The sequence below is a fragment of the Notechis scutatus genome, chromosome 4 (assembly GCF_049901735.1).
Source record: "Notechis scutatus isolate UNSWTSFEM ecotype Mainland chromosome 4, rNotScu1.2, whole genome shotgun sequence".
Taxonomy (NCBI): Eukaryota; Metazoa; Chordata; class Lepidosauria; order Squamata; family Elapidae; genus Notechis; species Notechis scutatus.
The window spans coordinates 145928377-146048527 of record NC_142012.1 but is presented as its reverse complement, the minus strand read 5'-3'; the positions used below and the strand labels follow the sequence as shown (position 1 = coordinate 146048527).

The following is a 120151-nucleotide window of genomic DNA, read 5'->3' as shown; positions in this document are numbered from 1 at the left end:
TTGTTGTTTTGCTTTTGCTTTTTTTGGTTGGGGATTTTCAGACTTTGTCTTAGTAGATTATGCTTTGTATCATCTATTTGTGAGAAACAATAACAAATGTTTTAGTAGATGGAGGTTAAAAAAAACCAACAGGAAATCTGGTACCATCTTTTCCAATTAACATATTTTCCTCCCAAGATGTAATATGGTTTTGTTAGCTGCAGCTCATTTGATTAGAGGATTTTAGCACATGGTGGCACTCTAGAGCTATCCACTAGTGAACTGGTTAAAAGAAACCTGAAAGATCTGTTGCACATTTATGCGTAAATGAAATATTATAATATTAAAAATATTAAATCTCTTCTGGATAATCCAATCTAGTCACCTGAATTTAAAATACTCAACTAGCAACCTCTTGCTGGATAAATAGTCTTTCTTGTCTATTTGTTCGGGAATTATAGCTATAGTTAATGCACCGTTGGCATTATTAATTGATTTGTATATTATATTCCATTCTGTGGATGGCTTGAGTGCAATTGGTTATGGCATGTAAGGGTGCCAGTATACCCATTAGATTCTATTTTGGTGCTTGCCAGGATCCCTACTCAAACTGATTTTTAGAAATCTTTAAATAAAAATTAGGGGTGGTGGAAGAAATGCTGTAAAGTACCAGCATCAAGCATACATTATTTTTATAAGAAAGCTGCAGGACCCCATAAAAATTCTAAAGCCATTCTTATCTACTGTAATTGTGGGCAGCTGCATCCGAATACATGGATTTTAGGAAGGGAAGCAAGAGAGGGGATTTGCATCACAACACTGATGCAATGCACTTGGTCCCTTGCAAGTATGAAAGGGCAGACTTTGTATCCTGACAATGCAATGCATTGTCATTATCCATTCCATCCTTGTGGCTAGCTGAGGTCACCTCATTTGCCCAGGTGCCCAGAAAAGCAAGACAGAGCAGTAGATACCTTTCAAGGAAACTAGCATTGGCCAATAACTTCACCAAATAGCCTTCATAACTGACGGTGGCCCCTAATTCTTGTTAAGTGCTGATAATATATCGTCAAGGGTTCAGAAGGTTCTCATACTGTCATCCTTTTTCAAGAATCTATTATACCAGAAGCATAAGTTGCTTTTATGATACAGCAGAATGCAGCAGAGAAAACACGGAGAGAATGGTTTCTGGATTCCCCCCCCCCTCCCCATTATTTTAGCTCTGCTCTGGGCCAATGTAACTGAGAGTGGGGTTTAGAACACGGATGTCAAACTCGTGGCATCACGTGACATTCTGCAATGTTTTTCCCATTCGCAGAGCTGGGGTGAGTGTGGCCTATGCATGACGCATCTCACCCGCAGGCTACCAGTTTGACACCCGTGGTTTAGAATGAAGGAATAATTAATCATCTGAGCCCCTGTCCTGCTACTTTTATTATAAGGATGCATTGGGGATTTTTATTATTAAATATTTTCTCTGCAATCCCTTGGCCTGATCTGATCTGTTCAAACTAAATCTTTATTTTGCTGATTTCCCTCCCACACCAGATTTGGTCCTTTTCTGTTCCACCTCTAGAGAGTTATTGTGCTGACAGATTTCTGTGATGCTTTTCATATAATTTCCCCCCACACCATATTCCATTGAGTTGGAAAGAATGAAAAAAGTATATCACATCAGTTTCAAACATAAAGATTTTTGCACTAGTTCACACGATTGTGAAGTTGTATAAATATGCCCATTGGTTTTTTAATATAATATTTGGTTTATTCAAAGAAAGTTAAAATACAAAACACCAAAATATTTTTAAAAAGAAGAAAAAACACAACAAACAAGACATTCAAAAGGAAACATGTTTTAGGGGAAAAAAAGACTAACACATATACACATAGTATCTTCCCTAGTTGAGTGCTGATAATAGGGCAATGTTCGTTTCCCACCCTTTGCAAAACAGGCCAAAAGAATCTTAAATTACTAAACACTAAATCTGTTTACAAATCATTAACCTGTTAGCTATACTACATTAATAACAAGATAGTTAACAAATGTTTTATTACTTTAACCAATTAACAAATATTATTTTTCCATATATGGCCATTGTTGATCTATAAGCAATGTTCTCTATAGTTTAACACGTTGCATGATTCCAGATAATTCTGGCTTATCATGATTTAACAAATTGTAGCTTAGCAAGGAAAATTTGCAAATAAAGTCCTTGCAATTCTTTGCTGACTGTATACATATTCCTAAGGCAGCCTGCTGTGATGTTGTATATCTCTGGTATGTTGGCTTACAATTTATGAAATCCCCAATAATCTTTCCATGTTGAAATTAATGGTAGAATTATAATCCATCAGTTCTAATTTCAAACCTGTGAGATGGTGTAATCATCTTAGTTTTCCCAGCATACTATAAATAAGAAAGAAGATCAAGTATTCTCTGAGCTTGCTTGTTTGCTTGCAGATATTCGTTACCAGCAGGGGTGGGATTCAAATTTTTTAACAACCGGTTCTGTGGGCGTGGCTTAATTGGTGAGCGTTGCTTGGTGGGCATATGACTGGGTGGACGTGGCTTGGTGGTCATGTTATTGGCTGGGTGTGGCCAATTCAATATCAGTCACATCGAGGCACGCATCTCCTCGCCTGGCCTCTCATGACTGTGGGGATGCTGCAACAGTGTGCAAGTGTGAAAAATGGTCATCAGTCACTTTTTTCAGTGCCATTGTAACTTTGAATGGTCACTCCACACAAGCAAAGTACCAGCAAAGAAGGGGGAAAAAACTCCAGAGAAGTTCCTGAGACAGGAAGTCTAGTCCTGCCAAGAATGTAAAAAAGGCTAATGGAGAGGCAGTTTCTGTAAGCAACACCAGAATGTTTCCTTCCTCCCTTCCTTACAGGATTAGGCCAGTAATTTCTTCGAACAACTGGTTCTCCAAACTGCTTAGAATGTTAACAACTGGTTCTAGCGAATAGGTGCAAACTGGTAGAATCCCACCCCTGGTTATCAGGCTTGGTAACATCTTTGGTGCAAACAAAACAAGTGGGTTTTTTTGTTAGTTTGTCTTAATTCTATCTCACCTTCTGGGGAGGAATTATGATAACGTGAATATAGCAGTTTATATAGTGATAATGTTGCAATAGCTCAGTGATAGCTAACCTTTTCGTCCTTGTGTGGCGAAAGTGCATGTGCATACGTGTGCATGGGTGCCTGCACCCATCATGCACTCTGTGTGACCCCTCCACCCTCTGCGCATGCGTGCATGATCCCCGCATGCAACACGCAAACCCCTGCACCACATGCGCCTCTGTGCATGCATGTACATCACGCCCGTGCCCCCCACCCTCCGCATATACACAGCAGATACCGGACAATCAGCTGGCTGGCGGGAGGCATGCACACACGTGCAGTACACCTGATCTGGGGTGACAGCTCGCGTGCCGGCAGAAATGACTCTGCATGCCATTTCTGGCACGCATGCCATAGGTTCGCCACCACGGCAATAGTTTCTCCTAAAGAATCCTGGGTAGAATGAGTTTGTAAGGATATGTTCTCCCTATCTACAATTCCTAAGAAAAGGGAAATTACCACTAATTATTGTTTGTATCTATCCATTGTATAGATGCACTTTTAAAATTGAAATGTTGCAGAATATTGAAATAAAATACATTGTTGTATAATTTGAAAGCATGCATTCTTGGTTCATATAAGTGTAAATACACATTCTCTTTATATTAAAATCTTAGTATCACTTTTCAATTCAATGCAATAGTAATTTAAGAAAAAGCCCAGAAAAGCTAAAATATTTTTGCTGTTACCAATTGACTTCAACATAGTTACCACTCCACCTTTGCCATAGTTTCTATCACAGCTGCCTTTACCTTGGAGATGACCTTGTTCTGTCTGAAGCTAATGCCTTTAATGTATTATATGAGTTAAATCTAAGATGATTCTCAAATGCTTTACCAATAAGTGTTTATAACACAAATAAATACAGTAGACTAGAGCTAGGGCCAGGCTTTAGAATGTTTATTACTGGAGCAATTCCTGTCTTCACATAAATCAAAGCACTCAAAGTGCCATATGATACCAAATGTTCAGTTTAACAGCATAAAATTGAGCAAAAATTGTGCACAGTACTTTATAGGGGCTATAAAATCTGCAGGCTTGTAATCACCCTGATCTATCAAAGATCACTCGGCATTCCAGATAATAAATATTCAAGTGAAACAACTCTTGGAGGTTTTTTTTTTTTAATATTATGATTTCCAGCAAAGGTGTTGCAAAATATAACAAGCTAGGAATGTAGCAGCAGTAGCATTTTCAAAATATTTGAATACCGTTTTCTGTGGGTTTATTCAACTTCAGTGGACCTTCCCCTGACAGAATGGTAACTATTAGACCAGGGGTCTTCAAACTTGACAGCTTTAAGACTTGTGAACTTCAATTCCCAGAATTCCTCTTCCAGTCATGTTAGCTCAGGAATTCTGGGAGTTGAAGTCCACAAGTCTTAAACTTGCTAAGTTTGAAGAGCCTTGTATTAATTAGACTGCTTAAACAGCTGTATTTCTTTGCATTAGCAATTAGTTCCATTGTCTTGTTTTGCTTTTGAGTAAACTTGTACAATTGTTCACTTGTTTTTTAATTGGATTTATACGTTGCCCCAATCTGTTATGTTTCTGGGTAGCTTACAAAATCAAAATAGTAGTAAAAACAAAGAATTACACCATCCAAATGTGAACGTCAGGGAAAAAGGCCATTCACAAAAACCTAAAACATCACTAAAGGATTTTATTTGATCCAGGTTCTAAGGTCAAAAAGATCTAAGGTAAAGAGCCAAGTTTTAAAGGTTCATTTAAATAGTGCCAGGATGGAAGCTACACAACTGTTGTGCTGTGTGAGCCATTTTCTTGAAGGGCAAGCTAAGGTGACACCTGGTTGATGTCTGATGAACTACAAGTATTATTTTGGAGGAAGCAACTAGCATAGAAAGAAAAACAGAAGCAAAAATTGCCTAATTATATTGCACAAATCTCCCTCTTTCCCATTTCCCCATTAAGCAGTAAAATTGCCTCCCTCTCTCCTCATGCTTTATTTCCAGACTGTTTGGAACTCGCAAAGGCAAAATTATCTGCCTTACATGTCTCTGCCAAATCTGAATAGTGGATAAAGGGTAAAACATCCCTTTCATCTCAAGTCTTTCTTATCTCTCCAGACTTCATTTGCAAGTGTTGTAGTTGTGTGTTGTACATTTCAGCTTCAAGCAGTTGGGTGTTCTCCTGATGGGAATACTTCAATTCCAAGAACTCCTAGCTAGTAGTCACCCAACTGGATAAGATTGATGTAAAATGTTTGGGATCAGAATCTTTTGGGATCAGAATTCTAATTGACAGAACATTATATTGAGTTTTCCAGCTTCACTATAAGTACATGAGGTTTTCTATTACATTTTCTATTTAACAACTGTAATAACAGACATGTCTGCAAGTGGACATTTTATGTATCTCTGAAGGGTTTTTCTTTAGCTGGTGACTAGGTGACTCAAAGAAGTAGTCTTATTCAAATTACAGTGTTCTTGCTTTACTCAGACTTGAGTGAAAACATATAACATTTATGATTAAATATAAATATTTAACCATTGCACTGCGGTGGCACAGTGGTTAGAATGCAGTACTGCAGGCTACTTCTGCTGGCTGCTGACTGCCAGCAATTTGTCAGTTCGAATCTCACCAAGTTCAAGGTTGACTAAGCCTACCATCCTTCTGAGGTTGGTAAAATGAGGACCCAAATTGTTGGAGGCAATGTGTTGACTCTGTAAACAGCTTAGAGAGGACTTCAAAGTTTTGTGAAGTCTAAGTGTTATTGCTAACTTTGTAACTTTGAAAGGTCATTAAATGAACTGTTGTAAATTGAGGACTACTTATATTAACCCTCTGGTAATGCTTAGAGAGGGCTGTAAAAGCACTGTGAAGCGGTATATAAGTATAAGTGCTATTGCTATTTACATTGAAAATAAAATAAATTACTCCTTCATTAAAACAATATCAAGGTAGAGAGGTTAGATTTGAAAGCTGGTGTCAAACTGGCGGCCCACGGGTTGGATGCGTCACACACACACAGGCCATGCCCACCCCAGCTCCGTGAAGGGGGAGAACGTTGCAAAACATCACATGACGTCTCCAATCTCTGAGCTTTGCAGGTGGTCCAGCAGGTATCATGGTTGATGATATTGAAAGCTGCCCAGGAGTCTACATGGTCTAGGACAGCTGAACTACCATGATCATGGTCCTGACATCGGTCATCTAAGGAAGCAACCAATACAATCTCAGTCCCATATCTGTGCCTAAAAGCTGTCTGTATGGAGAACTACAGCTGACTGTCATCAGTACTCTGATGACAACTTATGCTGAAATTCTGATGAATATTCACAGCAGCTTCCTCATGGCATTAAACAGGGATGAGGGACAAAATAATTTACAGCATAGCTGCCAGAGAGCACGAAAGCAGTCACCTCTTAAACTGCTCCTCCAGTTGAAGTGGAACCATTCCAATACAGTGACTCTCACTTGGTCAGGCGCAGGAAACCAAGAGACAAAATAGAATTCAAAGCACAGTGAGTTTATTCCATGGAACTTGTCCACAAGAATCTGATCTCTTAATGGGTCAAGACAAATTGGTGACAGCTAAGAACAAGAGACTTCAAGGGGGGTTGTAGAGTTGTAATTGCAGGAATGTTCTTATCTTGGCTGGCAAACCTCAGATAAGGAATGTTTATAAGCAAATACAACTCAGGCAAACAAAGTCACTAATGTAAAGGAGGATTAGAGAGAGGAAGTAAACATATGTTAGACTTTAACTAGAGATAATTAATTGTGTTAATTACTATGCTAAACAGTAACGAAAGTTAAGCAGAAACCAAAGTTAACCAATGTTGGAGGATTACTAAAAGTGTGTATAAATGCAAGACTAGACTCCAATAAAGTTCATCATGATTCAGTTGATCATGATCAAGCAACTCGACTGCCTCGTCATTACAACAGGGGTTGGACTGGGGTCTCTTCCAAGGCAGTAGGGACTCTAGGCCAGGGGTGTCAAACTCAATTTCATTGAGGGCCACATCAGGGTTGTGTTTGACCTAGGGGAGCTGGGTGGACGTGGTCAGGGAAAGCATGGCCAGCTCAACATCACTCATGTTGGGGGCATCTGTAGTGGCTGGGGTGGGGCTGGGGGGATCCTCTTGCAGCCCTTTGCCAGCAAAAACAGAGGGCCATGTGCTGCCCTCTTGAGCTCCATTTTCACTGGCAGAGGGCTGCAGGAGGCTGTTCCAGCCAAAAATTGAGCCCAGAGGAGCCCATTTTTGCTGGCAGAGGCACCATGGGCTGGTTCTTCACTGTTTCCAGGGCAGCCCCACAGACTGGATCTAAATACCCCATGGGCGAATCCAGCCCATGAGCCTTGAGTTTGATACTCCTGCTCTAGATGGATGATCTGACTTTTGAGCTCAGCCTGGTCATCTCCGACATACTTCTAGGGATGATCATAGTTAAAGGCAGGGGTGGGATTCTACCAGTTCTCACCTATTCACTAGAACCGGTTGTTAACATTCTAAGCAGTTCGGAGAACTGGTTGTTAGAAGAAATTACTGGCCTAATCCTGTAAGGAAGGCAGGAAGGAAACATTCTGGTGTTGCTTACAGAAACTGCCTCTCCGTTAACCCTTATTATGTTCTTGGCAGGACTAGACTTCCTGTCTCAGGAACTTCTCTGGAGTTCTTTTCCCCTCCTTGGCTGGTATTTTGCTTGTGTGGAGTGACCATTCAAAGTTACAGTGGCACTGAAAAATGTGACTTATGACCATTTTTCACACTTACGACTGTTGCAGCATCCCCACAGTCAGGAGAAGCCAAGGCGAGGAGATGCGTGCCTCGATGTGAATGATATTGAGTTGGCCACGCCCAGCCAATAACATGACCACCAAGCCACATCCACCAACTAAGCCACGCCCACAGAGCCAATTGTTAAAACATTTAAATCCCACCCCTGGTTAAAGGGACCAAAAAAACAGAATTATCAGAGACACAGTCTCTGTTTTACTCCTACAAAAAGCAAAGCAACTACTTTTAACTATTTAACTTTTAACTTACTATACTTTAGGTAGTGTTATTTTTAATTTATTGTTCCTGCTCTGAATTTCAAGCAATAAAGGGGTAAGCACCATAAACTCAGTTCAATAAAAATATGAATTTAAGCATGTATCTCGTGTAAGTAACATTTAAAATTTCAAGAAAGATTGGGTGTCACTATTTGGGGGGGGGGAGGTAAGCTATAATTTTTCTTAGCTCCCTGTAAATAGAGATTTAAAAAAAAAATCTCAGGCAGTAGATATTACTTATAAAGTTAAGCAACCCATGATAGTTCAACTAAGCTTTCATGAAAGGAAGGTGAGATTCATGATATGTAATTTCTAACCAATCCACAAACCAACTTAAAACCTGCAATCTCCTTTGCAGCAGAACAGATTTTCATATTTATTTTCTGCACAGGAAGAAAATGAAAAATATGCTAACAGAGCAACACAATCACAAAATATTTTATTACTCTTAAGGTATCTAGTTCAGGGACTGATTTAAAATTTTCACTTCATACAGATTATATTGCTCTACAATATTCTATCTTGGAGTTCATCACACATTCTTTAGAATCCCCCAATGACATAAATATTGTTCATGATTAGAAGGAATGCAATTCCTTATACTAGAGGACAATTAATAAAATAAATCAGACCAAATAAATTAATCAGCACACAGTGTTTCTTTTTCTACCATGGATCTTAGGTTTAATTGCATTATATTATGGCAGGCCAATAAATATGAAACCAGAAAGCTATGTTTTTTGGGCAAGATTCTAGAATATATTTTTCTTGATGTCCCCACATGAAAGTATTTAAAAAGGGAACATGATCAAATAGCCTAATATATTTTGCTTCTTCCAGTATGTGTTTTAATTGTGCAACTACATATCTACTTATTGCTCAAACTGAAATTTTAGGTGGCATTGTAACATCATCCTCTGGCCAAAAAGCCAGTGGTAGGATTCTACCGGTTCTGGCCCCCTCTGTAGTACTGGTTGCTCTGAAGAGCAGCAAACAGAGAGCATGCATAGAACCAGTTCTATGTCTGCTGCTCTTTTGGCCCACCTGCCTGCCCAGGCTCTTACCTGACCTGTATTTCCTGCTTTTTCAACCACAGCTACTTTGTGCGACACAGCTGCGGTTCAAAAAGCAGGAAAGAAGTGCCTTTTCAACCGCTACACACCCATGCGCAGTGCTGCTCAGCTATCCAGGCAGCTAACTGACGATGATATACATGCGTGCACAGCATAAAATCACCGAATCGGTAGTTACACCAGTCGGATCCCACCCCTGCAAAAACCTACATAAAAATAGGAACAGATATATAAAAATGGCAAGCTTGTGAATACCAGAGACTTTCCATTTTCCACACATTTGGTGTAAATTGTTCACTAGGACAAACTTTTTTGCAGTGGGATATTTCAAGTTTATGCAGCTTCGGCTCTTTTAATCAAATACTAGCGTGGATAGGATCATAGTATCTGGAGTTTTAAAAACTGAAGCTGAAATAATTGGGGGATATTAGGGTGAAGGATGCACAATGGGGGCAACTGGCCAAGTACAGGTAGTCCTTGTTTAGCAATTTCAGTTGAGACCAGTAACTCAATCGTTAAGTAAAGCAGTTGCTAATTGAAAGTGTGACTGTGCTTAGTTTAGTTTAGTTTAATTTACTTTATTGTCATTGCACCTTGTACAACAAAATTAAATGCCCTCTTCAGTGTACATTATGACTGAAAAGAAACACAAACACACATCCTTCACATTCTATACATTGAATTGAAAACTCCTGATATTGCATTAATATTGCAATGGAGTTACTGCCCTGGGATAGAAACTGTTTTTCACCTATTTGTCCTTGTTTTTATTATCCTGTACCATCTGCCAGATGGTAATAGTTCAAAAAAAGGGTGCCAAGGATGAGATGGATCTGAGATTATGATCTTATTTCAGCTTTTCTTGGCTTTATAGACCTGTGAAGGTCGTAAATGCAAGGTATAGATTGCGAAGTTACATTTTCATCACCATTGAAACTGCAGTCACTAAATGAGACAATAGCTAAACAAGGACTATCTGTATAAACATCAATTGAGATTATATAAGAGGACAAATGAGGGCAAGTCTCAGGCTATGAAAATCATCTAATTTGTTTCAAACTTCAGGTGTAGAAGATGAAGAAAGTCTGGGAAGTTTGTACAGTTATTCTTTTCTGTGTAAGATCAGCCAGATGGCAGCCATAACCCATCTCAGTTGATCTCAAAAGGTTAAGTGGGATTCACCTCAGTTGGTACTTGGATGGCTTACAGGACTGTAGGGTGGATTAGGAAATTGAAAACAAACCCCACAATGAAGCAATGGTAAACTATTTTCCCACTGCTGACAAGGAAATTATGCTCTCTGGGCAGTTTTCAATTAAAAAAACACTAATATAATTACAACTTGAATAAAAAGCATGCAATTGTGCTGTACCACTCACTCAGAAGCATACATAACAGTGGTTTAGTGAGTTAATTAATATTCCCCAGCAATTCCCTTCACCAAAAACCCAGAACTGTCCCAATTAAGTACTGCCAAATGTAGACCAAGGCCAATCTGCAGAGTAATGCCCAATATGTCCGCAAGGCACTTAAAGGTTTCCCAAAATAAATCTACCAGGCAAAATTAAATCCACAACATAAAAGGGTTCACCAAGCAAGAAAAGACCAGAGTTCACAAGGCATAATCCAAAACAAGGCAGGAACCACAACAACCAGGAAACGCACAGCTAAGAAATGAACGCATTGTTCCCAGCACCATTCTTTCTGCGCCAACTCAGAAAGCTCAAACTGCCTAAGGAGCTTCTGATTCAGTTCTACAGAGGAATTATTGAGTCTGTCATCTGCGCCTCTGTAACTGTCTGGTTTGGTTCTGCAACCCAACAGGACAGACACAGACTTCAGAGAGTAATTAGGACTGCAGAAAAAACTATTACTACCAACCTGCCCTCAATCGAGCACCTGTATACTGCACAAGTCAAAAAGAGGGCTGTGAAAATATTTACAGACCCCTCACATCATGGAGATAAACTGTTTCAACTCCTACCCTCAAAACGACGCTATAGAGCACTGCACACCAGAACAAGTAGACACAGGGACAGTTTTTTCCTAACGCCATCACTCTGCTAAACAAATAATTCCTTCAACACTGTCCAACTATTTACATAGTCTGCATTACTATTACTATTATTATTAATCCTCCCATCCTTCCTTTCACCCATCTCCTCCCATTTATCTGTCTGACTGTAACCTTGTTGCTTGTATCCTAACTATTTTTATTGACTGTTTCCTAGCATAGTTTGATTACTTATCTTATCCTATAACTATTATTAAGTGTTGTACCTTATGATTCTTGATTCTTGACGAATGTATCTTTTGTTTTATGTACACTGAGAGCATATGCACCAAGACAAATTCCTTGTGTGTCCAATCAGACTTGGCCAATAAAGAATTCTCTCTCTCTCCTCTCTCTCATCTCCATCCATCTGCTATATTAACTAGGCAGCTTCAGGCCCATCAAGACGGATGAGACTGCCTCCTCACAAGTAGTCAGGATGACCTTCGCTGCTCCTGCCTTTTCTCTGTCCTACATGTTCTGGGATCGTGTGCAGAAGGCAGTTCTTCCTCATCATTGACTGGCTGCAACAGCATGCTTTCCCTACCTGAAACCTCAGGGCTGTCCTGATGCAGCTGTGCTTCAGTCAAATCACTCTCAGCCAGCTGCTCGTCTAGTTTCTCTCCAATCAACCACTTCCCGTCACTTGGACTTGCAGCCCCTGCCTTGTAGCCATTGACCAACTCCCCTCCTGACCAGTTCATCCTCCTCCAAACTGACATCCAGAAAGACATCTGGGGAAGGTCTGGGGGAATGATGACTGCAATACAGGTGGTTTTCATCTTAATTGAATGCAGAATTACAGTCATAAATTGTGGTGGTTGTTTAGGGGTCACTACTTAAGCAACTATGGTGGTCATTAAGCAAACACAACAGTTGTTTAAGTGAAGCCATTTTCCCCAATTGGTATTTTATGCCTGAAACTAAAAGTAAATGCCAGGAACCAGCAGGAAAAAAACCAGCAACCCTAAAAACCATGGTCATGTAAACTACAGGGTGCTGCAAATATGAGCTGGTTGCCATGTACCCAAACTGCAATCACAAGGTCATTGCTGGACATGTGTGTGTGTGTGTGTGCGTGTATATGTGTAGCCATTCAAACTTTGAAAAAGGAATGTAAGTAGTACAGGAGAGATTGTCATAACTTCAGTGGTGACTAAGCAGCCAGTTGTTAAGCTAGGACTATTTGTAAAATCATTTATTTGTTAAGTCACCAAAATTAAAGTTTCACTAGAAGATGTTATCTTTTTTCTCCTACAAAGCAAAGTGGCAGTCATTAATGTGGGGAAGTGAATGATGATGGTGTCTGAAGTGCAAAGAGAAAATATCTGCTCTGCAAACTCCACATAAGGCATCAGAAAGGGTATCCGGCTCAGCTGCACATACTCAGCTGCAACCAGTGTCCCTGACTCCCTGACTGAATTAAGGGATTACACAGGGTTGTAAAAAGAAAAAAAATCATTGTGCATAACTAAAGAGTGGCTGATTAGAAACGTTTCTAACAAAACTGGAAGATGGAAGGCCTTATATTACTCTCAGCTGGAGCTCAATAGAAGGGCAGTTCCTCAAGTCTCTTGGAAAATATTTCTTGGTTGGACCTGCTCTAAAAAATCTAATCAGTAGAAGGAAGGCAATGCACTAGTTGGGCAAAAGAGCATCTTTTCCAAGGCTGCCTCAGAGGTCTGGAATGTTTATCCAGGGGGAATTTTGAAAGCATATTAATTTTGGGGAGCTGTGAAAACAGATCTATTTCATCTGCTATTGAATGTTTTGGAATGAAAAACTTGAATTCCTATCACTGAATTGTTTTGAACTTGATTCTTTTATATCAGTGATCCCCACCTTAGTTGTTGTCTTTGAAATATGGTTTGGGGTATTTCCTTGAGTCACTCTGTTTTATATTACTAGAGTCACTCTGCTAGGATCTTCTTTCTTAATCTGTTTGAAGTATGCGAAAGAACAGAATTCTGAAAGGTTTAACAGCTGTTTTCTTTCATCTCTTCTTCATCAGTTGGGTATTTGAAGAGCAAGACCTCTAGCCGGGGACAAGAACTATTGCAACTAAGTCATAAAATGAAAAGCCCACACCTGAAGAGAGAGCAGGACCTCTCTATCAAAAACAAGGAAAAGATGAGTTAGAAATTCACCTGACATTGGATAGACTGCAAGGGGTTCCTGTCTAAGATATTTCAATGGTGATGGTCATCTAGGAAGAAGGCCAAACTTTAAATCCTATTTTGCTTCTGTTTTGTTTTTTAAAAAGTGGTCTAATTACCAGATTAATCTCATAGCTTTTTTCAACAAATGAATACATTAATAGATCAAGTGGATATTGTGAATATAGTGCATCTAGATTTCAGAAAGTCATTTGTTAAGGTTGATGATAATGATATTCTTGACAAAAAGGATACATGTGGGATAGATGGTCTCATTACCATGTAGATTTGCAGTTGGTAAAACCATTGGATCCAATGCATGGTTATCAATGGACCTATGTCTATATGAAGGAAGGTATGCAGTGGGATACATTAGGCTTCTATCTGAGTCTGGTGCTCCTCAACATTTTATATATGTTTTCAATGAGGGAATATAAATAATACTCACCATATTTGCAGATAACAAAAAAAGTGAGGGAATTGCTAATACCTCAGAAGACAAGTTCAAGATTCAATTTGATAGACATCAGGTATATAACATTCAACAAAATGATGTTTATTTAATTTAAAAGATTTATAGGGTTGCCCATCTTAAAATAATTCTTGACAGCTCACTACAATAAATCTATAAAAACCATTATACTGTAATTATATTAGAGAGAGAGATGGTTAACTCAAGGTGTTAAGTCACGGTGATGAACATACTTAATACTCTTGCTTCCTATTTTCCCACAACTGTGAGATGGGTTGGGCTGAAGCAGAATGACTGCCCTGAAATTATGTGTTCAAAGAGAGGCGTATTTTTAAATTTATATTCATTACTTTGCCACGTGCACCTGTGAATAAACGAATGATTAAACAGGACTTGAAACCAAGTAACTACTATAGATACTCACCAAACATGATTTCATTCATTTTCAGGTTCTGAATGGCCCAATATTTTTTCTATAATCTCCAATTTTACTAACCTGGAGAAAATGCATGCAGCATTTCCTGCTAAATTAACACAAGTCCATTTTGACCAGTATCCTACAAGTGCAACCAGTTTGACTCCAAGGATGTATATACTGTTCTGTGCAGGACAGCATCTTTCATCTAAAACTTACCATGCTAAGCTATATTGTGCTGCCTGCTTCTCACCCAACTAGAATATAAATGCTACATACTGATATACAGTCAGATTAAAACAAAATCTGAAATGTGGATGAACGTCCCTTCCACAATTTCATACATTTCAGTCATTAATTAAGTTGTATAGTATGTACACTGTTAGATGTCAAGTCAATAAAAACAAATCTTGAGAGTTAAAAATGACTAAGGGAGCATTATTGCAGAGTGACTGGCTGAAACTAAGAACAAGAACTGATGACATTGGGAACTCAGTGTTTTAATAACTGAATGATGTACTGTATGGATGTTCCTTATTATTTATTAAATTATTATTTCTGCTGGTCAGAACAAAAGTGTGCCTCTTGTGTAATTTTGTGTGATTTTTGTGGTGGGATGTGAACTATAATGCAGAGCTGGAGAATACATCCAGTAGTAATTTGAGAATGAGTCAGAGGAAATTTATATAGAGATGATGAACTTTCAGTTCTGCTTTTTTAGAAATAAAAAATGTAACCTATCCTACCACAAGATAGTCAAGGACTGAACTTCTGAAATTTACTTAAGCAAAGATTGCTATTTCAAATGGATGTGGAAGATTTTAAAAAAAGATAATATTCTTTTCTTCTGTATATTTTTTGTTTCCTCGGCTATTTTCAGCTTTGGAAGTAGTCTTCATTTTTAATCCCAGCCTTTCTGGGAATCCATAACGAGTGGTTTTTCATAGTGTCATATAGCCAAATTTAATTTGGTAGATAATGTATCACAGAACAAAACAACTATCCAGGGACAAATGGTTTTATTGCTAATCAGAATAATGCTTCACCCGGACCATCCTTAATTAATCAAACATGCAGAAGAATTGAAGTGAATGTGGATGACTATGTCATGTTCATAAGTTAGTCATCGCCAAGTCAGGTTGAATTCCTGCTGATTACATAGATAAATTATAACCCATTTCTAGCAATGCCTTGTGGCTTTTTGATTTCTACTTTCCAACCTTCTCCAGTTCTTCTCTTTTTTCTACTTTTTTCAACCTTGCCAAGCAGACATTTTTTTTCCTAATCCATCATCTGTTCGTATTACATTCCCCAGTATGCGAGTTTCTGTTTTATTATCATCACTCCAAGATGAATATAAACATGAATGTATTGCCTTTTTTCCTATGTTTCTATGATTTTATAATCACATTAGTAAAGGGTTTCAATATATTCTTTTTCATTTCCCTTAATTGTATTTGCCTTGTTAGATCTCTTCCATAATTATTTTTGACTATTCCTAGCTGAGCTGTACATTTTCCTTTTATTTTTCTTCTTTTAAAAGAACTCTAATTTTCCTCTTCTTATTGCCCTTCCTACATTTATTGACATACCTGTTGTTTCTTGCTTGATACTGAAAGTTTGTATAAGGTAAAGGTAAAGGTTCCCCTTGCACGTATGTGCTAGTCATTTCTGGCTCTAGGGGACGGTGCTCATCTCTGTTACAAAGCCGAAGAGCCAGCGCTGTCCGAAGACGTCTCCATGGTCATGTGGCCAGCATGACTAAATGCTGAAGGCGCACGGAACGCGGAACCTTCCACCAAAGTGGTCCCTATTTTTCTAGTTGCATTTTTACATGCTTTCGACTTGCTAGGTTGGCAGAAGCTGGGACAAGTAACGGGAGCTCACTCTGTTATGTGCGCTAAGGATTCGAACCGCCGAACTGCTGATCGACAAGCTCAGTGTCTTAGCTACCGCTTCCCCTGTATACACTATACTTCTTTCCTATTGCCCAGGCTTTCGGTCATAGCTATCTTGACAGCTTGTTTAGAAAGCCTTTGAGATTTTTTTCTACTTTAAAATCTTAGGAATATCCTTTTTTCTGCTTTAATTTTCACAATGTTTCTTACCCTTTCTCATACCAACTCAGATTCAATTTTTTCTACATTAAGTTTTTTAAACCAATTCCTTACTTTGATCTTATATTTTGACTTTAGGTTTTTAAGTTTAATATTTTGATACAAATAATTCATGGTTTATTCACAAAGCTGCATATAGAAGTGTCCTGGCTGATTAAATTATAGTACTCCCATTTTCTGTTTCCCACAGAATAAACTAATAGTTTCTGACTCCAATTCCAGTGCTGTCCATCTGCTGATGTCTAGATGCTAGATCTGTCTTTTTATTCTTCAAATAGGTTTTGGCAATAAACAAAGAATCTTCAATCTTTCATTGCAGTTACCCAATTCAAATTTCCCTGTGGAATCTCCCTGTGATTCCAGGTTCCTCCAGTTCCCCAACCTTTGTATTCCACCAATAGAGTCCTCTTTTGATATTGCATTTAGATTTTTTTGCAATTTGGTATCAAATCTTTCATTGTTTTCCTTCTTTGAGTCTATTGTAGATCTATACACTAATAGCTTTGATGTTTACTGGATACTCATCCATCCATACTCATATCTATTCTTATAGGTATGATCTTATTGTTTATTGAATTAGAACTTAGCATGCATATATACATATACATATACATATGTGTGTGTGTGTGTGTGTATGTGTATATATATATACTCCAGCCCACACATTCATAATAGACAGAAGCTGACTACAGATCTGGCTCATTGTACAGTGAAATGATGGTAGCTCTTCCTTAAATAGGGAGAAAGGTAAAAATACACTGAAATTTCCTTAACCATTGAAGAAGAAGCCGCTCCTCAGCCTCTTCCCCAAAATAACTGTTTTAAGTTAAGATAAGATAACCTTTATTTCATTTTTTCTATGGGCACCTTGGCACCCATTGAAAATGAAAGTCTGTTGCCTGCTTTCAAAAGAAAGTATATATCTACCCATACACATACATAACACACATTATATATACATTATATCTATTTATATCTATTATACATACATCTATCTATCTATATCTATATCTGCCTGCCTGCCTGCCTGCCTGCCTGCCTGCCTGCCTGCCTGCCTGCCTATCTATCTATCTATCTATCTATCTATCTATCTATCTATCTATCTATCTATCTATCTATCTATCTACACACATATATATGTATGTATGTATGTATATATGTATATGTATATACATACATGCTTTGCTCGCACAAGCACGAAGCCAAAAGCACCAGCCTGAAGATGGCGAGTGGGACCTCGCCGAAACGTCGCCAAGATACTCTCAATCTTACACGGGAAAAGACCCGAACATGCCAAGACCTGCATACATGTATGTGTACACACACACACACACACACACACACACACACAGAGAGAGAGAGAGAGAGAGAGAGAGAGAGAGAGAGTAATAGCAATAGTACTTAGACTTATATACTGCTTTATAGTGCTTTACAGCTCTCTCTAAGTGGTTTACAGAGTCAGCATATTGCCCCCAACAATTTGGGTCCTCATTTTACCTACCTTGGAAGGATGGAAGGCTGAGTCAACCTTGAGCCTGGTGAGATTCAATCTGCCAAATTGCAGGCAGCTGGCTGCAGCAGAAGTAGCTTGCAGTACAGCACTCTAACCACTGCACCACATATGTATATATATATATATATATAATTCATCTTTGTTCGGGTATTTTCCCACGTCATTGTAGTTGTTCTTTTAAAGTTGTAGCAACGTTTCAGCAGAATCTCATCTGCCATCATCAGGCTTCTGTATAGTGTTCGTCTGTGAGTCAGACTTTTACAGTGGTTTCAGATTTAAATTTGGGGCAGCCTATTGCTGTGCCAGAATGGTTTTTCTTTAAAGTTGTGCAGCGTTTGGCAGAATCTCATCTGCCATCATCAGGCTTCTGTATTGTGTTCAAACACAATACAGAAGCCTGATGATGGCAGATGAGATTCTGCCGAAACGTTGCTACAACTTTAAAAGCACAACTATAATGACGTGGAAAATACCGAACAAAGCTGAATACATATCCATAAAAGATATGGATGAATGTATACGGATATGTATGTACCGTGTTTCTCCAACAATACGGCCTCCCCCAATAGGAAGTCCCAGCATGTTTTATCGGCATAAAATCAAATTAAGCCCCTCCCCCCAAATTAAGACCTATATTAAACATGCGAAATGGGGGGGAATGGCGTGGGAGACTTGCCATTAGGAAGTACTTTTGTTGCATACCCGGATATGGTGCTGCCTGTGTTGACTTTGGTGTTGGTGGGGCACTTCATATCAGGAGACCTTCCACCACCGTTGCTTTCCCTTCTCCCCATGCTGCTGCAGCGTTTAGAGCAACATCGTGGCATTTGGCGCAGCCACGCTCAGCCAGCCAGGAGTCCTCCCTGCAACTGGAGCCCAGCGGAGACACACGGCTTCAGGCGCTCCTGTCACTGCCTTCCCTTCGCCTTCAAAGGCAAAGCCAATTCTTTTAAAAACAACACCCTACTACCGGTATGACAAATCCTCCCCTGCCCGAGAGGGTAGCCCAACCCCAGAGGGGGAGGCGAATCTCCTGGGGGCGCACGCAGGATCTGTCCACCCCGGGAAAAGCACCCAGCTGCCATCCCTGCCTGGCACCGGGCAGAGCACGAAGAGCTTTGCTTGGGGCACCCAGCGCAACTGACAGGTGAGCCCTCCTGCCTGGCAGCAGAGCTGTCACCAAGGCAGCGAGCACCTCCCCACCAGGCCCTCTGCTCATCCCGCCAGGGACGCACCAGAGCTGTGTGGGCTGGGCAGAGCTGGGAAAGCGAGCCGCGGGTGCGCGCCCGCCTGCCAAGCAAAGGAGCCAGGCCAACCCAAGCTTGGCTTCCTTCCCAAGTCCCTCCAGCCCAAACCCAAAGGGGCCACAGGAGAGGCCACCCGAGGCAGTGATAGCGCCCACCCATCTGTGGACAGGGAGTCAAGGTGACGGCCTGCGCCATGTCCTCCTCCGAGCTGAGCCCCGTCGAGTCAGTGCCTCTGCCCGATGCCCGTGCCGCTGCAGTGTTTGGAGCTGCCAGCGCATTTGGAGATGTATGAGGACGGGGACGGGGACGGGCTGGGCAAGGGGTGGAAAGGATGGGTGGCTTCGGGCTCTGTCCGCCGGACCCGCTGACCAGGGAAGCAGCGCTGCCATCGCCCTGCCTCCCTGTCCACGGATGGGTGGGTGCTATCACTGCCTCGGGTGGCCTCTCCTGGTGGACCGTTTGGGTTTGGGCTGGAGAGACTTGGGAAGGAAGCCAAGCTCAGGTTGGCCCGGCTCTTTTGCTTGGCAGGTGGGCGCACACCTGCGGCTCACTTTCCCGGCTCTGCCCAGCCCACACGGCTCTGGCGCAGCCCTGGCGGGATGAGCAGAGGGTCTGGTGAGGAGGCGCTCGCTGCCTTGGTGAGAGCTTTGCTGCCAGGCAGGAGGGCCTGCCTGTCAGCTGCGCTGAGCACCCCAGGCGAAGCTCTTCGTGCTCTGCCCGGCGCCAGGCAGGGATGGTAGCTGGGCGCTTCTCCCGGGGTGGGCCGATCCTGCGCTGTGGCCCCGGGAGATTCGCCTCCCTACGTGGGGTTGGGCTGCCCTCTCGGCCCGAGAAGGCTTTGTCGTACCGGTAGTAGGGCGTCGTTTTTAAAAGAATTGGCTTTTCCTTCAAAGGTGAAGAGAAGGCGGTGACAGGAGCTCCTGAAGCCGAGTGTCACCGCCGGGCTCCAGTTGCAGGGAGGAGCCCTGGCTGGCTGCACGTGACTGTGCCAAATGCCACGGCGTTGCTCTAAACACCGCGGCGGCATGGGAGAAGGGAAAGCAACGGTGGCGGAAGGTCTCCCGATACAAAGTGCCCTACCAACGCCAAGGTCAACATCCAAGCCATCGTTGCCTGCCCACCCGAGGATGCAAGGAGGGGGAATTAAGTCACCCTCCAAAAAATAAGGCCCGGCCTTATTTTGTGAGAAACACGGTATATATATATGTATGTATGTTATATATGTATGTATATGTTACATACATAATAACACTCCATTCCTTTATATAGACTCCTGTAATGAATAATATGTCATGCATTCTCTTAAACGAAAGGGCCATCTTAGAGCACCTAGTGATAGGGGAAGCAAGGAATGGGCCAAAATGTTGAAACACTGCTGTGGTAAATTGTGATGCAAACTGATTTCCTTTTGTAGATGTGTTGCAATAGCTAGCACATACAAAAGAGACAGAACTTATGTCTTGACAACACAATGCTTCTTTATGATTTAAATTAAAGTAGGAAGCTCCTTAAGATGCCCATGCCCTGTATTGTCTTATTCTTAAAATACCAATTTTATTCATTTATGCTTTGACTAATTCAAATTTTCCTTTATTCTGCTTTTCGTATTCCATGTGGAATGTCCCATTGTGGGCATCCTTATAAATCAAAGGGCTTACTTTTCAATACTAGCACCATCACTAACCAAATAGGTCCTGTAGTTTTCACACTGCCACTTCCAAATGTATTTGTGAACATTCCATATTCTTTAAGGAGGTTGGAAGAGCCTATTATGCGTGGAAGAGATAAACTGATTAATGATATATAAAGGCATAGATCTCTGTAATGGTAGCTTAATACTCTGACAATGTCAGCAGAGGCTGACGAAAGTTTAGTAAGTATAATAAATATCATTTTAGTTCCAGAGATTGCAAGATGTCTGTTTCTTTTCTTACACACATATATATGTGTGTGTGTGTGTGTTATGTGTAAGTGATCTCCTTCTACTTTCAACCTTATTTTTACTTTGTCAACAGTGGCGTATTAACCATTAAGCAGACTAAGCACGTGCCTGGGGCACCAGGCCCAAAAGGGGCACCACAAAGTTGAGAATATGGCTTCATTTGTACAGTATGTACAAAGGAAGGGGGGGCACCAAGATTGTCAGTGCTTAGGCCACCAGTGAGCCTTAATCCATCACTGCACATCAATCTTGGATTTGTAGAGCTATTGTGAAGATGGTATTCTATAGGAGGGCAACTAATCAAGTGGAAATGATTTGAAGAAAAACAAAGATACCTAATTATATGAATAATGAGAATCCTTTGTTAGAAAAAGTTGGACAGTCATTTGTTGGGGGTTGTTATAGTGGTAGATTTCCTATTTCATTTAGATTGAATTACATGGTCTAAAAGTCCCTCTTAGCTATATTATGCCTGCATTCACATGAATGGGTTTCATATACTTCCTTAGTAATGTATGAAGAATTGTGAATAAAGTAGTGGGAGACGTCATAGGGAAAGATGAAATGGTCCTAAGCTGCAACCATCAATCTCCAGTTTCTTCAATACTAGCAGCGTTATTGTCTGAAGAGCTGTTCGCCTCAATCTAACGAGCTTGGTAATAAATTGAACACTTTGTTATATGATTATTATTTATGAAATTTAAACTTGAAGTCCTTTAGATGACAGAATAAAACAATTTGTGTTTTTGAACAACTTCATAAATTACAGTAAACACCTTTTCAGATTCAGCATTTATCATAGCTCTGAAAAATCTGTCTTACAATATATACTGGGTGGACAAAGTACAAGTATGCTTTTATCATATAAAATAATATTTCAGAATTCTAGGGCCAATTCAGAAATGAAAATCCCAATTCCTGATCAAAAGCAATTGTTGAAAATAGTTTATTCTAAGTAGATTGTTAAACTCAAGGATATCTTTCATGTAGAATATATGAACGTGGAGCATGTACACTGTCCCAGAGTGACTGTCTCCTAAATCTTAACTAAACACATAGCTATCACAATATAACACAGAATATTAACTAGTAGCTCACAAACATCAACACTGCTTCCCTAGGGCCAGACTCCTCAGTGAAGTCAAAGGCAGAGATAACAGATTTTTAAAAAGTGGCATATTAAAAGGGGAAAGTGAAAAACTAATTAAAACCATTAACCTTTAATAGTTAAGGTAAATAAATATTTTTCCCCCTTATTTTGCTCAGCTCATTAATTTCCTAACAAGGCTGGAAACAGGCTGAGGTGATAGATGTTTTGACCGCGGACTAATATAGTTGCCAAAAAGCTGATACAAAAACTTAGAAAAACAGACAAAGTTTTGACTGCACATGCCTTGGTCTCAATCTAAGAGGAAAGGTGGGAGTTTCCTTGGCAGGGAGCAAAAAATTCTCCTTACCCAATAAAGAATGTTGTTTCAGCTGCAAACAGTTCTCTGAAATGTAGCATGCCACTCAGGCCACATGCAACCCTCTGCACCTCTAATGCGAAAGCCTAGTGGCCATCTGCTCCCATGATGGAAAGGTCCTGAAGACAATGCAGTAGAAACAGCCTTCGTTCTTCATTAGACCTTCAATGTGACAGGGAAGATCTTTCCCATCTGACCTTGTTTGGGTGTTGGTGGGTTTTTTGTGTTTGTGTTTTTTTTTGGGGGGTTGTTGTTTTTGGGGGTTTGGGTGTTTTTTTTTTTGTGGGGGGGGGGTTTTTTGGGGTGGTTTTGGGTTTTGGGGGGTTTTTTTTTTTTTTTTTTTTTTTTTTTTTTTTTTTTTTTTTTTTTTTTTTTTTTTTTTTTTGTTTTTTTTTTTTTTTTTTTTTTTTTTTTTTTTTTTTTTTTTTTTTTTTTTTTTTTTTTTTTGGGTTTTGGTTTTTTTTTTTTTTTTTTTTTTTTTTTTTTTTTTTTTTTGTTTGGGGGGTTTTTTTTTTTTTTTTTTTTTTTTTTTTTTTTTTTTTGTGTTATGGGTTTTTTTAATTTTGGGGGGGGGGGGGTTTTTTTTTGTAATTTTTTTTGTTTTTTCACATAGCTATCTTTTTGGTGCTTTTTGAAAAGGCAACTGGACTTTCATTGTTTTTCATTGAAGATGTTTTGCTTCTCATCCAAGAAGGGAAACGTCTTCAAGGAAAAACTTAGAAAGCCCAGTTGCCTTTTGAAAAGAAGCACTCTTGGGACAACCATAACCTGAATGACTGAGAATCTTCATAGACATCCCCCATCTGACAAATGTTTGGCTTTTGTAGGATTTTTTTTAAAAAAATGCATCTGAACATATACTGAGACTGCACTTCTATTAGAAAAGGCAGCAGCTCACCCAGCCTGCCCCATCTATCTGGCATTAGAATTGCCATATTAGAGGACAGAGTTATGCTCTATACATTTGAGCACAGACAATCAGTGACATCATAAAAATTATACAGAGTTACAAAAAAAACACCCCTATAGGTCTGAGATGTACTACATCTGTCACCCACTACTCATTCATCTTTTCTCATACATTTTCATAATTTAATCACTGTTAGGATGAATGGAATATCTCCAATATCAAATGAAAATGTTTATGATTGTGGTCAACTTTTTATAATATACCAGAAATTAAAGCATTACAATTCACATTTAAAACAATCAGAGCCACAATGCAAAACAAACGAATAAAAATGAAACATAGAAGTTATTTTTTTAATAAACCAAAGTTTTTTAAAAATCATTTCTGTACTTAAGATAGCTCAGTTTTAACATCTCCTTTGACTTCTCTAAAGGTAAACTGGAGTTCTGAATTTTATTTTTTTCTTGCACTTTTTTGGATGTTGCAGTTCTGTCTTTGCCTCTAAATAAGTGGTTGCTTTAAATCAAAAGTGTTATTATTTCACAAGGTTTGCTTGTTTCTTAAGAAAATTGTGGCCAGATTGAATTGTCTTAAAGGAGTAGTGAGTAAGAAGATTTCACAATGTCATTCGAATGATTAGTCACTGTTTTCAGGAAATGTTATTAGAAAACAAAGTGGAAAATATAAATAAGCAGAAATTGTGCTCTGGTCATTCAAAAGGAGCCAAAGCTGTTGTTTCAGTTTTACTGGAAATTTGCTAATTTTGGGCTTTGCAGAAATGAACAGAGATTTCACAAATTTATTTTAGGGAAAAAAATAGGTGGTATAATCCTTTCTTAAGAGTAGCCTGCCCCAGTTGGTACCATTCTTCACGTATTGTATGTTTGGAGTATCCTTCAGTTTTGGACAACACAATTTGGGGAATTCTTTTGTAAGGAGCAAGAGAGGCAATGATGTGTGTGAATGGAAAATCTGTAGCAATTTGTCAGCCAATTTTGTACTCCCAAATTGCACTGCCAGCTTAATTTCACCTCACCCAAACTTTCTAAACATAAGATGCAAAGGGAAAGAAATCTGCCTTTAACTTTTGTCATAACCCAACTAATCCTTGATTTACAAACATTTGTTTACTGACAGTTCAAAGTTATAACAGGACTGTAAAAAGGGACTTACGACCAGTCTTTATATTACAGCAATCTCAGCATCCCATAGTCGTGTGATCAAAATTCAGATGCTTGGCAACCAGCTGGTATTTACTGTATGTTGATTATAGTATCCTGGATTATGTCATCATCACCATTTGCAACCTTCCCAGCCAGCTTCTGACAAGCAAAGTCAATGGGGGATGCTGGATTTGCTTAAGAACTATGGGTTTCACTTAACAACTGCACTGATTTGCTTAGCAACTGTGGCAGAACAGATCGTAAAAGCAGGCAGGAGTCACTTAGCTCCTTTTGGGTCCAACTGTGGTTGTGGTTGAAAATTGAGGACTACTTGTACCTCAATCCAAGAAAGTGTCCTTCTATGTTGTTGCCAAGAAAATTACATGGATGGGTCTACAAAATAGTAGCACTTTCAAATTCAGCTAGAAGGAGACCTTGCTTACTTGTTTATCCATTTATGTTATTCATCTGAATTTTGTTATTTACTCTTTTTTCAACTAGCACTCGCTGGAAGAAGGGACAGTCTGTTTTTTAAATGAAACATGCAGACATATCTATGAATGTAGTAAGAGCAAAATAATACACCAGTGGGTGCTGTGTCTTCTCTTGATATCCTCATGCTCAGAAAACTGCTTATTAATCCATGCATACTTCTCCAAATATGAAATGAGCCAGGTTGGTGCAGTAGTTAAGGTGCTGGCCTGAAAGCAGGAGATTGTGAGTTCTAGTCCCAGCTTAAACATGAAAGCCAGCAAGGTGACTTTGAGCTCGTCTCTGTCTGTCTGTCTCTCTCTCTCTCCCCCCCTCCCACCCCCCCGCTCTCTCTTTTAATGTTGTGGGGAAAACAGGAGAAGAAAAGAGTATTATGCATAGAGTATATGTACACCATCTTGAGTTACACATAAAGAAATACAGATGATAAATATCTTTTTTATTTTTTAAAGTTTTTATTTTTTAAGACAAACATATACAAACAAAACATTAAAACATAAAACCATCTTCCATTTTATATACATACAGTGTGTCAGTTGGTTACAAATCTTTTGTGCTATCCTTTCATAGTCATCACAGCTTATATAAATTTTCACATTGTCAAATTAACATATGCTTATATAGTTATCAGTTATTAGTCATCCATGACTAAACTATTTATTCCATCATTTTATATGAGATATTCCAAATTTTGTTTTGAAATTTATATTGTACTTTCATCCAATGGTTATATATGTCTATATTATATTTTATATCAATCTATTAAACTTCTATTACAAAATTATCTATTCTATTACATTACCATGTCTTTTTATCCAACCATTGTTAAAACAAATCCCATATCATATAAAATTGTTTATCTTCTTGTTCTCTAATTTCAAATGTCAATTTACTCATTTCAGCACAGTCCATAATTTTCTTAATAACTTCCTCCTGCATAGGTATTTTATCATTTTTCCAATTCTTAGCAAATACAATTCTAGCCGCTGTTAAAACATTTACAATCAAATATTTCAGCTCTTTATTGTATATTTCTGGTATAATTCCCAGTAAAAAGATCTCTGGTTTAAAGTCGATGTGTTGTTTTATCATTTTTTCCAACCATGTGTGGATTTTAGTCAATTTTTTTTGCATCCGAGCATGTCCACCACATATGGTAATATGAACCAGGTATCTGATGACATTTCCAACATTTATCCAATTTGTTCTTAAACATTCTCGTGAGTCTCGTTGGGGGTAGATGCCACCTGTAAAACGTCTTATACAAATTTTCTTTATATGCAGTTGACATTGTCATTTTATAATTTTGAGACCACAATTTTTGCCATTTCTCTAAGTCAATCCCATATCCAAAATTTTTCCCCCAAGCAATCATCCTTTCTTTAACTTGTTCTTCCTCCAATTTAAATTCTAATAAATGTTCATAAAGAAATTATAAATATCTTTGTATTGGTATAAGTAATTTGAGAGTGGGAAGGGAACAGAAATATATTTGAAGACCCTCATCTCTGAGATAAATAGAGGTATTTTATAAAATGTCTGAGAACCAATATATTAAAATGAAACATCTACTCTGGAAATTTTCAACCAGTTGCTAAGGGAAAGGTCTTGTTTATGCCAAACTTCAAAGTCAATCACAAAGTTCCTGCTCTTTTCCTCTATTGCTGTCTCAGTGGATACGTCACCACAAAACTTGCTGACAGTTGCTTCCCCTATTCTTTTGGCAAGCAACACTGTGCCTCACAGACTGCGTGAATGTGTTGTCACCAGGTTCTTCTTTCACTCCACAGAACCTTTTCTCTTCTACTTGGCATTCGGCCCTTTCCAAATTTCATTTGTCTTATCAACAGCACCACACAACCCATTCATTAGACAAATGCTTTTCAGAACTGACTACAATGGCTCTTGACAGATTGTTATTGCCATGTCTGTAAATAAATTGAAATGTCAAAGGCTCAGGTTTGCTACCATCCAGAGTTTTTAAAGAAAAAAAGAGGAAATGCCAGGGAGCACCAAATTAATATTTAAGAGGGTAGAGATGCAAATTTGATGTTGGGAATTTGTACTTCCCAGGCAAATGTGAATATATTGTACAATGAACATTTGTATCTTGTTGTGGGCATGATGTTTTTGATTGGAAGGTTTGCCAAACAATCTTTATTTGCAATGCTTGAAATCCTGCTCCTTTTCAACATATTTCTGTGTTGGTGGAAATGAGCTTTAGTCATGCAGAGCTTTGTTTTAAAGTATCTGTAATATCAAAAAGAACACAATGACAGTAGTCTAACAGTTCTTATTTTTTATTCAGCATCTTCTCTATAACAGGACACTGAGAAGGAAACGTCTATTGTTCCACTGCTGTGTCTCATCTCTCAGATGAGTCCAGTTATCAAGTTTTTCCCATGCACTGAATTGGACTTCAGCTTTGGCTCTGCTGGTTGGGAATCATGAGTTTAAAGTCTAACACATAAAGGACATCAAGTTGGAAAAAGTAGCCTTAGACTCTTAGTCTTCCTCTAAATAGCACATATCCAGCTTTTTAATTGTGCCTTAAGTCTGCCAGATAGGTTAGGCTGATTGTCTATGCCTTCCTCAAGATCATCTCAGTATTCTAGAAATAATAATGAGGAATAGTGGACATAATTTGATCCAGTAAGACATTTTCTGTCTGCCCCTCTCTCTCTCCCTCCCTCCCTCTCTCTCTCTCCCTCCCTCCCTCTCTCTCCCTCCCTCCCTCTCTCTCTCCATTCTATCTATCTATCTATCTATCTATCTATCTATCTATCTATCTATCTATCTATCTATCTATCTATCTATCTATCTATCTCTATCATCTATCTACAGTGTATAGCACAAAGAAGAAAGTCAGCAACTTAAGGAGAAGAAACAAGGAAGCTCAGCTCATCACTGTGTGACTTTGCAATTGTGTGAAATATTGGGAAAGGAATTGTGATAGCTTATACCAAAGTAACCAAAGCTGAGTAATCAAAACTATAATAAAAAGGAAAGAAAGGCTGATAAAGGACAGTAAGACCTTGATAAAACAGATATTGGGGGGAGAAGAAGAGGCATCTATTTAAACTAGGATGTCATTAAATTGGAAAGCATGTTTTGAACTTGCATAAAAAAAGTTTTCCATTTTGCACATCTGTAAAAATATACAGCCTCTCTCTCTAAACCTCACTCTCTAAGGAGATCCTTTTCACTCCAATATTGTCACCACCACGCCCAGTGTGATACTCCCAGGTTCTTCCCGACAATCTTTTTGTTGGTCTGATGATTCCCCAATCTCCCCAGCCTTTTCCAGAAAAATCCTGGTTCAACAAACCTTGTCCTTTATGTGCACATAGGAGGATACCTAGCTTCAAATGTTATCTGTGGCATCACAAAACTGTTCTGTAGAATTGTCCATTAAATCAATATTTTAGTACAATAGGCTGTAAAACCTATAATCCCCTCTCAATTATGCTGGATTCCAAGAACCTTCGTACAGCAGACAACAGATTTGAAATAAGATAATGAACACATTTTTTAATTACAGTTGTGTCCCACTATATATCAGAACTGTGATTGCAGGGTGGGGTGGGGGTTTGTGTGTGTGTGTGTGTGTGTGTGTGTGTGTGTGTGTCTTATCATAACCCTGTGAATTAAAGAGAGGCATGGTATTACTCCAAAAAACCAGTTTTCGATGTATGGCTAAGTTTGGATTTTGCACATCCAAACATAAATGTAACCCCTGCTGTAAATTACACTACTTCCCAAATACAAAATTAATATATGTAAGAATCAGTTATATCTGCATCTGTAAATAAGTTTTACATTTAAACTTCTTTACCCACAAACTGATTTAATGACTGTTAATCTTTGTCTTAAACTGCCCCGACACCCCTGCAGGGGATATAGCAGCACAAAAATTCAATAAATAAATAAAACCAAAAAAAACATTACTGGATTGTACATGGTATTTCTATTTAAAAACATGCTTCCTGAGGAAAATCCTGTTATTCTAGTAAATGTCTATGGATATTCTCAATCGTCCAGGTCATGTCTTTTTTCAAAATGAAACTGGACTTCCTTAGTCTTTTTCTTGAAAGTGTTTCACTTCTCATCCAAGTAGCTTATTCAGAAAAGAAGTGAAACTTTTTCAAGAAAAAAAAAACTAAGGAAGTCCTGTTGCCTTTTGAAAAGTGTCTTTTGAAAAGTGCCTTTGGGTTACTCTTGTAAATGTCTTCAATAATTTCAGAGAGAAGACATGTATATCTCATGTAGGTCTCTGTTTCTCAAATTGGTCACTTAAAGATGTATGGACATCAACTCCCAAAAATCCCCAGTCAGTGCTAATTAAACTCTGTTTTCTTTTCTACCCTGACCTTTCGCATCTAAAGAATCCTCATCCAGATAATGTCTGTTAACTATAGAGTTAAAATATCATGCACTGTCCTTCAGTCAGTACAAAATAATACTGGCATAAAACTGTGCTATCTCCATTGCAAATCTCTAGCATGGCCCCTACAGCATCTGTTGCAAGTCAGAGGGTGAATGGTGTTCTCCTGATTTGTGTCCTGTGTCAAATATAGCAAGTAGATTGTTGGCTTTCTCCTCTGCTATCCCCTTCCATCCTGTTGCTACCAGCAGGGGAAACATTCATCAATCTGGGTACTGCAGGACAAATGGGATGAGAATCTGTTTCAGAATCTGAAATGGGCTCTTCTAAGCCATTTTGTTTGCCTTACTCCCACACGTAACACCTGAAGGCAAGCTTTTCCGCTGGTTAATTGTCCTCACTGTTAGTAAGTTTCTCCTTAATTCCAGGTTGCTTCTTTCCTTGATTAGTTTTCATTCGTTGTTTCTTATCCTGTCCTCTGGTGCTTTGGAAAATAAATTGTGGCAGCCTCTCAAATAGTGGAATACTGCTTTCATGTCCCCCCAGTTCTTCTTTTCTCTAGACTAGCCAAGCCCAAATCCTGCAACCGTTCTTCATATGTTTTAGTTTCCAGACCTTTAATCATCCTAGTTGCTCTTCTCTGCACTTTTTCCAAACTCTCAGCAACTTTTTTGTAATATGGTGGCCAAACCTGGATGCAGTATTCCAGGTGTAGTCTTACTTTATAAAGCAGTACCAATACTGGTACCAATACTGGTACCAATAGCAGTACCAATACCAACATGATTTTGATTCTATGCCTCTGTTTATACAACCAAGGATTGTATTAGCTTTTTTGGCTGCTGCCACACATTGCTGATTCATGTTTAAGTCATCATCTACTCCAAGGTCCCTCTCACAATTACTGTTTTTGAGCCAGGTTTTGCCTAATCTGTACTTATACCTTTGGTTTTTCCTGCCCAGGTGTAAAACCTTGCTTTTCTCCATATTAAATTTCATTTTGTTGGATAGGGTTCATTGTTCAAATCTGTCAAGATTTATGGATCCTGAGCTTGTCTTCTGGGGTGATGATTATTCCTGCAAGCTTAGTGTCATCTGCAAATTTGATGACTTCCCCTTCTATTCCATTATCTAAGTCATTTATGAAGATATTGAAGTGTACTGGGCCTAAGACAGAACCTTGTGGTAACTCACTTGCTTATTCCCCCTACATGTACATGTAATGCCATCTTGTTGAGTAGGGTTTGTTAACCAGTTACAAATCCATCTGGTGATGATACTGTCTATCCCACATTTTTCTAGCTTACCAAGAAGTAAGTTGTGGTCTATTTTGTCAAATGCCTTGGTGAAGTCTAAATTTACTATGCCCACAGCATTTCGCTGGTCTATTAATTTAGTCACTTTGTCATAGAATGAAATAAGATTGGTTTGGCATGATCTGTTTTTTAACAAACTCGTGTGGGCTACTAGTTATAATTTTATTTGTTTCTAGATGTTCACAGAACTGTTTTTTGATTGACTTCCCAACTTCAAATATGAAGTTGTGAAATAAGGAAGTGTATGGAGACACACCATGGCAAAAATAGCTGGAGAAAGAAGAGGCAGATCCGCCTTGATTGTGCAACCAGTGAAGTTACACAAAGGGAGAATTGAAACTGACCATCTGCTAAGCAATCAACCACCACTCTTACTTAAGGAACAGAACTTTATTGAAAATGGTGAATACAAGGAAATTAGCAAATAAGCACAAGCACATCTCTTTTCTTTCTCAAATAAAAGAGTGGAGCTTCCTTGGTGTCTAAAAGAATAAAAATAGGTGATGGGTACAAAACTCATGAAATGAGTGAAATGCTGATGGAGAGGGCAAAAGTTGACAGAGGAATGACTACTGTATATTGAAAGATGATTATTAGTGAGGAGAGGGAAAGATCACAGCAAATACATCTCTGACCATCCAACTGGTCATCAGAGTCAAAATTAAGCAGGAAGTGCAATATTTACTTCTAAAGCATTTAAAACCTATTAAGAACATAAACCAATCACATCATGGGTTGAGAATGAGATTAAAGGCTGGGTTGGAGAAAAAGGAACAGCTGTTTTGGGGCTAGATTGTCCCATGCCAAGTGGGGTGTTCACAAAGAAAGTTCATATTTAACAAATTAGGCAGTTAAAAGAAAAGTCTTCATACCAGCTTGAGAAAATCACAGGAGAAGCTCCTTTGCTACTGAAAGTCAGGCAAGACAAACTTCAAGCGAAGGAGTAGGGAAAGTGAGCTTTATTGTCTCTTGCACCAGTTCCATCCTTTTCCATTGCTTACACAAGGGGAACAGAGACACCCAGTTTGGTGTTATGGTTAAGGTATCAGCCTAGAACCAGAAGACCGTGAGTTTGAGTTCCATCTTAGGCATCAACCCAGGCTGGGTACCCTTGGAGCAGTCACTCTTTCTTAGCCTAAGGAAGGAGGTAGTGGAAAACCACTTTTGTAATCTTGTCAAGAAAACTGCAGGGACTTGTCCAGACAATTGCAAGAGTCAAGAGTCAACACTGACTCATAATCACCAAGTGCTCTCTGTGCTACTGATAACTGATACGTTATCAGTTAATTATGCTGCACAGATGTATGTACACCGACACAACTAATCTTTCCTGATTCTTCCGGTGCTGAATTTGAAAGAATCTTGACACACCAGAAGTTTTTTTTTACTTCTGAAAGTCTAGTTTATCTGATCACTGCAGTAAAGAGGATAATCTTTGTGAGTTCCTGTCTTTCACTGATCTTAAGCCATGTATGTTAAAAGATTATCTGGTCCTCCCCTTTCCCTTAGTTTCCACTTACCTTCTTTCTACTGGTACCTTTTTTTTAGTGATTTCAAAATCTTAATGAGGCATCCTGAAATGAGAACTTGGTTTTCTTTTCTTCTAATGCAGGGTGTCCAACCTTGGCAACTTTAAGCCTGGAAGACTTCTAATGTATTAAATTATGCAATGACAATATTAAAAAGTGGGGTGGGGCTATCAGATTTTCTTTAAACTCCTACGGCTCAACATTATACAAGCTTCAATATGTGTCTGCTCCAATGATGTACATGGAATGTGCCTAATTTTAGATAAATAAGTGTAGTTTGCAAAGGGACATTGCCCACACTCAGCTAAATAAAATCTCCCTGTTAAAATTGTTTTCAAAATATTCTCTGTGACTCACTACGGAATCAAAATGTGAACTTAAAAGAAAACAGGATAGGAATAGCATTGAACGTTGAACTTTGGTGTTGGAGGACATTCCTAAGAACACTGTGGAAAACTAACCAATGGATCATTGAATAAATCAGTCCAGAGTTCTCATCAGAGGCATATTACTTAAAATAATAAATGCCATTTGAAAGCTGATTCACTCCGTTTAAAAAGACCTTCCTGGAATTCTGAGTAATCTTTTTGTATATGTGCTTTTCATCAATGTGGTGTTCTAATCAATGCTAGGATTCTTTCTGTTCCCAAGATATTTCTGTCTATTTTATGAGTTCCTTTGCATGTAGAAGCCAACATATTTTAGAATGGATGTTCTTATAATCCACATCAGCAGTTGAAGTGTTGCATCATAAAAACCATACTAAATTCAGAAATATTTTTGTTCTTGGACTGGAATTTGTACAAGTTGTCTCATAAGAACTGGCTGTTTACATGATTGAGGAACAGCATGAGTAAGTAAATTCTGTATTCTATCCCATCCCATCCCATCCCATTCCAAATTCTATTCTTATCGAAGTCTTTCTTTTTAAATGTAACAATCCAAATATAGTTGGAATGTCCACAAACATACTATATATGTAACACCATTGCTCTGTTCTTTTAATTCCAGCATTTAATATTCAAAAGTGTAGTCATTTTGAAAAATGAAAGGTCTCTTTAGTTATAACATATTTTATGTTTAAAATATGTAAGCTGTCCTTCAAAGATGGATTAGTGTCTATTCTTCTTTAGCAAATAAGAAAAGTTTGATTCTGTTTGTAATCAGTAGAAAGAAAAGCAGGTATCTTGGAAAGAAGTCATGAATGGCAGGGAAGACATTGAAAAAACATTATTCCGCAGAATCCAGTTATGAAATGACAAAGAAAGTATGCAAATGTTGGATTTTGTCCAAATAATTTTTGCGGAATTAGAAAAACATGTGCTAATCATTATGAGGTAAGCTGCTTGTCATAATATTGTTAAATATTTTTCTGAGAAGGAAGGAAAGGGAGTGAAAAAACAGAATCAAAACTTAAACTTAATTAAATCATTGGTAAAAAAAATACGTAAGTATGGAACCATGTGCAAAAGAACTTCATAAAATAATTTCCAGAAGCCCAAGCTGCTGATCTTGTATAGGCATTTGTTGACCTATGGAATAGGAAACTTATTAAATGGGCCATTGACCGGATTCATCTTGCTGGTCATGTAAAGCTTCAGTTTCCTCATTGGTTTTCTGGAGATCTCTATATAGGCAGGAAACAGCCAGAGGGCAAATATGGAAGATCTTTGAGACACAACGGTATCTCTTGCATGGAGTCGATAAGGATTGTCAGTCATCCAGGTAAAGTTGTCATGGCAATTGTTGGTTCAAAATGCTTCATTGCTTATCCAACATTGAAAAAGCTACTTCAGAACCAACAAGAAAAAAAGTCAAGTTGCCATGACTCAATTTCCAGATTCTTGCATGAAGATAATTGTATCCTCATCCAACAGCTCCTTTTACACACTTATAATCAGCCAGAAAAGTAATCGTTGAAGTCTTCAAAGACCAGCTATAATGAGACTGAGGCACTTTCAGGATAGAATAGTTACAAATTTTGGTCAAACAGAAAACAGCTTTTGATACCATTCACCATCCACCTGTGGCTTTACTGTTTCTTAACTGTCCCCTTCTCCTGGCAGCTCTGTGCATGCGCACATCAGGAACAGGCTCCAGCTGTTCTTCTGCCCCACTGATCTCCGACTCCGAAGGCAGATAATAATTGTTGGGTGGCCCTGCCCCCATCTTTGCCTCCGACGCAGAGCACTCATCAGAGCCTTCCCCAGACTCCAGGACTGGCCCATGTTCCTCCCCAACCTCCTCACTGTCCGAGTCTGCCACCAGCTCCGCTGGTGGGCCACAACACCAGTAATCTTGTATAAATCTATAGTGCGTTAGATACACTAGAGAACCGCAACTGGGTTTTATTTCAAACTGGATTTTAAATCATCATCATCATGAGAAGGACTGAATAGGTGGATAAAAATACCAAATCTAGTCTAAACATGTGGTTGTCTGTGGGACACAAATCAATACAGGTAGTCCTCAGCTTACAACAGTTTATTTAGTGACCCATTCAAAGTTACAAATGTTTTGAAAAAAGTGAGTTATGGCCATTTTTCACACTTATGACCGTAGCTGCATCCCTATGGTCACATGATCAAAATTCAGATGGTTCATATTTATGATGGCTGCAGTGTCCCAGGATTATGTGATCAATTTTAAGCAGTACTGCAGACTACTTCTGCTGACTGCCAGATGCCAACAGTTTGTCAGTTCGAGTCTCACCAGGTTGAAGGTTGACTCAGCCTTCCATCCAAGGTGGGTAAAATGAGGGCCCAGATTGTTGGGGGCAATAGGCTGACTCTGTAAACCGCTTAGAGAGGGCTGTAAAAGCACTAGGAAGCAGTACATCAGTCTAAATGCTATTGCTATTTTACAACCTTCTGGCCAGCAAAGTCAATGAGGAACCCAGATTCACCTAACAACCGTCTTACTAAGTTAACAAATGCAATGATTCTCTTAACGACTGTGGCAAGAAGAGTCTGGGGCACACTCACTTAACAGATCTTTCACTTAGCAACATAAACTTAGGGCTAAATTGTGGTCGTAACTCAAGGACTACCTCTAATAAACCTGGAGGGAAACAGAAAAGATGGGAGAAAAAGGAGGCCTATTTGAAGTTCTAAAGTTTTCCTTTGGGGGAAAAAATGGCATTAGAACCAGGCAGAATGTCTATGGAGATTCTCAGTGATCCAGGTCATGGTTGTCCCAAAAGTGCTTTTTCAAGAGGCAACTGGATTTCCTTGGTTTTTCTTTGAAGACATTTTGCTTCTCATCCAAGAAGCTTCTCCAAGTGGGATCCTTCCATTCCCCACTATCCTGTCAGAGCTGAAGAAGCGTCTTGGATGAGAAGCAAAACGTCTTCAAAAGAAAAAACAAGAAAGTCCAGTTGCCTCTTGAAAAAAAAGCACCTTTGGCAGAACCAGGCAGGTGAACCTCTTGACACCCAGCTAGTGGCACTTTCAAGCAGGGGCAAGTGGGGGGGGTGATAAATGGCGCCTGCCAGGGCTGTCTTAACACCTGGGCCTGATGGGCACTTGCCCATGGGCCCCACGACCCAGATCTGTACATGTTAACCCTTCAACACACCTTGCATCATATAAACACAGCAACCTATTTATTACATTTTAATGCATTTTTAAATTAATACTAACATGCAAAGATATGTTTAATTTTATCCATCATTTTACATTTTTATTCCTGTGAGCAGACGTCGTAGGGGTCCCCCAGTTCACTGCTTTGCTGGAGGCCCATAACGCTGTTAAGACGCCACCCCCACGGGCTATAAATATGAACCGTGGCTGCACAAATCTCACGCATCTGGAGAACATCTGGCCGGGGAAGTAGAGCTGAGCAAGCTTAAGCCCACTTGCCTCAGCCGCTCTTCTCCGTTCCTGGTGTGTGGGGGAGACAAAAATTGGGACGATCGCCCGCGGGCGGGCGGGGGGACAGCCGGCCTCGGTTTGGCTCGGGGTAGGAGTAGCGAAAGGGCAGCGAAAGGGCAGCGGAAGGAGTGGGCGCTACCCAGAAGGGCGCCTCCTCGCCGGGGCTGGAGGCTGGCCAGGGAGGGGCCGAGCCTCTGGGGCGCTACTTGAATCTGGGTGGCGTCCGCGCCGGTCCAAGTCCGTGTCAGCCCCTCAGCCTGTCTCGTCGCTAAGGATGCCTCGGATGGCGGTGGTCGTTCTCCTGCTGCTGTTGCCCGCGCTTTGCTCGGCTTGGCCGAGCATCGGCCGCTACCCGGAGTACCTGCGGCCTCTTTCCCGGGGCAACTTCCATGCCTCCGACTCGCAATTCTTGCGGGTCGCCAGGGCGGCCGTCAACTATCTCAACTACGGACAGGGCTCGCCCAGCTTGCTCCGGAAGGTCGCGCTGCTCGGGAAGACTTCGGTCAGGGTAGGTAAGAAAAAAAAAAGAGTCCAAGCTCCCGCCTTGGAGCTAATATCTGCGGGGAAGGAAATCCTCTAGGCCAGGGTTGTCCCAAAGATGCTTTTTCGAGAGGCAACTGGACTTTCTGGTTTTTCTTTGAAAATGTTTCGCTTCTCATTCAAGAAGCTTTTTCAGCTCTGTTGATGTTCTTCAGATTCTGTTTTCTGTTCATGGTTGATCCTAAAAAGCAAAAGCACCAACCACTTTGATATCTGCATTTCAGTTCTAGGGCTGGTTGTTCCATCTGTTGCCATTAGCTTGGTATTCTTTAACTTTCATTTTAGTCCTATTTTTTTACTGTGCTCCTTGACTTTTATTACTTTTATTATTGCAGATCTTTTGCAATTACAACTATCCAGACAGTCTCTTCAATTTATCACAGGTTGTTTCTTCCTTTAGTTATAAAATCATGTTTATCTTCTTCCAGCCCAGTTTACCTTAATATGTAAGATAGCCATGGGGTTGATTGCCTTACAGAATTCATTACTGAGAAAATGCAGAATGCCCTTGAGAAGAATTGTATCCACTCATCAGTGGGGGGCTTAAATGCCCTTGTTTGACTTTTCATTTGCAAGTCTTAAGCAACACAGTTCTGTAAGTGGAAAGTAGACATGGGTGATGGGGAGAGACAAGCACATCTGCTTATTCAAATAACTGAGTTCTTATACAAAGAACATTGTAGTGTCCTTTCATTAAACTCCCTTTTGCAAGCAATATGCTTGGAAATGGATGTGGCTAAGGCAGAAGAGTACTTTGTGAAACTTAGAGACTTTGTCACCTGATGAAAATCATGCTTAAATCTGAGCCCTGTGTTTGGCTTTTAAGTGATTAACATTACTAAAAAACAATAACATCAAAATAAGTAGAATAACCATGCTAACAACAGTGATTGCAAAAATTTACTGTATAAGTTACCATCAACATGTGCAGTGATGTTAAGACCTGCATTTTTAAAAAACGTTTTCCCTAGTTTTATACTCTGCCCATAATCCGCTGCTGTTAGGTGACCAATAAATTCAAATAAAATAATTACTCTGACAAATAACCATTCCCCATTTCACTGGAGAAGTGAAGTCTTTCTCTTGAAGGTATTTAATCTTCAAATCTTAGTCCTATCTTGTTTTCAGCAGTTTAGAGGTAAGAAGGCAGGTGAGGTAATTATTTCTTGCTGAAATTCCCACCAAACAGTCCGGAGACTCAGATAAAATCTTAAGACTATCAAAATTAGCTGGCATCCTTTACTGCTCCAGGATGGTTTACTGCTTCATGGGTTCAAAGAAGGTCTCCTGTCCTTGGTCCAGAAGCAATAAACATAGACTGATGGCATTTCCTTCATTCTGAGCTTCAACTCTGAGAACGCTACTCTTTTCTAAGCATTGGTAATACTACTGACCTATAAAGGATCCTTATGGCCATGTTTACTTTAATCCTAAATGGGTGGACTTTAGTTTTTAGATGAGCCACCACAAGCTCTAGAAGCCACCTTAGGACCAGTTCCCACAGCTTATTAAAAGCTAGATCACCAAGTTCTTTAATCTGAGTTTATTCCTGGTTGGCCACACTATTTGAACTCTTCCCACCCATTGTAACTTCAGAATTCCCAGCTACCCTGGCCAAAGGGAGTTGTAATCTAATTAACACAGTTGGCCTAACATATTCTAACAGAAATGCTGGCTAGGGAATTTTGAGAGTTAAAGCCCACATATCTTAAAATTGCTGAGGTTGAGAAACACTCATCTAAAAGTGACTAGTTAGAAGAAGACTGAATAGTGTGACTAGCCTTTCAGCCAGTCAGTCACATGTTTTTTTCCCCTCCTTTGCTGATTATGTGATGATTAAACAATACTTGGAACACAGGGAAAGATTAAACTTTAAGCATTAAACTTGGTTTGTGGGATGTAATTAATGCAGAGACTTATTCTATCTCCATTCTGTCCAGGAAAGAAAGGTTTTTCTAGAAGCAGAATAAATCAGCAATCTTATCTTCTTAGGTTTCCATAAACAGATATCCCTACCGGTAAGAGACAGCAAATCTGTACCACATATGAAGGTGTCATCTAGGTTTACACATTGTGTTTATTCAACACACTATAGTAAAGCAATATTGTGATGTCAACAGAAAGCAGATTGTCCCTAGTGTTTCTTAAATCTTCCAAAAATGTTGTCATTTAAAAGTCAGAGGGCAGAAAGATAGGTTCACACATTGTGTTAAGCTATGGTTTGTTTAATCATGGTTTAAAATGCTACTTGCTTGGATTTAAAAATACACCAACCCCAAACAAGCAGACTTCATTATGGATTAATCAGTATGACCATAACCAGAAAAATAATTGTGAATTTTAATCATATCGCTTCATCCTTCATATAAAGTCTAGGTGCCAACCTTACTCAGGTGGTTAAGAAATGCTGCATTTAAAATCACTTTCAGGTTGTAATCTCTGCCTATGTATCTTTTTTTATTTTGCAATAACCTACACAATATTATATACACTCTCTGTAGAAACATTTTTGAAGCAGGCAGCAAATACCTTGAGGTATTTTCTTTTTACCTTTTACTTTTACAGAAGAACAAAAGATAAAAGAAAGCAATCTCTGAAATGTTTTACAAAATAAACCAACTGGCTGGCCAAAATTGAAAGAGAACATTTGTTAAAATTTCTTTCTCATCAGATGTTGCTTTTGAATGCAATGTGCACTGAAGTTATTCTTCTGAGGAAAATGCCATTTCTTGATTTAAAACAAAAAGTAAATGCATTACAGTTTTATGGGTTCAAAATACTGGTTGAGTTTCGGCTGCTTCTTTGATGCATGTTCTGCATGAATTGTTGGGAAGTATAAAAGTTCTGTGTCTATAATATTTGCTGGGTGCAAAAAAAAACTTGGTGGACGTTTGTTGGCTGAGCCTTGCTTTATTTTATATTTCTTGGCTCACCAGGGAAGGATTTGTCCAAAATATTATTCACAATACTATTCAACTCATTTCATCTGTTTAAAAAAGTTGTTTTTGGTTACTATTGAGATTTATTTTGGTGCATTTACTGACTTCAAACAAGGAGCCCAGTGGCTCATGTGGTTAGGACACTGGGTTAACAAGCAGCAAGCCTTTGTTCGAGACCCGAGTTCTGCCATGGGGCAGGGTGAGCTCCTATCCTTCGCTCTAGCTTCTGCCAGGTTCAAGAAAGGAACCCCCAGCTGGGTGTCCTCCAGGCAGCTATGATGTCAGTGGCTTATCCTTTCAACCTGGAGTGTATGTAGCCGACATCAAAAACCTCATGCCATAATAATAAAAATGTTAACATATGCGTTTCCAACCTGTGGCCCTGGACAGCTAGTAAGGCAGCCTCCATAAGACCGTAAACTTTTAACATCATTATGTGATTTTGAGCAATATTTATAGACATTAATTATGTATTTTATATGCTGCCCAAGACAATTCCTGTTCATTCAGTGCAACCCAGGCAAGCCAAAGGTTGGACAGCCCTGTGTTAATGTTTAACAGCTGCAGTGGTGCAGCAGTTAGAGTGCAGTACTGCAGGCTATTTCTGCTGCCTACCGGCTGCCTGCCTGCAATTGGTAGTTCAAATCTCACCAGACTCAAGGTTGATTCAGCCTTCCACCCTTCCAAGGTATGTAAAATGAGACCCAAATTGTTGGGGACAATATGCTGACTCTGCAAACCGCTAGAGAGGACTGTAAAGCACTATTGACTCAAGGCCTTGGACTGATTTTGTTGCAACAGATTAAATCTGCTTCTATCTAATCTGGGCAGGGTTTCCCTCAATTGTTTCCACTGGGAGGAAATCCGATTGCATAAGCCGAACCCACTGAACTGCCACTAACAGTTTCCTTCACTTTTCTCTAGCGTTAAGCAGAGACATATGTGGGTATACATAGGAAACCATATAGGAGTTTCAGGGTTTAGATGAGATTGGCAAGCTTAAAAAAAATGAAAAAACTTTCATAATGTGGTCACCAGGACACAAGTCTAATTGCGGTTTTAAGTCAAGGATTATGTGTACTTTAATGCTAAAGCAACCCTAAATATTAGATGAGACTAAAAATGAGACCACTTCCTTGAATACAAAGTCCCAGGAATTTTTCAGAAGGAAAAACTAGTAGGGAGCAAATGCAGGATTCATTACATAGAAGTAAGTGCTTACATTAAATACTCATCATTTGAACTTGATTATAAGATTAATGCATGACTCGTTTGAGAAAACTGAAATATCTTTTTTTCTAGAATGACAAAGCAGAAAAAACGCATTACATCCCAACCGCATAGTTTTGCTAACATTCCTGAAATGATAGAAAAGACATACCCAACAGTACTGCTTAAATGCTATATAGTATTTTAATGATCTGTCGGTTTAAAAGGTGTTTGTGCTGTGTGTGCCATACATATTGCGAAGTGTAACTTTAGCTTGTATGTCTTGCAGAATATCCCAGGAGTTGGACATGAGTACTCCTTGCAGTTTTATACAAAACACATTCAAACTGGGGTAAGTGGATTGTTCTACTTTCTGTAGAACAACTTCTGTAATAGAATTTTTCTTTCCTGTCATCAATGCACCAGAAACCAGCTATGATATCTGCTTTCTTCAGCATCATATCTAACAAATTCCATAGCGTGCTTGGATACAGCAAGCTCCTTATTGTATGTCTGAGCAAAATCCATCCGTTGATTCAATTTATATAGCCACACATCTCATATAGCAACTCTGGGCAGCTTACAATATGTAAAAACAATGCTGGTCTGTGGCCCTAATGGGCATGTGACATTTTGGAGGTGGCTAGTGAAGTAGAGAACCCCCAATCTTCTCTCTGTGCCCTTGTGCCCTCCCTCTCCGCCCTGCTTAGTTTTATTTTCATTCAATTTTTAAATTTAAGATCTTTATTGTTTTATTCTGCATTTTATCCAATATCTGTAAGCTGCCTAGAGTTGCCTCTGGTGAGATGGGCGCCATGCAAGCTTGATAAATACTGTAAATAAAGCACAACACAGGCAGCAGCTCAGAAACTAAATCAATGTAAACCATGTAGTACAACCCAGGTTTTCACCCCCACTCCAATCCCATGCTTGGGAATACAACCCTGTCTTAAGGGCCAAGTGAAAACCTGACAAGGTTGAGAAAAATCTAATCTTGAGAGGAATGGCGTTCCACATGAGAGAAACCCCAGAGATGACATTCTTCGATGACAGGACCCGCAGAATGCCTCTTCTGTTGGATCTAATGGGATGAGAACACACAAGTGGGGGAGAGGTGGTTCCAAAATAACCTAACTCTATACCCTGAAAGGCTCTGTTCAAGAGAAACCAGCACGAAACACATTGGCAAGCAATATAGCTCACGGAGGAGCGCTTGAACAGATTCATGCAGAGGCACATTCATAGCTGCCTCTATCACAGCATCTGCACAACTGCTGCAGAGCCATGTGGAAGGCACTGAAGTTGTCCACTTGAGAGGTGATTTTGAGCAGAAACTCTGGGGCTAGGAAAGGATACATAAGATGAAGTTGTGCAAGAACCTACCTGGCCATGGCTGCCAGGTATTCTTTAAACAGGATCTTGCCAGTTCAGGAGGATACTCAGAATGTGCAATCGGTTCTGTTTCGGGTAGTGGAACCTCATCCAGAACAAGAGATGGCAAATCCTTGGCTCCATGGGACCTTAATATCCAGAACCAGAGTCTTGCTAGGATTGATTTGAATCTGTCTTTCCCTATCTAGACCCCCATAGCCTCCAGACACCAAGGCAGGCCCTCCAATGAATCATTTGGTCACCCAAGGGCAGATATGTGGTACAGGGTATCCTTAGCACTCCATTGGGTTCTGAGATACTCAGCAAAGCGGGAGCTGTGGACTAGATAAAAGACTCTGGAACTACTTCACATTTCCCCCTTCCCCTCCCACTCCAAGGGGCAGAAGATATGTCTACCCACATTCTGTGCCCCTACTGGTTAGAGGAGTGCAGTCCGTGCCAATCCACTAGGTGATTTACACCTAGTTAGATTTCTCCATGTGGGGATACTGTTGTAGCAGTATTTGCTGCCCTGAAATATGGGATAGCAAAGAAGAAGTTGTAGGATTTAATTCTATGAAAGCTTCCCATCCTTTCCATGTCAGGGTTCCAAGTAATATACCTATAGCAAACATAACTCCAAGGCAGGTAGATTCCTCAAAGAATAGTTTCATTTGGATATATCATATTGGCACAGGCTGGTGAAAACCAATTTTTAACGTTCCCACCATTTTCACCTAATTAAAAGTTTTCTCCCTCACCCAAACACTCATCACATCACATGATCCAATCAAGATGTCGTTCAGTTGCCTGGTGACTTCACTCCTCCCCTGACTCCCTGTGAGAATGTCCTTGGTTCCTAGGAGAAAGTATTTTGTTTTGGCTACAAACCGCAACTATTTCTATTCCCCCCTCCCTATCTCTCATCTCCAGTGTGGCAACGCTGAAGCCTCAAACTGGCCTCTGTCAGGTCAGCTTCAGAGTTGACATCTATCTCTGACCATGTTTTTGTCACTACATAATGCTTGAATTTCCCCCTTTGACATTTTTTTGGAAGAGATAAAGTGCAAATAACACCCCCTGGTTACTCCTGGCAAGAGCTTCTATACCTACAGCAGATAAATATTTATCCTTGGTGTGTCTTTTTCTCTCTCTGCAATATTCACAAAAATCGCTTCCATTGCCCTCAAGTGGTTTTCCACCTTAGAAGTGGCATTGTCCATTTTGTAAACAGTTTTTCTTCTTCACAGTCTGCCGCTAGAACTACTGTAGGTAAGGACAACATAGCAAGGAAGTTTGGAAGAAAGCAACCCCATATGTTATTTTCTTTTGTTTTAAAGCAATACCTAGGAAAATGCAATGCAAAGGTACGCTACCAGAAGAAAATGTCTAAACCACTGATCGATATCAGTTGCACAGACAATAAAGATGCAGACCAAATCATGAAGGACGACTACAGCCTATATACAAAACTTAAAGGTACGTCCTGGGGAGGGAATCTTTTTCATAACCACCCAGGACTGCATGCCCCTCCCTTAATGAACCCATTTCTAGATTCGCACGATACATTGAGCAATGAATTTACCCGATGACCTGGTTTTGCAGAATGCATGAAACTGCAAAAAAAAATAAATTAAAAAATTGAAGCAACATTAAAACTAACCAAACTTAGCATGTTGTGTCTTTCACTTACTTGTGTTGTGTAAAACCAGCCAACAGGTTCTTGATCTATGATGCTTCCTTACTTTCAGGGTTGATCTGGCAAATGTAAATATCCAAAAGCCCAGGTAGCACTTGAGCTATGACTGTAATGGAACCTGCCCATTATGGTCAGGAGGTCCGTTAAGCGAACTGTCTCACTTAATGACCCCAATCCCTGTTCTCCCCAATGCATTTGTTAAATAAGTGCACATGTGTTAAGTAGAGCCTTAACACATGTGTTAAGGGAAGACCCTGAGGAACCTAATGCTGGCATAAGCCCATCTACTTGTGGTCTCCCAAGGCCTTTCCTTACGCTTTGATATAACCCATGCTCCACTTCCCACCCTTTAGGGTTCCAACAACCATGTGGGGCCTCCTCCCCATCCTCTGTCACCAATTGCTCAGTTACTTTTCAAAGATCTCCAGAGCTCAGAAGATTGGCCTGGGGAAGGAGGACAGGCCAGTCTGTTCCTGGGCCGCATGGCACAATCCCACAAGAAATCATCTTTTTCTGAGGGAAAAATAATGCTGGCGAAACTCTTGGTTTCTTTCACTAACGGTAACCTTAGCTTTGCCAACCTCACTCGGAAAAAGCCGGCCACTTAATGGGATTGTGCCAAGTGGCTTAGCAATGGGGTGGCTTGTCCTCCTTCCCTCAGCTCTGGAGATATTCAAAAAGGTGAGTGATCAGTGATGGAGAATGGGGAGCAGCACCAACGGGGTAGCAAAGCAGGCCCAATGCTTTTGGGGAACCCGGCGATCCAGGATGGGGTTATGGAATATGGGGGGGGGAGGCGGAGGCGGAGGGAATGCTGCATCTATGCAGTCAGTTGTAAGAGTGAACAACCACAAGGTACTGCAACGAACATAACTTCAGGATTGGGTCATATAAGTACCTTTGGGGAGGATCTGTTGTATGATTGAACAGTTGCTAAGCGACTGGTTATAAGTCAAGGACTTCCTGCACTGGATTATTAATTATTAGCAGTCTAGCCTTTTAAAAACAACACACATATAATGATGCAACCACATCCATGTGTGTAGTACTTTAACTCTGTACTCAAAGTATGAACAGTTCTGATTTTTTTTTAAAAAAAAATTACACTTTTCCATTGGAGTTTTGCAAAGGTGACGCTTACTGGAGATGATATAAATGCTAACCAAGATGTATCTCCAACTTCATCAAAGGGGTGAGTGGGTGTTTATAAATCAGGTGTAGCACCTCTGCCTCTTAAAACATATTAATGTTTGCTGGTAAAATTTATCTTTTGACTCTGTATGAGAAAAACTTCAGCTTCCATAAAACAGGTTAACAACCCCTTGAAATCTAGCTCGACTTCTAATAAGGTGGGCTTCTTTATAGTAATATTACCTCCTTTATTCTTTTCTCTCTCTCTTTTGTCCACCCTTCCTGCTGCAGCCACATCATCACCAGATGAATTAAAATATTTTGCCAACGTTGGCAGCAGTTACATTGCGTGGAAGGAATCAAGTGAATATGACGGTTATGTCACGAGGGAAATCAAAGATGCAAAGAGATGGGTAAGTGACCAGAAAAGCTATCACCAGCCAATTTAATCAGTATGTAACACTGAACAACAATCACATATTAGCCTACCATTTTTAAGCTGAACCTGTATGTTTACTTTTTGGTTCAGTGTGTTTCAGGGAATGCTCCTGTTAAATAAATGCCTAAATGAGGGGTGTCAAACTCAAGGATGCTTAGATCTGGCCTGCAGCGCCATTGCGGGACCTGCCTGCAGCGCCTCTGCCAACAAAAATTGCTGGCAGAGGGTTACAGGAGGCCGTTGCAGCCGGAAACGGAGCTCGGGAGCCCGTTTTTGCTGGCAGAGTGTTCAGGCCCCCACAAGCACCCCCGACACAAGTGACATCAAGATGGCCATACCCATCCCAGCCCCCTCCCCCCCCCACCCGAGGTCAAACACAACCCTGATCTGACCCTCAATTAAATGGAGTTTGACACCTCATTTTCTAAGACACTGGTGGCCTATTAAGTTCATAATTTTAATCTCTGGCATGGTTCAGATTTAATACTAAGGTTTTCAAAAATAGATTGGATAACCACTTGACGAGGATGCTATAAGGTCTCCTATCTTGAGCAAGGAGTTAGTCCTTTCCAGCCCTATGATTCTATGTAACACACATTTTAAGAAAGCTAAGGACATGGACAGTGAAGGAGGAGGGGTGAGGTAAGGAAAAGAAGACACTGGGAAGGGTTTTGAGTTGGTGATGGGCCAGTTAGAAAGCTACTGTTAATGTCCTTGGCTTCAAGCATAGTATACCATACTCACCACACGTTCTTCTGCTCCCCAAACTCTCTAGGGCAGCCTTCCTTAGCTGCCAATGTTTTTTATCTTGAAGCACAGTGTAAAGACAGAGCTAGAAAGACCTGAAGATAATGATGGTGCAAGTTCACAGGCTCTGTGGAAAAAGAGGGAAGATACCAGCCCTACTTTCTCCTTAAAGAAATTCTGAGTTTTGTTCTGGCCCCAAACTGGAAAAACCAAAATGATCCAGGGTTCAAACCCCCTATTGGGATGGTTTGACAGAACTTCTGGAGGACAACTTCAATGGTATGGGACATTGTAGAGAAAGATCATCTTCTTTGAACGAACCCATAATCCCATGTGGGGTGGTCTGGGCAACTAAATGGAGCGGATATGTTTACTGGCTGGATGCCCTTCCTGTCGCCAGTGCGGAGTTATATTCAGCAAATATATTCTCAATGATACCCAGAGAAATATCTGCCTCTACCTAGGATTGAACTCACAGCCTCCTGGTTGTGAGGCAAGAGCTCCACCTCTAGGCCACCGCACCATTCATTGTAAAGGAAGATGGATTTACTAAAATGTTAGGAAATATCCAAATATAACATTGCACTCTCAATACAATATTTCAGCATGCACAACGTGTCTGAATGCTAACAAGATGCTCCTTAAAATATTATCTTCTCCAGCCTTCTTTATTCCAACCTTTTTTCCCCTTCCTGCCCAGGTACGTGACAACGCACTTGAATTTGACTACACCATTTTGGTTGATAGTGATGTCTCAAAGGTATGGAAGCTTCAGTATTCAACAGTCTTGTTTTTATAAAATAATAAGCCTTTTATTTTATTTTAGAAGTATTTTTTCATTAGGTGAATTAAGTCCAGTGACTATATAATAATAATTCCAATCTATTTTGTAAGGACATTAATATCAGGGAAGAAATGTATTCAAATAATTTATTACATAATTCAATACATGCTTATTCCAAAATAAATCCTGCTAAATGCAGTAATACTCAAGGAATTAAGTTTAGGATTGCAGCCAATACATACACACTCTGAAATATTACTGGAATCAATGGATTTCCTCTAAGTAGACTTACTCCTGTCATTGATTATTTTTACAGAATTTTTCCTGTCATATGCGTATTACCTGGAACTTGGAGCTGCCAATAAAAGTGAAATATACATGTTTTTCAGAAGACACTTCTGCAGAATCCGCAGATGGCTCTGGGGAAGAGTCAGGTTCCTATGATTCCTTTCAAACTAATTTTTAAGTAGGGAGGAAAAACCTTCCATTTGATGCAGTTGTAAACATTTTTGCAAAGGTGTAGCACATCTTTTGTTAATATTCCAAATTCAGTATTGACAATCTTGCATCTAAATCAATGCAATCTTTCTGGAAGCTTTGCACTAGTCACTTCTGATCATAAATATCTCTTTGCTGCTTAATTTCATAGAAATTCATTTTTACAGATTTTTTATTGTATGGAAAAACTGATGTGTCACTAAGTTTCTGGCATTAGAAGTAACTCATAAGGCATTTTTAAATATATATGAACAAAGATCTTTGGAAATTTAAAAACTGCCATTTTAAATAAATATTTGTTAAAATATTTTTAAATTTTGGAAAATATTTGATGCTGAGATTTAACTTATCTTCAATAAAAGGGAAAGAATATATTTTGTCTGTGTCACTTCATATTGTACCACCTGAGCTACAATATTTCAAAATTTCCTTTTGATGCTTTATATAAGGATGTTTAAACAGGGTAGAAAATGAAGCTTGATTACTTCAAGTTTTTCTGAGATATAAGAGTTCAAAGCAAGCCTCTGCCAGCAGCCTTTTAAGTACGTAATTTTAGGGAGAATAAACTAAAATTTACCATACACTCTTCACCTAATTGAACTAAAATTTACCATAAATTCATATCTAATATTTTAAAACGTACAGGAAAAAAGAACTTACAAGTAAATTTTGCAGAGTTGAGTGCCTTCGCTAGATGGAAAAAAGCAAATAAATAAAATGTCTGTGTCAAATACATAATATATTGTTTTTTGAAGACAAATTACAACTGAATTTGGAGTTTTAACTCTGGTCCCACAGCCCAGCTCTAATCTTCTGCATCTACATGCATTAGAAGTAAAGCGTCTGATTGCAAGTAGCACTTGCTTCAAATGCAAACTGCAGCTGTGCACAGCTTCAGTTCTATTGGAACAAAAGGTGTAGAGATCATTGAAACACATACATTACAATTTGAATCCCTAGGTCTGAGGCTGGTTAATTTATTAAAAAAACACACATTTGTTAGTTGCAGAAACTATATTCCTACTTGGACTGAAAGCAACCTAATGCATGCAATGCGGAATTGTATACACTTTGTTTCTTAGATCAGAACGAATAGCTGATTTTAACACTTTAATTTCCATCAAATTTACCCCAGAATAATACTTGACCGCTGTTTTCCCTTGATTATCTACGGAATCACACTCACAGGTAGAAGCAGAACACTACCCCTGACTTCCAATCTTTGCAATTTATCATTGCAAATACTCACATCTAGATTCAGGCAGTAAACTACCAAAATGACCAGTGCCATTTCCATCTCATTAACAGTTCCAAACAAGGGACACAGATAATCCATTCTTAATACAATTGTTATAGTTGGATATCTAGAATCTTTTCAACAATATTCCCCAGAAATAAGACTGGGTAAGTGGTCAAAACAGTTGGTTTCACAGGCGGCTTCTTAAGAAAGAGTGTACGACCGCTTTCTTCCAGACAGGCAAAGCAGTATATAGAAATTTTGTCCATTTTCTTAATCCAGACACTCAGAGCTTACATGATTACCCAAAGGAGATAGGAGGAGCCTGGATTTAAACCAGAAGTGCCCAAGTTCATATCCTAGACAATCCTATTGATTTGGGGGGGGATTTGTCTTTACTTTCAACAGCTGAGAGAATAAGGAAAATTCAAAAGGGAAAAAAATAATTCAATAAGGAAGGACAAATCAACTCAAAATTTACTGATGAGGTGGCAAAAACAAAAACCCAGAATTGTACTTGGTTCTTGTAGCATATGCAAGCTCGATCAGAGCTATCTGCAAACCCATAAACGATATGCATTTATTTATATCCTGCCGTTATTTTTTTCACAAATAACTCAAAGCAGCAAACATATCCAACACATTTTCATCCTATTTTCTCTACAACCACCACTCTGTGAGGTACCATGGTCAAACTGAAATCAGATCCTACAAGCAGTGCTGGCAAATCATTTCTCTACTATTACCAGGAAACGATACAGACATCTCCTTCTGGTCCCCAGGATGCAAGTTACTTCATAGGAAGCCAAAATTATTCAGTCTCCTTGCATCACATTTGGATAGTTATGAGAAAGCTTTTTGCTCTTAAGATGTTAAAAGAGTCAAATAAGATACCATTCTGAACTCTGTTTTATTCAAATGGCCCTGCAGGCCTGGGCAGCCCACCATTCCTGATAATTGAATACGTAAGTAGATGTAAAGATTTCATGGCTCTCTTCATATGGGAGGTTATGGAGGAGGGACAAAATTCTCTTAGTACAAGTAGGTTGCATTTTTGGGTGGATGTTCCTCTGAGAAATCAGACATTTCAGACATTTTAGCAATATCCAATATATGGCAACTGAAATAACATATCCTTATGCTGCCTTGAGCTCATTTCAGTTAGTAATTGAGGTGTCTGGTTCTCTAGAATCATTTCTCAAATTTTGCTCAGGCATCAAAATAAGTGGGATTCTTATTGCAAGTGAATTCCAAGGTATGGAAAAATAGTCAATAACTTTAAAATATATTCTTTGCTGCATGTCTAGAAGAAGGGAAAGGGGGAAATCACTCTACCTTCACATATTAGAAAGTTAAAACTTACTACATATCTCTCAAATGTTCCTGTCACATTACAGGTCTGCCTTGTGTATTCCAAGTTCAGGGTAAGGTTATTTAGTCTTCTAGTTCAGATTCGGTAGCAATTATCAAAAAACTCAGGTAGGGGTCTGCTAATTCTCCTACATTTGATTCCTTGATTAATTAGGGAAAGTATTCAAAAATTGGAAAGATGTACTCAGAGAGCATTATGGTGAGGTTGAAGAAGACAGAAAACTGAAAAGAAACATTGTCAGGTTAATTTAATATCAAGCCCCTAAAACAAAACTTTTTAATATAAATTAAGATGGTGATTCATTCATGGAATTTCTGTACAAACAGTCTTTTTATGACTTAATAAAGTCAAAAGTTTGATTCAGGATGAAATTGCTCTGAATTTTCTTCATTTGTTCAATTGTAAGTCTTGAAACAAATACAGCCTGTGGGCAGTTTCTTGTACATGACTGATCTGAAGATGCTTTAACCTTTGACCTTGCCCTTTTTCCCAGAAAGTTGTCCTGTGGCTTCAAGGTATTGGTTAATTAATTCTTCCTGTGTATTGATTGAACAGACTTGGTATTTAGTGTATTCCATTGTGTATTCTCCTTTTCCCTGGAGAGAAAACATTGTCATGTTATGAATAATTTAAACAATTTATCAATTGTCAAAATGGTTCAGTGTTAGTTTACATGCATTGCATTGTGTTAAGAGAAAGTTACAAGCATAGTTGACACAATAAATAACCGATAACTGGACTAGCAACTGACTTTACAATTTGAAAAGGCATATAGCAATTCTTTGAAATACATACACTCCTAGAGATAAAAAGCTAGATTTTCAAATCAGCTTGCAACCTTTCTCTATTCACGTCTTTGTCTGTACTCCTTTTCCTTCACTTTCTCTTCTCATAAGGGTGATAAAAAAAGATTTAAACCAAAGGCAGAGTCTATTTATTTATTTATTTATTTATGTGCTGCCCATCTTGTCTAGAGGCCACCTTGGGTTGCTTACAAACATTTATCTGCCCTGGTGGATCATCTGGCACAGAGTAGCTGTGTTTTAAATGAACCAACCAAAGCTGTCCAACTCACACTGTTCTTCACCAGGAGTCAACACAGAAGGGAAAAAAAGGTGTAGGCAAAGCAAGAGCTTCTGCATGAACATAAAATCTGTTTATGCTAGTTTTGCCCAAATCCATATTTCTCTCTTGAAGAGGAAGCAAGAGGCAAAGGAAAAATATGCTTGGAGCGGCTAACAGTGGCAGTAATGTGAGGCACAATTAGTCAAATGGGTTTGCTTAACAGACCAGATGAAAATCTCAGGCAGACAGAACTTAGGGTAAAAGCTCATCAACTCTTCCCTAAATTATTCAGTCTCAATTCCTAGATATTCCTTCTTTTTTTTTTTTGCTAGGTTACATTCTGGATCTTTTCTTTTGTTTTCTTTTTTTATTTTCCTTTCCTTTCTCCTTTCCTTTCTCCTTTCCTTTCTCCTTCCATTTCCATTTCCCTTCCCCTCCCCTCCCAGTTCTATTCCTACTTTATTAGTTTAAACAAAATTAATTATTTATTTTCAGAAGTTGCATTTATACAAACATTGAAAAAATGGCATGTCCTATAGCAAAAATGACCTGAATGAGATAATGATAAATGCTGGAAAACTATAACATTGCTTTAACAAATTCAGAAAGTATATCTGCTCACTAACCTCTGTACACGACCTTAGTTCTGTAGCATATCCAAACATATTGTTCAATGCCACCTAAGGTAAAAGTGATAGAGAGAGAATTGATAATAATTGTTTCTCTTAAGAAGCATCCATAAAATTATGAATCGGGGTTTACAAGTCACTTACACATCTACCCTTAAATGCACAGTAAAATTTACCTTCTTCATTCCCTGTAAACATATGAAGAACGGTTGCAGGAACTGGGCTTGGCTAGTCTTGTAAAGAAAAGGACCAGGGGAGATATGACAGCAGTCTTCCAATATTTGAGGGGCTGCCACAGGGAGGAAGGGGTCAAGCTATTTTCTAAAGCGCCTGTAGCCCAGACAAGGAATAATGGATGGAAACTGAACAAGGAGAGATTTAATCTAGAAATAAGGAGAAACTTTCTGACAGTGAAAACAATCAACCAATGGAACACCTTGGCCTCAGAAGTTGTGGGAGTGCCATCGCTTGAGACTTTCAAGAAGAAATTGGACTGCCATCTGTGAGAAATGGTATAGGGTCTCCCTCTTGGGCGGGGGGTTGGACTAGATGACCTACAAGGTCCCTTCCAACTCTGATTATGTTATCTGTTAACTTAACAACAAAGAATCCTATGACACCTGAAATCAAGTTATTGATATGTCCTGTTGTATGAACTGTAAGATATAGATGCAATTCCATTGTTTCCTCTTCCAAGGATTCAGACTCAACCATGTGTGAACCAATCCAGGAATTCTGAATTTCTTGTGTCATAAAAATACAACCTGATGCTCTTTTCCACGCATCATTCATTTGAAAGGATTATCAAATGAACTTTAAATAATAAAAGTGCCAAAATGAACAGTTAATGTCTAATTTTATTGAAGTTTATTTATTTAGCATATAGCAATGTAAAGAAAGCTGGGAGTCTTCTGCATTGAAAGCAGTAGATGTTCGGCAACCAATGAGACCCGCAAGCAGCATACTTCTTGGTTGAGACAAATTAGCCAATGAATCACCATTGCCTGAGAATTGCCCCATTGGGGGCTACCTTCTTCCGTCCCCACCCAGGTTCCCACCAAAATGGTAATTATTTATCCAGAGGTGTTATTCAGCAGGTTCTGACCAGATCTGGATAACCAGTAGTGGAAATTTTTAGTTCGGAGAACCGGCAAATACCACCTCTGACTGGCCCCGCCCCTCATCTATTCTCTGCCTCCCGAGTCCCAGCTGATTGGCTGGGTCTCCTTTTGTTGCAATGCACAGGAGAACGGAGCTGGAAAGCAGGTTAGTGAGGTGGGGTGGGGAGAAAATGGGGATTTTGCAATAACCTTCCCTAGGAGTGGGGAGAGAATTGGGATTTTACAGTATCCTTCTCCTGCCACGCCCACCAAACCACACCCACAGAACTGGTAGTAAAAAATTTTTTTGAATCCCACCACTGTATTTATCTACTTGCATTGTTCATGCTTTTGAACTGCTAGGTGGACAAGAGCTGGAGCAGGTGGCCGGAGCTCACCCAGCTACTAAGTATACCCTGGCCTTAAAACCAGGCCTGCTGATGGTTAAGCCTCAGCTCCAACCACAGAGCCACCACACCCATTTTATTAAACTTTTTAATAAGCATAGTAAAAACTAACACAAACAAGAAGGAAGAAGAAAAGTTTAGAAGATGTAGAAAAAAGGAAAAGAAAAATAAAAGGAAAGAAAAAGGCACCTCCCCCAATAATAAATACGGGACTTTCCTTACACTGAGTATAAGCTAACAACTTTTCACCCTTTTAAAGTTACAAATAAAAAACAACACTTCTCTTCCTAGCCTAATATTTACCTATATGAAACCCAGAAATCATCTTTTTAGTCTTGATTCTGTAAAAAAAAATCCACTAGGAGTTACCAGAAATATAAAACAAATAATTTATCTCTGATTAAATAGTCCAACTTTATATTCCTTCATTTTGTTCTTCACAAATCTTAATCTTTAAATCATTCCATTGGCATTACAAGATTTGATCTTTCATCAATCTTTAATATTCAAGTAGAATTTTCAAAGCTTTCATGAGCTTACTTTGAAAAATAAGTAAAGAGCCATCATCCAATATTTTTTTCACAACTGTTCCATATCTAGATCCTTTTCTTCATTTATCTTTTGAATTCACATTTTGGTAAACTTAATTTTGTTGTCTTCCATACCTTCAAACTCTATAATATCTATATCAAATAAAAGTTTAACTTTTTTTATCATCTTGTAAAAAAAATCCATTGAAATCTGTATTCATTCTGAGATATTAATTATTAGTATCTCAGTCCAGTTATCAAAAAAAATTTCAAGATAAGAAAAAGTTATAACTGGCTTAGCCATTTTAATTCTTTTCTGCCTGCTCCTTTTGTTCCCTCAAAGGTCAATCTGTAACCTTTATTAAGTCACAGTTCCTAATATGGATTTAGCTCCATTTCAATAATTTCCTACAACCATGATTTTTCATATGCTTTTCAAATATTTCAGCAAAAATAACCAATATTAGCAATAGCACTTAGACTTATATACAGCTTTATAGTGCTTTACAGCCCTAAGTGGTTTACAGAATCAGCATTATTGCCCCCAACAATCTGGGTCCTCATTTTACCCACCTCGGAAGAATGGAAGGCTGAGTCAACCTGGAGCCTGGTGGGATTTGAACTGCCAAATTGTAGGCAGCTGGCTGCAGAAGTAGCTTACAGTACTGCACTCTAACCACTGTGCCACAGAGGCTCCTGTATATTCTCTGGTCTCTCAATCCATTTAAAACTTTTAAAATTAATTCCCCTCCTTTTTTGCCAATTACATATTACTATATTTTAAATTCTCTGTTTAAAATTTCTTAAACCCAAAGAAGATAAAAACAGCCTGACATTTTGAAGGTCTCTAATATTGATAAGGTGGTTAAACTGAACGTTTCCAAACGTGATTAGAAAGTGAATTGGTATGGCTTAATGTCTTTATGTAAATGCTGAGCTACTGATGAGAGAAAAGACACTGTATTCCTTGGTTCTTGGTACTCAAACGAGACTGCTGTTTATGGTCTCCTCACAAGAAGCTGCCATGAGAGCACTCATAACCGATCTCCCATTCTTACTCTCTGGAGAGCTTCAAAAGACCAGTTTACTCACTGGTCTTTCATTCTTCACAGCAATTGTGGTTTTTGCTTATTCATGGAGATGTCTTCAGTCAGCCATGACCCATAGCAGAATCCACAGTTAATATTTTAATGACTTAACTGTTCAGATTTGTTACAGAAAGTGTTTTGGTAAATAGATATGAATAAAATCATTATTTGAACAGTAACTTTAGATGACAGTAGTATACACATACCTCAGCAGTTAGAATAAAATAGTCTTCAGCTGCCTCTTGCCCTGTGATAACACCATGACGGCGATTAATTCCAGCCATGACTGGTCCTTGGAATTCAACTGGTGCTAAGACTTCCACATCCATAATGGGCTCAAGAATACATGTACTTGCCTCTTTCAGAGCTGAGTTAAAAAGGAAGAGATGATACAACACCTATACAGACGTATGCCTTTTTATATTTACTATTTAACACACATCATCACAGAGAGTCATCTTGTGGTAAAATGGGAAGCAAGTAAATTTAATATAAATGAATGAATGAACATCTATATAGAACTGCAGTGTGAAAAAACTTGCTTTCACATCAAGTTGAGTAATAATAAAAAAACATCAGTTGTAAAAAAAAACAGTTGCATGATATACCCCAAGACAGGCAGTTTTATGGCCATTCCCAGTTGGAGGAAGCAGAATATAAATAGTAAACCGTCCATCTAGAATCAAGAGGGATTTCCCTTGCTGAAAATTTTGAAATGGGCATCAAGTGACAGCTTGTTAAACACTGCTTAGTGCAGGGATGTCAAACTGGCAGCTGCGGGTCAGATGTGTTATGCGCAGGCCACGCCCACCCCAGCTCCACGAATGAGAAAAATGTTGTGAAACGTCATGTGATGGCAACGTGACACGAGTTTGACATCTGTGGCTTAGTGGATTCCTGTTTCTTTAGAGGGCTGCTGCTGATCTACAAACTTCTAACACATTCAATCATTCAAACATTCAATCATTTCATGAAAGTTGCATTCACTTCTTAATATAAAGCCCAAATATGTTTGCAACAACAAGATGAGGAAAATCATGATAAGCAGATATAAATAGGAAATAAATGAACTTCTTCAGAACATAAATGACAAGTCTAAAGACATAAGTGGTGGACAGCAATAAAATGAAAGATGTGTGGGTTGGTTGGATAGAAAGAACTATTCTTATTTTTAAATATTGATATAAAGATACAAATTAGGATCAGAACTATTGTTGCTAAGTGATGGGGTTGTTAAGTAAAAGTAAAAGTCACATCCAATTTGATGACCTTTTTCACAGTCACTAAGTGAAACACCCTGGTCATTAAATGAATCATAGTCATTAAGCAAATCCAGCTTCCCCCATTGGCTTTGCATGTTGGAAATCGCCTGGGAAGTTGCAAATGGCCATCATGCAATTCTAAGATACTACAACCATTATAAATACATGCCAGTTGCCAAGAACCCAAATTTTGATTGCATGTTGGTAGAGATGCTATGATAGTCATAAGCGCAAGGACCAGGTGTTTTTTTCAGCACCCTTGTAATGTCGAACAATCATTACATGAGTGGTCATAAGTTGAAGTCTACCTGTATAAGTATTATGGATAAATGATAAAGAACAGTAAAAGCAAGAGAGAAAGCATTTGAAAAAAAACTTCTTCGTACCTTGTCTCATGGCACCTTCAGCAGCTCGGATGAAAGAGATTTCATTAGAATCCACCATGTGAGAAGCTCCATCCTCCAAGACAAACCGTACCCCTGAAACCTTGTGACCTATCAATGGGCCTTTTTCACATGCATCACGGAATCCCTAAAGAACATGACTGGCCATTAGTGGTTTCTGACCCAAACGATACTGTAGACTGTAACAGGCAGAATGTTACTGAAAATATACATACAGAAAATATGATTCAAAGCAGTGATTTGCAATCAGAACATAATTAGACATACCCAGCATTGAAAATAAAAAGAAACCTTAGAGATAGTGTAAATTAAATAATTATGTGCCATCAAGTGGTTGCAGACTCTTAGAGACCACATAAAGTATTGTAAAATTAGGTTATGGCAAAAAAGAAATGAGGCATTTGAAGATGCCCTTGCATGGTTTTAAAATCCTAAGCAGTGAGGGATGAACTCAAGTCCTATGATGGTCTCCCCATATATCTACAACTTCCAAAAAGTGTTGGTGTTTCCTTAAAATTTGGGATCTAATTCATCATTCTGATTTGAAATGAAATCTCACCATCCACTAGAATGGTAACTCAAAGTAATTGTGCTTTAAAAGTAAAACTATAATAGTACAGGGGCCTACCTACAATCATGTCTGCTTCATGTTTAATGTAATAAAACTAAAATAAATATATATTACCTTTTCAATAGCCGGCAGAAACTGCTTTGGAATATTTGTCCCAACTGTTTTGTCAACAAATTCTACTTTCGTATAATTCTCTGGTTCTAGAGGCTCCAGATACCCTATTACTTTTCCATACTGGCCTGCCCCACCAGACTGCTTTTTATGAGTATAATCAAACCTGCAAAAAAAATTTTTTTTTGAAAATATTATGCTACATGTAAATCACATCCGTTCCTGTTGTTTAATACTATGTGTCGTGGTTATGATGACAAGCAGCTTTGGGTGTGATCAGCAATGATCTTCAGACCTGCAGACAATTTTCAAATACGAACTTCTTATACAAGTGAACTGAGCTTAAATGGACTCCAGATGATGGTAGAGGGCAGGAAGGCGTGGAGAACGTTGTCCATGGGGATGGGTCAGACACGACTTCACAACTAACAAGTGAACAAGTTCCCTCTCTGGATGTGTGAGTGTTGCACTGAAGGACTCTTGTATTTTTATATTAAGACATTTCATTTTAAAGACATTGTTTTAGGGGGGCACCAGGGAGATATTTATATATATAGGTTATTATAAGCTGTAAATAACTATACTATAGCTTTACAATGCCTTTAGTTTGTGTGAGAAGCGAATAGGGAATTAAGCAGAATTTCTCTCTTTGCACACAATGTAGAATTGAACGGAAGGGTGAACTGCAATTTGGCAGTTCAAATCCCACCAAGCTCAAGGCTGACTCATCCTTCCATCCTTCCAAGGTGGGTAAAATGAGGACCCAGATTGTTGGGGGCAATAGGATGACTCTTTAAAAGGCTTAGAGGTTTGTAAAGCACTATAAAGCAGTATAGAAGTAGAAGTGCTCTTGCTAAAAGAATGCGTTGAAAGCGCGACTGCAATCTGCAATGACTTTCTGGGGAAGCTTCGGTTAAAGTAAACCGCACCAAACTTGATTGCAGGAAATACTTCAGCAATAGAGTGGTCAATGTCTGGAATACTCTACCCGACTCTGTAGTCTCTTCCCCAAACCCCAAAAACTTTAACCTTAGACTGTCTACTATTGACCTCACCCCTTTCCTAAGAGGTCTGTAGGGGCGTGCATAAGCGCACCAACGTGCCTACCGTCCCTGTCCTATTGTTTCTCTTATTCTTTTATTTTTCTTATATGTACCCATTTCATATATTCACAACTATGTATACACTTATACTTATTATCTTGTAAACAATTGGCAAATTAAATAAATAAATAAATAAATAAATAAATAAATAAATAAATAAATAAATAAATAAATAAATAAATAAATAAATAAATAAATAAATAAATAAATAAATAAATAAATAAATAAATAAATAAATAAATAAATAAATAAATAAATAAATAAATAAATAAATAAATAAATAAATAAATAAATAAATAAATAAATAAATAAATAAATAAATAAATAAATAAATAAATAAATAAAGTAAATCCTGCGTCCAGGATTGCCTCAAAGGAAGAAGCCAAATATTTGCTTTTCTCAAGGCAGAGCAGCCAATCCTCCCCCTCCGCTCATGACTTCTTCCCACGACAGCTCTGCGAGGTGGGTCGGGCTAAGGGGGAGCCCGGCCCAAAGCCCCTGGATTGAGGTTGGCTTGCAAGCTCCGCTCGGTAAATAGCCGAACGTAGCTGCAGAACCGACAGGGAAGGAGGAAGCAGCAGCAGCACCGGCCAACCCTTTCTCTGGATTGCCAGCGAACTCTGCCCCCTAAAGCAAACATTCTTCGGGATGGGACGTTATTCTTTGGCCTCTGGCTGCAAATCCCCCTGGAGGCGCTTTCATGGCCCGGAAGAACCGATGAGTCCATAAAGCCGGAACCGATCGCCTTGTTTTTCTTGCTAGAGTCGACGCCGCCCAGCTCAGGCGCCTTCCTCCAGCCCCGCGCGGAAATGCGGAGCCTGCTTGGCGGCCCAGGAGCCCCAGCTCGGCTCCTCCAGCTGCTGCTGCTGCTGCTTCCGGCTTCCCTGGGGCTCGCGGACCCGGAGTGGCCACTGCGCGCCGCAACCGGCTCCGCCCAGCCGCTCCTCAAGAAGTTTGGCGGCGGTGGCGAGCAACTCTCCCCGAGCGCCATGGAGATCCCGCCGTCCCATTACCAGGCCAACAGAGCCGCCGGCGTGGTGCTCCACTACGCCACGTATCAGCGCGGGAGCCCGCACAGCCTGTTCGAAATGGAGCGAGTGCACCAAGCCAGCCTGGAGGTGAGCCCCGGAGGGAGGGAGGGAGGGAGGCTCCAGGCAAAGGCGCGCGGGCTCAGGGCAGCCCAGCACCGCGCCTCCCTCCCGGCTACCTACCGCGAGCACCGAAGCCAGCAGTTTTGTTTGGCAGAGCTTACAGCCCTTGCCAAGAGCAGGCGGGAAGAGTCCCGAGGGAGCAGAGCTGGGGGGAAAAAAAAGGGGGGGGATTGGGATTTTGGACCCCGAGGCGCGCGCCCCCCCCCCACCTTCCTGCTTAAAAACAAAACACGACTTTCCCCTCGTCCAAACTGGTCTCCTCGCCCACGGTACGAACTGCATCTGCTTCAACTCAGGATGTCACCCCTTCGTGGGATTTCCCCAAGCTCTCGATCCTTGCATTTCCCAGACAGGGTCAATAGCAATAGCACTTATGTTTATATTCATACAGCATTTATATGCTGCTTTATAGCCCTCTCTAAGCGGTTTACAGAGACGTCCTATTGCCCCCAACAATCTGGGTCCTCATTTCACTGACCTCCGAAGGATGGAAAGCTGAGTCAATCTGGAGCCAGATAAATAACAGATAATCTGAGTTGGAAGGGACTTTATAGGTCATCTAGTCCAACCCCCTGCCCAAGCAGGAGAGCAGGAGAGACTCGAACTGCCCAACCTGCTGGCAGTTAGCAGAATTAGTCTGCAATATTGCATTCTAACCACTGTTCCACCAGGGTTCTTAAAAGTGGAAATATCAATAGGAAACATTTAAAAAAAAGATTGTTACAATTGTTTGTATTCCATAAATAACAATACTGATCTGGTCAAAATAGCAACTGAAAATCACTGAAAAAGTTGGGACTATACTCTAGCAGCCTCATCATCATACTTATTGGGGTTATAGGACTTGTAGTCCTCAAAACACCTGAACACAAGCTGGAAAGGATGGAATAAGTGTGTCCTGTGTTTACCCTTGCAAGGCTGCCACACCATGAATTTGATAAAGACAGCAGAATTGGAAAGAATCACTTTATGACAATATGACAGTTCACTATGTTTTCCAGCAAACAGCTTAAGTTAAGGCTTTTACACCTTTCCTGTTTTCAGTACCAAACCCATTACAGACAAACAACAGCAACTTCTACTAAAATATTCAAATCCATTACAGACAAACAACAGCAACTTCTACCAAAATATTCAAAGCAAGCAATGTAATAATTCTCTGTTTATTTTAGGACATCCCAGATACTGGGCATAAATACCACCTTAAGTTTGAAGTGAAAGAAAGTATACAGAATGTAAGTTTGGGTTTTGTTTTTTGTTTAGTATAAGCTGGATGGCATTTAGAGACTGACATAGATCTGGAGGCCTTAATCTGCATCTCCACCCCAAACAAACATACGTAATGTGGGCAGCCCTGCCCAAAATCACTATTTTTGAGGCTATTATTAGGAATGAGGAAAGCTGTTTTGAGAAAGGCAAAGGGAAAGCTGCTGGGGTATTTGTTTATGGATGCATGTCTGTAGGGGCTGAGGTTAAAACCCTTCCTCTTTTCTAAGCCAATTTCCTCATAATCATAGGTTAGAAGTGTCTTCTAATCCAACTACCTGTCTAGAGCAGGAATCCTCAGATCATCCACCTTGTCATGGTTGCCGATAGCAATAATTGTGATGAAACATTGTTTGTGAGTGAGAGAACAAATTCAAAGGTATTGTAATTTATTAGTCATGTTTTATGATTTAAGCTCACTATGAACCCAGCAACTGTGGTTTATTATATAATGGCAATTAAAACAAAAACAAAGCTCATTGTTCTTCACAATCTAGTAAGTAAAGGCTTAAAGCCATTCCACCCTTCCCAAATCTCTATTCCCATCTAATACACATCTGATGCTAGTGTGTATGTATGTGTACGTTACTTAAGAAGAGGAAAAAAGCATACACTGACTCACAAAAAAAGCTTTAAATAAAATGTAAAACCACTTTAAAAAACAAGGACTTGTTGTGATATTGCATTCAATTTTTTTTAATGGAGACCTTACATACTATCAAGTTCTTGCTAATGAATTATCCCACAATACAACGTGGAGGATAAATATGAAATGACACCTATCTTTTCTATGTAAATGGTTCTTGTGACATGACAGAGCAGAAAGAAATAGAACAGAATCCATCATTGAAGGGAGTTGTAAACCTTTCAGCCATTATTATTACCCACAAACCTTAAAAGTTGCCAAGGTTGAGCAACATTGCTGTAAAGTAAGATATGGATCTGTCTCATTCAGATGGCATCAGGTTTACTGTGAATTAAAATAAAGCCAAATGGTAATCCCATGCTGCTAGCAATACCTACAGAAGTTTTAAACTGGTCCAATTATTTCTGCAACAGGGCAGCTCCCTGAACTGCACAGCCGACATACTTTATCATCATGGTGACACACCTGTTGCTCCTGAAATACATTATACTATGGAAGGGGAGTTTGAGACACATTCGAAAGAAGCAGATAACCTATTCTACAACAGAATTCTGCACTTGTCAGAACCATTAGAGACCAAAAATATACCAGGTAAACTAAATGTTGCCATTTAAAGTGTTGCATTCTGAAGTTAAATAACATCTATGTATCTATTTTTGTTTTCAAATAACCAGTGACAGGAGACCTAAACTTAATCTATTACAGTGTATCTTCCTACCTAAAAACTGATAGGGAACTCCAGAGATTCTTCCCTTCCTTTTATGGCAGATTTTGCATTTTTCTTTTCCAACATAAGTTGGAAAAGTTCTAGAAGCCTGACCATATTCCTATTCATTGGGATGTGTGACCATTTCCTGCAGGTGAATAACTATATTAAATATATTTATGAGATTTTTGCATCCTTTAAAAAAAATATTGTTCTGCTTTATTTCATTTCTGTCATTCACCATCTAAATAAGGTGAAAATAAGATGTGACTTTTGTTTAAACCAGTCAGAGTCATCATGATACAGTTATTTTGAAAACTGTGTTTTGATATATGGAAATACAGAAAAAGTAAAGTTTGCACTGTGATATCTCATCCTTTTCTTAAAATCCATAAATAAGCAAAGATAGATAAATATATTACTTGCATTTCTGTCTACAGTGTTTTATTTTTTTTTATTGGAAACACATAATGATAACAAACCAGGAGTCTTAAAAAGTGAATCCTGGTCTATGCGTACTTACGTCATGGTAAGTCTATTACTTTAGTATAAAATACCAGATTTTGTTTAAATTCCAGAAGATTAACATGGCTATACACTATATTGCCCAGATTTGTTGGATGTTTCATTTCTAAGGGGTAGCACTCCCCCCGATAAAGTTGGTGCGGTATCTTGGGGCCATCCTCTGAAAGCAAATGGCAACGTTAACCAGAGGGGCCTTTGCAAGAATTTGTCTTGTGTGCAAGTTGAATCCACTTCCTAGACCAGGGTGGAGTGGGCTCTGCTCACTGTCATTCCTGCCTTAATCACTTCCCAATTGGATAACTGCATTGTGCTCTATGTTGAGTTGCCCTTAAAGCTGCCATGGGGCCAGGTTACTTGCTGGTCTCTTAAAGCAGTGGTTGCCAACCAGCGGTCTGGGGACCACTGATGGTCCACGAGAAAATTTTGGTGGTCCGCAGAGAAATGTCCCCCCCAAAGCAATTAATTCAGACTGTGCGGGAACACAAGGCTGCGCTGCCCACATGGTTCGCGGGAACACAAGGCTTGCGTTGCTTGCATTGCGAACAACATGAGGTAGTGAGGGGAAGGGGGAAAGAGCGGAGGGGGAGAACTTGCCCCACTCGCCTTGCCTGGCCACCGGGCTGCTTTTTTCCGCTTCTTTTTCTGCTTTTGGCTGCACACAAGGAAAGCAGCAAAAGTCTTTCTTTCTCTCCCGCAAACTCATTTCTGGAGGAGTTTGGGGGAAAGAAAGACTTATTTTGCTTCTGCTGCTTTTCTCTCTCTCTCTCTCTCTCTCTCTCTCCCTCCCTCCCTCCCTCTCTCTCTCTCTCTCTCTCTGTCTTAAGGTTTCTGCTGTTCAAGACCTAATAGAATTGGAATGATCAAAATCCTTTCTCTTAAACACTATAATCTTACAGGACCTTCTTTGTCATGATTGGTGCTCTATAGAACAAACTTACCCTTGAGATCTGGAGAGACCTGACCCTCTCAGTCTTTCAGAAGACTGGGAAAACCTTCCCCCTCCCCCCAATGCATTAGACCAGGATATGTGTGTGGGTGCCCATTATATGTCTTTTTTTGTGAATTATGAAATTTTAGGATATCTTTTTCTCTCCAATGTTTTTTTTTTTTTTTACTAATATTGGATTTTTAGTAAGGTGTTCAACACCCAGAGTTATACATTTAAGATGGGCAGCCATATAAACCAATCAAAATTATTAATGGTCCCAGCAATGATGCAAACTAATAATCGTATTTGGCTATAGGATGTTTGTAGCTACCATATTAGAATTATAAGTACCTCCAATAGAGTAAAACATGCCCAGTATTGCCCACATAGTTTTTTCTCTCTTTTTTCAATAGTTATTTCAGCTACATAGCTACTAGATCAAAGTCCAAGTTCCAGATACACAAGAAAGAATGGATGTTGCATACCTAGATAAATTTTACTAAAGCATGCATACTTACAATACTATGCCTAGCCCTGCATTTCTGTCTCAAGATTTATTTCAGTACAACTTTTACTTATATTATCAGATAATGATGGAAATATGCCAGCAGAAATGAAGCCTATTTTCAACTTAGCCAAGGTTGCCTCTGGATATATAATATGGCAGAATTCGACAGAAAACACCTGGTACAATATGATTCAAATTCAAAACGTCAAACAAGTGGTAAATCAAAGCCTTAACCAACTTCAATTAGAGTTTCTTCCTACTTCTACGTTATGACTGTTTTAAGAACGCCAACCTCACTATTTATGACTCAAAAATTGCTAACTCATTTCCCCAGAGCAAAATTATATAATGCAACTGTCCAGTAACTTGACAGTGAGATGGGCGGTATAATAAATTTAATAAAATAAGCAATAAAGAACTACAGGGGCCAAAGAATAATAGAAGTCATGTTACTTGGCATTCCCCTCTTGAGAAATCAGGACTCCACAAATTACAAGATCCATCAGCTCAGGAAAGACTAACACAAATGCCAGATGAAAAGGTGAAAAGGGAGAGAGAGGTCTATTTTACTGGTTAGTTGCAGAAATCTTGAAGACCAGATCCAGGCCTTAAGCCAGACATTTCCTGGACTAATGGTTGCACATTTTTTTTACAATTTGGTAACAGGTTATTTGAGTTTTGGGATAATACCAAAAGCAAACATGAGATTATAGCACAGTATAAATTAGTTCCTGAAGTATGCTGCCTTTAAAAAAAAACCAACAACCTTGTGTTCTGTTTTCCCCTGAAAGTTATAAGGAATATGAGGTCACAAAAATCTAGTAAGCTATGGAGTCACCCCCTAATGATTTAATATTATGGGAAAATAAGGAGTCATAAAATAAGCAAAAATAAGCAAACAATTTGCTGGGATAAGACAAGAATGTTTCTTCTTAGGAGAGAATATAACCCTCTGGATTTTTTAAAAGAGAAAAGTTGCAAACTATAGTTGCTTGAGCCAGTAGAATTCTTTTTTTAATGTGGGGGTTTTGAATCTAAGCTAATATGATTAAAAGGAAGGAAAACTAAATCTCTTCTGATTATTCAGTTCTTAAATATACATTCTGTATATTACATAAAATTAATTATCTGTACTTAAATGAGGACTGTAGTTGCAGAACAGATTTTCCGTTTTATGGTTTCAGAAAAGAAATGATGACTATCTTGAATTTTCCTATGAGGTTTTATTCCATGATATTGCCTCCCAGGTAAGCAATATTTTGAAAACAGTTTTTTTTAAGTGCACAGTGGAAGCTTTACATCTTATTTTCATATAACAACAACACTGGAGTGTCCAGGCAACAGTCAAGGACACTAAAGTGGATATATCAGAAATGGTTCCAAAATAGGGAGTAGTGCTGTACAGACAATCCTCGACTTACAATAGCAATAGGACTTAGACTTGTATACCACTTCACAGTGCTTTACAGCAGAGGTGGTATTCAGCAGGTTCTGACCAGTTCTGGAGAACCGGTAGCGGAAATTTTGACTAATTTGGAGAACCGGCAAATACCACCTCTGACTGGCCCCGTCCCCATCTATTCTCTGCCTCCCAAGTCCCAGCTGATCGGCTGGGTCTTCTTTTGTTGTCCTGCACAGGAGAACGGAACTGAAAAGCAGGTTAGTGAGGTGGGGTAGGAATGGAGATTTTACATTATCCTTCCCCTGCCATGCCCACCAAGCCAAACCATACCCACCAAGCCATGCCCACAGAACTGGTAGTAAAAAAATTTGAATCCCACCACTGCTTTACAGCTCGCTCTAAGAGGTTTAAAGAGTCATCCTACTGCCTTCAACAATCTGGGTCCTCAATTTTACCGACCTCGGAAGGATGGAAGGCTGAGTCAACCAGAACTCAAACTCCTGGCAGTGAAGAGTGAGTTAAATCTGCAATACTGCATTCTAACCAGTGTGCCACCACGACTCCTACAACCACAGCTGGAAGCAGAACTTCTGTTGTTAAGCGAGTCATGCCCAGTTTTAAAACCTGGTTGCCACGGTCTGGACTGGATCACGGCAGTTATTAGGAGTCTCATGCAATTGTTAAGCAAATCCAGCTTCCCCCATTGACTTTGCTTGTTGGAAGTCAATAGGGAAAGTCCCAAACAGGGACCACATGACCCTGGGATGCTGCAACCATTGAAAATATACGCCACTTGCCACACATCCAAATTTTGATCATGTGACTGGAGAACGCTGCAACGGTTGTAAGTGTGTGGATCGCTCAGTCATGTTTTCAGTGCTGTTATAATTTTGAATGGTCGTAAGGCTACAACCTGTAGCCTGTACTCTTAAATGCAGCCTGCTTTGATTCATGCCCAGCAAAACATTAAGAGCAAGGTAGCCCGAAGAACAAATAACACTATTAAATTAGTCGAAAGCAGATCCCAGCTTTTGTTTCCAGAATGGGAACATGGCTTAAAGCTATAATTTGGGATGTGAAACACGTGGCGTCACGTGACCAGTGGTGGGATTCAAATATTTTTGCCACCAGTTCGGTGGGCGTGGCTTGGTGGGCACACTTTGCGCGCGTGCACTCACTTTGCGTGCAACCGTGTGCCAAACGCACACTTTGCGCAGGCACAGAGGCGTTCTAACTCACCTCCTGCAAGCCCGCACAATCTCGGTCGCTTCAGGAGCTGCTGCGCGGCACTATTCTGTGCTGCGCAAAGCAGCTGCGCTTCAAATTCAGCGGATAAAGGTGAGTATGGGAGCCTGGGTGGGCCCAACAGCAGAGCGGTGGAAAGAACTGAATTTTGATCACATGACCATGGGGATGCTACAACGGTTTTGTGAAAACTGGTAATAAGTCACTTTTTTCAGTGCCGAAAACTTTGATTGGTCACTAAACAGTTGTAAGTCGAGGACTACCTGTGCTTGACTGACTCCTCAGTCAAGTACAGGTAGTGGCTGAGTTATATTAATTACAATCCTGCCAGCTGGATATGCTCATATATTTTATTTAAGTATAACCATTTGGCCCTAGCTTAAAAACTGAACTGTAGAACGAGTGCTGCTATTCAGAACTGAACATATTGGAGTGGTACATAAGCCAGAACAATCAATCACCCTGCTGGATTTAGCCCAATGTTCAAGCCGGTCAAGGACATTTTGAAATGTGGCTTTGCTCTCTAAAGCTTTAGCCGCTCACTCTGTTTTAGTATCATATGCAGGTGGGGTCCTATTGCAAGGTGTGAGTTAATTGCAAGGTTATAGCAAAGTCTGCCTCCTACACTTTTCCTAAAAACACCCTAGCACTGCAAGACAATGCTAGCCAGGAAACCCATCTTCATGCAAATCTGAAATATGGGAAGACTCAGTGGTGGTACCGCATATCATACAGGAAAGGCAGTGGGGGAACTGAAATAGCAGAAGTACAAAGGACAAGGTTGGAGATGCATACGCAAACACAGGTGCACATTTTCACTGGAATCTCATGATCCGCAAAGTTCAACTTACTAGGGCTCGGAAGTTCCTCTCTATTTCTACACTGGAAGCAATTTCAGCAGCCTTGCAAACTTTTTGTTTCACGATTCAAAAGCATTACAGATCTGGCTTTCAAATCAAAGTACATCAGACAATGTTTTAGGATGTTTTTCTGTGATCCACATTCTGAATTGCCAGGTCTATAGCTCAATAACCTTTATGAATAGGAAAAAGAGGTAGGAAAAGAGGAAAGAAATGGAACGTGGCATAAAGTACCAAAAAGAAAAAAAGGAGCAGAACCTTGTTTTGGTGCCATACTTAGAAATAAAATAATACTTCCCAGATTTCCCTAAAACTTGAATATTTCTAATATTTGGTGTTTTTTTATTTGCAGGAAATTATTCCTTGGCACATGGAAGTTCTATGGCATCCACAGCACGGAGTGAAAGTAGCACAGAATAGTTGCCGGTCAAAGTGATATTAATTAAATCTTACATGTTCTTAAACTGGTGAGGTGATAGCAACTACATACAGCTAATAAAAATACTATATGGAGGCTTTAGATACCCTTCCAATTCTGTATATCCTCCAAGAACCTAAATAAAATGTTACACATTTACACACTGAAACAAATGTGTTTGTGTTTATTTTCATGGTCATGATGTGCACTGAAGATGGTGTTTGATTTCGTTGTACGAGGTGCAATGACAATAAAGTAAAGTAAATATCCTCAGATCCTGGTTTGGCAGCACTTACTCATTAGACTGAATACTTACGGTATAGTGGCCTCAATGCTCTCTCTGAATGCAACTTTAGGCTTCCCAGTCACACAAGGACAACCGTATTCTCTTTCCATTCTCTAAACACAAAGGACACAAAGTTTTTACTGATTTAAACACACTGCCAAATAGATACATCTTGGTCTGACCCAAACCCTTTTCCAATAAAACCAACACGAACCAAAGGGAACAGAAACCTTTTAATGATTCTCACGAATCCCCGGTTAAAAGGCTGCTGCAAGCTAATTAACTTTGATAAGCACGAGACTCGCCAAAACTGTGCGAGGCTGCCAAGAATAACAGATAAGGTTACCTAGAGATATTTTACAACACAAGAGTTTTCAAATACCAACTAAGATACTGCAATGTTTCAAAACGTCTTTGCTTCCTGCAAAGAACATCTGATTCACAGCTGGCTTTTATCTTCTTGAAGGAGGGGCCATTACCTTTCAGCCTTACTCCCAAGTCGCCCATGCTACTGCAGCTGCTCTTTCCTGCGAGCAGCCCTGCCCTGCACGCACACTTGGCACAGGCTCCTCGGGAACCTCCTCATCGCTGCTGCCAGCCCCCACAATCTCTGAAGGCAGCAGTCCACTCCCTAATGGTCCTGGCACCTCACCTGAGTCCTTGCTCTCCTCAGCCATCTGCACTTGCTGCCAGCGAACCACATCTTGACTAAACGCCCTAATTTAATGCCATTAAAACAGTAGAATCCCAACAATGCTACCACTGAAACAAATGCAAGCCAAAATTGAGGAGGCAGAAAGAAGATACTCCGATTTCTCCCTAAATAGGATATTTTACGTAACAGATGCAACCTTGTCTCCTAATGTGTAAGTATAATATTTTTCTTTAGTAAAAATGCATTACTCCAAAAATGGAAACCTGGACTTCAGCTATCATAATACAAGAAAGTGCTAGCTGAATGATTTATTTGGTGAGATATGGAACTGGTAACTGTACTAGATTCCGACAGGCCAGATTAAAGAAATGTTTTTGTCAAGTGACAGTACAATTGCACCATTGCCCAGTGTAAACATAATACTCACCTGAGCATAGATTTCCAGATGTAGCTCTCCCATTCCTGAAACAATTGTCTCTTTGCTCTCAGTGTCAAAATGGACTCGGAAAGTGGGATCTTCTCTTACAAAACGGTTAATGCCTTTTGAAAACCTGTCGTCATTCTAGAAGGAGACAGAATATTTTTTCCCATTTTTTTATATGGTTGCTTACTTAAAGTGACTCAAAGTACTATAAAGTGGATTAAAAACATGATTTAAGAAGTCCTATGACCAAATTCACTAACAATAATGCAACAAAAGTTAAATAAGAAATAATTAGGTGATTCACAAATTGCCCTGCTGAGAAAACATTAAAACCGATCATCCTTTGCTGAGGGTCAACAGGGTTAGGGCCAAACAAACCTCAGAGGGAGTTCCAAATTTAGGTGCAGCACTAGAGAAGGCACACCCAAGGGATCCCACAACATGACACTGGTTCAGCCATTTGAAGTAGGCCAAATCAGTAAATAGGCTAGGAGCAGTCCAATTCAGGGCCATCATTACCTGCTTATTCCAAATCATGACAACAAACCGATCTAGTATGTCAAGATCTTGAAGGCCTATTGAAGGTTCATAGTTGTCATGCTGGCCATGAAGAGCCAAGCTACTTCAAATTTAGGACCAAACGTGGGCAAGTAAAAGTCTCCAAATTCCATGCGTGTGGCAAATTTCACCATCAGCTTTAAGGAGTTCAGGCAGAAAAGCCATTGCACAACAGGAAAGCCAACACAGCAGTAACAATCTCAACTGATAAAGAATCTGGTTATCTGTGAGGCATTCCTCTTCAATACAAAATCCAAAAGAGTTCACATTTTTCCATTCACGGAATAGTTAACAATTCAAAAAGCTGAGTTTCTATCAAGGCTTATTCTGGAAGAGGACACCAACATACTTGCTACAAATGGAGAACTTCTTACTCAGGGTCAGATTAACTTAACTAAGAACACAATCAAGAATGTAAAAACAAAAATCTCATGCTGACACTTAAGATATCAAACCTATCAAAAGTTTATAGACAGTACTCAAAATGACCACTCATCACTGAAGTTATGACCCTGAACAAGTGGTACTTTTGACTGATCCTCCAAGTTCTAGTCACAGCACCCTTGTGGTCACATGATCACGAATTAGGTGCTTGATAACTGGGTCACACTCGAGACTTGCAGCATCCTGGAGTCATGTGATTGCCATTTGCAACTTTCCCTGTTGACTTCTCACAAGCAAAATCAAAAGGGAAGCTAGCAGTAAAAGTTGCAAGTTCTCCCATAAGTCACTCCAACTGTTTTTTCTACTAAGGAACTCTACTATGGAGTACAGAGATCTCATACTCTTTAATTCAGGTCATGGTTGTCCCAAATGTGCTTTTTCAGGATGCTTCTTATTCACTATTCAGATGACACAGAGGACACAAGTGGTCTCAGCGACACTCCAAAAAGAATGCAAATGACTAGCTGTCTGCAAGGAATATTAATCCTTCCATTCCCCACCATCCAGTCAGAGCTGAAGCTTCTTGGATGAGAAGCAAAAAGTCTTCAAAGAAAAAAAAAACCAAGAAAATCCAGCTGCCTCCTGAAAAAGCACCTCTGGGACTTGTGAGCAGGATTTGTAGCTTCCTATTGGCTTCCCCATTGCTTATCCTAGTCCTAGTCACATGAGATCATCACTTAAGGAACTGTAATCCTCACATAATAGCAATAGCACTTAAGACTAATATTCTGCTTCACAGTGCTTGACAGCCCTCTCTAAGTGGTTTACAGAGTCAGCATAATGACAGCAACAGGGACTGCCAGGATTCATGTTGCTAAGCAATGTGGTCATATAATGTTGTGTTTTATGACTGCACTGCTTAGCAATGGAAATTCCACTTGCAGTTATTATTGTTCAGTTTCCAGCTAAAATGTTTCAACTACATTTTAATGGCAGAAATGCCACCGTACTCTTGCCTACTATTACCAAAAAGCCCCAATCAGATAATTTATTTATTCCATCAGTTTTGTTTTTTTAACTTCAGATCCCAACCTTATTGACTGGCTTCATTGTTATGGAAACAACAGGATCAGGCACATGAATGGGTTCCTATAAAGAGAATCCACAGAAAACAATTTCTCAGTATAAATTTTCTAGAAATCATCATTGCTGTTAGACAAGTCCTTCCAAAGATTAAAAACAAATTGATAAAAGCATAATTAGATAAACGTGCATCTTCTTGAATATGTTTCATACCCATTATATTGTTCTAACAGACTAGTTTTGGAATATCATTGTACTGTCTTCCTGCATTTTCTATAATTCAAAATGTCCAGTGTTAGATCCTTATTATTGCAAGATTATGTAATGTTGGAGAGTTGGAGCCCACTGGATGATGCTTATATTGTTACCAGAAACAATAGGGTTAATTATTTTTATCCGTGCTTTGGGGAAGTTAAGGGGAAAGGCTTCTAAGATGGAAACTGCTCCAACTCCAAATATTACATAACTCCTTAAAACATGAAATCATGCTGCTGAAATTCAACTATTTTGGTGGGTGCGCTTTGGGGTTCTACCTCACTTGTACTACAGGATCAAATCTGAGCATTTCAGGGAGGGGGAAATTTAATTAAATAAGACACCAAAAGCTTTCAATTATGGCATGCATGAAAGAGATTGGATGCTTTTGGGCTACTACTTTACAGTTGGCCATGAATGTGCCTGAACAGATCTACTGTCTTGTCTATGTCTCCAACATGCCTAACCACTGGCTGCTACTGATATTTGAGGCTTGTTCGCAGTTTGTATTCACCAACAACCAACCAAATGTAAAAGTAGCCAAAAAAAAATTATGTCAGGACTGTTCATTAACAAGGACAAAACTTGTATCTTAAAACAAGTCTGTGGCAGTCATTGGAGAAATAAATAGGACACAGCAATTTGCAGAATCTGGGACATTCATGACTAACTGTAAGTGTTGTTGCAAATCTGCAGCATATATGAGTTAATAATAGAATTACTGTTTTATATATATATATTCAAGAACTAAATATAGAAATAATGCTTGCAGATAGAAAATGATGTTCTTTCTTTTGCCTCCACCTTCTGTTGTAATTACAGCTGTGCAACCTATTGGTTAGTTTTACTACTACCTGTCAATGAAAAAGTCGTTTGTCACTGAATCTTTTTCACACAGTCCTGCTTTAATTAAAATGTATAAAATAAATCACATATATAAAAGTTCACAAGACTTCATTTTTTTCACCCTATAAAAGTACATCTGCAGAATGCTACACCTTTCATATCACTCTATTGCAATCAATTGAACACAATGTTTAATAGGAAGGACAACTTCTTCAAATGAAAGCTGAAATACAAGAACTTCATATACCAAATTTTGAGACACATGATAGAAATATAAGACCTGAGTGAAACATAATATATATATAAACACTTACCATAGAAAGGTCAGTATTGTCTTTCTCTGTGAATGTATCTCCACTAGCACAATCGATGCCAAAAAACGCACAGATATCCCCTGCGTAAACCTCATCCACATCCTAGCAAAATAAAACTATGTTTTAGATATTATATTAGATATGTGGCATGAGATGCTGTTGGCAAACTATAACCTTAATAAACAGAAACTGGCTCCACTAATTTTAGTGGATAGATAGATAGATAGATAGATAGATAGATAGATAGATAGATAGATAGATGATAGACAGAAAAACATTCATAATTAAGCATGAAATAAAATTTCAGAATTTTAAATTTATTTACATAAGTAAATGCACTGTTTCTCAAGAACAATGAAACAATGTACCACTATATCAAAGAATCTGGATGATTTTGCTAGTGGGTACATCGTGCATTTTGAAACCCTGTTATGGGCCATCTTAAAAAGCATTTGCCTTGTGGAGATGGTGGCCTGATCCATAAACTGGCTGCCATGGTGTCTTCAGCCCATCATAAATGATCTGTTTATCAGCAGAAAATTTGGTAAGACTGAAAAAATGGCAAGAAATTCCCAACAGGGTGAAAAGCTGATTGTTTACATAAGGAAAACCATTTCAAGGAAAGGTTAATTACCATCCCGGGTTCATGAAACAAACTCTTCAAGCTAAACTAAGTTAAGAGAGATCCCTATTAAGGGGAAGAATTATAGATTCTTCTATTTATACTTTCCAAAGTACAAGGCACTTCTTAAATTTATGTTTACACTCTTCTATCCACATAAATGTTGTTCCTCTCTCCTTTTTTTTCCTTGTAAAGGCCCAGCAATTTAGATGAAAATGGTCCTGCATACCAACAGACTTTTGCTATTTCTTGAAAGCTGTTCCATTTATTTGATGTGCAAAAAGGGAGGGGAGCCATAAAGAAGAGAATGTGGAGAGTGCATTGGCCCAGGTCAGGGTTGGGGTAGTGGGGAAGCACAGGATACAACAGAACAAGCCAGGCAGAAGATAATTCTTAGGTCTTCAAGGGGTCACACTCTTAGATAGGCAACTTCTCCATATTTTTAATGGAGACTGGATAGTGGAACAGACTCTCTTGGAAAGCGATGAACTCCCCTTGAGAAAAAGAGGATGATCACTGAGGAAGCATCAATTGATTTTCTAGAGCAGCAGGAAGCTCTGTTAAATAAATAAACTAAAAACTCTTGCCAACTCTCTGATGAATCACCTGCTCCTCCTCTTCTATTCAGCTGAGAAATAAAGTGTATTTGGATCATTCCTTTCCATGGAGAACAACTGAGGCACCCAAAAAGCAACTATGCAAATTAGAGCAAAAGAATCTTACACCCCAAACATAATATACAGCTCCTTTTGTGTTTCTACATTTTGGAATATCTTTTGCCTACAATATATACGTAAAATAATATATATTATTTACACCGCGGAATAGCTTAGAAAGAGGTATCCTTCTTTTTGATCAGAACCAAAACAAGGATGGAGAAGACAACCCAGAGAAAGTAAAGTGGTTCCCATCTTTCAGGGCATTTGCTGTTTATTATTCTAGGACAGAAGTGACCAGAGGAGAAACTGAGAATATTCCACATAGTTAGAAAAGAAAATGTAAGGTGAGTGTTATAAGAATGGAGTCCCCACTGTGCAGATAAGGGACTTTTGCCTTCAATATCCTTGCTTTGATAACAGACTCAGTGCTACAGCATCCCGAGTTACTTCTGCTTATTAAGGAGGAAAGTTCACTTTCTGAAAAAAAAAAAAGTGGGGGCTGCATACATTGGAAATGACATGTCCTAACACCTCACTCACCTCCAGCTTGTCTGCATGCATGCGGGCAAATCTTTGTACCCGTGTCTTTTTCTGAGTCCTGGTGTTATAGATATAGCTTCCTTTCTTTAGCATCCCTTGATAAACACGAACATATGTCAGCTGCCCAAAACGTCCAGCCTGGAAGTAGCAAAAACCAAAAGCTCAGAGGGTTAAAAAAAAAAAGTTAAGACTTTCACTCAAAACAATATAATGTATCCTTAAACATCTACAGTTGTAGGTATAACAGCCACGCTGATTTTCATAGAGGGAATACCTTTCTGATCATTCCAAGTATTTTATTAAATAAAAATACAAACTTACCTCAAGTTTAAACGCCAGGCCCAAAAATGGCAGGGAATCATCTCGGGAATAACCTAGCAAAATCCTGGATTTTTCCGGATTATCCCTTCAGCAAAATAAAATTTAGTTTAAATGCCAGTATTTTAAAAGTATTTTATCATTGTTGTGGAGCTTTAATGTACATAGTAACTTAATGCACATTATCACAAGTTATGAAGACCTATGTAAGATAAGAATTAGCATTTGAGCACTGTGTAGCTTGGACTATCAGGTTCTGTGGAGTTGGACAACGGTAGCATAAGAGAGCTGGAAATGGTATGGAAGAAGCATTGTCAACAGACACCAATTATTCTAGCGTCTGACAGATCCTGCATTTGAAAGAACAATGAAAAACTATAAAGCCAGTGTTCTGGAGATGCCTTCCCAAAACAATGTCTTTATTTTGTACACATCTACAAGTGCTTTACATTGTAACTCACAGAAAGAACATCAACTCAGCAGGTTTAATGTAATCTACTCTCTTGGCCAATAATGAACTATTATAAAAAGCTTCATCTATACTAGCTACCATTGCAACAGCAGATGATATGGCTGTTTGAATGGGTTGTGCAATGCTTTTGATTTGATTCAGAAGGGCTGCTTCAAATCATACAGCGTCATAAATACAACACCTGCTTGTCATTCCTTAAAGCAGCTGCATCTGTTTCCAGGAGGGTATGACTTCAGCAAAAGTCCAATGTGTTGCTTTAATGAATCAAGGGTGGTATCTTCCAGCAAATTCTGAATCCAATCCGAAGCTCCATATATCCCTCTTCATTAATTTATCACTAAGCTCAATCACCACCAGCAATTCAGTTTTTTTATTTGTCCCCACCTATAGGCTACACTGATTATCTACTAGCTCAGGACATGGTTTTATAGGTATTTTGGCTGGGTTTCCCAGGTTTTGGTAACAGCCACTTCAGTTTTAAACTGGGACCAGTTTGAAATTTCAGTCAACAGCATGCTTTAAATCTGGATCTGCCACAATGCTAATGGATCTCAAATTTACTTTTTAAAAAAGATGGTGACAAATCTAGCCTTTCTTATTTCCTGCTAAACTATCCAGGTCATATCACCTATCTGTAGGCAAGAAATTCTGCAGTACTACCGATGGTAAGGGTATCTCTTATGTATAGTTTAGTTTTATGTTTAACAGAAAAGAGAGAACCATAGGTACTACAGTACTGCCTGGAATTTCAGACTCTTAACTTTTTTTTTCTTATTTTGAGCATCTGGTAGAAACAAGATCATGCCATGCTGTCAATTTGCAGGCAAGGTAGGATGTTCTATAAAGATGCCTGGGATATCATAAAATGATTGTCTCTGTGCCAAGGAAACTGATTTTGTGAAACAAAGCATTGCAATAAGTGATTCTATGCCATGGACTTCTTAGAGCCTGAGAAAATAAACAGTGTTTTTTATAAAACATTACTAGATCCAAACATCTGCATATTTCTTCATTATCGGGAAAATGGTTAACCCTCTTATTCATCAAATGCCCTAACGCTGATTTGAAATTTAATGCAGCTTCCCCCAAAATATGAGTAGGAAAATAGTTTTAGATGTATGAATGTCAATGATAACTGGAGTAATATATTTGAATTTAAGCAATATTAATAGTCCAAATCCTAGGAGAAAGCACACTGCTTTATGTAGTTTCTATCATCTCCCAGGTACAGTGGTATATAAACGAACAGTGATGTTTGTTTGTTTAGGAAAAGGTCTATGAAAACTAGATCAGCTTTCCATAATCTGGTGCTCTCCCAGATGAGCTAGAATTACAAATTCCCAGATTCCCAACCATGAAATCCCATCTGAAGTGGAACCATATCAAATACAATATGTTTTCTCCTCTATTCATTCTTAGTACTTACTTCTGGTTCAATAATGCGTAATTCTGCACTTCTGATGGATTTGGGAGATATGCCAGAACAGCATCCAATAGAGGTTGCACCCCTTTATTCTTCAGAGCACTTCCAAGCAGTACAGGTGTGAAGGTCTTACTGAGTGTTGCTCTTCTTACTGCAAGCTAGAAAGTGTCACAACATTTATACTTCGTTATTAACAATTGTTTGTATCCATTTGTCCCACCAAATCAAACATCTGAATCTTGGCATATGAAAAATATAACAGAAACATTGCTTCATTCACCATGGTTGGCAATAAGTTCTTTATTTTTTAAATTGGGTGTTTGTTCATTTCAAAAACAAAAAAAATTCTCTGAGGGTTTTTTTCCCCATTTCTCAAGATGTAGCTAAGTCTATTCAGAATACATTTATTACCCCTTTCTTCTTCTTGATGGAATTGCCTTTGGGTTGTACAGATAGTCCTGGGCTTCAGTAAGTTGAACAGAGGACCAAGGAGACAATAAAAGTTGAAGAATGAGCTCAGCTTCAGCTCAGAACATGGCTGGACCCGTGAATGTACCGTGTTTCTCACATAATAAGGCCGGGCCTTATTTTTTTTTGAGCTCCCGAAAACGACTCTTCGGGCGGAGTGTTGCTTGGGACGCATGCGCGCTGCAAGGAGGGAAAGGCGAAAGCTCTTTAGCAAGGCATCGCGGTCTCCTCTCTTGCTTGCTCTGAACTTCGCGCGGACCAAAATAAAAGATCGCCGGCCGTCATGTTTGAGCTGCCACTCTCCGCTTGAGCTCCAAATGGCGACCGCGCTCCAATCACGGAAGCGGCAGCTCCAAACGTGGCGGCGTAATGGGCAGAAGGAAAGCAACAGCGGCGGGTGCCAAAGGTGTCTGCAGCAAAGGTGGGAGTAGGGAGCTCTCTGTGCTTGGCCATGATCGCCTGCTAGGAGCGGCTGGTGGCGAGGAATTCCGCCCGCCGGGCGCTCCTAACGGTGCAAGTCTCCCGCCCTTCCCTTATTTTGCATATTTTAAAATAGGCCTAAATTTGGGGGAGGGGCTTAATTTGATTTTATGCCCCAAAACACATGCTGGGCCTTCCTATTGGTGGAGGCCGTATTGTTGGAGAAACACGGTATCAACAGAGGGGATGTGGGTTTTAGAGCAAGATATCCTATCTTAATGGCCTATGACAGGAGTGTCAAACTCGAGTCATATTGTTATCATGTGACATAGCATGATTTCCCCCCCCCCCTTTCACTAAAACTGGGGTGGGCATGACCAGCGCATGATACATCTGGCCTGCAAGTTTGACAGCCTTGGTCTATGATATAAAGGAGGCTGAACTGAAACAAAAGAGCCAGTTCAGAAACTCAAAATTTGATCCACTAAATCTAGGCTTGCTCAGTCCTATGATTTGATACTTTTTATCAATCATGGGAGCCAATGATTGATATCTGAAGTTGGCGAATGAAGATTCTGAATGCCTGTTAGTTTACTAAAGTGAGCATCTTTAAAGCCTCAAAATATAACGCCTTGTCAAGCTTCTCCTGACAGAGCTTGGTAGAAACCAATTAAACAAGAGCACAAGAAATTAGGAAGTTTTGGTAGATATTTCATTTCTTGAAAAGCTAAGTAGTTACTACAGAACAATTCAGATGACTCCAGTATATCAAATTCAAGATCTATTTATGGTGAATTCAATGTTAAGATTCTTGCATCTCTTTCCTCCACAAACTATGCAGGTCTCTCTTTCAAATAGGAGGCCTGATTTTCCTCCTGTCTCTTGTTCTGATAACAGATACATCCGTTGTTTTCCTCTTACCAGGAGAGCTAACTCTCAAAATGTCCAGGTTAAGCTCTTAAATTTCAAACTCTTTTTGCCCCTTGCGTAGAATATCTACGAAAGGACAGTTCTCCCAACTAGAAAAATACGTTCCTGTTCCATCAGTTTCAACTTCCCAACCTTGCCCTTATACTTTGACAAATTACTTTTGTTGCTTTCCTTCTGAGGACGTAGCACAATAGCCAGACTTTCATTTCAGCAGCAAATTATATAATATGAACAAAAAGCCAGTAATTTAAGCATTTGACCTTTAATAAACAAGGAGAGCTTGGTTCTTGATGACTAAGTGGCCATGTTACTTTCCTGGCAATAATGCAGAATTGTTTCTACTGCTTTCATCTCATATTTTTTATTTTCCAAATTTGGTCTATAGCCCTGAAAATTCCTGCTCAGCTTTTTTAGATCAGCCAAAATTGTTTTAGTGCTGCCACCTCCTGTGAGGCTTGCTAAAAATAAACATCCAGCAAGTTTCTCCATAAAAAAAATCTAGATCACTACCTGGCTGGCTGCCACAGTGTAAACATTAATCACTGTGGACAAATTACTTAGCTCAAACAAGCCCAATCTTTGATCTTTCTCAAATCTATTAAACAATGTAAAATCAGCTAGCTATGGTATATGCTGGGCTGGGGGAGAGACCCAAGTATTTTTCATCTACTAAGAAGGAAAACATAATTACTATATTACTTCAAAGCTCAGGCTAAAATAATGTACTTTTATTTTAATAAACTGATCTGAAAGAAATATCTGCATAAAATAAAAAATGCTTCTGTTCCGAACAACAGTCTTAAGTTACCTTCCTATATCCTACAGTTCTATGATGGTGCAATTTATAAATACAGCACAAAAGGACTATAATTTTGCTTAGATTTTGTTGCAAGCATTGTAAGACTTGTGAATGTGGAAGTCTTTACAGCACCCAGGTAACATGAATAGACACAAATAGCATGAAGCCATAGCAAAATGTTTGTTCTCTCTAGCTCCAAGAGGAACAATCCTGCTAAAGGTTACATATGGAAAGGAAGATGAGACATATGGTCCTATTCAGGCCATAGCTGTGCTAAAAGTAGCAAAGATCAGGTGATGAAAAGACTGTATTTCAATAATGGACAGCAATTACTAGTCAGAGCTGAAAATAGACTAGATATGTTTTAATTATATAATGTCAAGTTTCAAGTTTATGATTACCACCATCAAACAAGCAATGACAACGCTGGAAAGTAGGAAACAGAAAATTGTATCTTTTTTTTCTTACTTTCCTTCTGAAAAATGTCTACATACTGAAGAATGGTAGAACATGTTATTTTAAACCAATTCAGGACAATTTCATTTTTTCACTCTTGCATCGGCTTGGTGTTTTCCTATTTAATTATTTCATTCTCAACTGGCAGTTCTGCATTCTTTGCAATGTGAAAGTTGACAGGCATTTATGGATCCCATGCTTAGAACTGAAATAATATAGATCACAAATTTATATAATCCTGAGAATTTACAAAATGACCGGAGTTTGTAGAAAAATGGATACTTGAGTGAACCCATTTTCCTTCCAAATTCACAGGCCTCCGGTCTTCATAAAATCATTTAACCTTTTTAATGTAACCTAAGCAAAACATCCATTTCTGTCTTTGTGGTTACGAATTCTATAAGCTAGTTGTGCATTATGTGAAGAACCAAAACATGTCTAAAATTGAAATAGGCTGAAGGGAATTCATCCTATTTTGCACTAGTTTTAGTTTTACATAGATGAAAAGGCACAAGTAATTTAGGGAGTAGGGTGAACATGTGGACATTTTCCAAATTAAGACAAAAGACTTCACTCCATTGAAGATTTTACTGAATTTAAGTAGTTATTTTTACACTAAAATGTTTAAGATCAGCTTGAACATATTTCTGCTGGATTTTAAAAGTATTCAAATATTGAAGTTTTTCCCAACTGAAGTGGAGATTCCAAATTAATTCTCCAACTGAAATCCTGGACTATAATACGACCTTGGGACTAAATGATTATGTAAGAGCACTTAACATGGATTGTAACCTTTTAATTATGTAAGAGACAGAATCAAGCAGCAAATTGAATAACCAGCATGCAACATTTTCCCAGACTATAAGTCATCAAATTCTAAGAAGGATAACATGAGATGACTTCCAAATGCAGAGCCTGTATTTTCCAGGCTCATCAAGTCTTCAAGCCAAACCCAGTCCTAAACTAAGCAAGTTCAGCTGCGGTGACACAGTTTCCATTTACACTAAATTTATACATTAGAGGAAGCAACTGGGTCTATCAAGGATAAACCTGCAATAAAATAGTCTTTCAGCAGAACAGGACTTATTTTCTGGGAAACAACCGTCAATAAATAGTTAAGCTCCAATATCACACCTATACTCAGACAGGAAAGCAAGGCTGGAAATGACCTCTAAGATCTGTCACAACCTTGTCTATCACACTAAACAGCTGGTTTCCTTCAGGCAGCTTTCTTACCCTCCAGTCATTTCTAGCTATTAATGAGTACTGGTTGTAAAAGCTTAATGCTTCCCTGGATAGCAGCAAAGGGTCATGAGAAAGATATTGCAGACACATATACTTTCTAATGCTGCAATTTAGTTCAGCTCTTAAAAGTAATAAAACACAATACTTCTACATGCAAAGCAGTAACAAACGAATGCTGGCTGTATCAACCTCCTACAGTTTCATGTGAAGTGTTAATACCACTTTATAAGGCTTTGGTAAAACCACTCTTGGAATACTGCATCCAGTTTTGGTCGCCACAATGTAAGAAAGATATTGAGACTCTAGAAAGAGTGTATAGAAGAGCAACAATGATTATTGGTTAGGGGACTGTAGGCTAAAACATATAAAATAATGGTTGCTGGAATTGGGTATGTCTAAATCAATGGAAAAAAGGACTAGGGGTGACATGAGAGCAGTGTTCCAATATCAAAGGGGTTGCCACAAAGAAGAGGGAGTCAACCAAAGCACCTGAAGACAGGACAAGAAGCAATGGATGGAAACTAATCAAGAAGAGAAGCAACCTAGAACTAAGTAGAAATTTCCTAATGGTGCAAGCAATCAACCAATGGAACAACTTGCCTCCAGAAGTTGTGGATGCTCCAACACTGTAAGTTTTTAAGAAGAGATTCATTTGTCTGAATGGTAGAGGGTGTTCTGTCTGAGTAAGGAATTGGAGTAGGAGATTTTCAAGGTCCCTTCCAGCTCTTTTATTCTGTTCTGCTTCAGTTTAAAAGTCAGTAGTCATAACTTTCTGCTAAATTTTTCCAGAATTTTAAGAAAAGTTCTCATATATATTCCCTTACAATTAACCTGCAAGAAAAGTGTTAAACTTGAAAGCTTAACTTTCAAACATCAATCCAGTCATGCTTCCTCTTGCTGGTTGGGCAATTCATAGTCCAGCTGGCAACCTTAATTTATAGCTGAAACTAAGACAGATAATTATTCACTCAATATAAACAAGTGAAGCAGATTAAACTGTGAATGGCAGGCAAAGCATGCCAACAGAATACAGAAATAAACTACAGGATCTATATGGAAAATCACTAGGTATCACCAGCATTAAGTGCAATAACTTATTAGTTTTATATATCACAATTTCCAAAAACTTTATCACTACAGTTATTTGAGTGCCTGTGTATTGATTCAATTATTGAGATTGAGAAAATAAAAAATTCTTCAAATATTCAAATTGCTCTATGTTATCACTGTTCTAGAAAGTATTATGAATAGAATGCTGGTGACCTTTTACCACTGCACCATCGAGTATTTTAACTTATTGCACCTGTGTATGGCTTGCCAACTGCACAGTGGCAGATAGGACAGCTCTCCAGAGGGTTAACATCATTGCCCAGAGGATCATTGGTTGCCCTCTCCCCTCTTTGGAAGAGCTTTATAGCTCCCGCTGCCTTAAGAAAGTTCAAAATATTCTCAAAGATCCATCTCATCCTGGGCACCTTCTCTTTGTACTATTACCATCTAGCACGATACAGAAACAAGGACAAATAGGCTGAAAAACAGCTTCTATCCCAGGGCAGTAACTATATTGAATTCTACTGTATAGTGCAATATTAATGCAACATCGGGTTTTCAATTCAATTGTATAGAATGTGAAGGATGTGTGTTTGTGTTTTATTTTTATAGTTATAATGTACACTGAAGATGGCATTTAATTTCGTTGTTCAAAGTTCAATGACAATAAACTAAACTAAACATTAAATTTAAGTAAATTGTAGAGTATGAAATCATTTTTATCCTTATTCTTCAATCATTCCTACGAAAGCATCCATTTTGTTTTGCTTTTGTCTAGGCACAATGCAGCTCTACACTACTAGTAGAAATACTTACTTCAAAGGCCTTTAGTAAGTTTTCAAAAAAAGAAAAAAGAATGATTAAATTCTCTTACTTTCAAATCAGTCACTGTTGGGATTTTCTCTTCCAGAAAAAGCTCCCCAAGTTTTTCATCACTGTTTGCAACACATTCGATCAGTTCCTGGCGGCGATCTGAGGACTCTGCTCTGAACTCAGGAGGGATATCATCATATTTAACAATCTGGCTGCAGAAACAGGAAAAATGGAAAGTTCATCAATATTCAGCTTCAACTGTACGATCTGGTGTTTTGGACAGCTGGCTTGAAAAGATTTATGGTCCCTAGCAGCACACATACTGATAAGTTTTAATTTTCATCTTCATTTAATTTTTCCAGTTTAGGAAACCCCAGAACTATGAATGTGATTTTGTAAATTATCAACTATTCAAATCTACAGCTATACAGCCTTTGGTGATTTTATCTAAAGGAAATTAATAGGAAGCTTTAGATCTGCAAACTAATTTCTGCCTGCTCCAGCTGCTCGGCTCTTCTGATTTCCTGCCGCTTTTTTGTTAGCCAGTAAAAAGAAATCATTACTGAGTACCCAAATCCAGGATTTAATCAGTAAGACATCACAGATCTTAAAGCCAATGTGGATGCAATGCACCAAACTATTATAATTAAGACATCTAGAACATGAGATAATCTGCCTTTTCCTCCAATTTCTCACTTTTCCAAAGATAAATGGATTAAGGTTTAGATTAAAAAGCATCAAACTACATAATGAGCCATGACTAGGTCCACATCCCTCTTGTGAAAATGAAGAATCAGGAATTATTTGTTTTTGCTAAACAAGGTTTACTGCATTGTTGAGATTTTTAATATTAATTTTGATTTGTTTAAAACTAGCCAGTTAATCAGTTAGCATGAACAATGTAACAAGGTAACCAAAATATTTTAACTCTTCTTTCCCAATAGAAAAAGAAATGGGGAAGCACATAACTATGTCTGAAAGTTGAGTCATTGCAACTTGATTTTTTCCCCTTATTTGAGACTTTCTGCTGCTCATCCAAGCAGCTTCACCAATCAGAACAAATTAGTTAGGCAGAGATCCATTAAAATGCACCAACTCCTCCCACCCCAACCTCAGGGGTTTCCTTCCCAAAGTAACTTGTTCTGATTGATGAAACTGCTTGGATAAGCTGCGAAAAACAACTCAAACTAATAAGAAAAATAAGTCCAATTGCCATGACTCAATCTTCAGACAACTTTATCCTGGATGACTGAGACTCTTCACTGACACATATCCATTAGCTTTTCTATAGAGTCAGACGAGGAGGTGGTGGAGGGAGAGCCTGGGTCAGCTTTGGAGCCTTTGGAAGGTTCTGGTAAGGAAACAGCATCAGAGACACAGGGGAGCCTTCCATCTTCCCCAGGTGGAGAGGAAGCTGTCTTCGGGGCCTGAGCTGAGTGAGGGGGAGGAACAAATGGGGCCCATCCCAGATGCACGTATGCACAGAGAGGAAAGGAGAGGAGCAAAGGAAAACAGTAGGCCAACTATCAGGGAGAGGCAGACACAGACAATAGCTAGCCCCTCCCTGGCTGGGAAACAAATAGGAAGGGGTTGGGAGTGGCCGGTTGTCACAGACAATCATTCGTTTCTAGTCTACAGTAAGCAATTCGGATTTCTTGGCTAAACCCAGGTTTGTTGGGACTACTTACATTTGATTTTTTTGCTTATCCAAGTGAATAAAAGACTGTTACTGTCCTGTTATAAAAAGGGGCTTGTTTTACTCACAAGTAAATGTCTTATCACTACTTGCGAAGGCCGGGTCAGAACAAATACAAACACAGAGCTTGCTAACAGACTTTCTAACAGACTTCAAAATCTGATTAAGACAAGACTCCTTCTTTGTATTGGTAACCCATGGAAGGTTCCAATGCAACCTCCTGTGTTGGTTAAAATCAACATCAGAAATTTCCAATGAGAGGTGGGCTGGAGGAAGGATAGCTAGATTCAATATAACAGAAGAGTTTGTTGTAATCACCAGAATGGCAAGCTTCAAATTCTATCTTAAGCTATAAACCCCAATCACAATAGAAATCACTATATATGGATTCTTGCTTAGGCAAAGCCAACAAATTACATTAGAACTCAACACAGTGTGAACCCAGGTTGAGAGATAAGTTAAGAGATAAGAAATATTATTGCTGTTCTATTCCTAGCTTGTCTTTCCTGAATAATCAAAATTACTGAAGTTTACTTCTAGAAGTAAAACTCTACCTCAGGGACATGAAACATATTTGCATTAGGAAATTTTAGCACCTTACCCAAAGTCACCATCGAAGTATATAGCCTTTTCTTCAATTAAATCAATAACTCCTCTGAGTTGCCCTTCCAGTCCCATGGGAATCTGAATAAAAGCAGCATTCTGCTTTAGCTTGGATCTGTAAAAATTAAAAACATATACAATTTCTATACTTCTCCTATTTGAAGTCCATTGAGCCTAGAAGAATGATTGTGGATTTCTGTAAAAATTATAAAGTTGAAGATGAAAACAGTAGAGACAATCTCTGACTTCATCTTCATGACTTGTTCTCTAGCTTTTGACTGCAGCTGAGCATTCTCTTTGGTACAAATTCTGCATATTTGGCATGAATTAAGAATCTGAGATATACCATCTAGGAAGAGATGTGCACAAATAATAGGCTTTTATTTTAAAACAAACAAGATATATTTACATTCTTCAATGTAAATATCTGCAAAATTCTTGACTGATAGAACATTCTAAATGTTTACATATTTTATTCAGAAAAACATAATCACCTGTTAGTGGAATTGTAAGAGTCAGATATGCAAACATTACTATTACTATTAAATTTGTACAGTGCCCAATTCTCAACAAGTTTCAAACAATGCAACCATCACAGGTCAAATCACGGATGAGAAATTTAGGATGTTTTCATTATGATTTTATGGCATTTATATCAGGTGATCATCAGCAATCTTATTTTACGCAGCCTTGGCAAAACTAGAGAAACTGTATATTTATATTCATAGACAAGTTACGGTCTCAGAGACACAATTTTGTCCAGTTGACTTCATAAAAGGAACACATTACTGCATTTAGTGATCATTAATTCAGAAAGATTATCTTATTTACAAGATTTAGACAGTGAAATTAAGCAGCTGACTTTAAGGGTCTTTTCATATTTTATAGTGAAATTATTTGTATAGAATAATGAGGAAATCATTCCTGTATCAACTTACAATAGCCTTGATACAAATGGCAGTGATATTTAATCATTTTATCTACTAGAGTTTTGAGAAGGCAACTCACAAGTCAGATGACAGGTAGGTGGGATGCATTTAAATTTAGAAGTTCCTACCTTAATTGTTGTATGGCTCTGTTTGGATTTGAGCCCGTGCGATCCAATTTATTGATAAAGGTCAAGAACGGAACATTGTATCGCTTCATTTGTTTGTTGACTGTCATTGTCTGGCACTGAACCCCTCCAACAGCACACAACACGAGAATGGCCCCATCAAGAACTCTCAGTGACCTTTCCACTTCAATTGTGAAATCAACATGCCCTATAAATGAAATAATTGTCTATAAAAGTTTTAAGATTCACTGCTGTTACTGAATTCACACATTTCCCAATTCTTATGGTTTTCAGAAATGGCAAGCAACAAATTCAACATTTAATTAAGCATGTCCAAAAAACTTACATAAAACCATACTCTATAGAGAGATTTTAATCTCTCAACTGGCTGAGAAACTCGAACACTATTGGCTAACTGACAAAACCATCAATCAAATGCAAAGACAGCTTTTCTTGGAATAGATTATATCCTGCAATAGATTATATCCAGGAATAGATTATATCCTGCAATTTAACACTGATAGAGAATATTTGTAGTACAGGATGGAAATGAGGTCCTTGGCTTTCTGAACTTGGTTGTTTTTTTGCAGATGTTTCATTTTACCAGACAAGTAACATCATCAGCCCTAGCAACTAAGACAGCACCAAGTACCCCTCACCTTCAAATCTGCCTATCCCAGTTCCTCAATGGATGAACATAAAAATACCAAACCAAGTCTAACCACCTGGATGGTTATGCAACCAACCATAATAGATTTCTATAGGAAGTATTGTGTGCATGCTACCAATTAATTCTGATATCTAATTTTCAACGTATTAAGTGCCTTAGTGCTGGTGGGAAAGGGGAGCACAGATACATTGAATAAAACAGAGAATGACCTAAATCTAAATTCATAGTTGTATGCCAGCATATGCTCATTCATATTCACTAAAGTTAAGAAGAATGCATTCAAAATCCCTTTCACAAATATCTTACAATTACTCCAAACTGATGCGCTTTAAACATAAGAATGAATTTATTAGACTTCTATCCCACCTTGCATTTGAGAGTTCAAGAAAACATATATAGTATTTTCTCCTCTTGTTTTTTCCCATAATAATTTTGCGGGTAGGTTAGACCGAGAGTGTCTGACTGGCCCTAAGTCACCCAGTGAACTCTGGGTCTACGAATGGACTAGAACCTGGCCCTGTCTGTTCCTAAACAATACCTTAATCATTACAATACATTGTCTAGACCAACGATCACAACTGGTGGTTTATAAGAAAATTTTGGCGGTCTGAGGAAAATTGCATTTTTTATATTGCACTAAATACTATTTATCTTTTTAAAAAATTCATATTAGTAGTCCCTGGGATTTAAAATTATGAATTTAGTGGTCCCTGAGGTCTGAAAGGTTGGTGACCCCTAGTCTAGATCACAACTCTTAAATTCTCAGCCAGTAGTTTGGAGGACATCAGATTGGGAAAGGTTGCTGAATAACATGATGGCCATATAAGTCTATCACAATCAGGCTCTCTGTGACTGATGAGCCAGGCAATACAAAAATGAAATGAACATGGCTAATTGAAATTACACTTTATATATTTAGAAGAATTCTGCTTAAAAACAAGACTAGTGTGAAGTTTCATGTTGCCAATTATTTGCTAATCAGTTGAAAAAAAAGATCACAAACTAGATCTGCAAGTTATCAAATAGGTATTCTTTTTTTACAGCAAATAGAAATGAAACATGTGGAAAACTAAATATGGTATGCAAGGACAACGCTACCTGGGGTATCAATTATGTTAATATTTGTATCTTTCCACATGGTGTATGTAGCAGCAGACTGAATAGTGATTCCTCGTTGTCGTTCCAATTCCATGGAATCCATCACCGCACCAACTCCATCTTTCCCTTTTACCTAAGAGGAAAGAAAACAAATCAATATGTGCACTTCTGTTCTTTTATATAGAATAAAGCTGTTGAAAATCACTTAATTTAGCCCTACTTCAATTTTCCAGATCAAAAACTAATAAATACAAGAGAAAGGAAGGGAGGGAGGGAAGGAGTATATATATTTTAAAAAATCACAAAAGGCAATTGTTTTTAAATGATTTTTTTAAAATGTCGTAAACTAATGAATAATTCACGTCTGATTTTCAGCTAACAAGAAAATGTGGTGCAATGATTATTATATCAGCTTTGATACACCCCAAAATACTTTATGTCAAATGGGGAATAAGCCAATTCAGCCTAAGACTTTTATACATTTATTCATAATGGCCAGATTATTAATAAGGAATGGAAGTATAACTCAGGCCACATAAGATTTTATAGACTAAATTGGACTTGTAAGTAAACAGGTCATTAGTGTAACTATTTCTAGACAACCTGGATAGTCTTGCCTGAAGTTCAGGTCTCCTTCAAAAAAAAAAACATTTTTTTCCTACAAAGTCAATCTTTTCAGCTCATTCTTGAATTTGGATATAAACTTCAATTTAAACGAAACAAGAATACCCAGACACAAATAATGCACTTCATTCTCATATTTTCAGATAGTACTAATTTTTCTATATTATTATAAAACATATTCACTCTTTCAGATTTTAGAATTTTTGCCTTTGTCACTGAATTCAAAGCTTTATGTGGGTCCAATTGACATATGAAAGGATTCTATGTGAACAACAGGATCAAAATTTGATGCCCATTTTATTTATTTCATAAGCAGCCACCCAAAATGTAATCTGCAAATCACCTCTACATTCGGTGAGCAGCCTCTCCCAATATTGTCTGTTCTCCATGTTGAACTGCTTCATTTCAACAGCAACTTGAAAAAACAGCAATTTTCTAAAATAAAATACAGTATGTGTTGAAGTGCTGCTACACTTCTATGAAATTATCAGGCATGATATTCCGCTCTGAAAAAAAAATTGGGGCCGGCCAAAAGAGACCCCCCGCCGCACGCCTGGGGAGCGCCCACTGCTTTCCCTCGCCAGGGCCGGGCGATGGCGTGTTGTACGGAGGCTGGTCTGTGGCTGGCCCAGCTCCCTTTTCCTGCCGCTCAGCGGCCTCCGCTCGCACCGCCCGGGCCCCGCTCAGGTATCCGGCTGGGGCTGTCAGGAGTTGCTACCGCCGGCGCAGCTCCACGCGGCTCCAGTCCCGCGTTGCCTCGGGAAGGGAAAGGCAAAACCAGGAGCCGCTGCTCCCGTTGCAAAGCGCCGCCGCGGCTCTTCCTTTTTGCCTTTCCCTTCCTGAGGCAACGCGGGACTGGAGCCGCGCGGAGCCGCGCCAGCAACTCCTGACTCGGGGCCTCCGAGGGGAGGGGAAGGAGGAGAAGAAGGGGTGGGGGGAAAGGGGGGGGGGCGATTCCCAAAACAATCGGAATTCCGATTTTAATCGGAAGAATATCATGCCTGAATTATGATCTGGGACTTTTGAAAGAAAAAAATTGAATTTGTACTTTTTTTATCCATTTTCTTATAAAGGTACCACCGACACTTTAGTTTTAGCTGATGGACAAACAAGCTGATAATCTTCTATAAAGTTACCTGGTTAAAAATATGAACTTATGATTTATTCAGCTATGGCAAATCACCTACTGAAATAGTACAGCACCCCAATATCATATTAATGCTGTCTCCATGTTTGTCACTTGATAAGAAATCATGAATTTAATGTTTGGTTTCTGCTAGATTTAACAACATCCCATGCAGCTTCTCTTCTCTCAAATTCCACTTCTGATTCATATGTCCAAAGAAAAATTTCTCCAGCACTCTAGAGACCCACACAGGTGCTTTCTGAAGCAAGCATCAAAGTTCATAAACAATGTTTTTCACACATAGGTTTCATTTTCACCCAGGAATTTCAGAAGATGGAGCCATGAATATTGACTATAGCCAAAGGGACAGAGACTCTTGGATGTTGCTCTGGATAGCATGATACTATATCCCTGTAATGATTCCTATAGGCAACCATGCTTGGAAAGATTAGTGTTTAAAATCTTCTCCATTTAAGACTATAGCTCTGACTCAATTGATAGACCCTCAGAGCTTTAGATATTATTCATAACCCACCTTTATTAATTTGTTATATTTTTAACAAAATAGAGTCAACCATTGCCTTCAAAATTCCTATCTGTTCTGTTTATTTTATGCCCTCTGCATGTATGTTATCTTAAATTTACAGGAACAGTATTCCCGAAAGTTGACAATAAAACAGAAACCATGAAATAACAACGACAACAATAATATAATGCCAATCCTCCCCATTGGTACCAATATATTCATAAATACCTCATGCATTTCTGCTATCTTTCCTGTGTAAAATAGAATACGTTCAGTTAATGTAGTCTTTCCTGAATCAATATGCGCAGAAATGCCTATGTTCCGAATTTTTTCATTGGGAAAAATTCCTGAAGAACACCATCTGCAGCTGTATAGCATCAGCTAAGAAAAAAAAAGCATGAAGTGTAACAATAATGTAATATATATTAAATACATAATAGGATTCATATACATTTTCAATGTAATAGCCTATTCAGTGGTTCTGGTATGATAGCTCCCACCCTTACAATGAATATTAGTTTCATTGGGGTTAGGGTTGGGCAAGAAATCAATATACTATCATTCATTCATTCATTCATTCAATCAATCAATTTCTATAGCTGTCCATCTGAGTCAATGATTCTGAATGGCTTACAATTCAAAAAATATATATAATTAAAAATAGTAAAAATATTTTAAAACACAAAAAACATCCATATTAAATATATATTGGGACAAGATACTTAGCCTGTTAGCAATGCATCCAGGAATTATTTTTAATAATCATAATTAATTATCAAGTAAAAGTTTATACATTTTATAAACATTTAACATTTTTTCATTGAAAATGAAAATAAATTTAAAATCTGCATTTTAGTGAGACAGATGAGATTGCTGAATTTAACAAATAATAAAAGCCTAGAAAGCAAATTATAAAAGATTTCCCATAATGAAAGCTTTTATGGAATTGTGACTTACTTATCAGATTCATCTAATAATGTATTATGTACCCTGAGTAAAAAAAGATTAATAGTATAAGAAAAATTCCTGCTGAGCAGCATTTGTTGTTAAGAAAATATTGCTACTGGAAAAAGAAAAATTCAAAATTTAAACCTCTTAATTACAAATATGCTTCCATATTAATTTTGGACAGAAAAAAATAGAGAGATTAAAGTTGATTTTAACAATCTGAATATATCATTTCAACCATTTCAGGCAATACTGTAACAACCGTTCCTTACAAATCAAATACACTGTGAGGCAAGAACGATATGTTGCAACAATAAACAAAAGCCAACAAATGTTAGCAAATAACTGTAAAGTAAAATTGAAGTTGCAAGTTCAAAGTTGCACAGTCCATTGAAAAAAGATTAATATCATAATTTAAGACTTCAGATAAGATGAATTTTAGAAGGTGAAATGGTTAAAACATTCATTCAAACAAAGTTGCCAATTCATTGGTTAGTTTGGAACAATTCTTGCTAAAGAACTGGAGGGGAATCCTTTAATAATGTGCTAGTTAGGCCTTCTACAGTTGTACATTGTTCTATTCCTATTTTTTCTCGTTTTAACTACTCAATTAGGCAGTATGTATATCTCTTATACAACAATGTTACTGACATGTTTGAATACTTTTAAATAATATATCAGGGTGGCATATTCTTTATACTAATTTTTATTAATGGTTATCAAATGCTGGCTACCTTTTCTAGAATAACTTACCTTCAGATACTCAAACTGCCTCTTCCTTAATTAAGCTTTCAAAGAAAGCATTTAAGGGATGAGATGGAAGACTATGATACTATGATCTATTTTTGTAGGGACAGGATTTTATTATATTTTAACTGTTCTTTTGTACCAGCTGTATAAGCCAGTGAGAAACTCCTTGATTAGAATGGCTTATCAAATATAGTAAATATATAATTTTGAATGGCAACTGTAAGAAATGATCATTAGCATTAACTACAATTTTGGGCTTCAGCAACCAATTATATTTTCTATAGTGCATTTAGCCATGTAGGAATTAATGCCATATTTCATATTCTCATACTATTTACTTCATTTGGCACAAACAAATGCCAGTTTAAATGCCAGAAGAGTTACAAAATCTATAAAAGAATATGTTTCTCAATATTTGTACGTACTCTTAATGTTCATAATAAAAAAACCCATTTTCTTGAAGGCTCCTAAAATGATAGAACTTAGCCATAATTTGCTCAGTTATCTTTCCAAAGTTTATCCTAACAGGATACCATCATGAGTTTTTAGCATTCTGAATTTGCACAACTGTTGCCTGGACTTCATAGGATGTGGAATAATTAAATACACTGCTCAAAAAAATAAAGGGAATACAAAAAATAAGACATCCTAGATCTGAATGAATGAAATATTCTTATTAAATACTTTGTTCATTACATAGTTGAATGTGCTGACAACAAAATCACACAAAAATTATCAATGGAAATCAAATTTAGCAACCCACTGAGGTCTGGATTTGGAGTTACACTCAAAATTAAAGTGGAAAAAAAAAACTACAGGCTGATGCAACTTTGATGAAATGTCCTTAAAACAAGTCAAAATGAGCCTCTGTAGTGGGTGTGGCCTCCACGTGCCTGTATGACCTCCCTACAACGCTTGGGCATGCTCCTGATGAGGTGGCGGATGGTCTCCTGAGGGATCTCCTCCCACACTTGGACTAAAGCATCCCCCAACTCCCGGACAGTTTGTGGTGCAACATGGCATTGGTGGATGAAGCGAGACATGATGTCCCAGATGTGCTCAATTGGATTCAGGTCTGGGGAACGGGCAGGCCAGTCCATAGCATCAATGCCTTCGTCTTGCAGGAACTGCTGACACACTCCAGCCACATGAGGTCTAGCATTGTCTTGCATTATGAGGAACCCAGGGCCAACCGCACCAGCATATGGTCTCACAAGGGGTCTGAGGATCCCATCTCGGTACCTAACGGCAGTCAGGCTACCTCTGGCGAGCACATGGAGGGCTGTGCGGTCCCTTAAAGAAATGCCACCCCACACCATTACTGACCCACTGCCAAACCGGTCATACTAGAGGATGTTGCAGGTAGCAGAATGTTCTCCACAGCGTCTCCAGACCCTGTCACGTCTGTCACATGTGCTCAGTGTGAACCTGCTTTCATCTGTGAAGAGCTCCGGGCGCCAGTGGTGAATTTGCCAATCTCTGGAAAATGCCAAACGTCCTGCATGGTGTTGGGCTGGAAGCACAACCCCCACCTGTGGATGTCAGGCCCTCATACCACCCTCATGGAGTCTGTTTCTGACCGTTTGAGCAGCCACATGCACATTTGTGGCCTGCTGAAGGTCATTTTGAAGGGCTCTGGCAGTGCTCCTCCTGTCCCTCCTTGCACAAAGGCGGAGGTAGCGGTCCTGATGCTGGGTTGTTGCCCTCCTAGGGCCTCCTCCACGTCTCCTGATGTACTGGCCTGTCTCCTGGTAGCGCCTCCATGCTCTGGACACTACGCTGACAGACACAGCAAACCTTCTTGCCACAGCTCGCATTGATGTGCCATCCTGGATGAGCTGCACTACCTGAGCCACTTGTGTAGGTTATAGACTCCGTCTCATGCTACCACTAGAGTGAAAGCACCGCCAGCATTCAAAAGTGACCAAACCATCAGCCAGAAAGCATAGGGACTGAGAAGTGGTCTGTGGTCACCACCTGCAGAACCACTCCTTTACTGGGGATGTCTTGCTAACTGCCTATGCTTTCTACCTGTTGTCTATTCCATTTGCACAACAGTATGTGAAATTGATTGTCAATCAGTGTTGCTACCTAAGTGGACAGTTTGATTTCACGGAAGTGTGATTGACTTGGAGTTACATTGTGTTGTTTAAGTGTTCCCTTTATTTTTTTGAGCAGTGTATAACTTGCATTTCCATTCAGAATCGATAACTATCTTTTCCGAAAGAAACAAATTAGCTTTAACTTCTTTAAGATTACCTAAAGTTTGCTCGAACTTAAAATCTTTCCAATCAACTCACAGGATGCCTTGAAAGCAGATCACTCTCACACATTTTAATCCCTTCCAAATACAGGTGAAAAAGATTTAATATCAATCCAAACTGACCCACTTTGTTCTCCAATAACCCATCTCATTTCAAGAGGCGTACAGCAAGCTGAGCATTACCGTAAGTTTTCAGCTGTCGGGTTTTTAACCTATCGAATAGCTTCCCCGTAACAAAGAGATTCTGCATTTAATGACAAATCAAGCTTCCCCGCGGAGCCTTTTGAACAACCCCCGCCAAACCAGGCGCAGAAATGTAGACACCGCTTCCCACTCAACCTGCAGCATAGCTGGGGCTGCTCTGACCCCACGGAAGCTCCCTGGTCCTACCTGTTGCCGAGGCAACGCCAAACCTAAGAGTCGCCGACACCTCAACATCGTGAAAGCGCCGCTACCTCCGCTTCCAAAAGTCACGCCGGGCACGGCTCTTACAACTCCATTTCCGGTTTGAGCCGAGTAAATACTTCCGGAGCATGGGAGCGGACCATAGAGTCACCTCCCCATCCCGGAAGCCAGCTTCTACAGCGCCCCCAAACACCTGGGAGGAAAGAAGCGCTTCGCTTCGAAAGAGCTAATTAGAATCAGAATCAGATTAAAACTGGAAAGGACCTTGGAGGTCTACTAGTCCAGCCCCCTGGTCAAGCAAGAGAAACTATACCATTTCAGACAAGTGGCTGTCCAGTATCTTCTTTAAAAAACCCAGTGATCATCCGCGGCTTACAGCCACAATTGATCCCAAAATTTCCACTGCCAAGCAAGACAATTAAGTGAGTCTTGCCCCACCCCACAATCCTTCCTGCCCAGGCCAGCCCCCAAGTGAATCACTGCAGTTGCCAAGCCAGCCACACAGTTATTAAATGAATTTGGCTTCCGCATTGACCCCATCTGTCAGGGGGTGGCCAAAGGAAGATTGTATGACCCCAGGACACTGCAACAGTCACAAATACATGCCATGTGCCAGGTGTTTGAATTTTGATCAGGTAACCATGGCGCAACAATCACAAGTGTGAAAAATGGTCATAAGTCACCTTTTTCAGTGTCGCTGTAACTGACAGATGTCACTAAATCAGAGATGTCACTAAACGAATGGTTGAGGACCATATCTCTACTGAACTAAAACACAATTTCTAAAGGTGAGGCTGATCATTTCTGCTTTCCCCAGACAGCAGGTTTGCATGGAAGAAAAGGCCATTTGTGATCTTGGATGCGCTTCTAAAATGGACAGCATGAGGCTGATTTTATTGTTTTAATCCCAAAATCTATTTTCAGTATCCAGGGAATCCTACCTGACAGATGCATCGGTCAAGTTGAGGATGCTTCCTTACACCCCACCCTTACTAGACATCCTCTCAATGTTACTTATGCCCTAGTAGTTTTGGCTGGTCTATAAACAAGCTGAGCAGGGGCAGACCTGATTAGACTCTGATTAAAGATACCTCCAAGTTAAACATACCTCAGGGTTAAAGCCAGGGGTGGGATTCAAATGTTTAACAACCAATTCTGTGGGCGTGGCTTAGGTGGTGGGCGTGCCTTGATGGTCATGTGACTGGGTGGACATGGCTTGGTGGTCATGTTATTGGCTGGGTGCGGCCAACTCAATATCACTCACATCGAGGCACGCATCTCCTCGCCTGGCCTCTCATGACTGTGGGGATGCTGCAACAGTCGTAAGTGTGAAAAATGGATATAAGTCACTTTTTTCAGTGCCATTGTAACTTGGAATGGTCACTCCACACAAGCAAAGTACCAGCAAAGGAGGGGGAAAAAACTCCAGAGAAGTTCCTGAGACAGCAAGTCTAGCCCTGCCAAGAATGTAATAAGGGTTAACGGAGAGGCAGTTTCTGTAAGCAACACCAGAATGTTTCCTTCCTGCCTTCCTTACAGGATTAGGCCAGTAATTTCTTCTAACAACTGGTTCTCTGACCTGCTTAGAATGTTAACAACCGGTTCTTGCCAATAGGTGCAAACTGGTAGAATCCCATCCCTGGTTAAAGCCGTTTGGAAAATCACATTTAAGATGAATGGCAAGTATAGGTAGTCCTCAACTTACGACCACAATTGAGCCCAAAATTTAGGTTAAGTGAGAAATTTGTTAAGTGAGTTTTGCACCATTTTATGACTTTTCTTACCTCATTTGTTAAGTGAACCCTGAAGTTGTTAAATCAATAATACGGTTGTTAAGTGAATCTGGTTTCCTCATTGACTTGTCAGAAGGTCACAAAAGGCAATCACATGACTCTGAGACACTGCAACCGTCATAAATGTGAGTCAGTTGTCAAGCATCTCAATGTAAATCACATGACCGTGGGGATGCCACAATGGTTGTGTGAAAAACGGTCATAAGTCATAAGTCACTTTTTTCAGTGATGATGTAACTTCAAATGGTCACTAAATGAACTGTTGTACGTCAAAGACTACCTGTATGTATAAAAAGAAGTGAGTCTTGGAAAAAAGGTGATGGGAAATTATACCACTGCTAGGAAAACTACTAGATCCACAAAGTCACAGGAACTGAATTTGACTTGAGTCAGTCCTTATTTATATATCAAATCACTACTACAACTCCAAGGATCTTGTTTTATCTATCCAATAACCATATGCATGTGATGAAAGTTAAAAATGGGTGATTTGCCCACTTTAGTCATCCAGGTGCATACACTGCAAATGAGTCAGCCACACTGTATTCAGAAAAGAGGATTAACTCAGCAATCGTGTTTGATGATGGATTAAGTTCATGTTAAATTTTAATGAAATTTTCCAAAGACTTCCCATCAATGACTCCATTACAAAATGAATCATGAGAATATACTGTATCGAACTAAGAAGAATTCTAATTTTATTCCAAGGTAGATTTTTCTTCTTTACAATGACAAAGGCACAATGTGATTTAGAGCCACATAGATGTAGACTATGTTGTATCTGTTGACTTCAAAATGAAGAAAGGGTTATATTTTGAGTTTGTTCATATTTGAATTTTTTTTTAACTCAGAGAGAGCAGTGTAGCTAGGCAACAGGAGCCAAATATTTTTTTTCAGGCAGAGAATCATCAGCCACACCAGTCTATGTTTGGAACTTCTAAACTGAGAAAGTGGAATGCCACCAGCACACATAACTGATAGGCCTTTTGAGCATCTTTCATATTTAACTGCTGCCAAAGACACAGAAATGTATCTAAAACTTTTGCCAACAGTTTACTCCCTGCTATATATTGAAATATTTCACAAGTCAGGCAATTTTAAACATTTTTTCCCAAATGACCATACAAATATCTGGCAAGCATACTATTCAGCTAATTGCTTAAAAGAAACTTGTAAAATGAATTGCTACTTTTCTTACTGAGAACCACAAGTTACTGAGTTCCATAGTAACAGCAGGAAAGTATGAAATAAGTGGCAATCTCACTCTGTCTATTGCAATTCTTGGTTTGACCCCAGGATATAAAGTAGTCCTTTATAATTGAGCCCAAAATTTCTGTTGCTAAGAGAAATGTTTGTTAAGTGAGTTTTGCTCCATTTTACTACCGTTTTTGCCACAGTTGTTAAGTGAATCAGTGCAGTTGTTAAGTTAATAATCCGGTTGTTAAATGAATCTGGCTTCCCCACTGACTTTGAAGATCGCAGAAGGTCAGGGACACTGCAAGCATCATAAATATGAGCCAATTGCCAAGCACCAGAATTTTGATCATGTGACCATGGGGGGGATGTAAGTCTGAAAAACGGTCATAAATCATTTTTTTCAGTGCTGTTGTAACTTTGAATCATCACTAAACAAACTGGCTTTAAGGACTACCTGTACATAATCTTAAAGTCTGAATAAACCTGTGCTGCAATATTTAATATTCCCTAACCATAGAAAAGACTTATGTTTTCAGCAACAGCTATTAAATCTGAAAAGCTAAAGAACCTTAAATAATTTATTAATATATTTACACTATTTTGTTCTTTTATATTTTGTACTCTGGCCAGAGATCTTTGAGAATAGAAAGGGTTAACAAGCTTATAAATGCTAGTTAAGAAAGTAGGCTATAGATTATAATTTCAGCACAGCATTGTACCAGTTCTTCTGCAAGACACACACACATTTTGTTGAATAGTTCTTTATTATCAAAAAAGTGCATGTTAATGAAGAACTATTTGAAATTTGAAAGATTGATTTAAGTTAAAATTGTCAATCTAATATAGCATAGTGTTTATTCAATAAGAGGAATGGCATACATATACATACCTTAAGTTACATACCTTGAAAGAGCAGAGGTACATATATTTTACTTAGTAAATGTTTAGTAAGATATCACAATATTAGAACTTTCAACACTGAAGCTCAGATATCAAAACTATATTTCCCAGTTATCCCTACAGAGCAGCAATATCTAAACTGACAAGCCTTGATAAACAATGAATCCAAATATCCGTGTTTTAATATGACTTTGCATTATAAGATGCTTTATTAATCTGAATTGCTTAAATCGACAACTACTTTCAGTAAATCTGTACTTTTCCTACTGCAAAACTTGCATCTCTAGCTTACCCTTCAGCTTCATGAAAATGAACTAATTAATCAGTAAACAAACAAAATAATTATGAACAAGAGGAAAGTATCTTCAAGAAAAAGAAGGAGAGTGGCACTAAAAACTGTCTTAAAATGGATTGATAATTCAGAAATTCTTCATCACTTGATGTCAGCTGTGCACCCTTTTTGCTCCAGTACGGAATACGAAAACTGAAATGAGCTTCAGTTACCACTTTCTTTGAATTCCTGTTTGCCCTATGAACGTTACATTGCTATTTATCTGACCCAATCCTAATTAAAAAAAAACATTTTTCCTATTATAAATCATTGTTTGTAAAAATTATTACTTTTTCCATCAAAATAATAATTAGAATGTGGAATTCAATAATTTAGAACACAACTTTCAATCAAAGCAGAATGTTTTTTTTTTTTTTTTTTTTTACAAATCCAAAGAAACTAAAATGGGTTGGGTTAAATATTTTACGCAAAGATGGCAGAACCCCCTCCTAGTGAAATACTTTAGTTCGGATTCATGTTTTTGTTTTGTTTTTCTCTACCCAAAATATAACTAAGGTACTAATTCTGTTCATGTAATATATTGGGGAAACTAATTTTGGGTAGACTTCAGTAATAATAAGAAAATTGACATTATGTTTATTACATAATGGCTAATGATTTTGCAGTTCAACTGTAACCTAGAGTTTGAAAGACTGGCCTTTTGCCAAAAGCATACATACCAGTATTGCTTCTTGAGTTACAATGCTTGTAACAATGCTTTAATTTAAAGTCCTTGAAACCTGGTACTATATTTGTAATGCTAACTTTGTCCCCATATTTGTTAGAACAGTTGGGTGTTAATGAAAATAGCTGTAACATTCCACATTTTCTTTTAAAAAGCCATAAAGTACTTTTCGGTCTCAGTGTTTTTCATGTACTGTTCAGAGCCAAGTGTTACCAAGAAGCTGAAACCGACATAAACATTCAGTAGTCAAAAGAGAAAAAAAAAGAGTCACTAATGCTAGGAACAGAGAGCTTGGTCTTATTTGTTGATCCAGAATTATTGTGTCCTCTCTCCAGACAACCATATTAACATGAAAAGCAACACAATTATTTTTTGCTGGGTTTGAGAGGAACATGTGATCCCTTGACACTGAGTTTTTCAAGAGAAGGTGTGCGTCTCCTCGGTCCTTCTATTGCTGTTCTTGGGTGCATCTTCTCCCTGAAAAAACAAGGATAACAAAAAAGGGAATACTTGAGGTTTATTTTATACAATGTAACATCAGCTAAACACAGAATATACAGGGCAAAACCTTTAACCATTCATTAAAGCAGGGGTGTCAAACTGGCGGCCTGTGGGCCGGATGTGTCACATGCAGGCCACGCCCACCCTAGTTCTGCAAATGGGGGAAAAGTCGTGAAATATCACGTGATGGGAACATGATGCTGCAAATTTGACACCTGTGCATAAAGAAACAACTGTTATATATAGATACTGTTTTTCAGATGGCTTGCAAAACTAAAGTGCAACGTCCCACCTCAATTGGCGTCACCTGTAATCCTATGAAGATGGAGTCATTCAGAGCTGGGGAAAACAAACATGCAGGGGACCAGGACTGCACCAATACAGGAGTGGAAAACTTGTGACACACAACATGTTGCTAAAGTCTTAGCTATTAAATACTAAGGGATACCCAGGGTTGTAATTTATCAATGTTTGCAGGACATGTTCTTTATCCCTATCTTGGGCAGTACTGTTTTCCCACAGATTTTCTGTTTTGATATTTTTCTTTTGTAGGTTTTAACTGAACTAACTAGCAGACAATTAGTGCCAATATTTTTATATTAGGGTGCTTAAGGTACACAGTAGTTGAATGCATTCCTGAAAAATAAGCATAGAATCCTTATACACATATGACATCATAAAAGAATTACGACTCTCTCTCTTAAAATAGTGTAAGGCAAAACAAGAAAGATTATATTGTATACCTCCTTGGAGCATCCTCCTTGCTTACATGATGAATGCTTCTATGTTTTGGGGAATCTATATTGTGTCTTCCTCCAGAGGGCTTAAACTTCAGAATCTCCTTTTGCCATTGTTCATCAAATGCATGAGCTTCTCCTGGCAAACAATTGCAATTTTAAATTATAAATTTCTTCATCTGAAAGTGTGTATCTCTCTCTCGATGTTTTGCACTAATAAAAAATACATAATTATCTACAAAATGCACAATACACCATTTTATATGTATGCAGGTAATATGCTTATGGTGCCATCTAAACAACATTGATCATATAAGAAAGAGGGGAGGGAGGAGGAGGAAATAGAAGAAATAGAAGCCAGCAGCATGGCTAATTACCTTCATCTAAATTAATGAATTCTTGATTCAATTCTTCATCACCAGTTTTGTTGTTCTTTGCCTTCTGAACTACATGAGCACGATCATGAATATGATGACCAATGGCCATTTTTTCCAACCCGCTTTCAGAATCTCTACAAGCTTTTCTGATTTCTTTAATCTGAATTAAAGCAAAAACAAACAAATAAAAAAATGTAATAAGAAGAAAACGTCCTGATTAGTTTTCTGGATTTCTCCTCTCAAGTAAACTTTCTACAAATCATGGAAACATATATACGAAGCCTAAATTAATCACAGAATAAACATGACAAGAGCAGAAGGCTACGCTATGAGCACATATCACTCACTATGCTGCGGAAGTTATACTTGAGGGCGGAGGTGGAAGAGAGCAGTTCTAGCAGCAAAAACCGCACATAAAACAATTCAGTTGCATGCACAATCATGTCTCTGAATTATGGCCTTGGCATGTATGTTGATTCACATATAGAGAAACTAGGCATGAATTCCAGTATTTTAAGGTTTCAACAGTGTCTCATGAGAATGGTTCAAAAACTATCATAACTTATCTAAATATAGCCAGTGAATGGAACTTTTCAGCTACAGAGATAAAGAGTGTTCTGCTATTTGCCACATGAAAGGAACACTAACTATCTCGACAATCTTGGCTACTACTTATCAGCATGCCCGTAAGTATATTATTAGAAGCTTTTTGATAAAGAAGTACTGGCTGAGCGCTAAAGAGATTTACTGTGGGCTATTTTCAACAGTTTTATCTTGCTTGCATGCTATATTTCATGAACTTGACGTTAAAGGTTCAAATTCAAAATTAGATGGCAGCACCTATGAGCAAATCAATGAAGGGGTTTTTTAAACATCATGCCATCGCTTCAAAGTCAAGTTTTAATTTCAAACGTTTATACTAATTTTCCAATGCTTTGTTCTATTGCATAATAATACATTTATGCCTAATGAGTTAGAAGCACATACCAAATTAGAGTAATACTATTATTAGTTAGGAGAGGATTCCCAAAATATTATCGTACCCCTCCTGGAGCAGTCCGTGTCTGGGCTGAAGCTTGGAAAACTTTTGGCGGTTCGTCACCCTTCTTGGAATAGGTCATCACTGAGGAAGAACTGTAGGAGTGAGCATTTGGATCAAGTGCCATTTTATCCTGAAGAAAATAATTTAAAAACAAGCAAAGACTACACAATTAGAGTACAGAATGGAAGCCAATATTTAATGGATGCTTGCAGTCCTCTACCACAAGACTATAGATTACACTGGGTGGAAAGATCCTGTGAGAATACTATGGCAAACCTATTTTTCTGTAACTGCCAAGAGAAACATGTATTTATGCACATCAAACTAAATGTGAGGGACAGTTGACTTCATTAATGCTGCACTTAAGACAATAAAAAGTGAATCTTAGGAAATGCAACCACATCTACAAAATTGACTTAATATCCCAGGCCTGTAAAACGTTCTGAAGCATTATTCAAACTTACCCATTCACTTGGCAAACAGGCTTAATTTAACAGAAGAACTGATTTTGGAACTGTCAGATGCTGGAAATGAGTAAAAGTCTACTCTCGTGCAGTTTGAAAGAAAGTTTTTCCGAACTAATTTCTTTCTTTCTGGCAGTCAAAAGCTAACCACAAATATGCACCAATCAGTTAGGCATATTTAAAGACGTATCTTCATGGCTGGATAGGCATTTCTATCCACTTTTTAAATGCATCAATTAGATATATCTAAGGCCAGCATTAGGGGGTGGGATATGAAACCAAAGAGAGTACCACATTACATTGTGAAAATGATTCTAACTGTAGATAAGCTCTACAGTTCCTTCATTATAGAACACACAACTTAGACTGAAACTAAAAACTATCAATTGATAATAATGCACTACCAACCTCTTTCTCTAAGGCAGCATTTTCAGACTGGCGGAGGCAGAAGTGGGGGGAGGGGGGAGAGAGGGGATGGTTGTGTGCGCCTGTGTGCTCTCACCACTTCCATGGCTTGGTTCAGAACAGGTTAGGCCCCACACCAGGCCACAGACTGGGATTGGGACCTTTGCTCTAACAAAATCTATTTTTTCCTATTATTTTAATGAATAATATTCATGACAAAATTAACATAAAAACTTAACAACTTACAAAATTTCTTTGCATTTCCATCATACCAGTTCTCATGTTCGACATCATTCTGTCCATTGCAAAGAACGGATTTCTGAAATTCATGTTCTGCTTCAACAGAGAGGAAGAAAAAGAAACAATGAAATGCTTCAAAACTCAGAAATTTTATTACAATTCATTCACGCACAGGTGGGAAGAAGCTTACTTTTTCAAACATCAGAAGATAGGACAAAGATATAGCAATTAAGAGGAGCAACAGTTTAAAAAAAATAGAAAATGAAGGTGATGCTTGGTGTTTTATGAAACACTTCTCTTTTTCTATTATATTCTTCTCAATTCAACTGTAGTAAAACAAGACAAACCGCCGGAAATTTCTCTAAGCTAATATACAAGGTAGTGTATAAGAATAGACTGCCAGAATATGTTAAACCACATCTCCTAAAGTGTCACTTCCAAGTTTTGTCAGTAGGTGAAATTCCAAACTGTGGGACAGCCAACATCACATCTAGTTTGGCCTTTAGTCAAATATGTTCCTAGAGAAGATTGTTGGACCAGGTATACAAATACATATCTATAGAAGTATCCGAAAGGCTTTCCTTATTAACTTTAAGTAAAATTGAATCAAAATACGATTTCATAGATTTTAAACTCATTTCTCAGCCATTAAGTTTTCAATGAAATAACAAGTTATCACAACAATAATTATTTCACAAACATATGAAAAACAAGTTTATATCATTAGGTGAATTGAAATATCACTGTAATCTGTTTTATGAAAAAGAAAATTTAGAATAGAGTGGCAAAGCTTGTTGATTATGCTTGTTACTATCAAGCTAAAAAGCACAAAATGAAATCTTCACTAGGCTATGATTAGCCATGTGCAGAAAAACATGTTTCTTTTTGTGTGGATTTCTTGAATGGCTATCTACGTCTGGGTCAATTTAAGAGCTGATTAATCACTCCATAAACTAGGTTCTCTTTTGTGATTTGGAATATGCAATTTAGGAATACAATTATATGTGAAAGAAGATACAGACTAATGACAGAACACAACACTTGTATGGCACACTGTTGACTCAGTTCCATCATCTATAATGGGAATGCAGTAACCATGACTTCTGTTTACACTGCTATCACGTTACCAACATTCCAGCCAGAGCATTAACACCTTTACAGACCACAGAGAAGGCTATAGAAGCAGGCAAAATGTTATAGGAATCCCAGTAAACTCACTGAAAATATTAGCATGTAAATGTATGGCTCACATACAAAATGAAACAAGCAAGAAAGCAAGAATGGAGAAAACTGAATGAAATTCCTTGTATGTCCAATCACACTTGGCCAATAAAGAATTCTATTCTATTCTGTTCTGTTCCGTTCCGTTCCATTCTATCCTATTCTATTCTAAATTCTAATTCTATGAAACCAAAGAACATCCAACTCATTGAAATATCTGACACGTGCGCTCTTGATCTTTCTCTCTTTCTCTCCCTTTCCCTCTCTTTCTATATTTTCCCTGTGCTAGAGTGTCATAGAATTTGGACGTTCTCAAAATTGGATGAGAGGAAGTTACAAAAGGTAACAAAGGGTTGAAATTTAAAATCCACGACTACAGCATTTGAGTCATTTTTAAAAATTTTTGATTAGAACAAAAATGATGTCTCCCATTCCTAATACAGGTATACAACAGCTCGGTTGGCCGAATTATTCCAGGACCTCAGCAGACATGTTAACAATCCTTTTCCTCTGACAGTAAAAATATAAAAATCATAAATAGTAATTTTGATTTATAACCGACTTCCCAACCTTCATTAGGCAATAAAGTCTCTACCTTTTAAATTATCATTTGCAATTATAAAAGTTAAGCTATATTTAGGAATCCATTGATGGAATTGCATCTAATGATGTGTCTCTGACAGCAGAGTGGTTTTGCTGAGACAACAAATTGTCCCTTCTTCTAAATCTGCTCTGAAATTTGAGAAACTTTAATACAGTTAGAGGGAAAACCCAATTAATGAACGGAGCATTAATGCTTTCATAATGTTGGTTGTGTCTAAGTGCTATATTTCTTGTATTTCCCAATTAGCAAACCTCATAGGATACTACATAAAGAATATATGATCATTTTTATATGAATGGTATGCCCAAGAAAAAAACATTGATAGAAACTGAAGCAAAATGTTTTCATTAGAAAAGAATTTAAGAATTAAAGATGGAAGCAAAAGGCCTGCAGAGATATTCAAATGATATCTTGGCCATTTTTAATTAGATTTCCCCCAGTCTCCATTAAAAAGTATAGGCCAATATACACTGCATACACTAATTATGGAAGAAGAAATTAATATTTTGATATTTGCGATGGAGGAAAAAACAGACTAATGTGATGTGTTTTTAGAAAGTAGTTTTGGAAAGAAACTACAGTACAGTACAGCATGTACAGTAATGTACGTGCCAGGAATGTTCACAGAAATTAGATTATTGTAATAGGAAATGCAGAACTTTGCCAGTTTTTCACTGCTTTGTTTTTCAAACAATATAAATCCTATATTTAACTCCATGCTAAAAGCCATTGAGCAGGTCCAAAAGAAAGAGGCACAAAGATCTTTCTGATCAAGTAATATATTTCAAACACAATCATGGTACAGCATCATTCACACATTCTTATAATGGCCTTGGACAGAAAAAGTTGGAGCTTACTTTGATTCAAAAAGGACAAATAAAAGCATATTTTCCCTACAGCAAATATGCTTACTTGAATTGTTCTGTGACAAAAGAGCCAAAATATGTTCAAAGAGCTCGTGACCTCAGTATATAACTGACCCCGGTTTTAATTGCTACCTGTTCAGTATATATATTGTTTGTTTTATATTTGTTTAAATGATTTAGAAAGATACGGCTGAATGACATAAATAACTATATTATGAATTTATTAATATAGTCTCACTATATAATATAGATTAATACAAAGAAAGGCATTGGAAGTTGAGTTTTTATTCCTCTCATAGCTTTATTATATATGAAAGGAAAATAAAAGATAATAAAAGAGATGCCTTTGGAAATTATAGCATCATTTTAATCTCCACAGATACTAAATAGGTATTTTAACAATGATTTCCCCAAAAGGGGAAAAAAACACACAAAACAGTTTCACAAAATGAAACAAGCATACTAAAATGTACGTATAAAGCAAAATGCAAGATGCTTAGTTTTAGAACAAGTGAAATAGACATGTCCACATCACCAAAAAAAATAAATAAATAAGTATGTGTGTGTAATATACTAACCATGCCACCAAAACAGCCAAAAGGCATAAGCGGAAAACTCATGGCCTAAAAGAAAAATTGTAGATCATATAAATTGCAGCATTAATATTATGGCCTTAAAATATAACTGAATGGGAGTGCACCTGGACTCAACTTTCTTGAAATCTGCTACTAAAATAACTAAGAAGCCTGCACATTTTCTATCAAGTGTACTTCTTATTACCTTCAACATTTTTGCCACATTAAAAAAAGCAAAAGTTTTGTATTATTAAGCTAGCTAAGAATCTTGCAGTCCTCATTTCTACATCTTTTTTAATGGAAATCTTAATTTTCCTATTCACCTTTTCTTTTTTTAAAAGAATCATCTATTCGCTTCAAACATTCATAAATTTCCACCTACATATATATTTTACCATAAACTAAATGTAAACTATGTTTACTACTTCATAATCCCAATGCACTCCAAAGTTTTCTTAAGATCCCTTGGGGGGGGGGAGAAGAATACTACAATTGGAAGGGTTATATCCTATTTTTCATAATAATAATAATATAAATATATATAGCATTTTTTTTTTTAAAAAGGATTCACTTAGCAAAGTGAAAAAAAATATAAGTAAGAAAAAATAAGATAAATGTAAGGTTTATTTCTGGACAAAAAGAAAAAAATGAAAATGAAAAGTAATAAAAATGCTAATGCACAATGCCCATAGCACCAAATCTTAGCAATCTTTGTTGTTAGTATACTGACCATGCCACCAAAAGTGCCAAAGGGTATAAATGGAAAACTTGATCCCTGAAAGAGAAGCACCAGTTCATTCAAAATTGTTGCTTGGTTTAAAAATTATTATGGTTTAGAAAATTCAAGGGGAACAAAGGCATGCTCAGATTAAATGTGTGTTGTATTTGTATACTAACCATGCCACCAAAACTGTTAAAAGGCATAAGGGAACAGCTCATCGCCTGTAAGAAAAATATCAACTTATGTAAATTGCTGCAAAATAATTGTTGCAGAAGGATACACATTTCATAGATTAAAATCAAGAAATTCTCCAAATCAATCTTAAAACATGAAAAATGTGAGGGCAAAGAGATCATCCATACAACCTCTTTAAATAAAAGGGGCAATAGGGAACAATGTAACAACTGGGATAGGAAAATCATGAATCTATTACTGTTTCATGGCATATGGTCGCATAGTAGCTTTTGAGAACCCTGGATGAGGATTATTATTTGGTCCCTTTTCTTGTGGTTCAGATCAGGGTTTGGGACTGAAATGGCATTGATCGCACTCATGGATGACCTCTGGCCGGAGTGGGGTGGAGGCAGTGCATCCAACCTGGTTCTTCTTGACTTCTCAATAGCATTCAATAGCCTTGATCGTGGAATCCTTCTGGGCCAGCTTAGGGAACTGAGGGGGAACAATTTCTGTGCTGGCTTTCCTTTTTCCAGGACCGGTTCCAGTCAGTGTTGATAGAGGGAGAGAGATCTAGCCTGCGCCCTTATTTTGTGGGCTGCCTCAGCACTCTGTTCTTTCTCCTATTCAACTTTTATATGAGGCTGCTGGGTAGGATGATCCATCGGTTTGGGGTGAGATATCACCAGTATGCAGATGACACCCAGCTTTATATCTCTACCCCAGGCCTCTCTTGAGTGAAGCCGTGGACATACTATTCCAGGGTCTTGGGGACTGGATGAGACAATCCTAGCAAGACCAAGTGTTGTGAGTATTTGGACAACACTCCCCCCTCCCAACAAGGTTCTTCCAACTTTGATTCTGGATGGGTTGAGCAATCACAGACAGATCCAATGTGAAATCTAGGTGTCCTCCTGGACTTGGGGCTCCTGCTTGAAGAACAGGTGGAAAAGTGGCTAGGAGGGCTTTTGCACACCTTCATATGTGCCAGTTGCTCCCATACCTGAACTGGGAGGACCCTGCTCACAGTAACTCATGCCCGTGTAACCTTCAAGTTAGACTACAATAACACCCTTTACATGGGGCTGCCCTTGAAGACTGTTTGGAAACTTCAACAGGTGCAGAATGCAACTGTGCAGATGGTGCCAAATACATAGCACACATAACATAGCACACTTATGTGAGTTGCACTGGTTACTGATGTGTTTCTGGATGCAATTCAAGATGCTGGAAGCACTATATGGCTTGTGTCCAGGGTACCTGATAGAATCACTTTTTTTTTCAAGAGTCTCTACCCTTCCAACCAGATTGAGTAGAATGGATATGTTGCATATCCTGTCAGTCAAAGAATGTTGTCTAGTGGAGATAGAAGATGAGCTTTTTCTGCAGTAGCCCAAACTCTATGGAACATTCTCCCTTCAAAGATCAGAATGGCCCCCAAACCTGTAAGGTCCTAAAAACCTGGCTATGTTCCCAGGCCTGGGTGTTCAAATGTGTCAAGGATCCTATTTACTGGCTATACTGCTAAATGACCAAGTATCTTGCTCCTATGTGTATTTAATTTGGATGTTTTGGGTGTTTGTATTGGTTTTATTGTTTATTGTTTTAAAATGTTTTCAAATATTTTTAACAGTAACATATCTGTTTTGAATAGTAAGCATCCTAGACTAGAGTCATTGATTAAAATGGGCGGCCATAGAAATTGAAGAAACAAACAAACAAACAAATAAATCTCCCCAGCCTTCTTATAATCCAGGAGCCAATTTTCATTTTTGTTTTCATCTGAATTCAGACACCCTGGGACAGAACAACTCCTAGGGCATTCATGAAGGCAGTTGTTATGTGCCAGGTGTGAAGGAAGGGAAAGTTATCAGCTCTCATCATTGTGCTTCTTTTCAAATCATAGTTACAACTTGCACTATACTTTCATTTGGTATATGAACAAACATTGCATCTTCTGCCACATCTAATTTCAAACTGAAATAGACATGCTTAATGAATGATTATACTTTAAGCTTCTATATCTATCTTTTAAAAAACTTCTAACTAGCTTTGAAGTATCAAGTTAAGCACTATAAACATCACTCATGTTTCCAAATATTCAATTCCATGTAGATTCAGTGGAGATTAGCCAGTACAAAAAGAAACTTTGAATACATCAACAAAATTGCTCCTCTTCAAGGCATAAATTTTAATTAATAAATTATAGCAAGCTGAGAAAAATTGCTGACCACAACAATTAAAATAAATAAGGGAAATAGTCTGCAGGCAAGCAAATTATGTTGTAAAATCAAAGATTGTGTAAAATACAAAAATAGCCATGGAATCCTAACAATGTCAGCAGATTCAAAGGTCATTGAAAAGACATATTGAGTAAATCTGTCACAATATACAGAATATTTTGGCTTATAAATCCACCACGAATAAGTTACTTGCCAGTACACATATAAAAAGATGAGGCTATAAATACTACTGAATGCAGGTACATTCACAACACAGAGAACAGACTTAACTATGACTGGATGGAAAAACTATCAGTCAGACTAAATGACTGCACAGACTGAGACTTCAGAAGAAATTAGTAGGAGTAGTTGTGGAAAGTTGAATAGAGATAGCACAGCCAATCTTCATATTTATGTAAGGAGAATGCTGTATGCCACTTAGAGTTATGCAACTGAAGCAGTCTATAAATCCTTTAAAAAATAAATTAGAAGTACATCAGAATGTCCAAAAACATGGGTGAAGGATACAGTTATACTAAAAGCATCACATGAAAAACGTGTTTATACTGGTCATTCCGCATGTTTTCAGCAAATTTACAGTACTTTATATACAATGTGCTTACAAGATCCCTGTTCACAAGCAGAATCACTCAACAATTCTACTCATTTATGGCTTATTCTTTCTATCTCATGACTCATTTATCTCCGCCTATTCCCTTGCAAAGCATACACTACTTACCTCTACTCCTTTCTACTTTCTACTTTCGTGTTATATTCTCCTCATCCCATATTTTAAAAAAATCTCATTTTACACAGCATAACTGACTTCTACAATTAAAATTTGAAGCAAATACAAATTTTAGTCATACAATTGAAAATTTTTCCTTATGCACAATCAAACTGGAGAATTTACGTGGAGCATATACTGAGGCCTAGGCATAACTCCAGGTACTCTACTAGGTACCTATGAAATATTGGGGTATATTAATTTTTTTTATTAATACATGGGCTAGGAACTTAGTAGTAGCAATAATGTGCTGTCAAAGTATAAGCAGTTTCCAGCAACTCTAATGGTAGCTAACTAGAACGTATGGAATCTGTATTCAACAATGTCTGAAGGCAATCAACTTGCCAAAGCCACACAGTGTATACTTTTTGGGAGAATATTAATATCTAATTTCTTAATGAAAGGGTATTTTAAACACTACTGTGATTAAGCCCAATGAGAATATTACTACAACAAATATGAGGAAATGATTGTTCCATGGGTCTAGCATAACTCACCGTGGCTAGCTCATTGCTGCCAACTCACTACCGCCAAGATGCCTCTGCCAACTCACAGGTGCCAAGTTGCCACAGGACAAATCCACATGGCCAACGTGCTGCACGGACAACTCACCATGAGTGGCCAGAGGGAGAGCCAAATAGGTGGATGAGCAAGAGGTGAGCAGAGTGCAAAGTGCGTCAGGGAGGACAGCTGGGGGCTTCCCATTTTCACACCTCCCACCGCTGCTGCCATGCCACCAGCGGCTCAGAGCCTGGCACAGATCGGCACCTGGATCAGCATCATCAGAGGCAGCTTCAAGCCTGGCACAGATCAGCATCTGCACTGGACTCAGAGCCCAGTGTGGTGGCAGCTGTGCAGGTGTGTGAAAATGTTGGGCTGATTTAAGGGAAAGAAATGTAGTAAACCAAATAATTCACAAAAGCACCATAATCCTTGGAAACAGCACAGGCTTCCTTTGTTGAAAAATGGGGGAAAGCAAAGAATTGTATAGCAACATAGAACCCTGTAATTTTTTAGGTAAATTAATGTAGTAATGCAAAGACTGTGCAAATTTAGATTTATAGCCTACCATCACTAGAAGAATTCTACTCCCTATAATAGATAGCTTTTTGGCTGCATAATGCTATCTATCATTCAGCTTCTGAATGACTGTATTCATCAAAACAATAGGAGATCTCATCCCCTCCCCTAGTTCCTGAGAAAGAATAGCATTCTTAATATAGCCACATTCATGTTTGCATTCTGTCATAATTTTATGAAAGGTTGAGATGCTCTTCAGTGCCCTTATCATAACACAAAATATCGCAGTCACAAAAATTAATTGTCTGGGAGCATTAAATCATGTGTATAATAATCAAAATGCCAAGATACTTTAAAGGTATGACATGCATTTTAAAAGTAATGATAAATATAGATTCCCACAGAATCTATAGGGATAGGCATAAAATAATGTTTTTTTCTATGTTAGCTCTATGATCTATCACATTGTGGCAAGGAAGTTTGGTGGGAATATTCTGGGCAAGGTCACTTTATCCATATTGTTGTGTCCCTGCACATCTCCCAATCTTCCTGTCAGATCTTTCTTCTATCTCTTAGCTTCCTTTAGCCACACATATTTCTTCCATCAATAGCTTTCCCTTTTTTCCTACTCTTCCCACTTTGGAACACCTGTGCCCAGAACATGTATGTTTTGGGTTTCAGTCCAGACAAAACATGCATGTTACATGTTAGGCAAGACTGTCCAAAACTGCCTGTTCCATGCTGGTGACAGTTTAGCCTATTTTGCCAATTCTCCCAAATCTTATAAACTAACATAATGTTTATAGGAACATGTTATTAAGGCTTTGACTATAAAATGCTTTGAGCTGATGTAATGATAATTGATGTATACTTTTTTAAAGCCTTACCAAAATTAAAATTAATTATAGAGGAAACTGAGTTGACTTGTGAAAACATATAAAGTAAATTTGTGTCATTTCCAACTGAAAAGGCAGGTAAAAATGTTACAATGATAACATGTACCAACAATGTTCTATCTCAATTAAAGATCTGTGAATTTTTTCTTTCTGGATGCTGAGCAAAATCCAATTTGGTAGCGTTAATACTCATACACATCATGGACTTTGACTCAACGCATCCCTCTTGCTTCTTTGCCCCTTTCTCCATTCCTCAAATCTTCTCCTGAGGTTGGGGCATCTCTCTGGAATAGACCTTTGAAGATGAGCACATGGTTTCAGGAAGGAGTGAAGTTGCCTCTCTGCTAAACTGATCAAAGTCAATCTGTCAGCAGACATGATTAATCAGAAATAACTCATAAAAGCAACTCTGTGCTCCTAGCAACTGATTTACAGTCCATTCATACATAAGAGCAATTCAAAATGGATGTTATTATTGTACTGTCCTTCCCAACTTAGTTAGATTAGAAGGCTCCAACATTTCTGATCCACCGAAAAAGTAGACTTCACTGCTAAATAATTTGTTTAATTCATTCCCGGACAGTGATGCATATGTAATAATATTATTTAAGTGCATACCAGCAAAGACATTTGGATTTTTGTTACTGTCATTTAATGACAACTAAGAGCCAGATAAATTGCAGGTATTGTTCAAGACACATTTATATATCATATTTATAGTATTTTCTGGAATTAAACAGCTATTTAATATAATATAAAAAAACAAAGTTGGAGAAGCATCACATGTATTTTTATTTACTTTTCTTACAGGTATATAATCCCACAATTATAATTAGAACAAAACAGCAAAAGGCCAAAGGCATAGTGATCTTTCTATATCTAGGAAAAAAAGGAGTAACTCTAGCCTAGAAGGCAGATGGGGTATTTCTATTTCAAAGGATGTCCCTGAGTACAAATGTAAGAATAAAAAAAATCTGGCAGTTACCCTTCTGACTTGCAAGTGACAGTTTCTGCTGCTGTAAGCTATATCAGTTTCCAGTGCATAGATTACAGACCTTAGCACTGTCCTTCAACCCCTGTAGTATTAAAGTAGAACATAAATTCCAAAGATTCAGTTATCTCACTTTGTGAGAAAAGAAAAGGATTCAGAATTAAAATAATGGTTTAAATCAATGTAATCCTTCAGAACTAAAAATCAAGTAAGAATTTTGTAATCTCCATATTTTCCATCAAAACATGACCACCACCCCCTCACACACAGGAGTAGTAAAGCTGAAATTGACATTATCTAAAAGACATACCTTGTCATTGTCTCTCAAGGCCATTTGAGAATTGGGATGTCCTCTGTGATGTATACCCCCTTGTCTGTCTTCAATTGAAAGAAATGGATCTCGCCCAAAAGGTTCAGAAAATAAATGTTGTACATGTTCATTATGGGCAGTAAATGTATCCCTGAAAATAAAATAGGATAGCTAGAAAATATTTATCTCTGCATTAGAGAACATGCAAAGTTCTCAAATACAACATATAACAAAAGCCACTATTTACAGAGAGTTTACATAGTTTTCACTGATCACATTGTTTTTCAGAGTTAACTGCTGCATGTTACATTATGATACCCAAGAAAGATTAAAAGACAGAATATTTAAAACAAGTAAATCAGTAAAACAGGGAGTGTGCATGATCTATGTATCCACTGTCATAAGTTCATTCAATTACAAAGACAGAAGATTTGACTTCTCAAAATCAACAGAATGAAAGGTATATTTTGCTGCAATATATTGAGTATATTTTCCTTTCAATATACTAATACCATACAAGTTACATCAGTGAATTCCAATACATTAGTTAAATTGAAATACAGAACATTGTTTTAATTGGTGGCGCTTATACATATATTAGAAAGCTGCCATTTGATATTTTAGTTTTATATTATAGTGTTTTCTATAAAAAAAGTTATTAGAACATTGATTTGGTACAGCATTCTGTCCCAGTAGTGGACTATACAAAAATAGGGCAGCCTTTTGCAGAAGGGAAATTGCTTCTGCAGCTGTCTACACTATTCAGGAAAAAAGTTGGCAGGACCAGAAAACAGTCTGAGATCTAGTAAAGCTTCCCAGCTGTGTAATCAAGGAGACATTTATAAAACCAATTTTATCCTAGACAGTATTTCTGGACTGTCAATTCCAATCCTCCCCTTGTGAGGCAGAGGAAGCTTTTATACTAGTTTATCATTTTAGAACTTACTCCCATAGTGAAGTAGTGCTAGCAATTTGCATGATCTACAGAATGCAAAATAGTACTTCTCAAAAATGAGAATTAGTATTTATATTTAAACATTTTCTGACAGTCACTATGACTAATGTCATGCAAACCCCACTATATTTTATTTTTTAAAAAAATATGTGTATATATACCCACTACTACCTATTATAATAATATCTAACTCTTGGTTACATTTATCCAAATTTCCAGCATATTCATTTATACGAATATAAACACCTGCTTTGCTTCTCCATGCCATGCTTATATTTTTCCCAAAATGCTCAAGGGAATGCATGCTATGCATTTTTAAATTCAAAGAAATAAGGAGAAGAATGGGATGATAATTATACTACAAGGAAACCAGATGTAGTATAATTAGAGGTTTAGAACTTTGGGGACACAATCCAGAAGGGCTAATGTAGTGTGGTAGAGAAAATAAACCTAACAAACAAAATGGAGGCTGTACCCTTTTCCTCCCTTTTTTTAGATGTGATCAGGGTCAAACTCAGTTTATTGCTGCCTAATCCCATCAGACCCAAATTGAATCTTCCTGCCCTCAGATAAAGTTCCCTGAATCAAAGAATAGAAGCCTCTTCACTAGCTAAGAGAGTAGCCCATACAAGGGAATTGCAACTTAAAGAAACCCCAATGTTTTACCCCCAATCAGTTCCATCCTTAAAATTTCACCTCCTTCCACAAGAAGAGATGCTCCTCTTCTAAAAGGTCATTTTATCTAACAATTGAACTCATCCCAAGTATACCGACAAGGACCTGCCTAGTTTACCCAAACTGAATAGCAAATCAGATTTCTAGGATTTCAAACCTCAAACTTTTATGAAAACCTTTCCTTCTCCATTGTTGGGGTCCCTATTTCTTTTAAAGGAGGCACACAATGAAAGTTCCAATAAGAATGGTTCTTCTTCTCAGTATTGTATTCCTCATTCACAATGAATCCACAACAGTAGGGTTAATTCAATATTGTGTATGAGGGCATCTATTTGTCCAGTGGAATTTCCGTCTCTCCTCCTTTATATGTTTTCCATGGCCTCTTGGAACTGAGTTTAGTGGTTCTCCAACTTTTAGAGCAGAGCTTTAAGGTACATGGACAACAGAAAGAATGACAGGAAATTGTCCTCCTTTTCAAAATCACTTGCAAAAGTGATTTGATCAGCACGATGGGTTAACCCAACAACCTACATTTCTTTAATGTGGAGTCACATGCGCCTTTGCTCATTTTCAGTCTACTAATCTTTTTAAAGAAAAAACCAAGTTACTTTCTGACTTCTACATGTTGACTAAATAATTTTTTTTAAAAGGATGAATACCAAGGAAACAGCCTGTCTGAGCATGCAAGTCTCTGGATTAATGCCACTGATTTTATTACATTAGAAGTTGGCAACAAAACTGACATAAAGTCTTAACACCCTGTCAGAGCCATCAAAACAGCTGCTGACATTGAGTAAAATTGTCCTCTGATTTCAAAAGTTGTATAACTACTGTGTAATTGTAGCTTATATATAATCTGTAACTAACGTACAATTGTACCTTAAGCAGAGAAATTACAGTACTGCAAAATTAATAGCCAAACATACTGCTCCTAGAAAAAGTTGGAAATGAGCCAGATTAATATAGAAGCCTGATTTGGGTATAGATATTACATTAATCCATAAAATTTAATATGCATGTGTATGTGTGTGCATGTATGTATTATTTCTTTGAAATACACAATAATTGAATTTATTATAACTTTTGGAAGCTAACAAAAGAACAATAAAATATACAATGGTACAAAACCTAAAAGAGACTGGAGAAACTAGTCAAACTAAAATCAAAGCACTTAAAGTCAGCATCTACTGTAATCTGGGGCCTGGGGGAATAGCTGGTCTTGAAGGCATGTTGAATAAAGTGGGGGGGGAGCTAATAAGAATTTCAGGGGAATGTTGTTCTCAAAAGGAGGTATTAGGACGAGAAGGCCCAATTCTTGAGTTCCACAAAAGACACTGAGCAATGGGACTCAGAACAGGACAACTGCAGGAAACTACAGTGGACAGGCAGTTTCTCAAATAACTAGAAACTGACTGAGTACTCAAATGATAAATCAAAAATGGCATCTGAAAATTATCTTTGGCTAAAGCAGGTCATACAGATAAAAAGTTTCATCACCATACAATTCCAAGTATGGTAAAAGTCTTCAGGACTGCTTATAAATACCCAACTTAAGAATATTTGTAAACAGTTAGTAACCCATATTCAGAAATACGACAATGGATTGTCATTGATGCTATGATTTGTTGTGAAAGCAGATTCCATAGATTGTTGTAAAACTAGATTCTACTAATTTATGTTCATGTAAGCTTTGTTGTGAAAGCAAAAAGCTTACATGAACATAAATTAGTGGAATCTAGTTTTAAACAGATTTAAATGCAGTTTAGATGTTAAAATATTACTTTTACAATTTGATACTAAACAAAGTTTCTAATGGATTCATATTTACAGTAGGTCTGTATATAGTGAGCATTTAGCAGAATATAACATTACAGAAGTACACAATGGCTAACTCTCTATTAAGAGCCAGTGATTATTGTTACAGGGTAAAAATTTAAATTCTGAGCTAAAAACAGACTTTTAAAAATAGATCATTCAACATATATGAAGCAGCAGCAAAAACTTTGAGAATTTCAAATACTTTTCGCAAAATTAATGAAATATTTTAATAAAAGGAGTTATTTTAAAATATAACAAAAAACTTTGCCTCTTTTTTGCACAACATATGAGAATTCAATTTTATCTTTGAATTTTCAGAATGTAATAATCAAAATCTAAGCCACAAGGAGTTTTTTTTTAAATAAATGTTATTATTTTGGTGGTGTTTCAGAACATTGCTCACCAAAATATAAGCCAGAAATCTAAACACAAGAGTAAAACATCTGCAAGGGAACTCCAACATGCCGCAGCAAGAGTAGCTTTCTCTCATTCCATACAAGAAGGTCAATGGCAGTTTCATAATGTTGGGAAGGTTGCAGAAAAGCAAACCAAGTTACATTTTATATACAATTATATGCAAATAGGCACTATGTACCTCAGAGATGCTTACTTCAAAGCAGACATGAAGAGGCCTCTAGAAAGTTAGTAGGCTCTTCATTGCCTAAAGCCCTTTCTGACTTACACCAAAGGTGCAAAATGTATGGTTTGCACTTGGCCTACCATCATTCAATTTGCAGCCTCATGGGATCCTGAGAAATTTAGCCTACAGTTTTGCTTGCCTTGGGAGGGTCAGCAGCTGGATTTTAAGACTCAAAATATCTACTTAAACATAGGGGCTTCAAATGCTCATTTCAGCCTTTAAATTCCAGCATCCTTCAAAACAAAACAAAAATGTCTGTGGAGATTCTTAGTCATTCAAGTCATAGTTGTCTCAAAGGTGCTTTTTCAAAAGGCAACTGGACTGTTGTTTTTTTTTTTTACTTAAGGAAGAAGATAATGTTTCGCTTCTCATCCAAGAAGCTTCATCAGTTCCAATGGTGGGAAGGAGAACGAAAACCACTTTGAATTCTAATCCTCTCCATTTTGGGAGTTGGCCTGTGGACCAAGGGGAAGAGTCTGCCTTTTGCTAATATACCTATCTGCAAGCACATGCACAAATACATAGACATGAAGTCCAAAGCCCCAAAAGTCACCAAGTGAAGGAAAGGCCGGGGGCGGGGGGGTTGCACCTCCACTTAAAGAAAGGAAGACTAAGGGTGACATGATACGATATAGCAGCATTCCAGTATTTGAGAGACCACCACAAAGAGGGAGAGGGTCAACTTATTTTCCAAAGCACCAGAGGGCAGGCTAAGAAACAATGGATGGAAACTAATCAAGGAAAGGAGCAACCTGGAATTAAGGAGAAACTTCCTATCAGTAAGGACAATTAACCAGTGGGGATAGCTTGCCTTCAAAAGTTGTGGGTGCTTCATCACTGGAGGTTTTTAAGAAGAGACTGGACAGTCACCTTGTCTGAAATGGTATGTAATGGTCTCCTGCTTCAGCAGGGGGCTGGACTAGAAGACCTCCAAGGTCCCTTCCTGCAATATTCTATTTTATTTAGATCCCGCTAACATGCAGACATAATATATGAATATTAACCTCGGGGGACTGAAGATGGAGCATCAGGGGCAAAGCGGTTGCATCTCCGCTGGCGCATTGAGCAAGGCGGTCCCTGCTCCTCCTCCTCCTCCTCCACGGCCCCCTGCAAGCCCATCCTCCGCACGCCGCATCCCAGGTATACGGATACATAGTTCGATGCGCCCGGCTCTCAAAAGGCCACGAAGGCAGGTGCGGCCGTCCTCGGAGGGGCCCCCGGCTTCTTAGTCCGCAGAGCGGCTCCCCCTCCGCTGAAACCCAGGCGGCTTCATTCAGGGAAATTATCCGCCGCTCTAATCGCGGCCCCCGCCTTCCCCGCTCAGTCCCACCGCAAGTCAACCCAGGCCGCGCCTGCTCACCGGAAGAAGGGATCGTCTTCGAAGACCCTGGAGAGCCCGAACATGATTTTCTGCTCCGAAAAGGCCTCTGCCCTCCTCCTCTTTCCGCCTTCAACGCCGCTTGACCGCCAGATCTTTCCGTTGGGGCCGCCCGACGACCGCCTCTAGAAAAGAACCTCCTACCCGCTCTCGCCCCGCCCCTTTCCCCTTGGAATCCCGCCTCTCTTTTCCCATTGGCTCCGGGGAGCGCGCAGTATGGCGACGGACGATAATAGAACAGAGCTGCTGCTACCATGGCAACTGGCTCCAAGGCAATACCTCCGGCTTGGATGAGCTTTTTGGCTAGAGGGGGTCGGCTTGTGTGCGGAGACGTACTTCGGGGCCGCTGGTCTCCCTTTATTATTCCTTATTTTTATCCCGTTTTTACCTCCCCAGAAAAGCCATCCTGCGCAATCTCTAAAGGAAGACACCAACACAACTGCGGCTAGAAAACCACGTTAGAAATAGCAAGTGCGCAATGAAACGGAATTCATTGAGTCGCCCATCTCTCTCTCTGAAAATAACGGAACGTTTGGATTTGGTTTGATATGTGATGGGATCTATTTACGACTACGATTAAGTTACTAAATTGCAATGAATATAAAGGCAATAATCTGGGGCACTTTATGGTGCTAATAAAAGCATCTTGAGACTGAGAGGTGGGCTCCAATTTGGCTGTGTGCTGTAGAATCTGTTATAATAATTGT

General features: G+C 38.6%; 4 protein-coding genes across 10 annotated transcripts; 2 read left to right on the top strand and 2 right to left on the bottom strand.

Annotated features, from left to right (window-relative positions):
- The first annotated feature begins 36177 nt into the window (after nt 1–36177).
- LOC113410885 (ovocalyxin-32-like) lies at nt 36178–47974 on the top strand. Its single transcript, XM_026665666.2, has 6 exons — nt 36178–36753; nt 41223–41285; nt 43645–43783; nt 45426–45547; nt 47021–47080; nt 47421–47974. Exons 1-6 carry the CDS (start codon nt 36520–36522, stop codon nt 47568–47570), a joined length of 768 nt encoding a protein of 255 aa, XP_026521451.2. The 5' UTR covers nt 36178–36519; the 3' UTR covers nt 47571–47974.
- Nucleotides 47975–49218: 1244 nt separating this feature from the next.
- On the bottom strand, nt 49219–95041 carry GFM1 (G elongation factor mitochondrial 1). Its single transcript, XM_026665646.2, has 18 exons — nt 94905–95041; nt 90782–90934; nt 88278–88410; nt 86513–86717; nt 85454–85570; nt 83218–83368; nt 76979–77133; nt 75084–75168; nt 74763–74900; nt 72942–73043; nt 71536–71592; nt 69505–69639; nt 68453–68535; nt 57382–57544; nt 56679–56823; nt 55237–55397; nt 51903–51956; nt 49219–50807 (listed from the first exon to the last, which is right to left on the bottom strand). The coding sequence occupies exons 1-18, from the start codon at nt 94950–94952 to the stop codon at nt 50676–50678; spliced, it is 2217 nt and encodes a 738-aa protein (XP_026521431.2). The 5' UTR covers nt 94953–95041; the 3' UTR covers nt 49219–50675.
- Nucleotides 58843–68309, top strand: LOC113410874 (latexin). The gene is made up of 6 exons (XM_026665656.2): nt 58843–59599; nt 60805–60867; nt 61958–62135; nt 64291–64427; nt 65396–65458; nt 68071–68309. Exons 1-6 carry the CDS (start codon nt 59291–59293, stop codon nt 68152–68154), a joined length of 834 nt encoding a protein of 277 aa, XP_026521441.2. The 5' UTR covers nt 58843–59290; the 3' UTR covers nt 68155–68309.
- Nucleotides 95042–98654: 3613 nt separating the features above from the next.
- On the bottom strand, nt 98655–119596 carry MLF1 (myeloid leukemia factor 1). Of its 7 annotated transcripts, none has more exons than XM_026665586.2 (10): nt 119427–119584; nt 113979–114129; nt 107755–107799; nt 107588–107632; nt 106861–106905; nt 103598–103687; nt 102484–102612; nt 101441–101600; nt 101070–101202; nt 98655–100302 (listed from the first exon to the last, which is right to left on the bottom strand). In XM_026665586.2, the coding sequence occupies exons 1-10, from the start codon at nt 119468–119470 to the stop codon at nt 100191–100193; spliced, it is 954 nt and encodes a 317-aa protein (XP_026521371.1). In that variant the 5' UTR covers nt 119471–119584; the 3' UTR covers nt 98655–100190. The 7 variants fall into 7 exon arrangements, with proteins under 7 accessions (XP_026521371.1, XP_026521345.1, XP_026521354.1 ...); XM_026665560.2 differs by having other exon boundaries at nt 103598–103684; XM_026665569.2 differs by lacking the exon at nt 107588–107632.
- Between the last annotated feature and the right edge of the window lie 555 nt (nt 119597–120151).

Coding starts and splice junctions, on each gene's coding strand:
- LOC113410885 (XM_026665666.2), top strand. CDS start 36,520: ATGCCTCGGATGGCGGTGGTCGTTCTCCTGCTGCTGTTGCCCGCGCTT. Junction 41,286..43,644: donor CAAAACACATTCAAACTGGG/GTAAGTGGATTG, acceptor TTTGTTTTAAAG/CAATACCTAGGAAAATGCAA. Junction 47,081..47,420: donor TTGATAGTGATGTCTCAAAG/GTATGGAAGCTT, acceptor TTATTTTTACAG/AATTTTTCCTGTCATATGCG.
- LOC113410874 (XM_026665656.2), top strand. CDS start 59,291: ATGCGGAGCCTGCTTGGCGGCCCAGGAGCCCCAGCTCGGCTCCTCCAG. Junction 60,868..61,957: donor TGAAAGAAAGTATACAGAAT/GTAAGTTTGGGT, acceptor TTTCTGCAACAG/GGCAGCTCCCTGAACTGCAC. Junction 62,136..64,290: donor AGAGACCAAAAATATACCAG/GTAAACTAAATG, acceptor TTATATTATCAG/ATAATGATGGAAATATGCCA.
- GFM1 (XM_026665646.2), bottom strand. CDS start 94,952: ATGTTGAGGTGTCGGCGACTCTTAGGTTTGGCGTTGCCTCGGCAACAG. Junction 69,640..71,535: donor CAATGAAGCCAGTCAATAAG/GTTGGGATCTGA, acceptor GTCTCCTTCTAG/AATGACGACAGGTTTTCAAA. Junction 55,398..56,678: donor TGAAGGTGCCATGAGACAAG/GTACGAAGAAGT, acceptor TTTTTAACTCAG/CTCTGAAAGAGGCAAGTACA.
- MLF1 (XM_026665586.2), bottom strand. CDS start 119,470: ATGTTCGGGCTCTCCAGGGTCTTCGAAGACGATCCCTTCTTCCG. Junction 114,130..119,426: donor GAAGACGATCCCTTCTTCCG/GTGAGCAGGCGC, acceptor TTTTATTTTCAG/GGATACATTTACTGCCCATA. Junction 100,303..101,069: donor AAGGAGGATGCTCCAAGGAG/GTATACAATATA, acceptor TTGTTTTTTCAG/GGAGAAGATGCACCCAAGAA.